The following is a 138,290-nucleotide window of genomic DNA, read 5'->3' on the forward strand; positions in this document are numbered from 1 at the left end:
TACACCCCCCTCCCCCACAGGCACAGAATCCCTATCCCCTTTCCGTGCTTTATTTTTCTATTTTAGTTAGCAATATTTAACTAACATAGAGACTCATTGTCCTAGCTCCCCCCACTAGGGCATACATACCACGAGGGCAGGAACCCATGTGTTGGACCTAGCACAGGGCTTGGCCCATGTGGCGTTCGACACCCGTCCGGTGCTGCTGCTTGCCCATCTGCATCTACAGCCCCAGAGACAATTGATGGGCTTGTCGTGAAGCTCCTTTCCTTACACTCCTTTTGCAATAATTTGGGAAACATTCACAACAGAGTAGGAGACAACACTTGGCCTCCACAGTGAGGGACCCCAAATCTCCCTCCGGCACACATCTGTAGAGAGAAAGAGACGTCGGATGAACGGCTCTCCGAGGGCCTTAGCTCCTCGACCATTGTGGAGGCGATCTGGCCAGGCTCGTGAGACGGTCGAGTCCACCTTGAGGGAAAAGAAAGCACTTAGTTTGGAAACCAGGTTAGAAGGAATTGAGAGGAATGCGGTCCGGCCTGATTAAAAACACATGCTTATGCCTTCGCCTTTTCTGTGTCTAAAGGCCACCAGTTTTAGCCCTTCTCGTCTGGGGAAAGCGCGAAGGGTCAGCCAGGGCCTCCTGAGGCAGGGCCGAGGAATGGCCACCAAGGGTCCCAGGTGTCTACCTCAACAGCTCTACCCACGTTTTGGTTGTTAGCCAACCGTGCTCAGCCAGGGACAGTGTAAATATTCTGCTCAGAAAATGCACTTCAGTGATAGTAAGAAGTGCTTTAACCTAACTGGGACGTCCTCAACCGATCACCTCCCAAAGAACGGACAACGTGCATCCATCATGGCCGCCGGCAACAGCGCAGCAACAGGCAACCAAAGAAAATGGCGCCGGGGCGCGCGGCCAGTGACGGTAGGCCCAGGCTGGCGCGGCCATCTAAGAGCGCCAGCCGGGGCCCCTAAAGACCTGCCCGGGCTTAAAACGCCTGAAGACCCTGACACTTGGCGACTGCAATATGGAGGACAGTTATTGTGTCCGCAAAGCCACTTGCGCAAGGAGGCCCGGGTTCCGGCTCGCGTTCGGAACCCGGCAAAAACCTCTATTCTCCAAACAGAATGCGTTACGCACACTGCGCATCTTCGCAATAGTGGGCCGGGTAACGACGCAAAGAATGTTACGTCGCACCGGAGGCTCTTCCCCCTCACCCCACCCCACGTTCTAGTTCAGGTGGCGCGAGAGCTCTACGCCCGCTTCGTACTTTATTTTTCTCCTATTGACTGCAAAACGTGCCCGTCTGCGCAAGTGACGTAAAGTGCTTCCAAGAATAACCTTAGTACTCCGCCAAGCCCTCGGGCTATTCCAAGACGCTGTTTACGTATCGTCTCCGGCGTACGTAGCGTTAAGCTGGAGCAGTCTCAGCGCTGGCCGCCATTTTGTGCAGTAGCTGGGAAGGAAGGAGACGCCTAAACCGCGGCACTGCCGGGTTTGAGCGTAGCCAAACCTACCCACTGTTTTTATAACCCCGATTCTCTGTGTTTTGCTCCCGTCTCCGACGAGAGAGGCGGCGACGGTGGCGTCTGCGACGGGAGACAGCGCGTCGGAGCGAGAGAGCGCCGCGCCTGCCGCCGCCCCAACAGCGGAGGCGCCGCCGCCATCGGTCGTCACCAGACCGGAGCCGCAGGCCCTCCCGAGCCCGGCCATCCGTGCCCCGCTCCCAGATCTTTATCCGTTTGGGACCATGCGCGGAGGCGGCTTTGGGGACCGGGACCGGGATCGTGACCGTGGAGGGTAAGGGGGGAGGGGGAGAGGGAAGGCCTCGAGTGTGCGTGGGCCGGGGGGAGGGGGAAGGTTGTTTGCTGAGGGAACCGCAGCTTGCGGCCGAGAGGGGGACCTGGAGCGGACTGCGGGCCTGGGACCGACGCCTCCGACAACGGGAGGCGACGCGTTCCTGGGACTTAAGAGCGGTTTGGTGGGTGGGCCTGCGCCCCGGGATCACGGGTGACCCGGCGAGGGGGGGGCGGCCTGGCGACGCCCCAGCCCTTCCTTGCGGACCGCCGTCGTGGCGGGGAGCGGGAGCGGCCCCCGAGCGCCGCGGACCTGGCCGGGCCTCGCCTCGCTGCCCGGCTTTCGAGCCCCGCCGATTTGGGCAAGTCATTTGATCTCCAGGCCTCCGCGTTCCTCTGTAAAACACGGATGTTCTTGCTGAGAAGAGGAGGAGGTCTCCGAGTGCGGCCTGGGAAAATCTTGATGCCAAATGGCTTCCCTTACGTTATCTGTCGCCAGAGAGGACTGTGAATGGCGCTGCAAAGTAGAGACCAAGAGCCTGATGGCTAGTTTAAATACATCTTTAAATCCCTTTTAGTCGTATTTCAGATAATTCGAAGGGAGCACATTGGACAGTGAAGCCCGGGAATTGTTCACCATCTAAAGGATCATATTTGAGGAGGAAGGGGTTTTTTGTTTGTTTAATTATTACTACAGGATTCCTCCCCATAGCGCGTTCTTTTTTCCTCCAGTTGGCCTGGGGTATTTTCCCAGCGTGGTTAGAAAGTTTTCGATGGGATAATGCCACAGTTGAAAGTTAACAAGATTAAACCTGAAGTCTTCCCAGATAACAGATTGAGATCTTAACATCAGTTAAAGGAAAAAGTTGATTAAGCGTTGTTCCTCTGTGCTGTACTTTTTTGTAATAAACCTCTTACCTCTGGATAAAAAGTAATGGAAAGCCAGTTATTGATACATACGTGACCTTGTGCAAGATCCTGGACCTTTTTGTGAGCCTAGTGGGCATCGTCATTGCCTTTACTTTGCATTGTTCTCGGGAATTGAGGTACTACGTGAAATTGTCTCTTAGTAGTAGGTGTTCTGTTAATGATACTTGATCCAAACATTGTCTTTTGTGGTTCAAACACAGGACTCCCATTCTAGTCACAAGCACTTCAGTTATCACCTGAATTACAAAATAAAAAATTTTATACCTTGTTAGAACAGGAAAATACATAATCTTAATGTTAAATTTGGAGGGCTAGAAGTGGAATATTTGCTTAGTGTTTCACAGTATAGCTATATTTAGAAGTGAATTTCAGTGCAACCACTTAAGACAAAGAACTTGACATTACCCAGCAGAAAATGACCCAGTAATTCCTCTCTTAAGCTTTATACCCCAGATGGTAAAGCCCAGAGAAATCCTTGTACATGTTCCCCGGGATTCATGGACAAAAATGTTTTTACCAGCACTGTTTGTGACAGTTTTGGAAACCATTCTTATGTCTGGATAAAGTGGGGGTGTCCATACAGTAGAATATAATACAGCAGTGAAAAGAGAAAACGTACATCAACACGGATGACTCACAAGTGAAAACTCAAGTTGTGGTAAAAAAGGATAGTACTTATAAGGATACATACAACAAGACTCCAAAAGCAAAATTAGAGGTGGTAGGTACAGGGTTTGTAAACTTGAAATAGGTACAGGGAGCTACCGAGGTACTGATAATCTGTTTCTTGGATGTGGGTGTTTGGTTTAGAAGTTTAACCATAATATGTTTTAACAATAAAAATTAATTTGAAAAAGTGAATTATCCATACCTAACCCCATATTGACTATCAGATGACATTTTTTTAAAAGCTTTAAAAACTTGAAACAAAATGGCAGTTTTTCATAAGGTCTGTGTCCTAATTCTCCATTTACCATGAAATTTCATTTATGATTTGAATAGCTATATTCTTTTTTAAAATTATTACTATTTCTTTAAAAATTTTTCTATTTTTTATTAACATAATGTATTATTAGCCCCAGGGCTACAGGTCTGTGAATCACCAGGTTAGATAGCTGTATTCTTAACTGAATGTTAATGAAGCTGAAATGGATTATTATTTTGAAAAGGAAATGGAAGTGTGGTCATTGTACATGTAAAATCCAGGTTATGTGCCTTGTACATTTAAACTAGCATGATAATTGCATGTAAATCTTCAGACCTGCATTTATTGCAAAGCAATCAAAATATTTAATGAGCAGTATGGTATGCCAGGGATTAGGATGTGTGCATCTTCGAAGGATGGCAAGAATGTGCTCAAAAATTCTGTAAGAGTAAGAGGCCATCTTGAATATTGAGGGAAGCTTTAATTAGAAAGGTGGAAGACAGCGTATTTTTAAAGAACCCCGTGTTTCAAATTAACATCTGTGGTGTGGAATGATAGATCTTGGTTAAATGGTCAGGGCAGTAGAGAGAGAAGAGAAACCTCTTTCTTCTTTGAATAACCCTTAAAAGGAATGTCGTTTTCCAGAGTTCTGTGTTCTTGTGGATCATTAGTTTAAGGTCCAGGTAGCATAGGAATGCAGAAGCATTGGAATGCAGGAGAAGCATATGAAACACCATCTACTAGGAGCCACATAAATTACTATAAACTAGGGCGACAGTCTCTAAAAATTGGTATTACAGTTCTTCGTAAACCTGACAATCTAAAAACTTGGCTTACCTATTACAGATCTGCGATGCTTCGTTTGTAAAAGGGGGGGTGTGTTTATCCAGGTGGTCTTGAAAGATGATTGTTGTTCAGTATTGAGCTTTGGGCCTGAGGGCAAGGTGAAGGTGTAATCGGTACTGTTTCTTCAATATATGTATATATCTTAGCTTCTGTTTTGATTCCTGATCTCTCTTACCAGTTCAGTAGTGTAAATGGAATCCATCAAATTCTACCTATTGAGTGAAGACACTTAGTGGTCCCAAGAAAATTTTCCTGCCATCAGTCATTGTATGTTTGTATTTAGAGGAATGTCTAGCTGAGTAAGTTTTAGGAACACTCTGAATTCCAGGAAATTGAGACCCTTTAAAATAATACAGCTACTGCCTATCAATTACGAAGTGGAACCATCAGCAAGATGATATTATGAGTGGCTTAGAGTGAAAAAGGGAAGTTAAATTCAAATTCAGGAGTAAGGAAACTGAATGAAAACACAGTGTAAGTGTATACTACTTGTATAAGAAGCAATGCCCCACACTTTAATAGGTCGAAGTATGGAAATGAAGCCCCATCTTTGCGTTCTAGGAAAAGTTGGAACATTGTGAGTTTACCGGGTGGTCATTTGTATTCCAATTGAACTTGTCTGTTAGGAATGTTAGATAAAACAAAAATTGGCTTTAAACGTTAGTTTTTTAAACCTTAAATAAGGGGTGCCTGGCAGGTTCAGTAGCGCATGTGATTCTTGATCTTAGGGTCGTGAGTTTGAACCCCGTATTGGGTGTAGAGATTACTGAAAAGAATAAACTTAAGTAAAACCTTAAGACTTTTTATGGTAAATTTATAGTTAATAATACTATTTCCCTGGGAACAAAAAGGTGGGGATGAAGAGGAAAAAGGTCATAAAACAGTTCTGGCTGTTCATTAGCATACTAAACGGAAGAATAGCCTACTAGTCTTCGAGGGGGCCTAGTAGTTTTCTTCAGATTAGCAGGCAGTAGGAGTGTTTATCACAGTTCTAGATAAAAGGTTCAAGATACTGTTCCAAATGTGGGGCGACTGGGCTTGAAATACATTTTTTTTTTTTTACCTGTCCACAGTATTGATTTTAATATTTAACATAAGCTAATGTCTTCCCTTGCATATATGTCTGAATATTACACAGGAATAGAGACTTCTGTTATACTCAATATCTCCAGCACCACTTAAAACACTACTTGGTACAGTGACTATTTGCTCAATGAATACAGTTATGCCAAATTGTACTGAGTGATTACTATGCCAGATACTTACTTTTTTTTTTTTTTTTTAAGATTTTATTTATTTTATTTGACAGAGATCACAAGTAGGCAGAGAGGCAGGCAGAGAGAGAGGGAGGAGGAAGCAGGCTCTCTGCTGAGCAGAGAGCCCGACTCAGGGCTCGATCCCAGGACCCTGGGATCACGACCCGAGCCAAAGGCAGAGGCTTTAACCCACTGAGCCACCCAGGCGCCCCTGCCAGATACTTTCTTAAGCACTTTATCTTCATCTCAGTCTCTGAAGTGATAGTATTTTGTCTACGTAAGAAACGAGTACAGAGAAGTTAAATTGTTAAAAATCATACCATAAAAGGCAGAATAAAATTTCAAACCTTTTCAGTGATTCTAGAATCTGGTTGTAACCCCTATTAGTTTTCTAAACATAGGAGTTTGATTTTTTTTCAGCTATTGTAATCATACCTATAACAGTATTACTGGATAATGAAGTTCTATAAACTTTTCCCCCATACCTTTGAATAAGAATTAAAAAAAAAAATACTTGTTGAAGGGGGCTGTTAGTATCCTAAGAGAAAATCTTTTGCTTGTTTTATGCCACCTAAGGTATATTGCTTTTAAAATACTAAAAAACTAAAAATTTTGATGTTTCTAGATTCGGTGCAAGAGGTGGTGGTGGCCTTCCCCCGAAGAAATTTGGTAATCCTGGGGAGCGTTTACGTAAAAAGAAGTGGGATTTGAGTGAGCTCCCCAAGTTTGAGAAGAATTTTTATGTAGAACATCCAGAAGTGGCGAGGCTGACTCCAGTAAGTTTTGGGGATTGATTTCTTTATTTACCTTTTCTATAACAATAATGACCAACTTGACATATTAGGCATATGGTGGAAAGAGTACTTGGTCCTAAATTCCACTATTTCTCCCTCTTCCTAGTTCTCACCATGGGCAGATTACTTTTTTAATATTTCTGAGTATCGGTTTTCTCCTGGGGAAAATGGAACTCTTATCACTTGCTACATTGACTAACAAAGTTGGGGGGGGGGTCCTTACAAATTGGTTGAAGTTAAGTATGTACGAAAGTGCTGTTACAGCTATTAGAGATGTATTTGCCAGTGTAATCGTGGATTAGATCATTGTTCAGCTTCACTGGAACATAAAGTTTTGCATGTTTGGAATAACTTACTCTTTTTTTTTTTTTTTTTTTAAACTGTGTTTTCTTCCATAGTATGAGGTTGATGAACTACGCCGAAAGAAGGAAATAACAGTCAGAGGGGGAGATGTTTGTCCTAAACCTGTATTTGCCTTTCATCATGCTAACTTCCCACGTAAGTGTTCTTCAAACCAGGATTGTAAATTGTTAATTTTTATTGAACAGTACATATGGGTAATGGGTTATTTAAAGGTTTTGATTCAGATTCAGTATTTTGTTGAAGAGGCAAGTAGAAACCTTTCACAAAGATGGTAATATATGTTTCGTTTTGTTTTTTAACTTCAAGGCTGGAAGTAAATGCTTTATTGTTGCATAAGAGTTTTTTATGCTTCTCTATAAGTTCTTTGTTTTAAAACTTTTGAGTTTTTCATCTTCCTCTAGAAGTTTTGCCTCTGCCTTTTAGAAAACAAAGAATTGGCTTTCTAGCTGGGTATAACTTGGCAAATAATATGTGACCAACAACCATGTACCCATGCTCTGTTAGAGACACTAGGTCTGTGGTTTTAAAGTATTGAAAGGAAGGGGGATAGATAGCTAAGGCACCAGTCCTCTGAGGTAGTAGTCAGCAGGTCAGAGATTAAGTAACTAAAGAAAGAAATGGCACTTCTCTTGGAGAGATACAAAGCTGGGTAAATCTTTCCCTTAATAAGTTGAACAGTTTTTTAGAGTTCTGACTGTGTCCTTAGTTGTACCTAGAAGTGCTGACATCTGTTCCCTTACAGAGTATGTGATGGACGTGTTGATGGATCAGCACTTTACAGAACCAACTCCAATTCAGTGCCAGGGATTTCCTTTGGCTCTCAGTGGCCGAGACATGGTGGGCATCGCTCAGACTGGCTCTGGGAAGACTCTGGCGGTAGGTACCACCAGCAAGGGAATGTTAACATGATGGTAACTTATTTTGCTATTCTGATTATCCTGCTAATTCTTAATTCTTAAAAAATTCTGATTCAGATAGTATAGGTAATATTTCAGGTTTCTTAGCTATGGGAAATGTGTGCAAGTATTTTGTGTTCAAATTCACCTTGCACATAATGTGTAACAGCTGTGAGTTCTGATTTCACTTTTGTGGTTAGGCGTTATCAGTTAACTGTGATAATTTAGGATAATGGTTTAGTTTTGGAATAGAACTCTTGTTTTATTGTTCTTTCTCCCTTTCTCCCCTAGTATTTGCTGCCGGCGATTGTCCATATTAACCACCAGCCGTACTTGGAAAGGGGGGATGGCCCAATTGTAAGTATATTCATAATTCTAAAAATAAGCACAATTTAATGATAACTGTTTCAGGCACTGTGCTTGGCCTGTGTTTTCAGATTTCATTCTCCAACCCACCCTCCATACCTGGAAATAAAGTTACCTCTACCTTCCTGATAAAATTTTGATACAGCGCTATTAAGTGATCAGTCTAAAGTCATACAGCTGTTAAGTGGCTGAGTTTGAATTTGAACCAGTCTTACTCTTAACCGCTTTGCATACTGCCTTAATACTGCATGCATTCTGCAGTAAATTTTTTTTATGTAAATAAAGATTTTTATTTATTTATTTATTTGACAGAGATCACAGGTAGGCAGAGAGGCAGGCAGAGAGAGGAAGGGAAGCAGGCTCCCTGCTGAGCAGAGAACCCGATGCGGGGCTCCATCCCAGGACCCCGGGATCGTGACCCGAGCCGAAGGCAGAGGCTCAACCCACTGAGCCACCCAGGCACCCCTCTGCAGTAAATTCTAATACAGTTTTGAATTGCTTGTTGATTGTGTGAGGAATAAGGAAGTATGAAATGATGTCCCTGCCATGTATATGTAAGTCAGATTTGGCTATGTATTATTTGTGGTTAAGTAATATTTTTTTGTAAAGATTTTACTTATTTATTTGACAGATCACAAGTAGGCAGAGAGGTAGGCAGAGGGTGTGGGGCAAGCAGTCTCCCGGCTGAGCAGAGAGCCCGATGTGGGGCTCGATCCCAGGACCCTAGGATCATGACCCGAGCGGAAGACAGAGGCTTAACCCACTGAGCCACCCAGGTGCCCGGGTTAAGTAATATTTTTGTAAATGTTTATAGGGCAGTCTGGTTTTCTGGCTTTATTATTTTCACTTAAGCTACTTTGTGTAAAATGTGTGTAGTGGTTATGGAACGTTTTTTAATACCTTCTTAACCTGCTTTTTAAGAATTGAGGGATGCCTGGGCGCCTGGGTGGCTCAGTGGGTTAAGCCGCTGCCTTCGGCTCAGGTCATGATCTCAGGGTCCTGGGATCGAGTACCGCATCGGGCTCTCTGCTCAGCAGGGGGCCTGCTTCCCTTCCTCCCTTTCTGCCTACTTGTGATCTCTCTCTGTCAAATAAATAAATAAAATCTTAAAAAAAAAAAAAAAAAGAATTGGGGGGTGCCTGACTGGCTGAGCTCAGGGTTGTGAGTTGGAGCCCCATGATGGGTATAGAGATAACTTAAAAATAAAATCTTTTTTTTTTTTTTTAAGATTTTATTTATTTATTTGACAGAGGGAATGCAAGCAGGGGGAGTGGGAGAGGGAGATGCAGGCTCCCCACTGAGCAGGGAGCCCAATTTGGGGATCGATCCCAGAACCCTGGGATCATGACCTGAGCTGAAGGCAGACGCCTAACAACTGAGCCACTGAGGTGCTCCTTAAAAATAAAATCTTTAAAAAAAAAATGAGCTTGCATTTGATATGTTTTTACAGACAGGTACATTGTTACAGTGTGTCTCAAAATGTTCACAGAAAGGATAATATGTTACTTTCTGATGAAATCTATTCCCTATGGCCAGTAGAATTAGCTTCATTATTGCTGGCTAGTATCTCATGTATTTGTACACAGAACAAGGTGTGTTGTTAACAGTGTATAGGATAGCCTATTTCAAAGAGTTCTAATTTTGTGTTGTTTTTGTATAAGTCATTGTTTTTGCTTACACGTCTAAGAGCTTAAGCTAGAGTTCAGAGAAGTATCTGCTTCGCTGTTTCCTTATTCATTTGTTTTTTTCCCAATAGTTAATCCATGGTTAAAGCCACTTGTTCATCTTGTAAGAGTTGTTTAGTTAAAAGTAGGTAACAATCTGTAAATCCACTAAAATAGCACACAGACTAATAGCATCCTGTATCAAAAGTAAATTCGGGGGCAACTGGGTGGCTCAGTGGATTAAGCCTCTGCCTTCAGCTGGGGTCATGATCTCGGGGTCCTGGGATCCAGCCCCGCATCTGGGCTCTCTGCTCAGTTGGGAGCCTGCTTCCCCCCCTCCCTTTCTGCTTGCTTCTCTGCCTGCTTGTGATCTCTGTCAAATAAACAAAATATTAAAAAGAAAAAAAAAGTAAATCCCATATCAAAAGCACGTGTCATTTTATAAGCTAAATATTCTCCATTTTTTGCCACACTCCTGTGCACTTGTCTTAACCTGTGCCTTTCCCATCTTCCTCACGTAATTTTAAAGTACCAGATTAGACAATACAGAAAGAACTTAGATGATCTTTTTGGGTTTTTTTCTTCTTTAACTTGGGATAGGTGTCTTAAACATGTGTTTGTTTTAGTGTCTAGTTCTGGCTCCTACCAGAGAGCTTGCCCAGCAAGTGCAGCAGGTGGCTGATGACTACGGCAAATGTTCTAGATTGAAGAGTACTTGCATTTATGGAGGTGCTCCTAAAGGTCCTCAGATTCGAGACTTGGAGAGAGGTAATTTTTTTAAAAATTAATGATTTTTCTCATTTTACCAGTTCTTATGAGTGAAGTTAGAGAGGAAAATAAAATAGTGGGTTCTTGTTGGGAAAAAAAAGTGTTTCAGCATCTTAGAAATTCTCAGGTGTGGTTAAATTGCTATTAAAGGAATGCTTAACGTAGTTAGAGACTGAAACTTTGTGGCGATTTGATCATACATAAACCTTGTTACGTCATGCTTTCCAAGTATTGTGTTAAAATTTCACCTGGTCTCTGCAGCATCGAACGCAGCCATCAGAGCTGGCACTTCTTAGTTAGCTGAGACTGGTACAGTGTTCATAAATAATTCTTAATCGGCTACATCTTTGGTGGTGTTTTATAGGTGTTGAGATCTGTATAGCTACTCCTGGACGCCTGATAGATTTCCTGGAGTCAGGGAAGACAAATCTTCGCCGATGTACTTACCTTGTTTTGGATGAGGCCGACAGGATGCTTGATATGGGCTTTGAACCGCAGATCCGTAAAATTGTGGACCAAATCAGGGTGTGTAAAACTGATGATACCCTGTCTTTATGCTCGTTGGCTGTCACAGTTCCTTAGCCTTAAAGAAATCTTTTCTTTTCCTGGTAGCCTGATAGGCAGACATTGATGTGGAGCGCAACCTGGCCGAAAGAAGTAAGACAGCTCGCAGAGGATTTCCTTCGGGATTACACCCAGATCAATGTGGGCAATCTGGAGTTGAGTGCCAATCACAACATCCTCCAGATTGTGGATGTCTGCATGGAAAGTGAAAAAGACCACAAGTAAGATTTTACTCTTTTGATAGTGCTGTTAAAGCTTTCCTAATAATCCTCCCAAGAGTTAAAGCACTGAAGTCTGAAATTTTTTGAGGCCCCAAAACAGAAAAAGCAGCACTAGCTTTCCAACTATCCATTCTTTATCTCATTTTCCAGAGCATTGTGGTTACAAGCAAGGATTCTGCACCCTTAAAATTAAGTCCCAGTTCACATAGTTATCAGCTGTATAAACGTGAAAAGAAAGTATTGTGGCTTTGGGGAGTTGATACTGGAGATGTAGCTTTTACATTATGTATGGGGAGGTCATCTCTGAATGTGTTCATTTTTACTCGTCTTCAGGTTGATCCAACTCATGGAGGAAATAATGGCTGAGAAAGAAAATAAGACAATAATATTTGTAGAAACAAAGAGACGCTGTGATGACCTCACTCGAAGGATGCGCAGAGATGGGTGAGTCCTGCACGGAAGTAATTAGCCGCAGGTATATATAGTTCAGTAGGACTTCCTAAGTTGGTGTGATTCATGTTCTGTACTATTTCAGTAATATCTGACATGCACTTAGCTCTTCAGATGGACAGGGTAGTCTATTCATGTAGCGTTATAAACCTTGAGAACTCCGTGTGGTAGTGCTTTTTAAAGTATAGTTCACCTCTCGTTAAAGTATTTCTGAAATATTGGTCACTTTTCTTCTGACAGTTGGCCAGCTATGTGTATCCATGGAGACAAGAGTCAACCAGAAAGAGATTGGGTACTTAATGGTGAGTTCAGAACCGAACATTGTCCATATTCTGTTTTAGGGATGGGCAGACTTTCTGTAAAGGGTCAAGAAGTAAATATTTTCTGCTTTGCAAACTGTACAGTGGCTTGTGTCACAGTCATTGGCTGTGATGTAATAGCAAAAAGATGGTCCTAGGCAGTGTGTAAAGAAACAATCTTGCTTTGTTGTAATAAAATCATTAAGACAGATATTGCCAGATTGAATCTGTAGGCCAGAGTTGGCCCACCTTTGCTCTTGTTAAATGAGTATTAGGGACGTTTTGTAACATATCTCTGCTGTCCTTGAAGGTCAGTAATACTGGCTGTTCATAACTCTCGTAACTTAGACCACCCTTTATTTAATAAGATCTTGTCCTTTTTGATGTTCTGATGTTCTTATCAGCCTGAGAATTAACCCAAAACCCTATGCTTCTGGGGCTTGGGGTGGTGGGGGGGGGTGGTGTTGTTTTTAAGAGAGAGCTGTTGAACAGGGGGAGGGGCAGAGGGAGAGAGACTCTCAAGCTGACTTGGCGCTGAGCTCAGAGTCTGTGTGGGTGTCAGTCTCACGATCCTGAGATCATGACCCAAGCCGAAACCAAGAGTTGGATACTCAGTGGATGATGCCACCCAGATGTTCCTACTTTGGGGATTTTTATGGAGGCTCATGGCATAGGCCTGATTCTCTCTTCCCTTCCTCAGGGATGGGGGGTGAGACTGAAAGTTCCAAGCTTCCTTTTAAGCATGGCTTGGTTTTTCTAGTGACCAGCCCCATCCCGAAGCTCTCCAGGATTCCACAAAGTAGTGTCTCAGCACAAGACAACTCTCATCACTCAGGAAATTCTGAGGGACTTGGGGTCTCTGTGTCGGGAACCAGGCAAGGTCAAAGACCAGGAATAAAAGATTCCCCTAACCATCTCTGTACAAGGGTTTTAGGAGCTCAGGGCCAGGACTCGGGGGCAGAGACTAATACACGTACTTTGTTACTTCAAAGGAAAGTAGTGTTTCTTCTTTGATACCACATCTTAAAATTGCTTTCTCCCCCACCCCCTACTTTCGGCTTTATTTCATTTGGAAGGTAACCTCAGTGTCGTAATTCCAGGGGAAAAAATTCTAGCTCATTTTAATTTTGTTATAAATTGCTACAGTTAGTAGTACTTCATTATTAGAGGTGTTTTTTTGTCCGTTGTTCCTCTGTTACGAGTGAGTATAATAAAGCTATTCAAAGAAGTACTGTTTCCCTTGAATTTAAAAGAGCTTGGCATGTTCTGACACCATTATTTGCAGTTTAACCTGGTAAACAAAAAGGCCAGATGGTTAGGAATGTTTGTATGGTCATTTTATAAAGGTAACCATTCAGCCTTGGTTGTATAACTTGGCTTTCTTGGCACTCTGCTTGTTTTACAGAGTTCCGTTCAGGAAAGGCGCCCATCCTCATTGCCACAGATGTAGCCTCCCGTGGGCTAGGTTTGTATAGATAGGGGTCTCTGTCAATGGTATATGTATCTTTCGGTTTAAAGATTTGTTGTCATTTCAAACTAGAGTTTGTATATATGTGTGTTGAGATAATTGTTCACAAGAGAAGAATACAAAGTGTGACACCCCCCCCTTCTTTTAACCTTGGTTTTTGTTTTTTTGTTTTTTTGTTTTTCCTTTTATTTTCAAAGTCTCTTCCTGCTCCTGACAAATAGGCTTTGGTCTGCAGCAAGGCCTAGGCATGACTGTGGAAACAGTTAGAGGGGCAGGAGACATTCAGTTGAACAGCTCAGCTTCTTCCTGGTTTTATTCTCTTCCCTGGCTGGGTAGAAGGAGCCTGATTGAACCTAGCTGATAGAAGCTGTGTCCACAGTTGTCCTCCCTATACGAGTCTTATCTGTACCAGACGTGTATGTGGAAGCCCAATTCCATGAACGCTAACATAATATATTCTTGGGATTTAATAAGTCTATAAATATGTTACCATCAGCAGTTAAGTCTACATTGCCCAGTTTTATTTACTGGTATAAAATTATCATGGACACTCAGTTATCCCCTCTTCCCACCCATGTTCTATATTATCAATGTGCGTTTCCCAGTTTAAGAACTTCATTTGAAGCTCGTGTTCTTCTGGAGTTTTCCCACCCATTATGATTTAAGATTTAAAGAACAATTTTGTGGTACTTTATCCCGTTATTCTGAGGTAAACAGGTATAACTCAAAACTTTCGTATTAGAAAAAGAGGACATTATCTCTATCACAAAGATATTTTTAAATTATTGGCAGGTGTTTAATCTCTTGCCTAGTAAGGTGAGAAGTACCGTATTCCCTTACAGTATGTAACATAAAGGGGATAAGTGTTCAGCCGGAGTACAAAAGAATGCAGGCTTTCTATACATAGCACTCATCATTCCCTCCTTCAGAGGTGGTGACCTGCAGCCATGACTGAAGCTTGTCTCTGCCCTCTGAGGTCATGTCTGGATCTGTGCGGTTAGAACTCGGGCCTGTTGGGAGAAGAGGCTGAGGCCTGAAAGCAGTTTACACAAAAGCTTTCAGTGATGGTGGTTTTTAAACAGGCTTGCTATGTGCTGGTAGCTTCTTTGTGCATCTTGCCTAGACAATTAAAAATATTTGTTCCTTTTCCCCCTGCATTTCTAAACCAAATCAATTGGCTGCCATTAGAATAATTTAGACTCTTACCCTGCCCCCACTCATCCATGTGAGGGGAGAGGGAAGGTACCTGAGTCTGTTTCTTGTTACTCAGCATCAGTGCTTGTTTCGGGCCCCTTGTTTGCTGCCTTGTAAAAATCAAAAGGAGGGGGAAAACCCACCAAAATGGCAGAATGCTGACCAAGGTCCTACAAGATCCTGGAAAGTGAAGGCTTCTACCTCACAGACAGGGGTGCAATTTTCAGCTGAGTCACCAGGCCTTTTTTCACTTCCTGTCGAGCGATGGCCTCTTAAATGTTCCCTTCAGGTAAGTTCTTCACTTCCCGTAGTTTTACAGTAGTCCTCCTCAGGAAGCCACTAGTCCCTTTCCACTGGGATAGTTTTAATTTTTTCCTTTTTTGTTTTTTTTTGTTTTTGTTTTTGTTTTTTTTTGTTTAAGCTACACACTGTGAAACTAAAAGTATTGAATTTATTTTGTTTTGTTTTTTAACAGAAGCTTTGCTAGCAGCTGCAGATCACTCAGTACATGGCCGAGGCAAATCTGCATTGGCCCGAAGCCGCTCTAGATGAGCCTGTTGGTTCCTTTCAGTCCCGCCCACTTAGCGAACGGATGCTCAGGCCATGTCCTAGGGCTTGTCAGACAGAAAGTTGTTCTCCTAGGCAGCTGGCCAAAACATTAACTTCTCAATTTCTTATCCTGCTACAGCATCTTCTCTAAAGGCAGCAAGATTATATTGTGGCAGCGCACAAGTAACATCAGGGCAGGCTTGACTGGAGAAAACCAGATTCTGCGCTTGCTCCTGTGTGCCCTGAGCCAGCCCTGTGTGTACACACAGGACACCTTTCTAGTGTGAAGACCTGGCACCATGTTTGTCCCCTGTTGAAGCCCTCCAGAAATACTCCTAAGTCTTAGTTTCTGAACTGTTGACTCCAGTCCCCAGTGCTTTCTGCTAGGAAAGCACACATCTGCGCGTTCAGTGCAGTCCCTCAGCTTGCTCTGCTGCCCATGGTCAGACACCGTGGGACTGACTAAGGAGCGTTATCCCAGCTCCGAAGACCTGGCCATGGAGCCTAATTCCCATCCCCCCACCTTCCGTCCATCCTGGCCGTGTCCATTTTTGTTTTTCCTTTGTTGCATCAACGACCCTAGCCGGAGACTCACGCTGCCCCCTGTGATAACTGCCTTCTCGTCTTTCTGGTGTGATTTCAGGACTTTAGGGGTCAGTAAAGACTGAGGAGCCTTTATTGTAATAAGAAACAGACATTAATGCCCCTTTCTTCACAGGCCCTTTAACAACAGCTGAATTTTTTTTTTTTTTTTTTAATCATCTCCCCTTTCCCCTGAAATTAATCCAGTCTGGGCAATAGATGCAGTCTGACCCTTTGGATGTAACTTACATTTTTTTTATTAATTATTTTTTTCTACAATCACCCCAATTATCCTTGGGGGAGGCGTTGGAGGACCTGAAATTTTTACCCGAACCCAGGTTCTCCGGCGCTTGGCAACCAAATGGGGCTACAGAGAAGCATCTAAGCCAGTTCACAGAGCGAGCGTGTGTGGGGACTTCTCACTGCCACGGACCCTTGATGCATGCTCCCCGCGCTCCAGTGGTCCCGTGTCAGAAGGCGGAGTTTTCGAAAGGAGGCCGCCAAAAATAAAAGGCAAAGAGACGGGATCGGCTGCAGCGGTTTCCCAAAGGAGGAGGGAGTGTGCATCGGTCTGGTAACAAACAGAGAATGTTTTTTAATTATTTATATCACAAAAATCTGTGTTTTATCTAGGATATTTTCTGAATATTCTTTGTAAAATGCAGATTTTTTTTCCACAAAACATTAGGATTCTTTGTTATATTAGATTTGTTTGTTTAAGTAGGTAAAAATATACATTTAGCTGAAAGCATTACACTAACATTTACATACTTGAAGCATTAGGAGGTTATTGAACCCAATTCCCAGCAGTGGATAGAACATTAAACTGGATCTCAAGGTTTCATGGTTTTTCCCACCCTCTTTGGCTTATTTAATTTCCCAGGTTACGTAGACAATCTTCAGTAATTGAAGCAAGTACTGAGTTGAAATAACCTTGAGTTGAGCAAAAAACAAAAACAAAACCCCTCATTTGGCAGAGCTGGGCTTGGTTTGGTAGTACAGTGAAATTTTAGTGTAATGTGCTCTTGTGGTAATTGAAAGGGGAAAGCTAATTCAGATAATTCTGCAAAGGAAAATAGGTGTGTACTTAACTTTGGCTTTGATGAGTTTTTTAAAATATGAGAGCAAACATTTTTTAATCTAAATATTTCAATTAAGTCTCCTTGAAAATGTAGTAATAAAGTATATGAAGTTTCTTTTCTCATTTTGCTCTGTGACTGGTTTAAAGGTAAGTTTGTTATACTACTGGTAGATTTTGCCAGGCTTCTCCCAACAGAGTAGAAGTAATTTGACCTCGTACCTTATCGGTAGTACCACTTACCTTCTGCATTTCCAGTGTTGAAAAGGAACTGGAATTTGGCGACAATTCCTGCCGGTATATTGGTTAAAATACAGAGGCAGGAGTTTGGATGGTTGGATGGGATTCCCTTGGGAGTTTTACAGCTTGATAAAGATGCCACTTCCTGTGCATGTCCCGAGAATCATTAATCCTCTTTTACTCTGTTGGGATGAGTCTTTTTTTGTTCCTGTTCAGAGTGGTTACTAACTTACTCTTCTTTCCTCTTGCTGTCATCTGCATTCGTGCTTCCCACCTGTTGTTGGCATGTCCTTTACCTTCTCTTTCCCTGCCGCACCAACCTCCGCACTGACTCTCCTTGGCTTGGAAGATGTGGAAGATGTCAAGTTTGTGATCAACTATGACTATCCAAACAGCTCAGAGGATTATGTGCACCGTATTGGCCGAACAGCCCGTAGCACCAACAAGGGCACCGCTTACACCTTCTTCACGCCAGGGAACCTAAAGCAGGCCAGAGAGCTGATCAAAGTGCTGGAAGAGGCTAATCAGGCGATCAATCCCAAACTGATGCAGTTGGTGGACCACAGAGGAGGCGGCGGAGGAGGGGGTAAGGGTAAGTCCTGGAGTTTTCCAGGTACTGCCAAGGTATCTTTCTGTGCTTATTGTGACGGTTTGGGGTTGTGTCGTTTTGTTTTGTTTTGTTTTTGAGTATGTTGCTTAATAACGGGATAGTGATTAGTAGTTTTTCATAATCCCTCTTAAGTAAGACCACGTGAAGGGTAGGGGCGCGATCAGGACTGTCCTTCTGCAGCCCAGCATTTCCGTAGACGGCGCTATAAAACGGACCTTTGTGTTTTGAAGTACACGGTGCAGGTTCAGAATTAAGCTGAATTCTGGTTGCTTTGAATACCTTCAAAAGCCTCAGTGTATATTAGGTTTTTGGCTTTTCAGGGGAAGAGATGAGTGAGTTCGCACTATGCCGTGGTCTTAGAAACAGGTGTAGTTAATGGCTCTGAAAACTGGGTAGTTGCAAAATATACTAGGATCAGAGCTTCTTGACTACCAGTTTGGTTATCATTTTGTCCCAAACTGAACTGCATGCTGAAGCTGTTAAAATTACTCAAGAAGTTTCTTAAATAACAAGGTTTTTGTTTTTTAAGTGGGTTTGGAATTGTGCCTAGGATCCCAAAGCTTGTGAGGTAACTGCGATGCCATCAGGTCCACGAAGGAACGTTTGAGAACCACTGCGTACTAGTAGAGGGTCTGGGGAGGGGGTTCTGAACTTAGCCGCTTGTCTATTGTTTTTTAACCTGTGGTAAGTCACCTAAACTAACTTTCCCGTTGTTCCTGCGTTTTGAAGATTGTGTTTCTTGGTAAATCCTCAAAGGGGAAAGGGACCTAAAATGGTGACAAGTGGAATGTTCATTCTTTTGAGTATGTCCTATTAAAGAACCAAATTATGGGTATAGTTTCAAAGGAACTGCTTTGGAGGCTGGCCTAGCTAAAGATCAAGAAAGAATGTTGAGTACTTTGGTACCTCATAGAGTCTTCGCATCTGGTTGTGTTGGGTTGTGTATCTGGCGTTACTGGCATTAAAAATACCTCGTGTCCTCCCCTCAGGAGGTCGTTCTCGATACCGGACCACGTCTTCAGCCAACAATCCCAACCTGATGTATCAGGATGAGTGTGACCGGAGGCTTCGAGGAGTCAAAGATGGTGGCCGGAGAGACTCTGCAAGCTATCGGGATCGTAGTGAAACCGATAGAGCCGGTTATGCTAACGGCAGTGGCTATGGAAGTCCAAATTCTGCCTTTGGAGCACAAGCAGGCCAATACACCTATGGTCAAGGCACCTATGGGGCAGCTGCTTATGGCACCAGTGGCTACACAGCCCAAGAATACGGCGCCGGCACGTACGGGGCTAGTAGCAGCACCTCAACTGGGAGAAGTTCACAGAGCTCTAGCCAGCAGTTTAGTGGGATAGGCCGGTCTGGGCAGCAGCCACAGCCACTGATGTCACAACAGTTTGCACAGCCTCCGGGAGCTACCAATATGATAGGTTACATGGGGCAGACTGCCTACCAGTACCCCCCCCCTCCTCCTCCCCCTCCTCCTTCACGCAAATGAAACCACTCAAGTGGTAGTGACTTGTGCAGACTTACTACATTTAAAGGAACGCTGTCTTTCCTTTTTTTTTTTCCCCTCTTCCCCTTTTTTCTTTCTTTTTCTTTTTTTATTTTTTCCCCAACCATTGTGATTTGTCTTTCATGCAGATTAGTTAGAATTCACTGCCAGGTTTCTTCTGTCCACCAAAATGATCCAGTCTGCATTAACAGATTTTGTAAAAACATATATAGAGAGCTGACTGGAAGAGATTTTTTTTTCCCCAACTTCTTGCATGTTGAGGATACTTGAGCTATTTTTCATCTTAAAAGAAGAAATAAGGTATTAGGCCCTTTTGTGGGAGCCCATTTTCTTGTCCTGAGTTGTGGGGGTAGGGGGGAGGGTAAAGGGTTGAATTCTGCAGAAGACGGCATCTGTGCTTTAGGTTGCTTTCCTTACTGGGTTAGAAAACCAAGAGGGAATTCCCCGCACATTTTCTGTAATGTTTTTTAATGTTCCTCAGGCCTGATGAGTTAAGACAGTGCTTTCTTTGCCATTGTCATTTTGGCTGATTGCTTGTTAAGTGCATTTGACAGTTTAAAAAAAAATCCTGATTGGTTTTGTCTCCCTCCTATTCTGCCTTGCCCCTTCCCAATTACTGAAAAATAACCATTTTAGTCCAGATAGACATTGAATTTTTGAGTTGAGTGTATCTTTTAAATTAAAAACCCCAAGTGTTTATTGCAATGGTTAAATGTAGCATCTCAGCATCTGGTGGGAGCTGCCTGTCTCTCTTCCCCACATAACCAGGGACCATCTGTGAAATTCATTTTCCAACTAGATAGCTGCTCAGAGCAGAATGAACATAAATTGCTCACTGGAAATTCATTAACGAGTTAAATAACTTAACCAGTTAAGGATGCATTCACCCCGCAGTTTAAAAACCACCTTTGATTATAAACAGAATATACTCTGGCAGATTTTCTTTCTAAACTCTTACCTGTAGAGCTAGAATGAAAGCACCTCTTTGCTAGCTGCTCAGCCCTTTCGGCCAAATTATCTTGAATAAAGAACTTGGGGGTCTGTTAAGAAAGTTCTTAATTCTCTTCATACTCTTCTCTGCAGTGCTTTGTAACAGCTTTTGGATGCAAATTTTCTTCAGCATCCTTTTGCACTCAGCTTTTTACAGGTAGGTAGTGCTTAAGGAAAGTTACAGAGGACTAAAGCCTAAATCCTCACTTTTCTTCTTGAAGGTAGGTGAGTTTGTCCCCTTCATGGTGATACTGTTTTACTGAGACCTCTGTAGCACATGGGCCTAGGAGGAGTTTTCTGCTCTCGTGTTCACTGTAACAGGACAGGGAGATCAGACAGCCCCAGACCCTCTTCCATATCCAGTGTTAGAGTATTAATTCGTTGTGCTCCTACTGGGTGTTCGTGAATAATGTAGTTAAAGGGGGAGCGCTCCACTGCATCCTTCGGCTAAGGCCTGAGGGTGCCTGCTGGTTTACAATATCTAAATACTTGGGTTTTTTTTACTTTGTTTTTCTTTTTAAAATTCTTCAGGGAGAGAGAAGGGATGGTTTCTGAGGGGTTCTGGAAAGTGTGGTTGAATGTGCAACATACAGGTAGGTTGTCCAGCATAAGCTGAAACGTACGCGTGGAAGAACTCCGACGTGTTGTCTCTCCCCTCCCCCCACATTTTCTTCTTAACTTTACTCCCTTTTCCCCTTTCTTCAATTTGAGGCCGAGGGAGGATGGTAGGCACAGGAAAACTTGACAAAACTGCTCTGTGCTTGTAAAACCAAAGTGCCCCCTCTCTCCCTGCCAAAAAGAAAAAAAAAATCACTGTTTTTTGGTCTAAGCTCTGACCAGTCCGTTATAGATACTTCTTCCTATACCAAAACTGTTTAAACAGGTGCCACCACAAGGGATGTCGTCCTTACTCTCTGCGGGTCTTCAAGCATCCCTTTGTGGGAAAGGTCTCTGGGCAAGCACGTGGTATTTGGTCTGCTGCTTGCTTCCCTTTTTCCACCAGGGATGTTGTGATCATAAGTCAAAACAACAGTATATTCCAAATCTCAAAAGCTATTGTGGCCTGAGCACAATTGAAATCTAGCAGAGTTTTTCCTATGTAGCTTTAGAGTAACTCTTCTGCTTCTCTGTCACTTACAATTCAGGTTCTGCCTTTGCCTAAGAGCATGAGCAGAAGAGTCCTCATGTGACGCTTAGTTCTATTGCAGTCCTGGGTGAAACTATTTAAGCTATGGGGCTGCTGCTCCCCAGTTCCTCCCTAACAATTCATTGTGTGGACTTCTCTCATCTGAAAGGTTGGTGGCTTTTGCTCGGGATCAGTGCTCTGTTCACATTCTTGCTGGTCTCTGAACACATTCCTGTTGCGTTAAGACTTGAACGATGTGTAGATGCGTGATGTTCAGGCACAGGATGCTAAGAGCTATGTTACTCTTCTTAGTTTGTAAATTGTCCTTTTGATACCATCTTGTTTTCTTTTGTAGGTATAAATAAAACACTGTTGACAATAAGGTGTGAACTTTTTATTGCTTGAAAATTCCGACTAGAGTCCAGTGGTAGTTGTCTTAAACAGTTTATTTGCTTCAAGACCAAGTTTGGGGTTGTTGAACTGAGTAACCACCTTAGCACCTCAAAATGTGAAAGGGAGGTGGGATCAGTGGTCTTAAAGGAAGAATTGGAGTCCCAAAGCAGCAAAGCCAGACACCTGGTAGGTAAAAAAAACTTTGGGCAGTTTTTTTCTTATTGGTAAATGGTCGCCATGGTAAGGGTGCCCCCCCCCAGGTTACTGGGATTAAAGTACCAGGTAGAGCTGCCTCGAGCTGTAGCAAGACCCTCGTCTGCTTTCCCAGTGAGGCAGAAAGCAGAGTCTAGCCAGAATCGAGAAGTTTGGCTTTTACTTGTGGCTTGAAGACAGATGAGAAGTGAAGTAACACTTCACACCTGTAAGACCAGATCACCTGTGTATTGGTCCCTAAAACTTGATCTGGAAAGTGAAAATCAAACAGCATGTTCCGATACTTGAAGTCTGGTCTTTGGGGGCATCTGCTGTATACACAGGTCTCTCTCCAGACGGGACTGACTGTTCGTAGCGTGAGGCTTTCGGGCTAGGACATTGGGGAGCAATAGTTTGACCCATACATGGGTTAAGCACCTCTGATTTATAGATACCCAGGTGACCTGGGGCCCACTTGCATACTTCACCTAGGTTTTTTACTGCTGCTATAATTTACGGGACAGATTGGTGAGAACGTCTTTTACATAGAATGATCAGTGCTTTGTGGAAATCCACACTAAGCATTGTTCTCCTTTTAATTTTAACATTTGGCCCAAGTCCTGTATTAGTCCAGAACATTTCACATAGTTTTGTTCAGTGTCCTTATTAAGGCGTAGAACCAACTCCGGGACCCTCAAATTGGCATTGGAAGACTTAACTTCTTTCCTTTAAGGACTAGAAGAAAATGGAGATAAATTAGAATTCATCATACTGATGAAAGACTCCCTTACTAACTGCAGTCTCTAGTTCCCCGTTCATAATAGGCGTCTGGCTGTACAAGCCAAGGGGGACACTGCATCCCAGCATAACTACAGACAGTAAACACACACACACCCCAATCTTGGTTACTGATCCCACTTTACCTTAGGCTGTAAACTTGACATCCCTTTCTGTTCCACATACGTTCCAGTGCCTCTCCACTCGAGATTTGCCCACACTCCGGTGACCCGAACAACTGCCCCATCCCTGGTCTCCCTGTGTGCTGCCTTTTACTCTCCACAGCAGCTGCTGGGCTGGTTCTTCAGGCTTCCAGTGGCTGCACTTGGCAATCACAGCGCAAACCCATAACCCCTGATTCTGCTTGACCTCTGAGCTCCAGCTTTATAGACTGTGACCACACTAGCCTTCTAGTCCTTGTCACACCGACCTGGTACCATTCTCGGGGCTCCTACGTAAGCCCTTCTCTGGAATGTTCCTCCTGTATTTTTCTAACCAAGTGTTCGGTCGGATGTCCTCCCACAGTTCCCTTCTCTCTACGCAGCATGCACGGTACAGCCAGTATGGAACTGCTCTGTGCTCTTTCATGGTACTTGTTTCCTGAAAATGCTCATTCATCTTCCATCACGGAAAAGAAAAGCACTGTGAGGAGCAGAGACTTCCGTCTCTACATGCACTTCCAGATCCTCTCCTACTGAATGGGTAGCTCCCTGTGCCCGTGCCAGCAAGCCTGCTCCGGTCTGGCACCTACCTTTGGTCACATACAGGTAGAAGAAGTCACAGTAGAAGATGGTCTGTACTACTCCAGACACCACTGCGATCTGGTCGTAGAAGTTCTCCGTCTGGTACCGTCTGATCCAGTTGGCCAGGTAGAGCGCCCGGTACAGCCCAAGAAAGAACAGGTAGTGAGTAGTGATGGTCTCCGCCTCTCCGGTTTTACTGATCATGAAGAGCTGGGGCAGGATGGCCACTGATTCCAGGTAGATGGAGAAAGTCCAGAGGATCTGAGCCAAAGAGACAGGTGACCAGAGGAGGTGGATCAAGACCATGAAGGGACCCATTTCTTTAAAAGAATGTAATCACTAAAATAGTAATGTTTACTGGAGTAATCTAGTAAGGCAAAAAGAAAACAGTTTCTGAAATAATCAGCATGTCATTCCACCCCTGTGTCTAAATAGAAAATACTTCTAAAAGAGGAAAGCAAACTGCTGTTTCTGTTTTTGTTTTTGTTTTTTAACATCCCATGAACATTTCTTCAGAACATAGTTTTTAATTGTTGCAGAACCTTATTGTCTAAACTGGTCTTAATTGAAGCCATCGTTTCTCAGAATGCAGTCCGTGAACACTGGCTTGCAGTCCCCCTGATTCTTGGGCTGCAGCCCAGCTCATCAGCCCAGCCTGGACTGCTCTAGAAGCCACCTGTTGGACGGAAGTTCTCAGCCGTAAGTTGGTGCTGTGATGGGTGCTGCTTTGTTGACATAATGACCATCTGGATGTCCCCATTTTCAAATTACCAATTTTTAAACTTATAACAATATAGGAGTCATTGGCTGTACCACAAAGCAAGCCCAGATACTACAGAGAATCCGGAGGGAAGGATGTCAGGGAACATGTTTACTTTACCTTTCAGAATTAATACTCTGGCTCCCTTCCCTTACCTCCAAGGGAGTAAAACTGTAGTTCTCAAGGAAGGAGAGGCCAATGACAGGGACCAGAAGAAACTCCAGGCGGAACGTGTCATTCTCACTGTCGAATGTTTTCCGAAATTTCCCATAGATCATGTACACTGTGATATAGGCACAGAGGAGAAAAACCACCTAACAAGGGAAAGAGACACATGGGAATCAAGTCATTTTCCAACCCGTTTCCTGGGCTCCCCAGCCACCCTGAGTTGGGACCTTCCCAATCAAGAGCTAGTGCATTGGCCCAAGGGGGACAAAGCGAAATGTGTGTGCAATTTCTCCTGAGTCACTGGCCTAGATTCTGAAGCGAATGACCCTTTGGTTAAGTAACTTGATGCTTTTATTTATTTATTTATTTAAAAAAAGATTTTATTTATTTGATAGAGATCACAGGCAGGCAGAGAGAGAGAGAGAGAGAGAGAGGAGGAAGCAGGCTCCCCGCTGAGCAGAGAGCACCATGCGGGGCTTGATCCCAGGACCCTGGGATCATGACCTGAGCCGAAGGCAGAGGCTTTAACCCACTGAGCCACCCAGGCGCCCCAGTAATTTGATGCTTCTAATGACAACTGAAGGCACTAACCATGACAACTCGAAGGTGTCCAGGCTTTTCCTTAGTGCAGAGCATTAGGGAGAAGCCCAGCGTTAGTCTCTGTCCAGGGATTTAGCAGTGGCTGGAATTCCAGGGCTCTTAACTCAAATTCCTGGATCGGCCTCAGTGACTTGTGAGCACTCTTGCACTGGGACGGACAGCCTTTGAATCAGCTGATCCTTGCTCCTGCAGAAAAGCTGCTTTCTAATCACAGTAGCTGCCCTCCAGCATGTGATGGTTTTATGGTTTGCCAGAGGTTCGCAAATTTGTGTGTGCATCAGAATCATAAATGGCTGCCTCTTTCCCTCCTGCCCCAAGTTCCTACTGATTTCGTGGGTCTAAGTAGGCCTGAGGATCTGCATTTCCAGCAAATTCTATGTGATGCTGATGCTGCTGGGTCCAGGAACTCACTGGGCTTAGAGAACTCCTATGTGTACTTCAAAACTCAGATAGTTTCTCACCAGAATGCCAAATATCCTTTGTGTCACCACAATCCCGTGGGAACACATTCACTGCCACCTGGGATCACATGTCCTGTATTATGTGTCTCTTTCCCCTCTGGGATATTTCTGTAAAAGGGTCCTGACTTGATGTCCACCTCCGAATCCCCAGCCCCTAACTCAGGGCCCAGCACAAAATATGCTAGAATGAATGAATGAAGTGGTGATCACTTCCTAACTTCATAAATGGAGAAACGCCTTTCTGAGGTTCCTACAATTCATCTGTGTCAAGGGCTGGGTCTGCAGTCCGTCTCAGCGCTGTCCGAATCAGATCCTCAGGTAAAGGAATGAACTAAGTAGGCAGTGTTTGCTATTTCTGTGTTGACTTTACATGAAGACCGTGATTTTAGGACTTCATACGGAAGGTCACACTGTTAACACTAACAACATCATAACATCTCTGATATGGAGGGGAAAGAGAACTTGCCTTGGTTAAGTATCTTCTAGGCCATTTACATATACTCTCTCAGATGAGAAAGTAAATGTATATTGTAAATATATGTTCACAATAGTCCTGCAACACAGAATTCCCCTCACATTGCCTTTCTTAAAAAATGGAACTATTAGATCATGTGCCTAACTAAAAATGACATTTCCCAGCCTCCTCTGCAGATAAGGATGGTCACTAATGTGCAGGTGAGTTACTGGGTACAGTTTAGAGAAAGCTCTTTACAAAGGGCTTACCCGGCTGACAGACACCCTATTGCTTTCTCGTCTTCTACCTCCATCCTACCCAGAATGTGGTGTGATGGTAGGGAGTTCCAGCAACCATTTTGTGACCCTGAGGCAACCTCGAGGGTAGGTGTCAACATTTGGACTCTGTATAATTTGCAGGGCCTCTTAACTGAATTTCAAGATGGCAACAGCAAAGCATTAAACCCAAGTGTGGGGCTCTTCTGAGCAACTGCATGGGTCACACATCCACAAGTCCTGGGCACACTGAAATGCTGCGGCAGAAAGTTAAAAGGAGCTGCCGTCCCAGCCCTGGACTGCCTATCTCCAGATTCCATGTTAGGAGGAAGGTAAAGATAAACCTTTATCTTACTAAAATAACTTTCTAAAAAGTATTTATTTTAAAGAGAGCATGAGCGGGAAGGGCAGAGACCGAGAGAGAATCAAGCAGATTCTGAGCAAAGCACGGAGCCCAACGTGGGGCTCGATCTCATACCCCTGAGATCACGACCAGAGCCGAAACCAAGAGCCGGCCACTTAACCGACTGCACCACCCAGGCACCCCTAAAATAACTTTTTTATTTAATAAGTCTCTGTTACCAGCAGTCGCATTCCACTTCACTGGCTGAAACCTGAGCTCCTTTCACTAACATACGTTGCCTTCAAGAGTTAGGGTGGCTGAAGGGCACCTGGCTGGCTCAGTTAATGGAGCATGTGACCCTTGATCTTGAGTAAGAGCTTTAAAAAAAAAAAGAAAGAAAGAAAAAGAGCTAGGATGGCTGATTAAAAGCTCAGAAAATGCCTTACCCCAACACAACCTCTAATGGTTATGGCCCAGACCCGAAGACCTCTGAGTGGAACCAAGAAATGCTCAGTTTCTCCCATAAAACAGGGCCATGCTACAAAGCAACAGCATCCTATCACAAAACGAAGTCCAGACTGTTGACCTGCACCACCTGCCCTCCCCCAGCCCTCTGACAGCGGCCCTCGCCTGCTGGGCTCCCCTGCCTGGCCTGGAGTATGCCATGCTTGTTCCCGTCCTCATGGTCTTTGCAACGGCTATTCCTTCTGCTTTGAATACTCGTCCTCTGATCGTCCCACAGCTGGTTCCTTGTGTCCCACAGACCTCGCCATTGATGCCACCTCTTCAGAGAGGCCCTGCCTGGTCATACTCCCTGAACAGCTTCCTATTCATTCTCTATCACATCATCCATTTTTAAAAACTGTTTTTATGGGGCGTCTGGTGGCTTAGTTGGTTAAGCATCTGACTTTTGATTTCAGTTCAGGTCTTGATCTCATGGTCAGGAGTTCAAACCCAAGCTCCACGCTGGGCACGGAGCCTACTTAAAATAAACAAGCAGGGGCGCCTGGGTGGCTCAGTGGGTTAAAGCCTCTGCCTTCAGCTCGGGTCATGATCCCAGGGTCCTGGGATGGAGCCCCACATCAGGCGCTCTGCTCAGCAGGGAACCTGCTTCCTCCTCTCTCTCCGCCTGCCTCTTCTGCCTACTTGTGATCTCTGTCTGTCAAATAAATAAATAAAATCTTAAAAAAAAAAAAAGCAAGCAATAAAACTTTTTAATTAAAGGAAACATCACCCTATTTTAATTATTTGCATAGGCTCATTCCTAATCAAAGGTTTTCTTGCTTATTTTATTATTTGTCTCCCCACTTAGAATAAAGGTTCCAAGGCGCCTGGGTGGCTCAGCTGATTAAGCAACTGCCTTCAGCTCGGGTCATGATCCTGGAGTCCCAGGATAGAGTCCCACATCGGGCTCCCAGCTCCATGGGGAGTTTGCTTCTCCCTCTGACCTTCTCCCTCTCATGCGCGCTCGCTCGCTTGCTCCCTCGCTCTCTCTCTCTCTCAAATTAAAAAAAAAGAATAGAGGTTCCATGAGAGCAGGAGCCTCCTATGTCTTCTTCAAGTACCTGGCTCATAGTAGGTGCTCAATAAATAGTTGTCAAATGGATGTTGGATGAATAATCTCTCTGAAAGCTCAGGATTTGTTTGTTGTTGGTTTTGTTTTTGTTTTTGCTTAGTTTTTTTCTTTTTTAAAGATTTTATTTATTTATTTGTCAGAGAGAGAGACAGCGAGCACAGAGAGAGAGACAGCGAGAGAGAGAGAGACAGCGAGCACAAAGAGTGGCAGGCAGAGTCAGAGGGAGAAGCAGGCTCCCCGCAGAGCAAGGAGCCTGATGTGGGACTCGATTCCAGGACACTGGGATCATGACCTGAGCTGAAGGCAGCTGCTTAACCAACTGAGCCACCCAGGCGTCCCATGTTTTTGCTTACTTTTTAACCATTATAACCAGTGCCAACCTTTACTGACTATTTAATATATGATGGCTATTGGGGCACCTAGGTGGCTCAGTGGGTTGTGTCTAACTCGTGGTTTTGGCTCAGTTATGATCTTGGGGTCGTGAGACTGAGATCAAGCCCAATCCCTGTTTCAGGCTCTGCACTCAGCGGGAAGACTGCTTGAGATTCTCTCCCTCTGCCCTTTGCTCCCTGTCCCCCTCACCCCGCAGGCTTACATGTTGTGCACGCTGTCTCTAAAAATAAATATTTTAAAATATATATATGATGGCTACTGTGTATTTGCAGGTATTACCTCATTTAATTTTCACCACAAGGCCTCTGAGGTGAGTACTAGTATTATCTTCACCTTGTAAATGAGGAAAGGGAGGTACATGGAGGCCAGATGCCTTGCCCAAGCCCAGGTCCCATGCAGCTGCTAACACAGGCTTCACATCCGGGTTTGCCTGCCTCCACAGCCTGAGTTCCCAAGCACACGGTCTCAGTGTGCCGGGCTCCACAGGCCCTGCCACCATGGCCACACCCGCCCCTCACCTTCATGACTGTGTTGTAGATGGAGATGAAGTTGGTGAACAGGTCCAGGTACCTGGTGGTGAAGACAAGGGCAAAAAGGATCTGGCTCTTCCCGGAGATGCCTGTGGGCAAAGGAGGACAGGAGACAATAGGAACACTGACACTCCTAGGCCCACCAACACTCAAGAAGTCCAGAGCTTGAGCTGAAAAGGTGTGCAGGGTGTCCAGTCCCACTCAAGTGACAACACCCTGTCCCTGCACGGTCCCTCTCTGAGGGTCAGCAACAGCCCTTCCTGCTGGATCCCTTGAGTTCCTATCATGTGCACAGACACCGAGTTCCCAGGGCCCCGGCACGGGCCTGCCCAGGTTCGGCTCTCGCCTTCAGTGAGAGAGGCTCTCCGCTCCGCCCCCAGAGTTCCACCAACGGTCCCCAAAGCTCTGTCTTTTGCAGAGCAACTCACAGACTTTACAATGTGTAAAGTGGAGGAAAAAGCAGACCCAGTGGAGCGTTCTGTTTTATTTTCCAAACTGTAAAAATTAAAAATGCTTTTTTTTCTACTTACAAAAGTTCCATTTTTATCCTTCATAAAACAAAAAAGAGAATACATAGCTATAAATAAGAAAGCAGCAGTCACCTGAATCCCAAAGACTCAGCGGGCCCCTCCCAGATCTTCGCTTGTGCACACACCTACGTGCACACATCGATTTGCCACAACCGGGTTCGCGCTTCTCATGCTCTCTCCTCACCTGCTTTGGTCTCTCTTTTTTAACTTTTTATTATTTTGAGCTAATTTTAGATTGGCAGAATTGTAAAGATAGTACCGATCGGTCCCACACACCCTTCACCCAGCTTCCCCTAACGTTGACATCTTGCTTAACCACAGGACATTTGCCGAAAGGAAGACATTCACATGGACATGGCACTGCCGACCAAACTCCGGGCTTTAGTCCGGTTCCTCCCAACTGCCCGCTGACATCCCTTTTGTGTCCCACAAACCAGTCCAGGAATCAGCACTACATTGAGCTGTCACGCTCCTGAATCTTGCTGTGGTCACTTCTGCCACATCACGGAGGTGGGTCCAGGGCGAGGGGAGCCCTACCCGCCCCCCCACCCTCACCCCCCGCTTCCCCTCACCCAACAGATAAGCCCACGCCAGTCTGGGCACCTCAGCAAACCACTCCCAGCCGTGATGCCTGCGTTTCTGATCCAAAGGTCACCTCTGTCCTCACTCACCCAGCCTCCCCAGAGCCAGCTGAGGACAGTGTCTGTTCAGAACCACATCCTTCCCATGGCTTCTGTGACCATCCACACCACTGGCTCACCACCCCTGGCCATTCCTGTCCTCGTCACCTGATCGTTGGAGGGCTACCCCGGCTTCTCCCAGTCCCTAAACCAGGGATGTCCTGGGTCCAGACACTCCTCCGAGTTCCAGCCTTTCGGTGCGAGCCTGACGGACCTCCCCATTATCCCCTCAAGCCCCTCCTCCTCTCTCCCCTCCTTTGAGAATGCCACCATTGTCCCCTCCATGCTCAAGCCAGGAAACCAAGAGCCATCCTAGGGTCGCTCCCCTGTGTTCCTCCCCCTCTGTCTTCCCCAGCTCCACTACCCCCACTTCCATGCCCCCTACCCACCCAGCACCCTACCTGGTGGTCTCCCTGGTCTCCCCAAGTCCGTCCTTGCTGCCAAACCCCACTCCATTCCACTTACCGACCAATGGCCTATAGGTAAGGAAAATGACTGGGGACTTTGGCACCGAGAAGTGACCATTACTTGATTCAGGGTTTGGTTCCTTTATTGGCCTCAGTGGTGCCTTATCTAGTCCTCTGGGGCTGGGACATTTTGGGGGGAGGGGACATGGATTTTCTTTCTTTTTGTTTTTAAAGATTTTCATTTATTAGGGAGAGCGAGAAGCAGGCTGCCCACTGAGCAGAGAGCCCGATGTGGGGCTCCATCCCAGGACCCTGAGATCATGACCCGAGCTGAAGGCAGAGGCTTAACCCACTGAGCCACCCAGGCACCCCGAGGGGGACAACTTTAAAGACTGAGGATGGATACCACCAAAGCCCTCAGGTTCTGGAAGGCGCGGGGGGCCTGTGCCAGTCTTCCTACCAGCATGGCAGGCCTGAGCCCCACCGTCCTCACTGTGAAACGAGCAGACTCACACAGGTGGGACAGGACTTGGCCAGAAAGAGAGTGCCTCCCTGCGGGTCTGGGCCTTGGACTTGTGGCAGTGGGGCTGGCTCGGGGGGGGGGGGGGCCCACCCCTAGGCATGGGGCGTGGAGTCCAGTCCAGGGGGCAATGCTAACCTGAGGCCAGCTCTGGGCTATGCTGCTGCTGTCCCATCCCACAGAAGCCTTGCAGAGAGGTCCTCAGCACCATTTAGGATGGTCCAGGAGGGGCGTCTAGTAGGGGACAATTTGCTACCTGCCCCCACAGCCTTCCCCTACCCCTCCCCTCTCTGTGCCCTTGGCCTGCCAGGTTCCCAGGCTTTGCTCACATTTTCCTCAGTGCTTGGGAGTCCTGGCACCAAGGTTTTCCCACTCCCTGGAACACAGTGAAAAATTTCCACCAGCGCTAGCCACACACACACAGACCCAGGATGTGGGAACGAACAGGAGCTGGTCCCTGGCCAGAGTCCCTCAGGGAACGGGGGTGTGAGGGGGTACGACACATGTGAGCACATACGGGACCCTCCCTCCACTTCACACATGGGGAAACTGAGGTCTGAGGTCACACGGTGCGTCAGTGGCTGAATGAGAACTAAATCCCAGGGTCCCACCTCTGTGGGGGATGGGAGAGGTGGTCAGTGAGGGTCTCCCCAGGCTCCGCATCTCGGGGTGGGCAGGGCTAGCACCGGGCACCTCACCTCATATCCCAACCAGGCCTATGCCCACCCCTCTCCACACACGCACGGGATGCACCACCCAGCTGCCCTTCGCCTTTCCCTGTAGCACTTAGCACGTCTAACACACCGTATCATTTACTTGGCTGCTCTGGCCGCTGCTTGTTGGCAGTCTCCCACTGCTGGAAAGCCCGCCCCCTGGGGCCCAGGGCCCTGCCCCTGTGGTCCCAGTTCTGTCCAGGGGGCCTAGGGTCGGGGCGGGGAACAGCGCCCCCTCCTGGCCATGGTTGCTCATCCCAGCCCGGGCCCTCTGCGGAAGCGCGGGGACAGGCCCAGCTAGATTCCTCCCCTCACCGGAGCTGCCTCACTCCCCCGAGTGGGAATCTGAGGGGCCGTGAGGGCCTGTCTCTCCCGAGGCGGAAAACTGGAATGGCCTGCAGGTCCAGAACCACTCCGTCTGCAATGCCTCCCACGCCAGCACCCACCCCTCACCCTCCACAAGCCTCCCAGGCTGGCTGACTCCCCACTGCTCTCTCTGCCTCCTCTCTGGAGGGGCCACACAGCTTTCGGAGTGACCTGCTTCAGGTCCCTTCTGGGCCCCCTCCCCCGCTCCCCAAACTTCCATCACTCCCCAGTCCCAACTCCCTACCCTGAAAGTCAAGGCCCCCCTCTCCCTCATCTCCCTTACAGAGACCCCCAAATCAGGCTGCTCACTCTCCCTGGGACGTGCCCTGCCTTCTGCGACCTGTAGGCTTTTGTGCCCCCAGTGCCCTCCGCGCAGCGCACCCTTCCTGGGCAACACCCTGCCGGTCCTCCGGGACCCAGCGGATCTGCTCCCTTCACGAAGCCTTGGTGGGGGAGGGGGGGTCTGCTCTCTGCCTCCTTGGCCCCCTGCACAGTCCTCTGTACCCCCTTGCCCCCATGCCAAACAGAGGGTGGGCGCCTCGGGACCGCAGGGGACAAAGATGGCTGCAGCAGCCTCTTAATGCACTGAGTCTATGGGGGGGTCACCACCAGCCCCATCTCGAAACTTCTCTAAACCCCCAGCGGGGCTTCCAGACTGCTGGGCCAGAGGGGGACCTCTCCTGCCATCCCTGGGCTTCTGCTCATGTGCAGCTCCCTGCGCACCAGGGCCAGGCCAGGTGTCCCTCCTGCCACATCACAGCCTCCTGCGGGAAGGGAAGAGGGCCCAGGAGAGGGCAGGGGAGAGTGGTGGGGAAAGGAAGGAGCAGGTCCCGGGAATTGGAGGCCACTTCCTGTGTGCATACCTCCCCCACCTCCAGATCCCACCCTGGGCCTAAGGCCTCCAGCTCCTCCAGAGCAAAGGGAGCCACTGGCAGGGGGAGAGGGTCTCACTTCCTCCTAATCTCCCTCCTCTTCCCACCAGCAGCGGCAATGCCAAGGCAGAGAAGGTGGGGGTGAGCGGAGGCACAAGCCCAGCCACCGTCCCTTTCTCCGCCAGCCCTTCTTTGATAAGGCAAAAACTTCAAATTTTCTTTGGACGCTGAGCTGTGCAAAAACAAGTTTCTGGCACCGCCAAGCCGAAGCCCTCGCGCTGAAGGGAAATTCGGGAGCCCCCCCACCCTCCCCACCCCCGCCATCCCAGCCTTGCATGGGCTGCCCGACCCAGGCCCACCTCCGCCCCCCCACCACCACCGCCGGGGGCGACCCTCACCCGCGCAGCTCTTGGACCTCCAGATCTTCCCCAGGAGCAAGATCATGGCCAGGAGGTGGCTCAGGTCGCCGAGGATCCGGAACACGTTCATGGTGCCCCCGGCGGCCCCGCAGCGCGCGCCGCCACCTCCCGGGAAACTTTCTGGCGGGCGAGACGGCTGCCACGTCCCCGGCCCGGCTCTGGGTCCCGCGCGCCGCTGCCCGCGCTCCGAGCCCCGCGCTCCCCGCCCGCCGCCCCCTCGGCCAGCGCACACTCCCCGGCCGGGCGGTGACGTGGCCAGCCGGCCACCGTGCCAGGCGAGCCAGGAAGCGCCGCCGCCCAAGATCCCGCCTCCCGCCCGGCCCAGCGCCTCGGGCCTGGGGCGGGGCGGCCCGGGCGAAACGGGGGGCTTCCGGCCGCGGACTCAGCCACCCCCATCCTCCCGCGGCCACCGCGGTCTCCCGCGCGCCACCCTGAGCCAGCCACGGCGCCCCTGTCGCCCCTCAGTCCCCTCATCTGCACCCCGGGCTAATAAGGCGTGGGCCAGGGTGGAGTGGGGGGTTCCGCGGGCTGGCAGGCGTGTGCCTGGCACACGCCTAGGGTGCTGGAAGTACCCCTAAATGTGACCATCAACTTGGGGTTCAACTCCTCCTTGCTGGGAGCCGGATTCGCAGCTCGCTCACCTGTTCACTGGGAGGCCCACCTGGTTCTGCCCTGACCAGTAGCAGGTGAAGCCATGGTGGTCAAGTTTGGAGTCAGGCTGACCTTGGGCCCAGCCTCCGCGCTGTACGCCTTCCCATCCTGGCCGCAGTTGATTCATCTGTAGGATGAGGTTACTGTACGGAAGATGTCTGTCAGGAGATCCAGGTCCCCCTAATGTTTTCCTTTCCTTGGTACAAGATGATACACAGGAGCACAGACCAGGAGACTCCAGAGGGCTGTGGGCTGTTGGCCACCAAGGTGGGAAGCAGGAAAGGGGAAAGGCAAAGGACCACCAGCAGACAGGAGTCCTCCCAGTGCGAGTGGCCTGAGCAGGTCTGCCCCCCCTCTCCGGGCCTTGGTCTCTGCATCTGTGAGAGCGGACCGCCTAAGCTAAGGGCCCTTATTACCACCCTCCTTTCGACCCCAGTAGGCCCTTGTCCCACCCAGGCCCTTCATCTCTCCCTAAACGCTGGCCTCCTCCTGCCCCCATCACCACAGCCAGAGAGGCTTTGCTGTGATGGGATCTGAGACTCAGAGTGTGGTCTGAGGGCCCCCAGCACCTGCATCCCGGGCTGGGAATGCGGTCTCCAGCCCCAGCTCAGCCTCACTGACTCTGAATCTGCGGGTGAACAAGATCACCGGCTGCTCCACGGGCACACGGAAGTCTGAGAGGCACTGATCTCGACGATGCTGTGAGGGAGGTGCCGCTACTGGTCCCATGTGACACTGGGGAAACTGAGGCATGAGAGGTTAAGTCACACAAACTTTAAGTAGTGGAGCCTAGATTCCAACACACAGTCTAACTCCAGGATTTATGCAATTCGTGCGTTGTTGTTAGTGTGTGTGTGTGTGTGTGTGTGTGTGTTTAAGACTTTATTTTAGGGGCACGTGAGTGGTTCAGTCCTTAAGGGTCTGCCTTCAGGTCATCATCCCAGGGTCCTGGGATCAAGCTCCTCATTGGGCTCCCTGCGCAGCCGGAAGCCTGCTTCTCCCTCTCCCTCTGCCCCTGCTTGTGTTCCCTCTCTCACTGTGTCTCTGTCAGGTAAATAAATAAAATCTTTAAAAAAAAAAAAAAAGATTTATTTTAAAGTGGACTCGAACTCATGACCCCAAGATTAAGAGCTGCTTTCTCCTCTGAGCCAGCCAGGCCCCCCCCACGGTTTATGCAAATAAATTAATACATTACACTGTGGGTCATCATGGGAGATGATGCGGTTTCTGCCACCAAAGGTAGGTGAGCAGGGGGTGGGTCTCCATTTGTCAAAGATGTCGCAGTGGGGACTCCTGCCCCGGCAGGGACATTGGGATGACAACAGCCATCAAGTAGTTCTCTCCAGGACGCTTTAAGTCCTCACCTTGCAGGTGACAGCTATGGAGGTCCAGGGAGGGGAGGTGCATGGGCCAAGTCTCTCTGGGAGGAGAAGCCGGGCACTCATCTCCGGGCTGTGACAGATTCTGAATGGGCTGCTCTGTTCCCTGCTTCCCCCCGCCATCCTGCCCAGATGCCTCTCTTCCAGCGTTGCCCAGAGAAGGCGGTGGCTATTTAAACCCCTCAGGTGCGGCTACGGTTCTCGGCCCTCCCAGCTGGCATCTCCCGCTCAGCGCCCACCTCCTCCCCAAGCCAGGGAAAAGCACGTGCATTTGCCATTTGGTGAAACATCTGTCCTCCTGAGAAGCAGTCCCAACTGCCGCGGGGGCTGGAACAAGGCTAGAATTCTCCTCTTTCCTATCTTTCTCCAGCCACCGCCACCTGCTGCCCCCCTCCCCCAACCATCCCCCAGGAGAACTGACCAAGGCCAGGGAAGGTCTGAGAACCATGGTGGTGGAAGGGACAGAGCCCAGGCCGTGTGGCCCCAGGGCCAAGAAGGTCTTGTCCTGGGCCTGCCATAGTGCACTTGAGCCTGCCATGTCCTCTCTCTCCTTTGGCCTCAGCTTTCCCATCTGTGAATGGGGATAAGGAAGGGGAAAGTATTGCCAACTGGTGACCGGTCCTCTTTGCATTTAGTCTTCCCAGTCTCTCCAGGAAGCCTCAAGACAGGGAGCTCATCACCCCCATTTAAAAGATTGATTGATTATTGATTTTAGAGAGAGACAGCCCACAAGCAGTCAGGGCGGGGGGAGGGGGTGGCAGAGGAAGAGGGAGAGAAAATCTCAAGCAGACCCCATGCTGAACACGGACCCAACTTGGGACTCAATCTCATAATTCTGAGACCATGACCTGAGGCAAAATCAAGAGTTGGCCACTTAACCGACTGAGCCACCCGGGCACCCCATCATCACACCCATTTTACAGATGAGGAAACTGAGGCTCAAACTTGTCTCTTGCCCCCCAGGTCACATAGACCCCTCTCCCGAAAGTTCTACCACTCTGTTCTTAGTAATGAGCCCTGCCTGTGGAGAAGAAGGAAAACCATGAGTTCATTTAAAATGCTCGGCCCTCACCCACGCCAGCACTTTGGCCACGGGCACCAGCAGACACTATCTGTCCCTGACGCTGGGTGGTTCTGGGCGCGTTCCTCATTCCCACACGCCTCACTTTCCTGACACCCCAAATGTGTCTGCTGTAGGAATGTAGTTGGGGGGAAGCCAAGAGGGAAATTTCCTTCAGCTCTAAGAGGGCAAAGGTTCTTTTTTTCCTCACTAACAAAGCGAATTGTATATTCGAAGTCAAAGGAGAGAGAATGGGGAGTAACTCAATTATAGGGGGAAATGTGTGTAAGAATCTCTTCTCCTTCCTGGTCCTACCCCTTTGTCATACTTCACCGCCCTACCGAATAGCCTGCCAGCTGTCTCAAATTCTGTGTGGAAGGAGGACGTGGATGTAGAGTGAAAACCACTACCCTGCGAATACTCCCCCACCTCACTGGCTGCCTTTCGCTGGGCGGGGCCATGGAAAAAATGGGGAGCTCAGGGCCCCAGCTCCTGGGACTCCCTGCAGGTCACTAGGGGCCGCTGTGGCTTCCTCCAGCACACGCGAGTGGATGCTCCCCTGTGGAAAGAAAGAATTCTTCCCAGGCAGCCCCAGGATGTCCCACTCCCGAGGCACGGTCAAGTCCATTCCCTAACCTAGCCTGAGGGCAGCCTTTCTCTTCATGCGCTTCTGCCCCAGGTGTTTGGGAAGCACCCCAGTCCCCAATATCTTTTGAATGACATGTTGCAGGGCAAGGGCAGTCCAAGTTTTGCACAGCTGGAAACCAACGTTCCAAAATCTCTCCTCCACTTTTAGTTCCAACCACATTTGCGGAAGACCAGCTGTGTGCTGCTGCCTTACAGGCTGAACCCAGAGGCAGCTTCAAGGAGCCCTTAGGGCACTGTGGGAGGGGGAAGGTGGTGTCTGTGCCTGCTTTAAATATGGCACAGATGGAGAGTAATTACCCTTGATTGGCAGAGAGTCGAGAAGAGGACTGCAGTTAGGAAGCCTTCAAACGATGCCCCAGTGGGTTTTGCAGAATGAGTAGGAGCTTGCCTGAAGGACAAAACCTGGGAGAGGAAAGTAGGAGTCCCAGATAGAAGCAGCTATGTGTCCCAAGGCACAGAAATATGATACAACCCACCGTGGCTGCACATATTATTTGTACAGCTCTTTATTTTTTTTTAAGATTTTATTTTATTTATTTGAGAGAGAGAGACAGTGAGAGAGAGCATGAGCGAGGAGAAGGTCAGAGGGAGAAGCAGACTCCCCATGGAGCTGGGAGCCTGATGTGGGACTCGATCCCGGGACTCCAGGATCACGCCCTGAGCCGGAGGCAGTCGTTTAACCAACTGCGCCACCCAGGCGTCCCTGTACAGCTCTTTAAAAGGGGCCAATAGGGGCGCCTGGGTGGCTCAGAAGGTTAAAGCCTCTGCTTTCAGCTTGGGTCATGATCCCTTCTTCCTGCCTGTCTGCCTACTTGTGATCTCTGTCAAATAAATTAAAAAAATATTTTTTAAAAATAAAATAAAAGGGGCCAATAAACAGGAAGAAGAGAGGGGAAGGGGAAAGGATGAACATCAAGGTTAGACAGATCTTTGTCCAAATCTCAACTTTCACCACTTACTGAGGAGCTGTCGGAATTCCAGCAATTCGTTTTAACGTTTCAAGTCATACTGTTCTTATGGGTAACCTGGGTATAAACCAAGTACTGATTTCATAGGTTAGTTATCAGAGGCGAAGTTAGCTGGGTACCTAAAGCGCTTTGCAAGAAGTAAACCACTCGGCAAACGCCAGTCCCTTGCTCCCCTTTAAGGGACACCAAGGCCCAGAGTGGGTCCCCAAAGCAGAGCCAGGAGAAAACAAAAATTCTGTGTTCTCAGAAGGCGATCACTCCTTCTCCGGTTTATTCCAGAAGTGCAAAAAAAGACAATTAAAAATAACCTCTGAGCCCAAGGATGCCTTCTGGAGTGTTCGTTAGAAATGTTCTGTGTCTTGCTCCAGTGGTGATTACCCGAGTTTTATGCATATGTAAAAATCCAGCGGGCTGTACTCTGATGTATGACAGTTTGTAAGTTACACCTCAATTAAAAGAAAAACATAACAGATCTTGCGACGCGGCCCCCCTCGCCGCAGGCGACAGGTGTATTCCTGAGACACCCAAGACCACTCTCTGGAGCGCGGGGCAGGCCCAGCGCCCTGAGCTCCGAGTCGTGCGCCGAGCGCCTGGGCCGCCGCGCGGTTCCCAAGGCAACCGCAAGCCGCTCACCGCGTCTCCCGAGTGACGAGGCGTCAGCGAAGACCCGGAGCCCGGATCACGGAACCGGAGGCACAGAGCGACAGCCGCGCGGCGTGGGGTGGGGGTGGCGACTGGGAGAGATGGTGGCGGGCAAGGGCGGAGGGGAGCGACTGGTGCCCTTCGTCCTGCGCGGGCATTCTTGTGGGCATCTGGCAACCACCATTCCCTGGCCCTGAGGCCACAAACTGCTGGGTGAATACACCCCTGGGATTCACTCTCAGCTTTCCAGGTGGGGAGCTGGACCGCTTGGCTACTCCCCGATACCACGGAGTGAGTCAGGGGCCAAGGCAAGGCCTGCACCCCGGTGGCCTGCTTTCCAGCTTGGGCAGCCCGGCCAGGTGGAAGGCTGGTAGGTAGAGCTGGGTGCTGGCACCTCCTTGGGCTGTGGTTCCAGCTCAGCCAGTAACTTGCCATGTGGTCCTCAAGTCCCCTCTCCTGCCTGGTGGGAGAGATAGGACAGCTCAGAGTAGCTGTTACCAAGTGTGTGAAAGAACGAGTGCAAAAGTGGCTTATAAACTATAAAGTGTCGTGCACCTGTTAAGGACCATCACTACTGTCACTCTGTTGTCTTGTCCTCATCAGTCCGGTCCCATCTGTGGGCTCAGTAACAGCCAGATGCCTGGTAAACCTGAAGCTCCCCACTCTCTATGCCCAGAGGTTTGCAGTCTCGGGGTGAGAGTTCCCCTCCCAGAATTCCCCCCTCCCCAGGGAATGGAAACAGGGTAGCTCTCCCAGACATCAAGGGATGCTTTGGTCCCCAGACTGCCTACTAGACGGATTCACAGAGACAGCAGCCTCCATTCACCCTCCCGTGCACCTCCTGGTAATCTTCTACCCCGTGGCTGGATCATAGAAGTTCCCCCACGAAGCAAGGATGTCTGGAGAGCCCAGAATGTGGTTCCTGCCCAGAACCCGATAGTAACACCCCTTAATGCTCTTTGAATGCCACATGCTGGGCATGTGGTTGTACAAGTTGTGTATCCATGTGCTGTGAGACCGTATACACATCGGGCTGCGTGTGTGTGTACCTGGGCCAGGCACGCACGCATGCACTGGTGTTTGTGTGTATTCGGGATTCATATTGGAGCGCGTGTATGTAAATGTGTGTATTTATGGCTGCGTGCTGTGTGCCTGCAGGTGTGTGTTGTGTGTCTGAGGCATATGTATTTATCCGTGCATCTATTTGTGTCTTTGGTGGTGAACATGAACATCCAGGGGGCATCTGTGGGTTTGTACTTGTGGTGTGTGCAAGCGGGTATGTAAAACCGTGAGGTCTGTAATCGCACGTGTGAGAGTGTGCAGGGGATTTGGGTGTGGGGGCTCTTTTCTGCCCCATCTCCCCTCATATGGGTGACCTTCCTCCAGCTGAGGACTGTGGCTCAGGCCACCGGCGGACCCGGGTTCGCCCTTGAACCCTCTGCCCACCTGGAGCTGCCCAGGTCACTGGCTTGGCCCTCGTCTTCTGGGGCATGGGGGCAGCGGGAGCGAGGGCGGGTGGATGAACCTGGGTCCAGGGCTCGTGTGCCACCCCCCCCCCACTGGCGTCCTCCCCTCCCCACAGCAGGAGCAGCAGCGGGAAAGGTTGGCGGAGGGGGCCTATTTTGGGAGCGTCTCCTTAGCAACAGCTGCCGCGGCCGTCTGCGGCGGTTTTTCTATAGGTGCTAAAATATTCCACCCTGGTGACTACTGAGTGCTGGGGGGGGGGGTGGGCGAGGGTGGGAGTGGAGGGCCGGAGAGACCCCTGCAATCTTCCTTCCCCGGGCCAGAGCCTGTTGCGATGGGTCTTGGCCCTCTGGACTCCCCTCGCCCCTTTCCCCCACTTCTTCTGCCCTCGCCCCTCAGGTCTGCTGGGATTTTGGAGTTTGGAGGCAGGCCAGTTGTGTCCCAGGCTGACTTCTCATCTCAGCAGCTGGGCTGCCTCTGTTTGTCCCATCCATAGAATGGGCTGGCCAGACTTTAAGGAACTCTCTAAGTCCCAAACCCCTAGACTCTGTGACTTTGGCGTTTTGAAGGGGTCCATCCGGGATGCCTCCCTTGCTCCTCTCCCTGCTTGGCCTAATCCTTCTCGCCCCGCAGTCCTCGGGGCCCTCTGTACAGGCTCTCAAGGCCTCTATGGGACCAAGGAGGCCTGACTGGGCTCCCGGGGTGAGCCAGCTCATAAGCGTGAGGGCTCTGCTGGCCTGAAACGACCTTTCCCCGGAAACTAGGATCCGATTTAAATTCTGGCTCAGACTCTGACTTACTCCCTGAGTGACCCTGGGCAAGGCCCTTCCCCTCTCTGTGTCTTGGTTCAGTTTCCTCACCTGGGAATGGGGGGGGGCAGTGGGGGGGGAAGTCCTAGAGTCTCCCTCCTGAAGACGTTGTGAGAATCAGATCTGAGAATGGAAAATGGGCTGGAAGCTTTGGCAAAATGTCCAGTCAGACAAATGTTTTATTTACCATCATTACCCATTAAACTTCAGAGCAAGTCTCACCCTTCCAGAGAGCCGGCCCTGGCCACATAACAATATGACCCGTGCCTCAGTTTCCCCATGGGTAACAAGTACCTGCATCATAGAGTTCTTGTAAGGATTAAATGAAATAGTAGCTTGTGAAGGCCTAGAATGGTGCTGGGCCAATGGTATCACCCCAGGGGGCCCTTCTGTGTTAGCCGATGACAGAATCTACTTGCCTACTGGGGACCCAGTCCACACTGTCCCATTACAGACGAGGCTTCTGAGGTCCAGAGAGGATAAGCAACTTGCCCAGGGCCTGAACGTCCAAGTCTCTCTCCCTTGCCCCCTCGACTCATACCCCTCCCCACCTCCACCTCCTACCCCCACCCTTCTCAAATATGGGCTGAACAACCGTGAATTCTCCCCCAGTCTTCGGCCATCGCCACAATAGGGCTATCACCCTATGACACGATAGGATGTCACACAGAGGAGGACACTGAAGCCCAGAGAGAAGTGAGCTGCCAGAGTCACACAAGGCTTGGGGGATGAGGATTCTTTATCCTGGGGTCCCTGAACCTCTCTCTGACTGAAGCTGCCCTTTCTGCCGCTCCCAACCTCCTCCCAGTCCACCCTAGCCTCCACCAGACCCTCCTTACAGGAGATGAGCAAGGGGTGGGGGTCGAGGGGGGTCCCAGGCTGCAGCCCCACGACTAGCAAGGTGACCATTACCAAAGGTTTCCTCAAAACCCTATGATGTCACAGCCACCAGGCCTCCCCGTCCCATCCCCCAGAAGTCACTATCCCCGGCCCCCTACGTTTTCCTTAAACTTGTGCCCAGTGACAGCCTCAGGACTGATACCAGAGGATCAGAGGCTCTGGATCTGGACACCTCTGTCCCTGTTCCCCATCTCCTCTGCCCCTCCCTCCTTCCCCCCACACCCCACTTTTCCAGGGCAGCCACCAGGCCAGGACTCTGGCTAGGTCAAGAGACCACAGGTCATTTGCTTCACCCGCATCCTCTTAATTTCCATGGAAAGGTGTGATAGTGACCAGGCACTTACCTGCCACTAACCCAGAATTCAGATTCTGAAGTTCATCCATCCATTCACACCAAAGATTCCTGGGAAGGAACTCCAGTCCGGCTGCCTGCCTGCGAGGACACCGCAGAGTAATGAAGGAGACGGGCATGGAACAGGTCATCCGGTATGGGGTTCCACACAATATTGGAGGGAGGACTGAGAAAGGATGGTCATGTTTATTGAACATCTACTATGAACTGTGAATTTCTTGTGCATCTACCTCCCCTAATCTGCCTCTGTGAGGTGGGGGGTAGACTGCTAAGGACCCCCTTTTACAAACAGGTTCAATAAAAAATTGGAGTACCAGGGCCAGATGAATGAGTGAGTGGGTAATGAATGACTTCTGCTGGGGGCATCAGGAAGCCCTCCCAGGGGAAGTGGTGGGGAGACTGAGCTGGGAGAGCAGCAGGAAATCTCTGGGCAGAGAAGGAGGAAGGGCACTTTAGGCAGGAAGAACAGCACGGGCAAAGGCAGAGAGGTGTGGAAGCATCTGGTATGTTCTGGAATCTGTGGGAATCAGGGTGTATGTGTGGTTATATAGGGTGCTGGATAAGGTGGGGCCTGACTGTACATCATACTGGGGAGTTGGGACTGGATCCCAACTGGAGGTGGGGAGGATCCATGGGGAAGAGAGACAGTCATGTGGTTAGTGTGCTGGACTCACGCTCAGGGATCAGCCTGGAGAAGATGCTGGAGCAGATTTGGTCTTCAAAAAATTCTCAATCCCTCTTTAGGGTGCCTAAGTCTCTCCACCTCTCAAATGAGACTAGCCACAGATGGCCAGGCTTCCAGGGAAGTTCTTCTGGCTGTCTAACTTAGGTGTTCTCTCAACCTCCACCCTAGCAAAGGAGTACTTTCCTTCCTCAAAGGGGGTGGGGTGGGGGGGAGGCAGGATGCCCAGGGAAGTGGCTGGCTGAAGGCGGGGTGCTGGGGGCTGTGAGATGCTGGAGACTCCTCCCCATGGCCCAGAGCGTGGGGCCCAGCCTGGGGCACAGGATACTGCCCTGTAAAGACAGTGTGGAATAATGGGGACGCAGAGAATAAGACACTGGGGTTTGGTCCGGCTCTGCCACCTGTGGGTGACCTTGGACAAGCTCATGACCGTCTTTGGCACTCAGTCCCCCAGTCTGGAAAATGCGGAGTTGCTGTCTAGGTGACTGTGAGGGTCCCTTCAGCAAAGCCACCACTGTCTTCCGGAGCGCAGTGCGTGGGGTCCTTAAGTGCCGGTACTTCAGGAGCGGAAGGGGATCGCTGAGCAAAGTGGCCAGGAGCCTCCAGACCCAGGACAGACCCTGTCCCACCCACCCCTTCCCGGTCCAGAGGAACCCTATCGACCTGCCCCTGGGGGCTAGAAAACCCGGGAGCGGATTCTCGGAATGGGTTCTGGGAGGAGCGCTCCTGGAGGGAGGAGGAAAACCCGGGCAGGATTCGCTGTAGGAGCGGGGCCCCGCAGCCCCCAGCCCCCGGCCCTGCCCCGCGCGGCCCGCCGACCGAAGGGGGTTTGAAGACCCGCTGGGCCGCGGGGAAGGGGCCAGGCGGGGCCACGCGGGCCGTCCGGGGCCCCGGGGCGGGGGGGGGGACACGCGGCCTCCGCACTGGGGCGCGGGTCACGTGTGAGGAGGGGCGAAAGTCTCGCAAAGCGGGGCGGCGTGCCGCGAGTTGGGAGTTCTCGGCGCGCCGCGGGCGGCGGGAGCTCGGGCTCCCGGGCGAGCCGGGGACGCGGCGGAGGCGCGGGCCTGGGTCCGAGACAGCGGGGGCCGCACCGAGAGTGGGAGGGAGAGAGAGACAGAGAAGGACAGACGGAGACCGAGAGGAGGACAGATAGAGACGCGCAGGGGAGAGAGCCAGGGCAGAGGCGGAGGGAGGCAGGGGAGACACTGGGAGGGCGGCAGGCAGAAGACAGAGACCCCGCAGGGAGAGACGGAGAGACCCGCACGGGGACAGAGGAGACAGGCAGAGGGACAGGGGGACGGAGACCTGGGGGTGGAGGGCAGCCGGGGTGGGAGGCAGCGGATCGCGGTCCGGCCGGCCGCGGGGTTCTCGGGGCCGGGGCCGGAGGCGAGCGCCGCGGGGCAGGGAGCGGAGCGCAGGGCGCGGGGACAGCGCGGAGTGACAGCGCGAGAACAGCGGGGGGCGGCGGAGGGCGGGCGGCTGCGGCGGGGGCGGGGGGCGCGAGCGCGGGCGGTCGAGAGCCATGGGCCCCCGGACCCCCGCGTTCTGAGTCGGGGCCCGGCCCGACGATGCTGACGCCCAGGCGGCGCCGGGGGCGCGGCGCGGGGCAGCGCTGAAAGTTGGGCGGCCCGCGGGGAGCGGCGCGGGACGGCCCCGAGGCGCGGAGACCCGGAGACCGACGGACAGACCCATCGGCAGACGGGGAGGGTGGGCGGCGCCGGCCCGCCGAGTTCGCGGGGAGGGGGCCCCGGGAGTCCCCTCTCCCCGCCCGGGACGCCGCCCGCCCCACCGCGCCGTGGGATGTAGAGCCCGCTCGCCGCCTCCTGGACCTTCGTCGGACCCTCCGCCCCGCGGTAAGCCGGGCCCGTGCCCACCGCTGGCGCTGTCCGTCTGTCTGTCCCGCTGCGTGCGTGTCTGTGTGTCCCGTCGAGGGCGGGGGGCGGTGGGAGCCGTCAGCCCCGCCCGCTCCGCGCCTTATCCCGCGGGTCTCCGCCGCCAGGCGCGCGTTTCGCGCGGTCCAGCGACTCCCTGGGAGCTGGCGAGCTCTGTCTCTCCGTCCGTCGGTCCGTCGGGAGCGTGAAGGTCTGGGTAGTGGCCGGAAAGGCGGAGACGGGTGGGTAGAAGAGGCCTTGACTTCCTGCCCCGGCCGCGACCTTTCCCTGCCTCCACCCACCCCCAGTTGTCAGCCGGTTCTGAGGAGCTTCAAGGCAGGTGACTCGTGGCAAAGGGTGGGGGGGGGGTCCCCTTTCCACTTCCCCAGCTGCAACCTGTTTGCAAATGGCCCTCTGATCTGTCGGAAAACATCCCACCTCTCCTGCTTTGAGCGCCGGCTTTGGGCCAGGTGATCCCCGGGTGGGTGGACAGGGATCCATCCACGAGGGGGTTCACATGTCAGAGCTAGAGACGGAGGCTGTGGAGAGAGGCAAAGACTGCTCTTCTGTCCCTACAGGAGAGCCCCAAGGAAAGAGAGGTCTGAATGAGCCCCTGAGCAGGGAAACTTGCCTGCCTCCCCGTGGTGTCAACATCCCACTTCCGCCTCCAGTGCTTAGGCTCTAAGAGGGGGAGAGAATGTGGGGAGATGGCCGGTGGGAGTGTGGCGGGGGGACTAGAGGCAGGGCAGGCTGGCGAAGTTGGCAAGCCAGGGCCTCGAGACCAGTTGGGTGCTGAGCAGCAGGTTGAGGGAACGGGGAGCTGAGGGATGGAGGTCCCAGGGCCACGTGTGCAAGACCCAGAGAGGAGTCAGACCCGTGTGTGTGTGTGTGTGTGTGTGTGTGTGAGAGAGAGAGAGAGAGAGAGAGAGAGAGAGAAATGCCTGTTCTGCTTCTCCCCACATACCGTCTTGTGACCTCCCAGGATTCCAGAGTTTGGGGAGCTATGGGCAGGACTTTTGGGAGCCTGAGAGCCACAGTGTGGCCCTGCCTTGGCCTGGGATGAGAGGAACAGGAGACAGAAGAGGTGGTAGGATAAGGCCTGGGGTGCAACATGGCAGGAGCAAAGGCTATTGGCCGTTGAGCTGACCCATATCCAAGTTGGAGTCTGGAGGGCTGAGCCTAGAACGTTCGACCATTCTCCACAGGGAGGAGGGCTCTTTCTGGAGTTTTCCACACTGGGACGTGGGCTTCACGTACCCTACATTCAGGCTTCTGGAACTCAGCTCCCTAGCTGGGGGACCAGCACCGTGAGCAAGTCCCTCTCCCCCCTGACCCTCCACTTCCATATTTATGGAATGAGGACATAGCTCTTTGCCCCACTGACCTCCAAGAGCTCAAATGAGCTGAGGGCTGTTTACGGGCTGGGGAAAGTGGTGGGCAGACAGCAGTAAGGACTCATTTTACCTTTGGGAAGGTGGACAGCTAATGGGGAGAGAGGATAGCCTCAAATAGAGGATTGACCAAGAAGGGGAGTGTCCAGAAATTAGAGGAGGATCTGGGCCTTGGGAGATATTCCTCGGGAACCTATGGTTACCCTTGAAAAGGAAGCTCCTCTCCCAGAAGGAAAAAAAAAAAAAAAGCCTCTGGGGTGACTGGGAACGGAAGGAGCTGGCCTTGAGTATCTGCTGGGTGACCTTGGGCAGCTGATTTGACCCCTCTGGGCCTCAGTGTCTTCAACTGGAGAATGGGGATGTTGGTACTGACTTCACTGGTTTGCCAGGTGATTTACAGACCATGTCAGGTCTCTGAAAGCAGCTTGCAAAAGCCTGGAGCATAGTAGGTTCTTAGACATTTGCAGAACCCAGAATGAAGTAGCTCCAGGAGATGCTGTGGAAAGATTTCTTAGCTTAGGATAAGAGGGAAGGGGAGGAGGAACAGTGTAGGCTTACAGGGCGGGTTGGTTCTTAATGTGGATCTGGGGGAGGCGGGGGCGAGTACTGAGGGGGGTGTGAGGAGGAGGGGGCCCCTCTGCGGGGACCACTGAGTCACGAGGACATGTAAGCGACATGACAGCCAGCAACACGGTAACCAGGAGACTAGTGGCGGTGGGAAACGGAGCTGGAGCGGTGTGTTGGGGGGCGGGCGGGACTGGCAGTCCTGGGGCTAGAGGGTCCAGGGAGGAGCCAGGCTGGTCTTGCAGAGTGAGGAAGGGACCCCGAGGTCAGGTGGGCTTGGGCGGACAGGGGGCCAGGGTGGAAGGCGAGGTGGTGAGTCCGGGGTCTGCCGGGCAGGGGGGCTTCTCCCGCACCTCCCCAGGCTCCTCGCTTCTCTCCTCCACATCTCCACTTTTCATGCCTCTCCCCCCTAGGATGCCAAATTTGGCTCACGCAATCTGTCGTCTCTCTTCTGAGATTGGCACCGGGACCAAAGCCGAGCGGCTTACTTGCATTACATCACTGCCGCTCCCCCTGCACGAGGAGAGGGAGGGACAGAGGGCCGGGGGGGCAAGCGGCCAACCCTCAACTTTCAATCCCATCTTCCTGCTCACTCTTGCTGCCACAGTCCCAGATGGTGGGGGCTTCCCAAGGCAGGGCCTTGAGGCAGGAGAGGGCTTCGATCTTGGAAAGATCCCAGGGCCAGGGCTGGGAGGTCAGACCATGTTGCTGTCCCCCGGGGCTAGGTGGCACCTGGGAGGCAGGGAGCCTAAGTTCAGGATGATCTGCCGTTGCCTCGCTGGGTGACCTTGGGCAGGTCCCCCCCCCACCCCATGCCCTGTACAGTGTCTACATCTGTGTGGAGAACAGTTGGCCACTTGAGATCCTGGTGAGTCTCCTGGAAAAGATGCCCTTGAGCCCTGCTGCTCTCCTGGGCACAGAGAAGGAGTCCGGAGTTTTGAATGGTTCTCTGTGACTTTCAGCAAGTAACTCTACCTCCTTATGCTTCCGTCTCCTCACCTGTCAAATGGGGACGAGAGAACCCTCAAAGGCACGAGATGGGAAGGAGATAGTGGACGTGAAGGTGAGAGACAGGGGAAGAGATGGGGTCTCTGGCCCTGAACCCCCAGACCCTCAAGGGCCTGGTGGCTCCCTGCATGCTGGGCCGGGGCGGGGGGGGGGGTAAGGGGGTGGGGACAGTAGCCCAATAGGGACAGAAGGCTTAGAACTTAACTCACTGGTTGGATGTACTCATTTTACAAAAGTGGAAACTGAGGCCCAAAGAGAGATGTAGACCCCCACGCAAAGTCACAGTAGTGGTTTAGGGGTAGAGGGAGTAGAGCTGGGGCCCAAGCCCTCCCTGGAAGTAGGTGAGCAAACGGGCAGATCCACACCTTGTGGACCAGAGCAGGACCCAGGAGCTTGGAGGGCCCAGTTCTCAGTTTGGCCTCTTCTGTTCTCCCTTATTCCTCTCTGGCTCCCCTCATCTCCACTATCCCTGAGCATTAATCCCATCTGTCGTTCAGTAAACTTGAAGAGCTCCCTTTTGGGCTCATTTTAAAGCGAGTCCCAAGCAGTCCCAGGCAGGGACAGGCTAGATTTGGGGTTAAGGTAGAAGATTATGGCCCCTTCTAGAAGATTTCCAGAGCTGGAGGTAGAGGGACAAGCTAGATTTGGGGTTAAGCTAGAAGATTATGGCCCTTTCTAGAAGATTCCCAGAGCTGGAGGTAAGAAGACAGGGAGCCTCTGAGGATGTCTTGTGAGATAGTGAGCTCCTCATTCCCAGAGCTATTTAAGTAGAACCAGGTAAGTACCTGCCAATAATTCTGTCCTATGGGTGAGGGTGCTTGACATCTCCACCTCCAAAATCCCAGGAGTCTTTCATATCCCAGGAGAGGCTGGGGGGGGGGGCGGGCAGCACCAGTCACTTACGCGCCTTCCAGCAAGGAAACTCACATCCTTACGCCAAGCATTGGGGTAGGAGCTTTTTGCAAAGGCTTTCCCTTGTATTCCTCCCAACAGCCCCGCAATGTGCAATGTCGTGTTACAGACGGGGAAGCCATGGCTCAGAGAGTCTGTGATTTGCCCAAGGTCACACAGCAGGAAAATGAGTAGATGAGTCTGGATTTGCATCTGGCCAGTCTGATGGGGGGGGGCTGTCCCTAGGACTTCCTTGAGAAAAGAATGGAAAAAGTCCCTCCCCTGGGCTGGGGTTCGGCAGGAAGTAATGTGTTGCCCCCACAGCACGATGCCCCCTCAATGATCCTTTGGGGGGGCTCCATTCTGAAGACATGGATACAGATAAGCACCCAAGGAAGAACTCACTTTCAAGGGGAAAGACTAAAGCAGAGGGACAAAGAGGGACCTGTTCAAAGGTGCCCAGAGTCAGATTTGGGCCGGGGGTGGTGGTGGGGGTCTGTTCCCCACCCTGGTGGGTCAGGAGGGTCCTTTGGGCCCACGATGGTGTGAGTTCTGGGACCGGAGGGGCCGATTGCTTGGCGGTCTGGCAGAGGGCTGAGACTGCTGGCTGCAGGCAGGGGACTCGGCCTCGGGAATGCAGAGGAGGGCGCAGGAAGAGAAACCAGCAGGGACAGCTGGTCCACCTCTGTCCTCCCTGGTCCTGCCCCAGCGCCACCCACAGATGTCAGTGTCGTCCGCCCTGTGAGGTCACGGGGAACCTGTGGGTGGGACCTGCCTGGCAGGAGAGGAGGAGCTTGGCGCCTGCAGCCTGGGGTGTGGCTCAGATGCGACCTTAGGTCCGTTCCCCACCCTCTCCGAGCTTGCTGTGCTGTGCTGGCCCGAGCGAGGGAGAATCTGCACCGGGTGATCTATTTCCGCAGCGTGGCTGCCGGAGCGCGGCCATCTCAAAGTGCTCCTCCCATTCCCACAAGGACCCGGGGCCCCAAGGCAAGGGGCAGGCAGGAATCCTGGAGGTTGGCATAACCTTTAAGCCTCTGGGACGACTCAGCCCTCCTTGGGGTGTGTGGGGGGGGAAATCTCTGGGCGCAGCCCTTCTTCTCCTTTTCATCTTTATTTTTCTCCTGCTCCCTCTTCCCCTTGCTACGTGGGCTGATCGCTGCTCAAACTTTTAATTCAGATGGTAATTGAAATAATAATACGGGCTGAGGCCCCTCTGCTTGTGACGCCGCAGCTGGTGCAGCTCAGCTATGAATAGACCTTGAGTCACACACGCGCGCTCCTGCCGGCGCGCACACACACGGGGCTCGTGGGGTGGTGGGTGGGGTGCAGCATGGGGGGCAGGGTGGGCTCGCGCTCCAGCTGGTTCTGGGTCTCGGCCCCCCACTCCCCCTGCTCTCAAAGGCCTGGGACCCTCCTACCCCTGCCACCCACTCTCTGGTCCCTAGGGTGAAGCCGGGCGCCTCGGGTCCTCCGGGGTCCTCTCTGTTTACAGAAGGGGACACTGAGGTCCAGCAAGGGGGAGTGGCTGGTGGGACACAAATAGAAAGTGGCTGGGATGAGGTTTGAACTGGTGGGTTTTGCTTGATTCTAAGACCACTGTTCGGTTTCAGGACACGCAGGTGGGCAAGTTGGGGAGGGGAGTGCTGGGATGAGGCGCTGCCCACCCCGCCCCCCGCCCGTTGGCGCCCTCCCCCACCCCCACCCCCGCCTCCGTCCTCCCAGTACACAGGCTCGCACACTCTCTTGCCCTCTGGCACACACTCACACAGCTCTCTCACACACGCCCTCACACGCACACTCAGAGGCCCGGCTGCTCGGGGAGGTGGTGCTGACGCTCGGTGGCTGGGTGGACAGGGAGGTTTTCTTGGGGGTCCTGCGGCTGGAATGGGGACAAGCCCCCACGTGCCAGGCTCTAGGCTAGGCTTTGTATCCATGGTTTTACTGAGTCCTCCTTGCCACCCTGCAAGGGCCATCACTCCCACTTTTCAGTTGGGGAAACTGAGGCTCGGCTAGAAGCTCGAGTTTGCCCAAGGTCCAGCAGGTAGAGACAGCCCTATACCATTGTCCTGCTGGAATGCTCCCAGTTCCAGCCATTCTGGGGCCATCCATTCGGCTTGAGGAAGGAGGAAACATGCATCTCTTCCAGCCTGGGGATCCCCTGAATCTCCTGGCGCCAGTTCCCCCATTCCTCCCTGTGACTCCCCCCCAGCCAGTGATTGACTAACTTTCATGCCAGCAGCTGGTCCCCAAGTGGACCGATGTGGGGGGCAAAGTGTCCTTGGGGGGCATTGGCAGGTCAAGGAGAGAGGCTACCAAGACAGGTGGTCCTTGGTGTTTGCACCCCAGCTGGAGTGGTGTAGGGAGAAGGTGTGGTCATGGTCATGGCCCTATCAGCTGGGAGCTTTGGGCTAGGCCTGCTCAGGTGGACCCAGCAGGGGCCTGTGGAAGGGCAGAGGGGAGATGGGGCTGGACATGGGGAGTGCAAGTTGAGCAGAGGCACCGCTGGGCCTGGGAAGATGGGGAAAACTCTCCCCAGTGTTTTCTGGTGACCCCATCTGCTCCTGTAACTGCTTTTTCTCCCAGACTCTGCTGGGACATGGAGCAACTGAGCCCAGAGACCCACAGTGAATCACCCAAGGTCACACAGCAATGGTGCCAGAGCTGGGGCTGGACTGGCCCAGAGCTGCTCCTGACTCCTCTGCCTCCCACCCCGGGACTGCCAGCACCTGCCCCCTCTCTCAGACTCTCCCTATCTTGTGGGGAGCGGTTAGAGGAGGGAGGGAAGAGCCAGTTCTCTTCAAGCCCCCCTCTGGGAAACCCCCAGACTGGAGGGAGAGAAGGGGCAGCAGACAGCCCCCTCCCCGGGTCGCAGCTGGGGCAGCTAAACAAGGAAGTCAGGCAGGCCTGGGATTGAATCCCAGCTCCACCCTCCTTTACGCCTGGTGACCTTGACTGGGTCACTGTACCCCTGGGAACCTCTCCAATGGGATGTGCTTGGCTTTTCCTTTTTATTGCCCTGTCTGCTGTCAGAGTGTGCCCCGCCTCTACCTGGGCTGCAAGGTGGGAGGGGACCTGAGCTGGGCCAGGGAGGAGAGGGTACATGACTGTGAGGGACTAAACCCATTTTACTGATGGGGAGACTGAGGCCTTGAGGAGGGAGTTTGCCCAGCCTCGATTTGGTGGCAGAATTGGCACCAGCTTTTACCGTCTGGCCTCTGAGACTCCCTCCTCCACAACCAGCGAAGTCTCTCCCCTACCTGCCCAATCTCAGCCTCCATCCCAAACTCTCACTGTAGGCCTGAGAAGTCCAAGCCCTCCGCCCTGTGACAGTAAAGGGGCCACTCGGCCCAGGGGACAGCTGCGGGGGCCAGTGATTGGGAAACTCAATGGGACACTCTAGGGGAGGCGACAGGCACAGAGCTGGAGGTGGCCTGGTCATGGGCAACAAGGTGGGAGAGGGCAGAGGGGACCCAGTCACTCAGACACAGGGGTATCAGAGCTCCCAACACCCCTCTTGGTGGGGAGCTCACCATCTCCTGGGGCAGTCCACTATGTCTGGAAGGTTCTACTAATGGATACCTATTGGTTCTACTAATGTAGAACCTAGGTAGATGGTTCTACTAATTGGCTTTTGCTCTCAGGGAAACAGCTCATTCCCTCCCAGAGGGGCAGCTAGCTTCCCCCTGCTCCCCAAAGGCTTCTCTCCTCTGACCTCCATAGTCCCAGCTGAGCCCTGTGGAGGGGAAACAGCTCTGGGTTCAAGTCCATCTCCAGCCCTCAGAGGCTGTGTGGCCTTGGGCAGCAGATTTACCTCTCCGAGCCTCCATCCCCTGACCTATGGGGTGGTCTTGTGCCCCTACATCTGTGGGTTGCTGGGAAGATCCATGAGCTTTGAGTGTAACGCAGCCCGTCAGGAGCCACTGTGTGGCCCGACCAGTCAGGGGCGATTCCTGCTGATTGCCAGGTTCCAGCCCCCGCGCACACCGGCCACCCCCTTCAGACGCTGCTTCTCTAGTTGTCCTGGCTGTCAGCGCCCAAACTCTCTGCCGAACCCTCCCGACCTGCTTGGGTGGGGGCAGGGCTGGCTGAGCCCCAGCGCTAGGCTGTGCAGCTGCAAATCCTCAGGCCACCTGACCTTGGAAAGAGCCTCTCTGGCTGGGTTTCAGAGCCATCCCCCAGACACTGGGCAACAGGGAGGAGAAGCAGCCAGGTGGGGCAGAGCGCGGGCATGGCCTCATGCTGGAGCTGGCTCGGGTCCCTGGGCTGACAGGCCAGGAGAGAGGAGAACGGACGGCCAGCCAGTCATGGGAGGGATTTACAGATATTAGCTGCCTGAATAGCATGGCAGAGCCTCACTCCCCACACTCTAGTGGGCTGCCGGAGAGGGAGTGAACTCCCTGACATGGGAGGTGTGCAAGCAGCTGCTGAACGACATCTGCTAGGGGGATGGCGGCAGGTTCTAACACAGGGCCAGAGAAAGGGATCAGACCCAGAACCCAGAGTCCTTATTGTCTGGGCCACAGTATGGAGGTCCCGTGACCCTAAGGGTCTAACAGACTGTGCCAAGCATTCCATCATGACCTCCAACAACTCTCCCAACAGCTGTGCCCTCCAAAAGCCGTGGTCCTAGCACGGCAGTCGCAGATTCAAGACCAGCCCTAGAGGCTTGTGCCCACCCCCCGCCATGCCCTGCCCCAGCCCCAGGGGACACCAGAAAAGAAAATAGACAAACCCTAGATCCCCTGTCTCAGCCAGCTCTGGGCTCCTGAGCACCGGGCAGGACAGTGTTCTTCAGGGTATGAGCAGGTCCTGATCCATTAGTGGCTGTGAAATGAACTGAGTGAGCTCACTACTTATTTTTTTAATAAAATAAAATAAAATAAATAATATATATATAATATATATATTATATATATAAATATATAATAAAATAAAAAAGAAAATGTGAAATCCTTAGTATGTAATGAGGGCATTATTTTGCAATGCTCTCGTTACCTTTTTAAAATATATACGTTGTATAATGAGTAACGATGTACAATGTGTTTGTTTTTAATCTGGGTCTTGGTCAGAAAGTTTCAAAGCTCCCGCCCTGTCTAGAAATCCTAGAGCGCTCACAGAGGCTGAGGTGTGCAGATCCCCTTTTTTTCTAGGATGCTAGAATATAAGTACCCAGAATTCCAAGAATGCCTCTTGTCCAAGAATTCCACTCTCCTGTCCTCAGATCTCCCTTCCCTGGCCCAGTAGCCCACTTTGCTCGGGGCTGTGAAGCCCCCCAGTCAGCCACCCCACCCCATGGCCTGGGGCCCACTCTCCGCCCAGCCCACACATCAGCCCAGTTGGGAACCCAGGCCTGCTTTCTCTTTGCGTTTCCCGCTCTCCCCACATTTTCCTGGGGACCTCTCTCTAAACCCTCTGGCCTTGGGAACCCCTCACCTTCTGTCCTCACATGTTAACACACGGAGCCCAGCCAAGCAGGCTTGTGTCTTGTCTTATTCTCTTCTCTCACCCCCAGCACATAGTAGGTGCTCAATAAACGGTCCTTCATTCCATGGGGAGGTACAGAGCTTCCCCTGGGGAAGGCGCCACCTTGTGCTGTGGACACACTAGGCAGGGGGACAGAGGCCACTCCAGCTCAGCACAGGTATAGCGTGGTGAATGAATGAATGGAGTCTGAGAGTCTCTGGCCTCAGGAACCAGTGGGACAGATGGCCAGGACGGTAAGCACACTGCACTCCTCCTGGTATAGCCGGCTCCCCATAGGGACAGTCACTCCGGTCTGGGGCTAAGCAGGAAGGCTGGGGCAGGAGCAGGGGCTGAGTGTTCCTACCCCTGTCCCTGGACCTTCAGAGACCTGTCTGCCTGCCTAGGCCTCCCCCTCCACCCCCCTGCAGTCCTTGGAGCTTCTCTTATGGGCGTAGAGTCCTGGGTGTGAATCCGGGACCCCCTACTCCCCCCTCAACCCGGGGGACCCCTTCGGAGAGAAGCTGGAGAAGCCCGGGCTCTGTGGGAGGCGGAAGCAAAGGCCCCAGGCCTCTGCCGTCCTCAGTCACTCGCTCCAGTGCCACCGAGGCTCCCCTTCTGGCCTCCACTCAGAGACCACCTCCGCGGCGGGGAAGTTCTCCCTGACTACGACGACAAAAATAGCACCTCCCTGATCACACGCTGTCGTAGCCCCTGCTTAGGTCCCCCAAGGGAATGATGACAACGGAAATTATCATGTTTCTTTGTCGGTCATGGGGTGTTTGATCAGTGCCTACTACGCGCCGGGCGCCGGGGTTCTGGGGTGAAGTAGAGGTTCGAGATCCCGGTAATTGTACGTGAAATGGGTTTGGCTGGGAGAAATGCCGCAGACGGAGAGCACCCGGGGCCCTCCTGGAGGAGGCAGCCTCTGACTCAGACCTGAACAGTAGCAAGGTGTTCGCAGTGACGTCTGGGAGGTTTTCAGCCAGAAGGAACAGCCGGTGTAAAGACCAGAGAGAGGGATAAATTTGTTGTGTTCAAGGCACAAGAAGAAAGGCCCGAGCGGCGGAGGGGTGGGGTGGGGAACGGGCCAGGGCCGTGTGGTAGGAAGTCCCAAGAGCTCTAAGTGGAGGGGCCCCGGGGGTCCTCAGCCCCTGTGGACGTGGGACTGCAGGGGGAGAGGTGGGGGGGCGGCTGGGGAAGAATTGTGTGGTCATGGCATGGCCTAGAGCAGGGGGAGCGCTGTGGGCTGGGTAGACAGAGTGGGAGGCTGGTGTCCAGGCCCCAGCCCCCTAGTTCACCTTCTTGCGGAAGCTCCTGAACCCCGGTGAGGATGAGAGTGACAGCACCCATCGCCATGGTGAGGATCAAAGTTGTGACCGGGCTTGGCGCACCGTGGACACTCAGCGTTAGTCGTTCTTCCATTATTACGGCGATTGGCCGGGGAGAGGATAGGAGGTGACCCTCACTCAGCCCCTTCAAGAAGGGCTCCTGCACGTTACGGTTTATAAACTCTTACCGTCCACCCCCGTGGCTCATCTTCACAGCATGCCTACGAAGTGGGCGTTATTCCTCACCATCTTATGGATGTGACTCAGAGAAGTCAAGGCATTTTCCCGTGGCCGCACAGCACCGAAGTGAAGCGTTCTCAGGCTTCCTGAGATCACAGGCCCTTTTGAGGACCTTATGAATGCTCTAAGCCTTTTCAGAAAAATACACATATGTACGCACTAATTTTAAAGCCTTCTATGTGTCTTTTTTTTCTGTAGGTAATACATTCATACGGCTCTAAAATTAAAAAGACACAAACAGGAATACAGTGAGAATTCTTCCTCCCACCCATCCCCAGCCACCTGCTTCCCCTCCCCGGAGACAGCCAGTGTCACCAGCTTCCTGGGGCTCCATCCACAGACAAGCCCAGACAAGCAAATATGTGTGTCTATAAATTTCGTTCTCTCCTTTTTTTTCCACAAATGGTAGATACTATACTCAATGTTCATCACTGTTGCCTTTTTTTTTCTTCTTCTTCTTCTTCTTCTTTTTTTTTTTTTGCTAAAACTCATCTTGAAGACCCACATGGCTCCTTCCAGGGCTCCCTCCTCTTTTGCGCCGGCTGTGGGGTGTGCCATTCTCCAATGGCATCGAGCTGCCTCCGGGCCAGGCTGGGCAGACAAGGGGCCCGGCTCCCCTCCCACGTGACTGTCTGCGGGCTAGGGTCCCAGGAGAGCACCCAAGTGTCGCAGGCAGTCCCATGGCTCTCTGAAGCCACCCAGGGCCACGCGGGGCAAGGCAGGAAGTCAGCCTGGGGTTTGGCTCAGACTCGCCTTCCCTGCTCCTCTGGTCTTCCCACATCTCTCGTGAGGCCCATTGGAGAATCCAGGGAACCCTGCTCCGGTGTGGGTAACAGATGTCAGTCCCCATGCCCTGCCCCCCACCATGGCTCTGGGAGACCCTCTCCCCCACTGTCAGCCCCGGCTCCTGTGGGCTTGTTTGCTGCGGGAGCGAGGTTGGGGTGGTGATCTCCATGCCCAACCCCTTCCCCAGCTGGCGCACATGTCCTGGACATGGGCTGTCCCGAGGCCACTTCTGCTCCTGTCCCTGGCCCACTGCAGCGACCATCCTGAACCCCTTGCCTTCTTCGGCGCCCGTGTCCTCACTTCGTCCTTGGTGGCTGGGGACGGACAGCATCTGAGTGGAAAAGGGCTGAGGGGTCGCTTGCCTCACATGGTCGGGGCTGGTCGGGGGTCACCAGGCAGCTCTGCCGGAACCCCTCTTCTCCTGGCTTTCGGGGCCCTGCTGTCCGGGCGCTGCTGTGCCTGGTCCTAGGCCATGTGCCGGGGATGCCCAGCGGTTTGGGGGCCCTCTGCTCTTCTCCCCAGCATTTCTGCCCCAGGCGACTGCAGCCGCTTGCACAACTTCCCACGCTGCCACAGGTGGTCAGCATCAGCCGTCTCCATCCTGACCTCGGGGTGCAGTGGCCTGCGGCTTCTCCACCTGCACATCCCGCGGCCACCACACACGAGGAAACCATCACTCCTTAAACTGGGTCCTCCTTCAGCGTCCCGTTGGCACCTGTTCCCAGCACCCCTCTTCCCAGCCGCCTGTGCAACCCGCCTCTGTACCCTACAGGCCACCGTCTGGGCCTTGCATGCACCGACCCCGTGCGGGGCCCCAGCACCTCTACCCCCGTGGGTGCCTCAGGCCCAGACAGTGGAGGCCTCCGAGGCCAGACCAGGGTGGGGGAGCCACGGGAGCCACACAAATAGGGTTGGGTATATTTTTTTCTTTTTTTTAAGTAGATTCTCCGCTCAACATGGGGCCCAGTGCAGGGCTTGAACTCACGCCCCTGAGATCAAGACTTTTTTTTTTTTTTTTAAGATTTTATTTATTTGAGAGAGGGAGATCACATGCAGGCAGGGTGGGGGGAAGCAGACTCCCCGCTGAGCAGAGAGACCGATGCGGGGCTCGATCCCAGGACCCTGAGATCATGACCTGAGCTGAAGGCAGCAGCTTTAATCCACTGAGCCACCCAGGCGCCCCTTTGAGATCAAGACTTGAGCTGATGTCAAGAATCAGACGCTTCACCAACTGAGCCCCCTGGGCACCCTGAGGAGGTTTTATTTCTTAAGCCTGGTAGAGGATACACAAGGGTTTATTGTATTATTCTTTATTCCTATTTGTCTTAAAAATTTCATATGAAAATGTGAAAAATCTAACCAGGCAAAACCCAGTGTCTGCCCGCCTGTGTCCTGAGGCTGTGACGGTGACACTCGTAACCCCTCCCACGCCCGACCTCTGGGGGCCTCATCCTGGGCAAGTTTGCTCTTCCTCCTCTTGTTCCCCTCACTCCCACCAAGTGGACTTGCTGCAGATTCTTGACACGCCAACCCCCTTCTGGAATGTTCTACACCCCACCTTTCACACAGACACAGAATTTTCCTCCCCGACTTGACTCCCAGTCCCTACTCAGGCCTTAATTCCCATGTCACTTTCTCAAAGAGGCCCTAGGGGATCCCCACCAAACCAGAGCCCCTTGTCCTCTCTGTCACAATCGCAGCACGTTTCCTTCCAGCAGCTTACCACCATTTCTGACCACCCCGCTGCGCAGATGCTAGAATGTGCATAGCGTCTCTCCCTGGCTGACCCATAAGCTGGGTAAGTCCACGCCTGGGTCTGACCCACAGCAAGGGTGTGATTAAGTAGTTATTGACCGAGTAACTTTGGAGGAAGAATGCACCCAGCAGACCAGACCCTGAGAAGCCACAGTGAGGCCGTGGGGGTAGAGCACAGGGGGTTGAATCCTACCACCAAGGAGAGCTGAGATTGTCCTGGAAAATAGGAGCCTCCAGGGATCTGCTCTCACTTTCCAATCCCTGTATAGGAGAAGGGCACAGGTGTTTGGGGACAGTCCCTTTGGTGGGACTGTCAGGCCAATCAAGGTGGCTCCTGTGGGGCTGCCTGTGGGGGCAGGAACCAGGCACTGGCTGGGCAAGAAAGGGCACGGCTGCAGGTTGAACCAGTGACCCTTGGGTCCTGCGGCCATAAGCTCCTGCCACTTGGCTGTGACCAGAAGGCCTCTCTGGACACTCCCGGGAACTTACTTTCTGAACCTGTTCACCTGCTGGCTTAGTGGCTGGGCCGGAAAGTTGGGGGTTGGAGCTAGAAGAATGAGTCAGTTCACCCCACAGTGCTCAGAGCCCTCCTGGGAGCCCAGAGTCTCCTGTGTGTCTGGCCCTGCAATCAGGTCCCAGGTCCTGGCCCTAACTGGCCCTATGCCCAGCTTCTCCTCTCCCAGAAGGACTGACTTACAGAGCCTGGCACATAGTAGGGCTTCATAAACATCTCCTAAGTGGAAGAAAAGTGCGATGTGGCCGTGTGTCCCTGGGCCAGGGGAGTCAGGCATCTAATGAACGTGCTCTGGCCTCAGCCGCCTGTGTCCAAATCCTGGCTCCACCCCTAATGGGCTGTGTGACCTTGGACAAGATGCTGGACCTCTCTCTGCCTTCGTTTTCTTCCTTCTAAAGTAGGGATCATAACAGTAACTTCCTCTGAGGTCACGGTGAGCAGGGCAGGAATTGATCAGCGTAAAGCACTCAGATGAGGGCTGCCACGGAGGAAGCGCACGCTCAGGGCTCCGCGTGGGGTTTGCAATGTCACGCCGGCGGCCAGGGCACAGAAAGTGTGAGGGAGGAGCGGCGCTTGTGAGCACCCACTCTGGCCCGCACCTCTGTGGCCCCTGGCAATCCGCATCTGACCCTCACGACGGCCGGCCGAGGGAGGTAGGCATGACCGCGTTCCTTCGCGAGTGAAGACACTCGGCCTCGCAGAGGTCAAGGGGATCTGCCAGAGGAGGCGGGACTGCTCCCACTTCCAGCCCAGCCCCCACCCCGGGAGAAGGTGGCCACTGTCCTTGTGTGGCTGCTCCCTGGGCTGCTGCAGGAAAAAACAACAGAGACAGGGCCACGTGATGGGTGCAGGGTGCTGTGGTTCAGATTCAGGGGGAGGCGGACACGGGAAGGACTGGTCAGACCCAGGGGTGACCCGTGCTCCTTAGCAACCACGTATGCTGTGCTCGGCACGTGACGTGTACCGTCCCGTTTATTCCTTGTCACAGTTGTATGAGGTAAGGGCTATTGTTAGCCTCACCTAGAGAGAGATGATGAGTGCGGGGACCAGAGAGGCTCGGTAATTGGCCCAAGGTCACACAGGCAGAAAGTGGTACAGAGTCCACTTTGGACTTGGGTCAAAGCCAGGGCAGGGGGAAGGTGTGGGCTCTTGAGACTCATGAAGACGAGGTAGTCAGACCTCCTGAGTCTGAGGAGCAGGACAGGGGCCCTCAGAGGGCTGTGCGGAGGGGACTTGCTGCCCCGATGTCCCCCGCGGCTAGATCCATCTCTGGCTCCCTTTTACTCATTGAGGAGCAAGCTCAGCTGCCAGGCCTCGAGCCCTTTTCCACCCCCGTGCAAAGCCCTGTGTGTCTGAGCTGAGTGAACCTTCACCGAAACCAGGCTGCTCGGGCCTGAAAGGCCTTAGTCAGGGCTGGAGGACAGGCAGGCCCTGGGCTCCTCAGGAGGCTGGGAAAGGGGACAATAGTGTGAATTCCGTCCATGTCCCCCAGGGAAATCTTCCCACCTTCTAGAACCTGACCTGGGTGCACTGAGTTAGCCCCTCACCCCGCCTCGCTGTGCCTCACCTCTATGGCCCTGGGCCCGCTCCCTCTCTTAGAAGAAGAGTCAGCCTCTCCGTCCAAGCCCCAGAGGCGTTCAGGGATGAATGGGGCTGACGGGACTCAGGAACACCCACCAGCTCCCCCGCCTTATTTCAGACTCTGTGCCAGGCGCCGTGTTTCATTCCGTCTTCCCACTCTCCTGCCAGGGAGCAAACATGGTCTCCGTTTCGCAGAGGGAGCACCTGGCTGGAGCAGTTAGTGAAGCCAGGACCTGACGTGGGGCTTCCCGCCTCCAGGCCCCAGTCCCATGTCACCGTCACCATCATCATCGTCATCACCGTCATCACCACCACCAGCATCTGCACATTCCATGCACTCCACCTGCAAAGCCCTGTGGAGCCCCTAGCCCATGTTTCTATTCCTGGTGGTTATCACACTTGGCTCAATGGGGGTCTGGGGAAGTAGGTACTAGTGCCATCGTGTCCACTTTGCGGATGAGGAAACTGAGGTCCAAAGAGGACACGCTAGGACATGACAGAGCTGAGACTGAGGGCCAGGTCTTGCCACCCGAATACAAGGGCTTAGCCAGCATGTTCTTCTCCTACAGCGGACAAGGAGCCGAGTGGAGCAGACAGGCAGGGGGAGCCGAGGGGCTCAGAGGAGGCAGGGCTGCAGCTGGCGGGGCAGTCAGTGAAGATTAGAAACCAGAGAGGCTGGGGTTGGGGCTGGGTGGGGGCTGCGGAGAGAACCGAGGGCTCCGTATTGGGCGGGGCGTTGTGGGAGGCAAAGGAAGCCCAACATGGGAGACTGGGGGCCAGGGTGAGCCAGGGAGCTGGAGCCAGCCAGACCGGAGCGGGAATCCCAGCTTTGCCGCTTCTGCTGGGCCACCCCCGTCCTCATCCCTACTCCCCCCACCCCCGGCCTGTGATTTTTCAGCTGGGGAAAGAAATAATAACCCTGCTTGTTGCTGCAGTTGGTGCTTAATAAATACTTGTTAAGTAAACAGAGGCTTGCAGTGACGCTTTGGGGAGATAGACCAGGCAGGGAGCTGACACTTCCAGAAGGTTCCTTCCCTGAGAGCAGCCTTCGAGAAGAGAGGGTGATAGGTTCAGCTGGGCCCCAGGGCTGAGCAGTGTGACCTTGGGCAAGTCACTTCACCTCCTCTATTGTCCCATCTAGGAACAACGACAAGCATTAAGGCCCTGCAGGCCGGCTAAGTGTCCCCTTCCTCCTGCCTGGCTGGCCCAGACTCAGGAAGTGCTGCCTTTTGGGCTGGGGGCCAGGGTGACATGCCCCTGAGCCACCAGAGATTCTCTGGGGCATGGGGTGGGTGCACACGGGGAGATGTGTCCTCACAGTCGGCCGGGGTTGCTGGAGTCCCCCTGGGGCTGTTGTCACTTTATCAGCTTTCCTTTGGCAAAGGGAATTGTGGGCAAGGAGGGGGCATTCGGTGTCACAAAGTCAGAGGAAAACCTAATGACAGGTGTGGGGTCTTTATCTTGCCTGCTCTAGACCCATGGCAGGCAGGGTGTCCAGCCCTCCCCTGGAAGGAGCAGGTTCGCAATGGTGACAGCGAGTTGACATCCCTGCCGGTCACCTTTACCATCTCCCTGGGGCCGGAAGGTTCTTGGCTAGCCACTGCCTCCCTGTGCTACCACCCCGCTCTTGGCCTCAGTTTCTCTAGTTGTCTAGTGAGGTCTGGACTAGGGGCTCCAGATTTGGGACATTGACAGCACCGTAAAATTAAAGGAAAAGAAAAAAGTTTGGTAAATGGCCCAGCACCTCCCTCCTTCACTTTGCCAAGAAAGGACGTTGAGTGTAGCCGGCATTTCCCATCCTTGTCCTTTCCCCAAGATGACCATGAAAAGAGTCGTGGGATACACTCAGGTTCAAGAGTAGTGACCAGCCGAAGAAGCTGGCCCAGAAGGGGAAGGATTTGTCCAAGGTCATACCGTGAGGCAGTGAGGGGGGCCCAGCCTCCCAGAGCCTCCACCGTGGGAAATGGGCAGAAACCGGGTGTGTTCATTTTCTGGCACACTTGTTGGAAGAGAATGAAGACCAGCTCTTTGCCTCCCGGAAAAGTACAGTTTCATTGTAGACACGATCCTGGGGACGCAGTCTTCCCACGAGAACACCTGTATCCAGGGCGATCCCCAGTGGTCAATGCTTCTTGCCCTTCTGGGACCACCTGTGCCCCTTGTCTTGGGCACTTTGCCCTTGGGCCTTCACCAGGAAGCCCCTTGTGACAAACAAGGGACAAAAAACCTGGCCGTCTCCCAGGGCTGTCATATGAAAGCACGATGCTAAGCTTCGTACTTTCCAGGTTTCGGTCGGTCACAGTGTGGGTCAGCCCGCGCCCTGCCAGGTGAGCCTGTCGTTCCTGCCACAGGAGTCAGCGGGGACAGGAACGCTCGCTAACTTGAATGGGTCCCTGCAGGAAGGGAGAGGCAGCACACAGGCTCCTCTGTGGCGGAGGGCGATGGGTCAGGGGCAGCTTTCCCGTTGGCCCCAGAGCGGACATTTCTGAGCATGGCTGGGCATGGCGGAGCAGAGCTGTGGGCCCGGGGCCTGGAATGTCGCAGAGGCTTGATTGAGAACACTGCTGTGACCAGCAGAGCAGATGCAGGGGTGCAGGACCAGCTGTGCCTCCACTGGGCTGAGATGTGAGGCTTGTGGGGATGGGCAGGGGCTGGGGGTGAGGGCTGAAGCTGGGGTGGTGGGGCCATGCAGAGCCTCAGGGCCAAACCTGAAGCCTGGGGCCCGACTGATCCTGCTGCTCCCGCCCAGGACCCTGGGAAAGTGGATAGCGCTGGTGAGCGAGGCCAGCAGCCTAGAACGTGTGGGGACCATCTCCTTCCCCTCAGCCCTGGGCCCCCCTAGAGAGTGGGAGCCCCATAAAGAGCCTTCTCCTGCAACAAATTCTACCCCCACCCCTCGGGGGAGGAGGCTTCTCTTTCCAGGAGCACCTTTCCTTCCCAGGAACCCTGGAGCAGGAATGAGGGGCCCCCGCTAGGGCTGGTCCCCTCTGCCTCACCCTGGGAAGCTGAGCAAATCCATTCCGGGTCTGCACTTCCTGGCCTCAGCTATAAAAGAAGGGTCTCGAAGTAAGCGCTTTCTGGTTCCTTCTTTGGTGCTACTGGAGGCATTCAGGACAGCGGGGCAGAGAAGAGAGGGGGAGATATTTAGTGAAGAAAGACCTCCTTCTAGAAAACTAGAAGGTGCCCTTGGCCCCCACTTTCTTCAGGGCTCCCACCTGGAGCCCTGGTTGTTAGGCCTCTGGAGGAGGTGGCAGACAGGGCCTGGCGCTCCCAAAGTTATGGCCTCGTAAGGGCCAGCACTGCCTACCCACATTGTCTGTTAGATCTTCAGACCCTTGGGTCTCACTGGTCCTATTTTCCAGATGAAGAAACTGAGGCTCACAGCCGCCAAGTGACTTGCCCCTATATCATGCGGTGGATGAAGGACTTCAGCACAGGGCTGCGGGCCCCCGGGTAGCAAAGGCAGGGAAGGGAGAAGAACCCAGAGGAGGGGGTGATGGCGGGGGAGGCGGGGGGCAGGGGCAGGGCTGCCTCTCCCCAGCCCTGGCGGAGGGAGGGAGTTTCTCCCGGGAAGAGGCACAGGCAGGCACCAGGCTGTTGATCTCTAAATTTCAGCGTTGGCGCGGACCCGTTGCTGCGGCAACCGAGTTGTCCTGAGCAGGGAAGTGTATAAACATTGCCACAGATGCACAATTAGATCAGGAAGAAGAATAGAACAGAAAATAGAAACTTCCAGCCTTATATAATTCTGGGCCAAAACGTTACCGGGAGCCCAGGCCCAGGCCCAGCCCTGCCAGTGGCTGGGGCCCCAGGCAGCACCCTCTCTCCCTCTCTCTCCCTGCGCCCCGTAGAGGGGAGGGGTGGGGTGGGGTGGAGGGAGGGTCTGCCCTACGTGGGCCCAGCTGGTGCTCCTGCCGCCCCTGAGGGGTGAGGGCCGCCTCCACCGAAACACAGCTGAGGAGGCTGACAGGCAAAGCCTGCCTCTCGCCAGCTTCCTCCTGCTCTGGAGAGGCGGGAAGGAGGGCAGGAGGGTGGCTGTCTCTAACCGAGCACCCACTATCTCCTCGGGTCCTGTGAGGCAGGCTTTTGATCCCCATTTTACAGGTGAGGTGAGTTTTCCGAGGCGTCTCCATGAGGCAGTGGGTGTGTCTGCCTCTGCCTCCGGACCCGTGAGCCCTTAGGTATTGACAGTACCTGCGGGCTAAGGCTAGACACACCTGAGCTTGGATTTACTCACTAGCTGTGTGACCTTGGGCCAGTCGCTTCCCCTCTCTGAGCCCTGCTCCCTCACCGGTGACATGGGAATTGTAATGCCTACCTGGGAGCCAAAGCTTGGGGCTCGCCCTTCCTCCGTCTTGACCACGACCATTGCTGTCTTTACCCACTTCTGTTCCCAGCAGGTCTGGGGACGGGACAGGAACTGACATGGGGCCACGGGTCCCAGCACAGCCTAGTGGGACTTCCTGTCCCACTCCTGTCATGAGGCAGATATCCTCTGTCAACTCCGTCTGGTCGCGGCAGCTGTTAGCCACAGGTGGCTACTGAGCCCTTGAAATGTGGGGAACTGAAGTTAAAATTGTATTTCATCTTGAGTCCATGTACAAAGTCGCAGGTGCCATTGGCTGCTCTACGGGTCAGTTCCGGAGGATGTCCTGCCCCAGAGAGGGCCAAGCAGGCAGGGGCTGAGCCCAGGAGGTGACCAGGGGCTGGAGCGGTCACAGCTCCCTCTGCTCAGGGTAGGGGACCCGATGGTGGAGCCAAGAAGGAAGCTCGCCAGACGGGGCAGGGGGGCCGGAAAGGTTGAAGGGAGCAGCCCGAGGGCCGTCCTGGTGGCCTCAGCTTCTGGTGCTTGGAGGCGCTGGCTCAGGCCCCCACACTCCCTCCCTGTCCTCAGAAGCACCTTACCTGCCACCTTCTGCCCGCAGGGGCTCCAGGAGGTCCTGGGTCCCAGGCCAGGCTCCTCCCATTCTGAGCATCTCCAGGTGGGGTGGGAATGGGGTTCCCCGGGGTGCCAGCATCTCACCTGTCGGGCTTCTCCTCTCCCCAGGCCCTGCGTCTACCCAGGTGACCACGCCGGCTTCAGGACATGCACGGGCACAGCCGCAACGGGCAGGCCCACGTGCCCCGGCGGAAACGCCGCAACCGCTTCGTCAAGAAGAACGGCCAATGCAACGTCTACTTCGCCAACCTGAGCAACAAGTCGCAGCGCTACATGGCGGACATCTTCACCACCTGCGTGGACACGCGCTGGCGCTACATGCTCATGATCTTCTCCGCGGCCTTCCTCGTCTCCTGGCTCTTCTTCGGCCTCCTCTTCTGGTGTATTGCTTTCTTCCACGGCGACCTGGAGGCCGGCCCGGCGGCGGCGGCGGCCGCGGCGGCGGCCACGGCGACGGCGGCGGCCGGAGGGGGTGCCCCGGCGGCCCCGCCGGCCCCCAAGCCCTGCATCATGCACGTGAACGGCTTCCTGGGCGCCTTCCTGTTCTCGGTGGAGACGCAGACGACCATCGGCTACGGGTTCCGCTGCGTGACGGAGGAGTGCCCGCTGGCGGTCATCGCCGTGGTGGTGCAGTCCATCGTGGGCTGCGTCATCGACTCCTTCATGATCGGCACCATCATGGCCAAGATGGCTCGGCCCAAGAAGCGGGCGCAGACGCTGCTGTTCAGCCACCACGCGGTCATCTCGGTGCGCGACGGCAAGCTCTGCCTCATGTGGCGCGTGGGCAACCTGCGTAAGAGCCACATCGTGGAGGCGCACGTGCGGGCCCAGCTCATCAAGCCCTACATGACCCAGGAGGGCGAGTACCTGCCGCTGGACCAGCGGGACCTCAACGTGGGCTACGACATCGGCCTGGACCGCATCTTCCTGGTGTCGCCCATCATCATCGTCCACGAGATCGACGAGGACAGCCCGCTCTACGGCATGGGCAAGGAGGAGCTGGAGTCGGAGGACTTCGAGATCGTGGTCATCCTCGAGGGCATGGTGGAGGCCACTGCCATGACCACCCAGGCCCGCAGCTCCTACCTGGCCAGCGAGATCCTGTGGGGCCACCGCTTCGAGCCCGTGGTCTTCGAGGAGAAGAGCCACTACAAGGTGGACTACTCGCGCTTCCACAAGACCTACGAGGTGGCCGGCACGCCCTGCTGCTCGGCCCGGGAGCTGCAGGAGAGCAAGATCACCGTGCTGCCCGCCCCGCCGCCCCCGCCCAGTGCCTTCTGCTACGAGAACGAGCTGGCCCTCATGAGCCAGGAGGAAGAGGAGATGGAGGAGGAGGCGGCGGCCGCTGCTGCCGTGGCCGCGGGCCTGGGCCTGGAGGCGGGCTCCAAGGAGGAGGCGGGCATCATCCGAATGCTGGAGTTCGGCAGCCACCTGGATCTGGAGCGCATCCAAGCCACCCTCCCGCTGGACAACATCTCCTACCGCAGGGAGTCCGCCATCTGACCTCTGGGCCCCGCCCTCATCACTTCCCACAAGAGCCTCTGCCGGGGGTGGGATGCCAGGACACCCCCTCCACACTCAGGACAGAGCTGACCCTGGCTCCGCGGGCCTGCGGCAGGGAGCTGGGCGCTTCAGAGACTGGGAAAGCCCTTCTCAGTGACTCCAAAGCCCAGGCCTGGGAAGGGCCCAGGATAACCCCTGACCTGTCAGCCTACCCACTGGCCTCTCGGGGACCCCAGACCCACCACCTTTTTCCCACTGACACTTCAAGGACGTGCCCCCTTTACTCTCAGAACCTTGGGGAAGGCGGCTGGACTGCTGGGGGGGTGGGCATCGTGGGGTTCTGGGGTGGGCAGGGGTTAGTGTGGGGGGAGGGAGGGTGGGGGGCGTTTCTTTTGCATGACTGTGACCTGTTGCTCTCGACTTTCTTTTGTAAATATCTATAAATGGAGAGATGGAGGCACCAAATCTGCCTTCCGCCTTCGTACCTGCAGGACAAGGAGGTGCAGTCCCTCTCTGTGAACCGCCCCCCTCCCGGGCCCAGCGAGCCTAGCCCCTTCCCCCGCCCAGCAGGCTGGTCCCCAAAGCCAGCCATCTTGGCCCCTGGATGTTGGGTTTGGGTGCAGAGGCGGGTCCCCGAGGGGCAGGACGAGGACCATCCCTCCCTGTGGTCCCTCCAGATCCCCGGGGTCCAGCCCAGATTGACAATGGAGTTTGTAACTATATATTTTTAATAAAGTATATGGTCCATTAGGGGTAGGCTGGTTGAAGATGAAAAGCACAGAAGAACAGATAAGAGAGAGACCGTGATGTGAGTGTGTCTGTGTGTGGTGTGTGTGTGTCCCTTTCCAAGACAATGAGCCCTGGAGGGGACTTGACCACCTGCCATTCTCCTTCCTGGGAGCCAACGGGAAAGATCCTGAGCTGGCTGCAGAGGACCTGGGCTTGAACCAGCGCTTTGCTACTTCACCGACGTGCAGCCGCCAGCAAGTCGCCCATCTGTTCTTGGCCTCAGTTTCATCATCTGTAGAATGGGATGAATCACTCCTCCCTCCCGAGAGATGATAGGCAGGAAAGCCCTGTGTGGGTGGGAGCTAAACCTCCGTAACTGGCGGTGGGAGTGGGGGGGGAGGGAGGGGCTTGGGGGGCCTACTTACATCTTCACAGGCTGGGCAGGTGAATCTGGCCTCATGACGCTGGTGGGAAGGGCTTTCGGGGGCAGCTGGGAAACCTGGTCCTAGTCGGACTTGGTCTCTGTCCAAGTCCCTCTGGGTGGGACTTTGGGTGAGTCCTTCCTTTCTCTGGGCTTTGGTTAATCTATGCTCTGTAACAAACCACCCCAAAACCTAGACGACACTCCTGTGTTCTTATTCTTTCTCAAGCTTCTGTGGGTGGACTGAGTGTTCCCTTGCCCGGTTTCTTGGGGCTCACTCTAGCAGCTGGAGAATGTCAGCTCGGCCCGGCTATAAGGTCCAAGACGGCCTTGCCCACATGTCAGATAGTCCGTCTGGCTAACAGCCAGGGCCTCTCTTCCTCCAAATTCCTTCATGGCATTTCAGACCTAAGAGGGTGAAGGCAGAAGCTACAAGGTCTCTTGAGCCTAGCCTTGAACTTGGACAACGTCATTTCCACCGTGGTCTCTTGGCCAAAGAGGTCACCAGGCCAGCCCAGATTCAAAGGAGGTGGGAAATCATACTCCAGCTTTTGGGAGCACGGTAAAAGTCACGCGGCAAAAGGTGTCCACACGGTGGTGGCATCGTGGCCCTCCGTGGCAGTCTGTCACAGAGCCTTTCAGTGCAAGAGCTCCTTCCAGCTCTACGTCTGGTCTACGTGCCAACTGTGCGCCCACCAGTCAAGGTGTGAGGGAGCAGCGGGAACCCTTGCTGTTCCCGGGAGTCTTCTAGGTAAGAGGTGCCACTACCTCAGGAAACGCAGGGAAGCAGCAGGCGAGCTCATCCACCGCGAGCTGCTGTGAGCTGCGTTGGGAATGATCACGTTTCACCCGCACCGGCAACGTGGCTGCCATTTGGGTAAAACATGGTGTATCCGCTGTGCTTTAACGGTTTAACAAGAAACCGAGGCCTCTGTCCTGGAGAAGGAAGCCAGCCTCAACCAATAACCTTCCCAATGCCTCCCTTCATGGGACACCCTTCCCAGCCCGTCGCTCGCTGAACTCTGACCGAGTCCCAAGAGGCAGGCAGACGAGGACGGTGGTCTCAATCCTTGTGGAGGTCCAGGAGCTAAGGCACTGGCACGAACCAAGGTGAGGACGGACAGAGGCCAGAGGTCTACTTCCCTTTTGCTCACCCTCTCCCAGGCAGGGGCTAAGTGAGGGACAGGGGCTGCCCCCCTCCGGATTTCTGAGCGCTCCTGTGACCTTTGGGGCCCCTCCCAGGGGCCTGGGAAGACCACTCAGGAAGACAAGAGCCCAGCCCTCTCAGAGGGGCCTTTGGTGTCCCTCTGCCAGGGCCTCAACTCCCACAGGTCTCATCGGAGATGTCCTACTGCTCAGCCCTGCAGGCCCCCCGGGGGGGCCTCCCCAGCCAACTTCATTCCCAGAGATGCTTTGGCGCCCAGGTGACCAGTGGTCATGAAAGAGGAACTCAGACTTAGGCACCCTCGGACTCAGAATCTTCAACCCAGAACCTATCTTAGAGGTCAACAAATGGGCTTGACTTGGAGGACACGGGAGAGGCGAGTTTGGACCAGGGCTGGAAAAGCAAGGGGTGCCAGAGAGAGGAGGGCAGGCGTGGGCCCTGGGGGGTGGGCCCGGGAGGCAGCTCGGAGCTGCAGGAAGGCTTCCCGGCCACGCTGGCTGCTTGCAAACCCTTGCTCGCTCTGCTCTGTGCTGACTCACCTTCCCTCTCCCACCTGTTCCCCTTTCTGAGCCCTCCCACCTGCCTGCCCCCACTGCTCACTGGCAGGCAGCTCCTCTGATCTCTCACTGCACTGGGGCTCCTGGCAGCGCTGAAATGGGGGGGGGGGGTTCACTGTATCTGGGGTGGGGGAAGCTGGGGTATCATGGAACCTGCAGTCACGGGACAGGGCTGGCGGAAGGGGGGCTGCGAGCCCTTCCTCGCCGCACCCCATCTTCCCAGGCGCATCTCTCCTCCCCGGCCAGGCCCTCCGGCTTTCCCCCCTTCAGTCACAGCCTGAGGGAGTAGTGGGCGGCAGGGAGGGAAGGAAGGAAGGGATATCAGGTGGCAGAAAGAGAGGAAGAGAAGTGGGGGCGGGTGGGGGGGGTTAGAGGGTGTGGTCTAATGAAGCTGCAAACCTCCCCCTCATCTCGCCTCAAATCCCACCCTTCAGGCATAATTCCTGTAGGATCGTCTTTGTTTCCTTCCCGCCAGCTTCTGAAAAACCTATTCCTTACAAATGTAACTCCTGTTTCACCCGGTCAGACTCAAGCCTCATCCTTGCCGGTTCTCAGATCACCTGCCCTGATGGGGGAGTGCGGCTTATTCCTGCGTCTGGCTTTTCTCCCGGACGTTTTTTATGGGGTCTGACTTTCTTGGTATTGAGGGAGTCTACAGGTTTTCCATTTTTAATGACTACATACTGTTCATAAAATCCTAGCGCTCAGGGGGCGCCTGGGTGGCTCAGTCAGTTAAGCGTTCCACTCTTGGTTTTCGGCTCAGGTCTTGATCTCCAGGTCCTGGGATCGAGTCCCATGATGGGATGCTTTTCCAGCACAGGGTTGGCTTGTCTCTCTCCCTCTCTGCCCCTCCCCCTGCATGCACACACTCTCTCTCTAAAATAGATAAAATATATTTTTTTCCCTAGACTTTATTTATTTATTTATTTGACAGACAGAGATCAAAAGCAGGCAGAGAGGCAGGCAGACAGAGAGAAGGGGGGAAGCAGGCTCCCCGCTGAGCAGAGAGCCCGATGTGGGGCTCTATCCCAGGACCCTGAGATCATGACCTAAGGCAGAGGCTCAACCCACTGAGCCACCCAAGTGCCCCCAAAAATAAATAAAATCTTTTTTAAAATCCTAGGGCTCAGCAGGACAACCCCTCACAGGTGGGCCTAGAGGGGAGTAACCTTGAACCTCACTGTCCTGAACCCGAGCCCAGGGCCCTTCCCAATTGTACCCACAGGACCGGCTGCTTAACTTGCAGCATCCACAGCAATATGAAAATTATGTGTCCTTTATTCCAAAGTTGGGGAAACGGTGCCATTAAAGGCACCCACAGTATAAAGCTCTTTCCTTTCTCCAGATTACCTTCTCTGCGCCCTGTGCGTCCCACTGTGTCCTGTTGGACTTCACTCACAGAACACAAGTTCAAAGAGAAAGTGAAGAACGTTAAGACAGAGCCTACAGAGCATTAAACCCAGCTTCGGTCCCTCCCGGGACGCTGGCCCTCTGATGAGCCCTGCTGGCCTCCCCGTCCGCTGCAGGACCACGATGAATGCCAGCTCTTCCCCACCATACACAATACCGGGGTCGGCATCTGTGTCCAGTCTGTTTGGTTGTGTTGTCGTACTTGTTCTTCTGGTGGCTGCTTGCTCCGACGAAGGACTAACAGAATTCTGGGCTCTGTTTGGCAGACCGGCTCAGAACGCAACCCCAGCACGGGAGTCTTTCCGCAGGACAAGTAAATCTGAGTTCTAAGGATGGCAAAGGAGAGAAGTTTCAAAACCAAGCTCTCCTTCCACGTCTTCTCAGGGGGTTGCCTACTGAGAGGGTGAGGGCCGACAAGGGGCAGTGCTGGCCAGAGGGGACAGCCATGGCGCTAGGGCAGCGGCCAAGGGCAGAGAGAGGCATGCATGTGCCTATTTCTAGAGAGGAGAGAGCATGCATGTGAGAGGCAAAGGGTCTCAGCATTGAATTTTGCCTCTCCCTCCTACAAGCTCTGTGGCTTTGGGCAAGTTGATTCTGTCTCTGAATCTGTGTCCTCACCTGTAAAAAAGAGTCATTCATATCTCTCTCACAGGCCATGTGGACTAAATGAGATCGCCTATGTGACCAGACACAGCATGATGTGGGGCACATCAGTGGGCCCAAATAACTGTGAGTTCCCTTCCAGAAAGGGTTTTGGTGGGCTTGCCATATGAGACACAGTTGGAAAACTGACCTCTGAGCTTCCTGGCAGCCATGCAAAAAGGGAAATCAGATCGCTCAGGGCTCCGTGTAATGAGGAGCAGGAGACTAGACAAAGAGCATGGGTTCTGATTTGTTGTGTGATCCTGGGTCTTTTCTTTCCTTCTCGGAACCTCATTTTTCCCCATCTTCAAAGTTAGGGGGTTGGACCTCATGACCTCTAGGGTCTTGACATGTCTGACAACCTAGAATTCTATTCCCATGTCCTTCACTAGAAGACAGGAAGTCATGGGGAAGGACTTGGCAAAACTGGCAGAATCCATCTCTGTCCCGTCCCGCATGCACTGCCTGCCTCAAGGATCCATCCCTACTCCAACCCGCTGACTGCCTCACATCTGGTCTAAAAGCCCCTACACCAGCCCCAACTGGAACCCCCAAGCAGAAGCGCTTGCCTGCACCCTGGCCATCGGCCCAAACATCATCATCGCTGTTACAGATTTCAAAGGGCTTTTGTGTCATTCATTCATTCATTTATTCATTCGACCATGAGACCATGGGCCACCTCTGCCCCTACCACTTCGGGTTGGGACCCCGAGAAGCACTCCCGGGTTTAGTTCACTGTGGCCGAGGGTGGCAGGGCAGAGGGACAGGTCGGCCAGAGCCCCTGCTGGACAGAGGCCACTGCCAGCCCTCCTGGTGCCCACAGTGGGAGGCCAAGAGGGGACCCCTGGGAACCTCATGGGCCAGGGAAAGGCAGGCTCAGGGAGATATCACAGAGGGGGCAGCTGCAGAGCCCAATCTGGAATGGGGCTCCTGTCCCCCTGCCACCACTGGTCCCTCGGGTCATCTCCACTGGAAGGGGCCACTTAGAATGAGGGTCTGGAGGCCAGCACCTGCCCCTCAGACTTCTGGAGCCATCCCTGCCAAGGAGAGCAGAGCCTCAGCCAACTGTCTTCCCTTCCCAGCTCCAGGACCTTTCCCTGCCTGTCTGAGTCCTCTGTCCTCCCCTCCTCCTGAGCCTCCCAGTCAACCCCTGGTCAGGGTACAGGGCAGGTGGGGGGTGGGTAAGGGGGAGTCCTCAGAGGTGGGACAAGTTCAGGAGATGCTGCCCGGGTGGTGAGGGATGGAGGGCAGGGCCCCTGAGCCACAGCACAAGCCGGCTGATAGGAGACTGGGGCTGGCAAAGGGGTGCGTGAAGATGGGGGGTGCCTTTCCCCCCCGCAGGCAGTGGGGAGCCCTGGGCGGGTTCGGAGCAGGGTAGTGAGTGACTGGAAGGACACAGTCAGGAAGCTGCGTGTGGCGGCCCTGCATGGGCTGGAGAGGGGAGCGGACAGGACAGAAGCTGGTTGGCCAGAGCAGGGGCGGCAGGGCAGCCCCGAGGGGGTTCTGGCCTCCGTGCAGCCTTGGAGCCTCCTTCGGGGTGTGGGGGGGTGCTCTGGAGGACTTGGGCTGGGGCAGCAGGAACAGGAGGGGAGGTTTCGGGGCTCAGAAATGAGACAGGCAGGGCTGGGATGCTGCCGGAGGAGCCGCAGCGGGGGTGGGCAGCAGGACAGATTAATGACGGGGAAAGGCGAGGGGTGGAATGATGGCCGTCTCCTCGTGACAGGTGAGGGGAGGGAGGACACGGGCAATTGAGCACGGTGAGCAGCGAAGGTGGAAACCTATGGAGAGGACGGACAAGGCTGTTTATGGCCCAGTGCCTGCCGGAAACGGGAGGGAAAGGAGGAGGCTGCAGATGACCTCGCGGGCTGCACCAGGACAGCCAAGAACCCAGGCTCAGGGGAAAAGAAATCAGGCTCAGGCTCAGGCTCAGAAAGGCCTGGGCTGACTACGTTGCTTCAGAAAGGAGGCAGCAGAAAGGGCCAGCTTCTGGAGGCCACAGCCTCCCTGAGGATGCTGGTGGCATCCCCCGCTCTCTGACCTGTCCTATGCGACGCGTTTCCCCTCTCCTGGGCTTGCTCGGTAAGGACAACAGGGTAGTAAGAACAGCCACTGTTTCACGAGGGTGAGGGCGTGCATTCCCTCTCTTCCCTCGGGGCTGGGTGCGCCTCGGTTGGAGACCTGGAGAATGGGTTTGCTGGAGGTCGAGCAGGGAGGGCAGGCTCCGGACCCTCCCTCTGCTGTCGGCGCTGTCCCCACCGCCAGCCCTCTGCCCATCTCCCAGAGCTGGGTCTCAGACAGGCTGGGCAGGCCCTCTGGGACCTGATCCCATCTCTTAGAATTACAGATGGGGAGACTGAGGCCCAGAAGGGAAGGGGAACCACCTGTGAGTGTGTGCTAACTTGGATGGCCAACAGAGGTAGGAACATGCCAGGCCTGAACCTTCTTGGCCTCAGCTCGTCTGTGAAATGGGGATGATGGCGGCTTCCTGCCTCTGGGGCCTGGGCCCCCGGAGTCGACCCATGCAGAGGGCCCCACACACAGAAGGTCAGGAATCGGCTGAGCCTTCTACTTGCGGAGGTCATGCTCAGGGACACAGCTGTGGTTGGGAGCGCGGTCTCACGCAGCACCATGCCGACCCAGGATGAATTCCTGGCTCTGCCACGGCTGCTGAGTGACCTTGGAGGAGTAACTCGGTATCTCCGAACCGCGGCCTGTTCTATAAACAGGGGAAGCCCCGGCTCCTACCGCACAGGGCTGCTGGGGGCCTGGGGGGAGGCCATGAATGTGGCAACAGGCCTCTAGATCCCCCATCACCAACCAACCCCCCACCCCGGCAGGGCAGCTGTTGTCCTCAAGCGCTTGCCAGCCTGTGTCCCTCTGCCCCCAACCCTGTCAGGGTCCACACCTCGCGACTCCCGCATAGGGACAGCCTGGCCTGGAAGACACGGAGGCAACCTCTTCTGTCTGGCAGGGACGGGACTCCAGCTCACCTCAGGCCCCCAACATAGAGTTTGGCTTCCAGCTCCTCCACGGAGGGGGGCCAGAGCTCAGTGAAAGGGTGTCTGGCAGCTGAGGACCGGCACCAGCACCCCATCCTTCCATCCCCCACCACGCTGGGTGCTGGAGCCTCTCCTGCCTCCTGGTAACTGTCCCCTGTCCCGGGCACCCAGGGCCAGCCACCAAGGCTGTGCTGCCTGCTCCTCCTGACTCAGGTCCAGGGGAAGGGCCCCGTTCCCCTTGGACGCTGTCTCTCCCATGGAGCCCAGGACCATTATGCTCATCAGGGGCCCCAAATTCTCCACCGCCTTATTCAGATGAGGTCCCCTGCATGTTTCCCCAGCTCCATCCCAGAGGGAGCACAGGGGCTCCCTGGGGGCAGGAGGAACCCAGGATGGCTAGATTAGGAGTGCAGCCGTTCACCTTTCTAATCGAGCCCACAGAACCTTCTCCCAGGGCGAGGCCCCTGTCCTTCCTTTTCCATCTCCAGCTGGGATTGGAAACCAGGCTGCCTGGGCCCATAGTCTGAACCACTCCACGGTCACTCTGGAAGAAAATCCAAGCAGAGGGATGGCACGTGCTTGGCATAGCCTTAGGAAAGAGGGCTCGGCTATCATCAGGCAGAATGTTCTTGATCTCTGGAGCTGCTAGGGGACTTCCTCCGGATTTTACAGAGAAGAAACAGAGAGACGAGCAGTAACTTAGAAGGTTGTATCCTAGGGAGTGAAGAACCTGGGATCGGAGCCCTTGGGGGTCTGTCTCCAGAGCCCAAGCCTTGTGCCCTCACAACAGGTCTCTGGGCAGGGGCTGGGGAGACATTTGCTAAGTGAGGAAATGGAAGAGGCCACTGATGGGCTTCTAGCCCGTGCGCCTGCTGCTGGCCAACTGTGCGTATTTGGCCAACTGCGCCTGTCGAAGTGCAGCTGAGAATACCTTTCCAGGCAGAGGCAGGGGCTTGGGATCAACCCTCTTCTTGGGGCCCTTGACTCCTCACATCTGGTGAATTGGCAACAGGGAGCAGGTGGAGATGGGTGGGAGGTTGGGCAGTGGGGGCGGGGGGAAGGCTGAGCTCCCCGAGCATCCCATTCCCAGGGGCTCAGTGGGGTCCTCCAGGCTCACAGCTGCTCCGCTTCTAGGCAGGAAGGAGTCTCTCTCAGCAGTTCCCGCAGAGACCCCTCCTTGGCCAGGCCTGAGTTACTTGCCTACCCTGAGCCCCCCACTATGGCCAGGTCTGGGGACCCCTCTGATGGCCAGGCACGAGTTGCAGAAGGAAGGAAGGAGGGAAGGAAGGAAGGAAGGAAGGAAAGAAGGAAGGGAGGGAGGAAGAAAGGGCATGAGTCTTAATGGGGGAGGAGCAGCTTGAGGGTGGGGAGGGGTGGCTAATGGGGCTAAGAACAAAGAAGGAGGACAGAAGCCAGGAACTAGGGATGGGAGAGGGAAGCCAGGCAGGAGGTCCACCCTCTCCCTCCTCAGCCAGATGGAAGCACAGAGTCCGGGTGTCCCGGACAGGCGTTGCTGGGCTGTGTGACCCGAGGCAAGCCACACCACGTCCCTGAGGCTCGGCTATCTCATCTGTAAGGTGGGGGCAGTAGTGGCCCCAGCCTGGGCGGTGGGCGGGTTACAAGGGCGGTGCCGGGATTCCGCAGCAGCTAAAGGCAGTTAATTTTATTCTCATCCTTCAAAGTTCCCCTTTCGGTCGCTGTCCATGGGCTGAATCTGGCTCACCACCGGACAGTTGGCCAAAGCCCTCTGTAGCCATGATGCCCAGAGCTCCCAGTCCCTGGGAAGCACTGGTAACACCGTTTTCCAGTTGAGAAACGGGCTCCCAGCTGGTCAAAGCCGGAGTTCCTTCCACACAGCAGCTGTGGGTGGGTTGGGATAAAGATGGGGGAGGGAATAGCTCCTCGCCTCAGTTTCCCCTCCTGCCGCAAAAGAGACCAGAAGGATCCCATCTTCCGTTCCTAGGGAAGTCCGCGCGGGATAAGCGGTTACAAGTCATTCTCACCTCGGCAACTACGTCCCCCTACACCAGCTCCGGGGGGCCTAAACTTCCCCGGGACGGGGTGCGGGGGGGGGGCCCTGCGCGGTTCTCGGGGTCCCTGTCCCACACCGCCGCCCCGTGGCGGCCTCGGGGACTGCAGGCGGCGGGCGTCCAGCCGCGCGGAGCACGGAAACCCCAACCCGGTGGGGGGCCCCGGCCCCCGCCCGCTAGGTGTCCGAGGATTGAGTCCTGCGCTGTCCTCTCTGCGCCCCCAAACCTTCTCACACCCGTCACGCCTCCCTGCCCCCCAACACTCAGCTGGCGGCTGCACACGGTCTCAGGAGCTCCTGCACCACCGCGGGGCGGAACTCATCGGCCCGTTCGAACGTGATGCTCCGAAAGTGAAGGCACTTCCAAGGTCACGCAGCCAGGAACGGGCGGGTGGGACGGAGGCGGGATTGCAGCCCAGGTGTGACTTTGTCCCCATATTTAGGAAGCCCAGCGCGCCTCCCACTATGGCCCTGGGGCCATCTGGATCAGACTCCCAGGCAGCGTTGTCCAATGACAGTAGCCAGGACCCCCAAGGAGCCCTTGACTCGTGACTTGTCCGAGTAAATGTAACACACGCATCTGATTCCAAGACTCAGTATGGATAAAAAGCATACAAAGGGCGCCTGGCTGGTTCAGTAGGTAGAGCAGTGGACTCTTGATCTTGGAGTCTTGAGTTCAAGACCTCCTTTGGGTGTAGGGCTTACTTTAAAAATAAATAAAAAGCAAGGGTCTTGGAAAAGGTCTCATTCTTTTAAAAAATGAGAAATATCTCTAGTAATGCTTCGTGGTTGTTTTTTTTTTAATTTTTATTTATTTATTTGACAGAGAGATCACAAGTAGCAGAGAGGCAGGCAGAGAGAGAGGAGGAAGCAGGCTCCCCGCCAAACAGAGAGCCCGTCTGGGGACTGGATCCCAGGACTCCGGGGACCATGACCCCAGCCGAAGGCAGAGGCCTTAACCCACTGAGCCACCCAGGTGCCCAATGCTTTGTTATTGATTACATGTTAAAAATGATGTTTTGGGGCGCCTGGGTGGCTCAGTGGGTTAAGCCGCTGCCTTCGGCTCAGGTCATGATCTCAGGGTCCTGGGATCGAGTCCCGCATCGGGCTCTCTGCTCAGCAGGGAGCCTGCTTCCCTCTCTCTCTCTCTGCCTGCCTCTCTGCCTGCTTGTGATCTCTCTCTGTCAAATACATAAATAAAATCTTTAAAAAAAAAAAAAGATGTTTTGGATGTATCCATTTAAATAAAGTACATAATTAAAATATTTTAATTGATATGTTAAATATATAGTAAATATACTTTAATGTTATAGATTAAATATAGAATTTAAACATAGAATTAAAAGTTTCTGTAAGGAAAAGTTCACTTTTTTCTCTAATTTTTTACATAATTATTAGACGATGGAAATTGCCAAACGTGTTCCTGTTTGAGGTCGCATATTTCTGCAGGATAGTTCTGGACTAGCTGGACAAAAAGTGCCCATTTCTGGGCCCAACCCTAGACCTCTGGCAGCCCTGAATTTTAACAAATCTCTTAAGGGATTCAGCAGACACTAAAGTCTGAGTTTAAACTCCAGGAATGTGTCTGATGTGAAACTGAGAAATATACCTCAGGAACAGGCATGGGGCCGGGCACAAAGTGGGCGCTCACTATGGATTTGTGAGAACATTTGTTGAATTCTCATCCAATGCTCACAGTGAGTAAAGGAGATAAGACACCTTACCTGTAAAATCCCATCAAACAAAATATGTTTCTATGAGAACAAATGACCCGATTTTTTTTTTAAAGATTCTATTTATTTATTTCACAGATCACAAGTAGGCAGAGAAGCAGGCAGAGAGGCTCTCACTGAGTAGAGAGCCTGATATGCGGCTGGATCCCAGGACCCTGGAGTCAAAGGCAGAGGCTTAACCCACTGAGCTACCCAGGCACACCTCCTTTTTTTTTTTTTGACAAGCAGAGATCATAAGTAGGCAGAGAGGCAGGCGGGTTGCGGGGGAGGGGAAGCAGGCTCCCTGTGGAGCAGAGAGCCCCATGCTGGGCTTGATCCCAGGACCCTAAGATCATGACCAGAGCTGAAAGCAGAGACTTTAACCCACTGAGCCACCCAGGCGCCCAGATTGACCTGATTTCTTCAACAAATAACAAAATAAGAAATAAATAAATAAATAAAAGAAATAGAGTAGGAACCTCTAGACTGAGACTTAATTAACCAGTTACATGCTCTGATGGGCTTTATTTAGATCTTGACTCAAATAAACTGAAAAAATAAAAAGACATTTGATGATGTTAGGGAACTGTTACAGGATGGTAATGGGATTTGGGGGTTTAAGTTGTTTTCTTTTATAGATTCATCTTCAAATGTTTAGGGATTAATTTCTATGTATACAGGATTTGCCTCAAAATGATATGGGATGGGCAAGCTAAGGGGGTTAAATAGTTTGATTTGGTGAGTATCTAAGCAGGTTGATGGGTACATGGATGGTCATTTGATATGACTGTGTACTTCTGTATGTGTTGAAAAGTTTCTGTAATGTAAATACTTATAAAAAAAAGATCAAGTCATCTCTCACTAAGGTCAACTAGTAGTTTACCCGGAGGCAAATAAATCGTCCTTCTTCGGAAAAAGACCAAAATCAAAAGACTTTTCACTGTATTCATAACAAAGGAGGCTTCAAGGCAAAAGCATTGTTAGAGACAAGGAAGGAATATATAACTCCAAGAAGATATAACAGGTCTAAACTCACACACCTGGTAACATAACCTCAAAACAAAGGAGAAATTAACAAGGAGAAATTGTACTAAACAAGGAGAAACTAACAAATCTATCATCACAATTACTGATTTTATCACCACTCTTTCAGTGATGGATATATCAAGAAGAGAACAGGATCACGAAGGATGTAGAAGATACAGATAAAACAGATATTTGATTATCATTAGTAATCAGGGAAATAAAAATTAAAGCCACACTGAGTTGGAATTTGACTTCCACTAGCTTGGCAAAAATTATAAAGTTCCACATTTGGCACAGATATGGCTCAGTGAGAACTCTCATCAGCTTCGGGTAGGAGTAAAACTTGATTCAATCTCCTCAGAAAAGAGCTTAACTTTGCCTCATAAAGTTGACCACATCACACACAGAATGACCTAGCATTCCTTATCCTAAATTTATTATTGAAGAATATATATATATATGTGGTCGATTTGCAAGGAGAATCAGAGGAAGAGGGGGTTGCAGGTGCAGAGGGACACAGGGATGGGCCACTGAGAAGTGTTGGCAATTTTTTATGGGCGTCTGTATTGTTCTTTAATTTGTTTCTGTTTTGCATGTGTGCCTTACGATAAAAATGCTATGTCTATATTTTTGTACATATGACGTCTGCGTGTAAAAGTATAAGAGGATGGAAAGGGACCTCAGACCATTCACAGTGGCTCTGCCTAGAGAGTGTTATGGGGGGGAGAGGCAAGGAGGGAATTCATTTTATATTCATATATTTCTGGATTGACTGTTTTTACAGTAGGTAATTTTAAAGACCCAATTAAAGCAAACAAAGCAAAACAAAACCCAAATAACAACATCAGTTGGGAGAAAATGCCACAAGGGCATTTTAGGAGGTTGGTGGGATGGAAAGAGCCTCCACGGGCTGGTGAATCACGTGATTTCCCAAAGGCTCAGTTTTCTCATCTGTATAATGGGCTCCATGGGGTCTGGTCTCATGGGGTCTCTGGGTGAGATGGGATGGTGGAGGCTCAGCCCTGGGTGCACAGTGGGTCAGTATAGGAAACACTCCCAAGCGGGGGCAGGAGTGTCTGGGAGTCTAGTGGAGGGGATGGAGAGCAGGCCTGGAAACAGACAGTCAGCTGAGAGGTGTGGAAGGCTCCTGGGGGAGGTGATGTGTGTGTGTGCCAGGCCCTGGGGAACCAGGAGAATGCGGAGATGGGGTACAAGAATGGCATATCTGGCAGGAGGTTGAGGGTGAGGAGGAAGGGGCTTACGCAGGCAGGTCTGGGGCTAGGGGAAGTGCTGCAGGACGAGCTGGGGAAGGGAGACGCTTTCCTGAGGACCAGGCAGAAAGGAGGACAAGGGCTAACGGAGGCTTCCTTTGGAACCAGAGAAATCATGCAAAAATATGCAAAAGACCATGCAAATGAGCCCGGCTGGTGGCTGGTGGGAAGAGGACCCAGCTGGTGATTTTGTTCCCAAAGTGTAGTCCAGGGCCACCTGTGACAGGATCACCTGGGGAACTCATCCTGGTCCCCTGCCACCCCCGGACCTACTGCTTCCATCCTCTGGGGCTGCAGCCCAGGAGGCCACATGTTCAAGGAGCTCCCCAGGTGATTATTTACTTCTGCGCTCATTTATTGAGTAGGCACATGGCAATGCATGATAATTATAACACATTAGAATATATGCACCTTGTAATGTATAATATAAACATTCAAACAGGAAAGTAAGTCTCCCTCTTTTCTTATTCTCCTCCGCCCCCACACCCATTACCGTTTTTGTGTCTTTCTGGATGCTACCCACCCCCACACCCAGTACCATTCCTCTGTGTCCTTCTGGAAGCTACTCCCAGGGGATTCCCCCTGACCATTCAGGTCCACTGCATCTTGGAGCCCCAGGGTGATGTCTCTGTGTCACCCACAGACCAAACTGTCCCTCCTCTGTGTCTTTGTTCACTCCACTCGCTCAAAATTCACCCGGAGCCTGTCAAATGCCAAGCCCATGCCAGGCGCAAGGGAGACCCCAGTCTGTCCCCAGAAGCTCACAGAAAGGGGAGCCACGTGCACAAAGCAGCACTGGCCCATCGTCAGCGCCCAGCTGTGCAGTCAAGGCTCCATCCATTCCCATGAGCCCCAGCGCCTGGGCGGGAAGCCTGAGCTCTCCCCTGCAGTCACCCTCCCCCCTACCCCCACCCCTCCACCCCCCCACCCCCAGTCCATAGTGTCTCCCAGCCAAGTGCTCAGCTTCCTTCTGCTCGCACAAAGCTTCGAGTTCCCCAAGGGTAGGCCTACCTCAGTGTCTCAGCTTGGGCTGCTGGAACAAGAATGCCACAGACGGGGCGGTTTCAACATCAAATATTTATTTCTCACAGTTCCGGAGGCTGAAAATTCGAGATCAAGGCGCCAGCAGACTGGGGATCTGGTGAGGCCGGCTTCCTGGTTCTGAGATGGCCATCTTCTCACTGTGTCCTCCCACAGCCGAAGGGCAGGGGGAGCTCTCTGGGGTGTCCTTTATAAGGACACTAATCCTGTTCATGAAGGTTCCAACCTCATGACCTAATCACCTTCCCAAGCCCCCCCCCCCCCATACCACCTCTGGGGTTAGGATTTCAACATACGGATTGGGGGTGGGGGGGACACAAACATCCTATTCATGATTCAGGTCAGCTCAGATAACACCGACAGCAGGAGAGCAGGTGAACATCCCGCAGCAGCAAGACCGTGCTGGCTCTGTCTGGGACGCACAGAGGTCTCAGAAGAGCTCTTCAAATTGGGGACAAGTTGCTGGTGGAGACCCCTGGCTGTGGCTCCCATCCAACAGGTTCAAGGTATCCTCCTCCCAGATCCTGGGTCCCTGCCTGGGCTGAGGGCTCCTCCCCAAACCTGCCCAGGAACCCCGGGAGCCAAGCCCTAGACCACCTCACTTCATCCTCAAGCTGCATGGCCCCCCAGTCTCTCCCTGAGTGAGAGGAAGCAGGAGAGGGTGAGGGGCAGCTGCCGGGCTCCCCTACTCGGGTCCCACAGCCTTGCTGTGTCGGGCGGCAGGCAATGCAGCCGTGGCCTGGACTGCTCCCCGGCTCGCTGCTCACCAACGCTCAGGGCCCCCTGCTTAGATGACACCGCGTCCCAGAAGCGTCCCGGGTCTCCCTATTGTAAGTGAACCCGTTCGGGGCACTTCTAGGGGTCGCAGGCTCAGGCCCGAGGGCTTTGGTCGGCCAGCCGGTGTTCTCTGAGTGTGTCCCCCGCGGCCGCCCCAGGAGGAGTGCACACTCCCCTCCCCGCCCTGCCAGACGGGGACCGGGAGGCACCGCCACGTCCCGGCTGCAGAGCCCGAAGTGGCCACACGGGGGCAGCAGGCGAGCGCCCTCCGCGCCGCGCGCCGCCCGCCGCCTGAGTTCTAGACCCCAGGGCATTGCCTGGAGGCGGAGGGGAGAAAAGCCTTAGGGAGACCAGGAGAGGAGATGAGGACCTTGGGCCAGGGTCTGGTCTGTCTCTGGCTCTGAGCTGGAGCCTTGGGCAGGTCGCCTCATTCTGGGAACCTCGGTTTCCCCATCTATCAAATGGACTAGGCTGCCTGCAAGGGACTTTTTTGACCCCTGTAATCCCCGAATGAGCTTGAGTAAGGAGTGGGAGGGACTTTTGAGCCTTGATGTCCCTGCTCACAGAGTGGGGTCCCGCCCCCGTCGGACAGACACCTCTCATTCCTGGCGGGGGTTGGGGGGAGAAGAGAAGTTGGGAGTGGGAGGTGAGTCCCCTGAGGTCACACCGACTCCAAGACTAGCATGTAAAGAACCCCATGTGGATGGGGAACCTGAGCCCCAAAGCGGGAAGGGACTTTCGGTGCTCTTGCACGAGGACAGGGCAGGGGATGCCTCTGTCCCTGACCACTTCTCTTTCCTGGTGCCTCCCTGGACATTTAAGGACTTAGCGACATCATCCCCTAAACTTTATTTGGAAAATTACACAGAACAAGAGTTGGCAGTCCATTTTGCTCCCAGAAGGAGAAGGGAGAGGCTCCAGAAGCCCCACAGGAGGTCCTGGACTCGGGGAACAGCCCCCCTCATGACCTCTGGGGTGTCTGCCCCAGTGTGGCCTGACCCTGCTGCCCAGGGCATGCCTCCCACTTGGTCCCCTTCCAACGCTCTCCTTGTGGGCAGCCTAACACAAGCCCCTTCCATCACCCTCAAGAGGGAGGACAAAGCTGGGGGTGGCCTTCAAAGCCCCTAAGCATGGCGCCTCTCAGCGGGAGACGGAGGAAGACAGTAAGGTTCAGTGTAGCCCAGAGGCAAGCCAGGACTGGAATCTCCCTCTCTCCAGGCCCGTCTGCACCCCTGAGCCATCATACCCTTCATAGCTCAGGGCAGGAAAGAAAGACAGAGGGGCTCTTTACTGAGCCCCTACCGCAAGCCTGGCCCTGACTTGAGGGCTTGCCCTACTGGGCGCTTCAACACTGTCACCTGCCCACTGACCGATGAGGATGGCGCCGTGGCCACCAGGAGTGAGCAGCCCGGGATACGAACTGCAGGCAGCCTCACTCCCGAGTCTAGGGTCTGCCCTACCTTCTGGGCAGGGGTCTGGCAGGCTGCTTCCCCGTGTGGGCTCAGGGCCTAGACAGCAGTAGGGGAGCTGGTTTCTAGAGTGGTCTGGCCAAGTCAGAATGCCTCCCCGTGCCTCAGTTTCCCCAGTCCCACCCACTGACAATGCAAAAAAAGTCCCGAAGAGTGCCTTCCAGCTGACTAGGGTCAGCATGTTCCAGACAGAGCCAGTGCTGGGGGGGCATCAAGGACCAGGCTTCTAGGACCTCACTGGGGGGTGGGGGAGGACACAGCTGAGATATCCAAGGCCACCAGGTCCGGCATCAGGGACCACGGGGAGGGGTGCAGAGGATGATGGGCTGGTATCATAGTGACAGCAGAGCTGTGGTCCCCCCCATCTCCCCACGCCACCACCCTGTACGCAGACCCAAGCCATGCCCACCCTCCAGACACCCTCCAGTCTGCTCTCTGACCCAGAGACTGACCTGGAAAGGGAAGTGTGTCAGCGGGAAGGCCAGGGATTCCTCCCCCTCTACTTCATCACCATCATCCTCCTGGACTCCCAAGTTCAAAGAATTTCCCTCCCCCGGCCCCGGGGAAGGCCGTGGGAACTTTCAACTCATGTGTATTTTATCACCATTTAAAAAAAAATTGTTTTCATTAAAAAAAAAAAAAAACACATGAGCAGGAACGGGGCTGGCAGAGCAGGGGAAAGGGGGTTCCCCGAAGTGGCAAAACAGGAGGGAGAGGGTGTCCCTAAGAGGCAAGGACACCAGAGTGGGAGCTCTGAGTGTGAATGGGGAAGGAAGTGGGGCCCTGGTGGGGACCGGCAGGCTGGGCCCGGCCAGCACACTCACAAATCCTTGGTCACAGTCATCCGGTGTCCCCACACCTCCCACCCCACCCGAGAACCCCACTTCCCTGCACAGAGTCACACTGGGCAAAAGACTCCACGCTCCTGGGACCTCTTGGTCACTGTAATCCGGGGAGTTGTAGAGGCTTCCAGCCGCCTGTTCCAGCTGTCACACATACACACCCCTGGCCTCTGGACAGACACCCCCTGCCAGTTCTGTCCTCTGCTAAAAAACTCCTGGGACCTATGGCCTGCGAGATATGACCCAGAGGCTTTGGTCTGGCATTCAAGGCTCCTGGCCCCTGGCCCCAGCTGTACTCTCCCATTCTTCCTCCAGGGTGGCTGGGTCCCACCACGCACAGGACCCTGAAATAGCCCTATGGGCACCCACTCCTCCTAGGAGCCCACGCTCTACCCTGTCCTTCCCTGCCCCCTCACTTTTTTCCTCCCTTCCTCTAGGAATGCCCCTTTCCACGGTCCAAGCCTGATTCCCCCTCTTCTGAGCGTGTCCTGGATCTTCCCCAAGGCCTGTGACCTTCCAGTAGGCAGGACCGAGTCTCCACAAACTCTAGGCTTCTCCTGGCACCAGCGCACTGCAGGGGCTCAGGCAGAATCTGCTGAGAGGTTTGGCCACAGCAGGTCCCCTGTCCACCTCCCTGAAACCCAGCAGGGGCAGCAAGTGGGGCTGGTAGAGGGTTAAGTGTCTGGAGCCCTGGGGTCCGGCCCTGTGCAGCTTTGCTGTGTGACCTCAGGCAAGTGTCTCCCTTCTCTGGGCTTTGGTTACAACCTTCTAGGAAACGTGGCCTCCTGAGCAGCCAGTCCCACGGAACGGGCTCTATCGAAGGGTAGTGAAGGCGGGGCGGAGGGAGTCATCTGCGCCATGATCTGAGGGTGGGGCCCAGATGGTAAGAAGTCCAAGGTCACCACGGCCACAGCGGAGCTTTCTGGGTGCTCACATGCACACCCATCCCAGAGCTATGCTTGGCACTTGGCTGGGGCTGCCCTGGGCTGCTGGAATGTTAGGGAGGGCCCAGAGCTCTGTCACTACCACCGGCCCAGCCATGACCCCAACGTCATCAGCCCCATCCCCATACCCCTATCATCACCAAGAAGTTCAAAGAATTTCCTTCTCTGGAAGGCACCTCTGGGGAAGGCACCTCTGGCCAGAGACAAGCCAGTGCTCTGTACACATAGTAGGCTGGACAAGAAGACCTTCCTTGGTTTCTGGAAGGGGGTTGGAGGGAAGCTCCTGTGTCCCAGGCCTCCTCGTCCCCAGCCTCCTCAGGGGATGCAAGGGAGAGAAGGGAGCCCACTTCACCGAGCAGGTGCCCAGCCTCTCTCCGTAAGCTTCCAGGCAGCATTCTTGGCCCCTCTTACAGATGCGACAACTGAGGCTCAGAGAGGTCAAGCTTGCACAGTTGTGAGTGCATGAGGTGAGGCTCAGATCCAAGGCCTCTGCCTTCTGTTTGCTCTTTCCTATTTCTCTGGGCACATGGCAAAAAGCAAAGAATATCTGCCTCGGAGAGGGGCCCCTTTCCTAGCCCCGAGTGTCTGCTCTCCCAGTCCAGACTCTCTGCTCTGTGAGGCCGCTGGCGTGTGGCTAAGAGCTGGGCTCTGGAAGCTTCCTGCCCAGGTTCGAATCCAGCTCCGCCCCTCAGCAGCCATTTTGAGCCGGAGCTCCAGGTCCTAGGCTGGCAGCAGGGCCAAGGGGGTGTGGAGAGAGGGCCGTGCCAACAGAGCCAGGCACAGAGCGGGCCCTCAATGAGCACTGGCGAGCCGAATTCTCATTTCCCCGCCAGGCAAACGCCTCCTCCTCCTTCCCTTCCTTCCTGACCACCCTCCTGGGCCCTGGGTCACCCCCAGAGCCTTTCTCATCCTGCAAGGGGAGAACCAGGAACCCCCTGCACCTCCTCCCTCCACAGTGTGCCCCTTCTGAGCGAGGCTGGCTGGCGTGTCCTGCCGGGCCCTCCCTGCGTCCGGGCCGGCCCAGGGCTAGCCGTGGCATGCCCTCAGGTCTGCTGACGATCGAATTGGTGAGTGCACACCCATTTCCTCCGCCCACTACTGCCGGCCACCTCCTCATCTCCCAGGACTTCGTAGAATCTTCCCTGACCTTCTGCTGCCCTGTCTCGCAGCTCAGGCCTCACACTCTGTGAATTTAAGATTCCCGCCCCCCACCCCCAAGCCCTCATCCCTCCGCAAGGATTAGGCTTCAAGTCCAGGACGAGGCTTCTCCTGGGATCTCTCCACCACCTTGCATGCTTCCTGGCCTCCGGTCTGCTCTCCAGGAGCCCGAGGTCTTGACATCCCCTACCCACTGGCTGTGTGACATTGGGCAAGATCCTGACCCTCTCTGAGCCCTGGGGAAGTCAGCTGTAGAAGGGGGAGGGGAACTCACCCCTCCCTGGATTTGCTCCAAGTTTCAGAGAGGGTGGGGAACTGTTTGTGCACTGGAGAGGCTGGTGCACTTTGGACAGCTGTACTCACAGATGCCAGATGCTGGCCGGAATGGGAGTGGAGTGCGGCATGTTGGGTTCTAATTCAGCCCCCCCCCCCCGCCCCAGAACTAAGCAGAGTGTCCCAGCTAAGTGGGAGGGAGGCTTATGCCCTGTAGCCTGAGAATCAGAAGGGGGGGGGCAGATTCATTCCTCTCCTGGCCCTCGCCCCTGCTCTGGGCTGAGACTGTGCCAAATACCCGGACAGGTTGAATCCACAGTCTCTGCCCCATGAAAGCTGAGAGCCTTATGGGGAAATAGTTCTGGAAACCCTTCACTACCACCCAGTGTGAACCAGGAAGTTAGGCCAGGGAGGCATGCCTGCTGTGGAGGGCAGAGAGTGTGTGTGTTTTGGGGGAGGGGGTGCTCCTAGAGGGCTTCCTGGAGGAGGTGGCACCAGGACCAGACTAGGTGGGAAGTTGCTGCTACACAGAGAGACCCTGAGAGGCAAGAGCCTCCACGGGCCACCCTGCCACACACACCCTCCCCCCCACTCCCTGGTAAAGTCTAGAAAAGTTTGAGAAGGAGGCAAATTAAGTCTTGGAAGAAACTGCCATTAATTCAGTCAGAAAATAATCCTGCTAATTTAGTCAAAGAAACACTTATGTGAATTTCTTTCCAAATCCATGCCTATTCAAAAAGCCAGCGAATCCAGTTGGCGGCTACACTTAAAGTTAACTCCCCAATAATCCAAGGAATGGGCCAGTGGAGTCCAGAGTCTGGGAAATCTAGTCCAGAATCATCACAGTCCTATGTCTCCTCATTCAATCGGCTTATCTTTTTTTTTTCTTTTCTTTTTAATAAAGTATAATTCGGGCAAACAATAGTACACTTGGGCAAATAACCAGAAAGTTCAGCATGAAGAACTCTGTCGCGCCTGCTGGCCGGCTGGGGGTGCATTGTGTGGTGACAAAGCCTACAGGAGGGTCTGGAACCATGAACTTGAACAGGACGTTGGCTCCCCGCTGCACCCCAGGCTCTTAAGCTCAGGAGTCATTCTCCAGTTCTGAGCTTTGGTGTCCACATCCAAAAAATGGGGAGCCTGCTGTGAGGTTTGTTATTTTGTTTTTTTGGGGTTTTTGTTTTTAAGATTTTATTTATTTATCTGACAGAGAAAGAGAGACGGTGAGAGAGGGAACAGGAGCAGGGGCAGAGAGAGAGGGAGAAGGAAAAGCAGGCTTCCCACAGAGCAGGGAGCCCCACTTGGGGGTTCCATCCCTAGACCCTGGAATCATGACCTGAGCTGAAGCCAGAGGCCCAGCCACTTAGCCACCCAGCTGTGGCTTAGCCACCCTGCTGTGAGGATTTTTTAAATCAGGAAACAAAGGGACTGCCCTACCAGAGGACACCCCTCTCTCCTGCCCTCCTCCATCCCAGGCCTCGCAGGAGAGGCGCCTATAACAAATGGACCCTTGAACTTTTAATCTCGTGTAACGTTTGGAATGGAAAATGTTTTCATGTGGATCAAAATCCAAACGTTAACACAGGGGGTACAGTAAAAGTCTCCTGCAAGCGCCTCGCCTCCAGCCCCCCATTTCCTTTCCTGGAGGAGATCCAGCACCTCCCCAGTTTCTTACACAGCCGGCCAGACATCGGCATATAACATAAACAGAAGAAAACACATGCACCATCTTTCTCCTCCCTGTCTATTTCCATAAAGAGACACTGACACACGATGATACTTTGTGTATACCTTTCCCCGTTGGTACCTAAAGATCTTCCTCATTTATATGGCTTCATTATGGTGTCTTGGATGAATGTTCTACGATTTATTTTCTCAGCCCTTTACCGATGGACAGAAGATATTTCCAAACACACACACACACACACACACGCGTGTGCGCGCGTGAACGTGCCCAGCTATGAATAACCCATTTCCCTCCTACACACTTATACCTGTAAGATAAATACCTCGGTTTGGAATTCTGAGGGCAAAGGAAATGTGCGGTTGTCAGTTTGATGGATGTCGCCGCTGCCCTCCTTAGGGGATTTACTTACTCACTCTCCCACAAATGAAGGTGCCTGTCCCCCCCCCCAAGATGTGCTGTCAGTGTGTTCGCAAAATGTCGTAATTTTCCTCACCCATCAGGTGCCTGTGGAATCTCGGTGTCATTTTATTTTACATTTTTCTTCTTTTGAATGAGGCTGCAGGGGTGCCTGGGTGGCTCAGTCGGTTAAGCGTCTGCCTTCTGCTCAGGTCCTGATCTCCAGGTCCTGGGATCAAGCCCTGCATTGGGCTTTTTGCTCAGCAGGGAGTCTGTTTCTCTCTCTCTCTGCCCCCCCCCCACTGCTCATTCTCTCTCTCAAATAAATAAGTAATATCTTTTAAATAAATGAATGAGGCTGCAGCTTTGACCTGAATTTCAGAGACCCTTGTATGTCCTTTTCCGGGAAGTCTGTTTGTATTCTTATTTTCTTATTGATTTCTAGGTGTTCTTTGTGTATTCAGAAAAGCATGATTTGCAATTTTTTTCCCCCTTCTGGACCCTTCCAGAGATGTTCTGTTCACGTAAAACCAAATACATATATGGTACCATGGGCACTTTGCATTGTAGTTTGCTGGGGTACTTTTTGACTAAGTGGTCCAGGTATGCAAAGGGGATCCCTCCAGTCAGCATATTGGAGCTGGAGATGAGCATGGGGACGGGCTGGATGTTCTCCTTTCTAGGGCAAGAGCTAATGATGTCCGGGGTCTATTTCCCTCCATTTTTCTTAGCCACTTGAGGGCAGGGACTGTACCTGGGTACAGCATCCGGGCCTCACTGCCCACTGAACACCACCCCCCAGACTCATAGTCCATTGTTCTCTGCACTCCTTCCTTTGCGTAAATCTGCATAATCAAAGTATGTGATGGGCCAAACCATACCCTCTCTTTTTCTCCTTCCCAAGGGCACACAAATCCATGAGACTATGTCCATGGTGAGGAATGGAATCTTTGACCACAGCTCAAATCACACCTCAGGCCTTATTCATATGGTGGGCCCAGTCCTCTGCCTGTACTCCCTGTGGCAAACTCCTACACAGATGTTAAAGCCCAACTCCTGTGATGCTTCTTCTGGGAAGACTTCCATGACTCCCATCTCTTTCTCTCTTAGGGTTCTGTTCACCTTGCTCGTGTCTATATTTAGCAGAGCAAAAACTGTGTTTTCCTACTTCTCTGTCATTTGGAACCTCCTGACATGAATTACCAAATGACTCATCAAAGAAAGGCAGGTTTCTTCACCACTTGGGGCCTCAGTTTCCCAATTTGAAAAGGAAGAGCGTAATATAGAACCAGCCAGAGAGTTGTTGAGAGGATTGAATGTGTCAGTTCATGTAAAGTGTTTAGCAGAGCCACCAGGAATAAGCAAGGGGCCAAGAGGCAGAGGCCATTCACTGATCATTACTAACCCTGTTACCTTGGGCAAATCACTTCTCCTCTTAGCCTCAGTTTCTGTTTCTGTGAACTGAAGAGGAAAAGAGCAGACTGAGGCCATAATCATCAATGGATGCTAACACCCTTGGCTCAAATGTTGATGGTAACTTTGTAACAGACAATGAGGCTGATACCCAGAGTTGCTGATCAACCTTACCATCACTAAACGTGCAACAGGGGTGCCTGGATGGCTCAGTGGGTTAAAGCCTCTGCCTTCAGCTCAGGTCATGGTCTCAGGGTCCTGAGATGGAGCCTGCATCAGTCTGACACACACACATGGCAGCTCCTGCTCTGAAGCACCAGGAAGAACATAGCATCGTCTGCGGAATAGTCTCAATAAAATCACTAGGGTCCAGGGGCACCTGGGTGGCTCAGTGGGTTAAACCTCTGCTTTCAGCTCAGGTCATGATCTCGGGGTCCTGGAATCGAGTCCCACATCGGGCTCTCTGCTCAGCGGAGAGCCTGCTTCCTCCTCTCTCTCTGTCTGCCTCTCTGCCTACTTGTGATCTCTGTCTGTCAAATAAATAAATAAAATCTTAAAAAAAAAAATCACTGGGGTCCAGATCGAATTAAGCCTCCAGCCTCCAGTGTCTACATTTCAATTAGCAGCCTACGGGGAACTACGGGGGAGAGAGGGACATGTTAGAGACACCACAGGGATGCAGTCAACCAACTCCAGTCTGTGGGAAACTCAAGCCTGGAATATTATTTGGCTGTAAAAAGGAATGAAGTACCAACATGTGCCACAGCATGGTTGAACCTTGAAAACATTACAAAGGCAAAGGGAAGCCAGACCCAACAGGTCACACACTGTATGATCCCATATATATGAACCATCTCCAGTAGGCAAAAGACAAGAGGAGATGAGTGGTCCCCGAGGGCTAGGGGAGGGCAGGAGTGGGGAGCAATTATAAGAGGGTATGGGGTTTCTTTTTCTGGTGATAAAATTGTTGCAGAATTAGGTGGTGGTAATGGTTGCAAACCTTCTGAATCTACAAAAAGCCACAAACTCTACACTTCAAAAGGGTTAATGTTGGGGCTGCCTGTGTGGCTCAGTTGGTTAAGGCTCCAACTCTGTTTTCTTATCTTTTCTTTTCTTTTCTTTTCTTTTTTTTGAGAGAGAGAGCATGTGCTGTGGGTGGGGTGGAGGAGCAGAGGGAAAGGGAAAAGCGGAACCCCAGATGAGCAGGGAGCCTGACACAGGGCTCCATACCCAGACCCCAAGATCATGACCCGAGCCAAAGGCAGATACTTAACCGACTGAGCCACTCAGGTGCCCCAAGCCTCAGGTTATGACCTCAGGGTCATGGGATGGAGCCCTGTGTTAGGCACCACACTCAGCTGTGGGTCTGCTTGGGAATCTCTCTTTCCCTCTCCCTCTGCCCGCCCCCCACATTTACTCTCTCTCTCTCATAATAAACAAGTCTTTTTAGAAAAATGGTTAATTTTATGGAATGTAAATTATATCTCCTTGAAAGAGACAGAAACAGAGAAACATTTAAGAGATATATCAACCAGATAGACTAGGTGGGCCTTCTGTGGTTGCTGATCCAAACCAACTGGAAAAAGACATTTTAGAGACAAATTAAGGAAATTTGAACATGGATTGCCTATTAAATAATCTGATGAGAAAAATGGTGTCACTGTTGCAGGATGTATTAATAGTAGTGTGTGTGTGTGTGTGTGTGTGTGTGTGTGTGTTTGATTTACAAAGCCTTTATCATCGAGAGATAATTACTGAAGTATTTATAGGTAAAATAATATGATATCTGGAATTTTCTTTGATAAATATAGGTGGGAGACGGATGAAACAAGAATGGAGAAAGTTGATGTTTGTCAAAAATTAGTGATGGGTATATGGGTTCATTTCACCATATTCCCTTTACTTTTTAGTATTTTTGAAAATACCTAGGGGTGGGTGTCTGGGTGGCTCAGTGGGGTAAGGCCTCTGCCTTCGGCTTGGGTCATGGTCTCAGGGTCCTGGGATCAAGCCCCACGTTGGGCTCTCTGCTCAGCGGGGAGCCTGCTTCTTCACCCCACCCCACCTGCCTCTCTGCCTACTTGTGTGATCTCTGTCTGTCAAATAAATAAAATCTTTTTTAAAAATTAAAATAAAATAAATAAAATAAAAACCTAGGGGTGCCTGGTGGGTTCTGTTGGAGCGTGAGACTGTTTGATTTCAGGGTCATGAGTTTGAACATCCACACTGGGCGTAAAGATGACTTAAAAATAAATCAGTAATTAAACTAATAAAATAAAATGCAATAAAAGGTAAAGCAATAAAGGGATTGACTTGTTTTCTTTTTTATATTTTATCAACTGTCTGATTTTCTATAAATTTTCTATGAATCCTATAAATATAGATCGCTTTTATAATCAGAAAAATATATTAAGGCTACAAAACTAACCAACAAGGTTGAGCTCAACCTTGGAGCTTGGTCTCTGGGAAGCTCTCCGCCCTGGGTCCCACCGATGTCAAGCCAACCTCAAAGCTTTCCCGGCAGGAGGGAAGAGCTCACCCACAGGATGGAGGACTTGCTGAAACTTTGTGGCTGTCTTGTACACTGCCCTTCCTCTTGAACCCAACGGTGGACAACCCTCTCCCTGGATCCCTTTAGCCCAGCTGAAGCTCGTGGCCCTTTTAGCCTAGTGGCTTAGTCGGGAGAGTGTTGAAAGAGAGAAAAGGTCTTTGACCCTTTGTGTTCATGTGACCTGAGGGAGGGAAACAGCCTCTCAGACTTGGTTTCTTCATCTGTAACCTGAGGAAAATAATAATTCCTACCTCAGGGCTATTGCAAGGATTACATGAAAGGAGCTTATCCAGATTATAGTAAGTGCTCAATTAATGAGAACAATTTTATGAAATAAAGGAGCTTTATAAAAGTGATATAAGCCCATTAGGAGAAAATGCAGGAAAACAGACGGATTAAAAAAAAAAAACAAGCTTCAGAGCCCCCCACCCCAAAAAGAACCACAGTGAACATTCTTTCTTTCCAGTGTATAAAGGTGTATTCTGCTTTTAAGGTCAACTGTGATGCCACTGTCAACATACACTTACATCCTGCTTTTCTTCTTGTAATATTGTAACACATTTCCTCATATTATTACAAGCTGTTTGTAAACATGACTTTCAAGGGTTGTGTAATATTCCATTGCGTTTGGGCTGCTCACCTCTGACCCCGGTGTTGGACACCTAGACTAATTCCAATTTTCACCATTGTAAAGAATGCCACAATTAAAAACAAGAAAAAGCCAGAAGAATGCCACAGCGAGCATGTATTCTGAATGATTTCCTTGGGTAGATAGATTTCAGGAGTGGCATCGCTGGGTCCAAGGGCGCGCATGTATTTAAAGCTTTTGGATAGGTGAAGCCTGACCGCCTTTTCGAAGTGGTGCCCTTTCTTTTTGCCACGGCCAGAAGGCTGGCGTTTCCAACACGGAACTTTGCCAAAAATAAGCGATCCCAGATGATATAAAGTAGATGAAAACAGTGTTCTGACTCCAGGCATCAGATGCCAGATTACCTTTTCCCAAGCCCCAAGGGCTGGAATCACACTTCTTGGTCACTCCCCGCCCCTCCCCCCTCCCCCATTCCTGGTTTCTTTAGTAGAAGGGGTCAGAGGAAGGGTCCTAGGGAACCAGAGAGTGGGGTACAAACGGAAGAAAAAATTTGGGGAATCTGAGGCTCCCTCCGTCCCTCGGACGTCATTCCTTGCCCCAGGTGATTTGAACCCGTAATCTGCGGACCCAACAGTTCTTTGTAAACCGGGGGTGGAGGTGGAAAGGTGGGGTTAGGGGGCAGGGGGGATCCCAGCTCTTTCCAGGCTTCTCCTAGGGACCCTCGCCGGGGGAAGGGTAGTACCTCCCCTTCCAGCCCGCCCACCCCCGAGGGCGCACTTGGAGGCTCCCTTGGGCCCGTGCTGCTGCTGGCTGGGGGTCCGCCCACGGGGGCGTGTGAGGGGGGAGGCATGCGGGTCGGGAGGAGTGTCCCCAGCGGCTCACCCCGCAAGCACGACAATCACGAGCGCCCGGGGGCCGGGAAGCCGAGGCGTGGCCGGGAAGCCGGGGGCGGGGCTGGGAGGGTGGCGTCACGGCCCCGCCCCCGACCCGCTCCCTCCTTCCTGCGCGGGGCGCCCTGGCCGAGTCCTTCACCTGAAGGGACAGGTGTGCTCATCTCGCATCTCCGAGGCCGGCCCGCGAGTGTCAGGTGAGCCCCCGCAGCTCCGGCGGGGGGGTTGGGAGGAGGGTCCGGGATTGGGGGGGCGTCCTCCGACGCGGAGGGGCAGCCTGGTCAAAGCAGGAGCTGGGCGTGGGTCTGTGGAGGTGCCGGTTGCTCCCCAAAACTCCTGCGATGTCTCTTGGTTATGGTCACGTTGTACCGAAAACGGAGGCTTTGGAGGGATTTGAAGAAGAAACAGCAGGCTTCCAAATATTTCAACCGCAAATCTATCATTTTTTGGTACATGATAGCTTTTCTTCGTTGTAAAAGTAATATGCATGGGTTGACAGTTTGGCAAATGGGGAAAAATAGGAAAGAAATCACCCGTGGTACTAAGACACACAAAACAACTGCGAGTATTCCTGGTGTATTTTCTTTCCCAGTGTGGTCTCTGTGCATAATCATATTAATCTCATTTTATTATACTGTATTTACAATTTTTGTGTCTTGCTTTTCTCCTCTTAACATTGTGTCATAAGCATTTTCTCTGTTGTTATTAGTCAGCTGTGTATGTGTAATCATTATTTTTAATGGCTGCATAATGTTACATTTGAGGGAGGGGCCGTAGTTGGGTGCCATTCTGAACACTTGGAGGAAGGATTTGAGGGGGAGACTGGGAGGTGTCATAGGAAAACATGGGCTCTGGGTCAGACAGGCCAAGACCTCCGCCTCCAACGCGGGGCTTCAAGAGAGGTCTTTGTGTCAGTTTCCACATCAGGGAAACGGATCCACTCCCCAGAACGTTGTGAGGATTAAGTGAGCTAATTTATGTAGACCGCCTCCCCTACTGCTCTCACGGTTCTGGCAGAAAAAGGGTCCATGTGTTTGTGAGTTTGGAGGAGGGATTTGGGCCAGCTGAAGCTGCTGAGGGAGTAGAGGAAAGAGCTGGGTACGGGAGGACGGGCTCCCCAGAATGGAGATGTCTCTGGGTCTGGGGTAGATGGGCTCACACCCACATCACTGTGGGAGCCAGGCCCAGACAGGTCCCTAAGGCAGGGCTGTGACCTCCAGGCCCCTAGAAGGGTTCAACGCTTGGGATAAGCTTCTAGAAGGGCTTTGGAAGAGAGAGGATTGGAAGAAAAGTAGGGGGAGAGGGTGAAGGGGGAGTTTAGTAATCCAACTCTTGTACAGATAAGGAAACTGAGGTTCAGAGGACAAGAGGTTTACTCAGGATATGCACAGGGAGCAGTAACAGAGTAGGTTCAGACCCTCGGGGACCTAACTCCTGCAGGGATCTCTACAGCAGAGACTCCCTGATACTAGGGGAAGGAGGAGGTCAAGGCTGAGTCACCAGCTACACTTGTACCAGGCTAAGGTTAGCTGAGAGAAAACAGATGTCTCTGTTTTTTGAGCCTCCATTTCCTCATCTGTGAAATGGGATAATAACTCCCCACCTACCTACTTAGTACCCATGGCCATCACCAGGTAGCCAGGGCCTGCTTCCATTCTTAGGGCCTGTTCAGTCTCTACTCATACACTCCTAAACAGTGGCCCCTTCGTCTTCATGGCCCCCTAGCCATCTTTGGGTGGGGGTGGTGGTCTAGGTACCTGTTGGTGAGTGCCTGTGGCCCCATCTCAGTTAGGATAGGAAATCCCCTACTCCCCTGAGCTCCTGCTTCTAGCATCTGAGAGATTTTGTTCTGTGTTTCTAATCTGGCCTTCTTGTAAGGGCTCCTACAGCACTCTATGGGCTGAATGAGAAAGGGTTTCCTGCCCTGGAGGGAGTTCCTAAATGCTAAACTCATCTTGTAGTGAGGGTCCTCCCTGTGACCCTCTGAGGCCACCTCTTTCTGCCTGGCCCATCACACCGGGACAGTAATAAGGATGTCATATTATCCCCTAGCCATTTTAGCCATCTCTGACTTAATGCTGGTCCCTTATTCTGGGTCCTGGGCCTCCTATGGTAGATGCGGTCCCCAAGGGCTCGGCCTACCACAAGGAAGGCCAGGCCAGGCCTGGCTCTACTCCCTGTGACTGAGGGGGTAATAATAATAATAATAATACCAGAATCTGGGCTGTCAGGCTTTCTGGGCAGCGTCTCTTTTTTAATCCACCTGGGCACTGTGGCTACCCCCATTCTGACATGAGGGAACAGAAGTTCAGGAAAGTTCTATAAACTCGTCCAGGCACACAGCCCAAAAATCACTGACGCAGGATCCGAACTCAGCTTGCTGAAGCGGGGGTCTCCTCCACCCCTACCTCTAAGTGAGAGCTCCTTGCCGGGGTCCTCCAACGCTGATGTAAACTGCGGTGGCGCGCCCCTTCTGTGAGAATATTTTTGAGCGCGTATTTTGTATGCAAATGTATATATATTTGTTTAAAACTTGGGTATAGATGTTCTGCTGGGCTAACGCGTGTGTTATAAAACATACATTAAGATAGAACATTTAGAAAGCCAAGATTAAAAACTGGATAAGAATGCAAATTCTGATCTCTCTTCCCACACCCCAGTGGAGCACTCCATGAATTTCCTGGGGTGACGGGATCTACTTTGGAAACAGCTACGATAGCGGCCACCAGAATCCCCTGGATGCTTTCAGAGTAGGTGAGTGGATTCGTGGTGTCCTGAAGAGCAAAGGGGGGGCCCATTCAGTGGGGACCTCAGATGCATGGGCACATTCCCTTTGGCATGCATGGAGGGAGACAAAAGCGGATTGGGGTGCAGGCTGTGAGGCAGGGTGAGGCCCCTGGGTGGGTCTGGGAAGGGTGAATTGGAGTCCTTTGTAACCTTTGTGAACATTAGATCGTGTTCTGGTAAACTCTCCCAGCCTCAGGTTCCTACCTGTAAAACAGGTGGGGTGATCTCCGGTTCATGGAATTGCTGTAGAGAATTCAACAAGAGCCCGTGGCAGGTGCCCCTTGCGGGGTCCAATAAACGTGCGTTTGCTTGTTCTCTCCTTCTTCTTATCTTCTACTTGCAAAACGCCAAGCTGTTGTGAGCAAAGCCAGTGGACGAGTCCCCTAGTTGGCTGCTTGGGATTAAAGACCCTGTCCGCTTCCACCTTCCTCATCAGCCGTGGGAGATCCTGGGTGCCAATGGACTCGTCTCCCCACGGGGCTGGGGGGCCACCTTCAAATGTCTGCATTTCTTCTCATAGCCTTGGCTCGGGCTGTTCCTCTCCATCCTCCAAATCTACCCACCTTCCAGCCCCTCGTCCTTCTGCCAGCCCCAATGGCAACTCCCCACTTTCCCAACGGAAGGGGCATGGTGGGCGGTCTGGCAAGAAGGGGTCTCGGGGACTCATCTAGATGCTCTATCTGTGTAGCACTTGGTCTCAAGTTAAGAACTCCCCGATGGTGCATTTCACAGGCCACCCTGGGTGGAGGGTGAGGGGCAGCTCAGCGCCCTCTTGGTGCCCCCGCTGATGCCAGGCCACGGGGACCTGGCCCGTGGTGCTCTCCATCTAGCAGGTTCTCTCTGCAATCCGGAGCCCATCTTTCTTTCTCGTGCTCACGCAGCCGATCCAGGCAGATTGTCAGCATGAGGTGAGCAGGGCCCCAATGGCAACTCAGGCCCGGTGAGGGGTGGGCATCAGGAAATGTTTGTGGACAGACGTGTGACTCGGTGAGATGATGAATCGCGCCAGCTATGCTGACTTGAGAAGTGTTGCTGTGGGAATTGGGATTATTAGCCGTGGCAATCATCGTAATTCCCGTGGCCCAGTTAATGAGTGGTTGTATGTCCTGGAGATGAGATTCCTTGGATTCCCAGAGGATGGAAGGAGCGCGTTTTGGAGAGAATTGGCAGTGGCGCAAATGGCAGGGTTGGGTCGCGCGGAGGGGCATCGAGGGGACAAGCCAAGCTGAAGGAAGGATGCAGGTGGGAGGTGGGCAGAGGTGAAGGCAGTGGCCCTTGGGTGATGCTGGGGTGTTCCAGTGCTCCCTGAACCTGTGCCTTTAGAGATGGGTGGTCTGAGAGTTGAGTCCCCAGTGGAGACCAGCAGCATAAGGGATACCCAGAGGGGTTTTCCCCCAGTGGAGGGGAGAGGGCCAAGAACCCACCGTAAGCGGTGGATGGGGTAGGGAGGAACCACGGGATAAGGAAGGCCTGTGTCTGAGAGAAGGCTGTCTGGCACCATCGGGCTCAGGGATGGAAAGTGCCAGGCCAGGCCCTTGCCTCCACCCCTACGACCACACACCCACGGCAGAATTTGCTCATTGCCCAAGTATTTGTGGGGCACCCATTACCAATTGGACACTCACAGGAGCACCTATAAGAGGATTTCTCTCTCTTGGAGCTTATGTTCAAGAGCATTAAAAATAAACAAGTTGATGTGTTCAGCCCATAGTAAGTGCCATAAAGAAAATAAGGCAGGGTGATCTGGTAGAAAGAGGCAGAGGGGAATGAGGCCTGCTTAAGATTGTATGGTCAGGGCACCCGGTTGGCTCTTGATCTCGGGTTGTGAGTTTAAGCCCCATGTTGGGCATGGAGCTTACCTTAAAAAAAAAAAAAAAAAAAAAAAAGATTGTGTGATCAAAGGAGGCCTCTCTGAGGAGGTGACTTCTGAGCTGTGACTTGAACACAATCAAGCTGTTGAAGGCAGCCATTGACGTCTGCAGGGAGATAATTCTAGGCAGAAAGAATGGCATGTGCAAAGGCCCTGAGCTATGACGAAATGAAGGAAGAAACGAAAAAAGGTAGTTTGAGATGAGGCCTGAGAAGCAGGTAAGGGCCCGATTATAGCAGGCCTGGGAAAGAACATGGATTTCCCACTAAAGACAGAGGGAGCCTTTGGTGCATTTTCAGTAGTCAAGTGCTCTGATCTCACAGGTAACAAACCGCTACAGTATCTATGTGAAAGATACATGTGGTGAGAGGTGGCTGGACTCAGAATATAGCTGGGGGTGGAGCTAATGGGATGTGTACAATGTTTCAAACATGGGCGAGGGTAGCCAGGGAGAAAACCCTTTCCTACTGATCCCAGATGTGGGTGACCTCAGGGTCTTTCTCAACAGGGAGCCCCAGATGTGGAGTGTAAGAGGACCTTCCCCATCCAGTCTAGCCTTTAGTTTATAGATGGGGAGACCGAAGAAAGAGCCTTAGAGGTCTCCTTGTCCGGACCCCCAGAGAGGGGCTGTGAATTCTCCAAGTTCCCGCTGAAATTCACAGGCTGAGCTGGGACTCAAACGTGGGCTTCCTGGCCCCTGGTCCAGGCCTCTCGCTACCCCACCCTGCTGCATCTCCACCAAACATGGAGGAGGGAGGAACCACTGCCTAGAGAATGACCAGGCAAGGCAATGTGGTGAGGTCACCAGGAGAAGTGTCTAAAGGCAGTGGAGATTGCAGAGGCCAGGGCCAAGGCGCTGATTGGAGACAGGGCACTGCCCTGTGAGCAGTCAGAGGTGGGTGGAACATTATGGAAGGGTCCGAGGGCAAGCTGCCAAGGGCTCGCTGGGTGAGAAGAATGCACCAGGGCAGCATTTTCAGGCTGGCAGGCTTGAGGAGGACGTCTTGGGGGCAGAGCCTGTGGTGGGCCACCAGCCCTCAGGGGTCTTGGGAGAGACAAGAGTAGCCACTAAGAATAAGAAGCCTGAGAAACTTCCTGCAGGAGCATCCTAAAGCCAAGGCCAGAAGTGAAGACGGAGAGTGGGCCCGCCGCCTGGGTTTGTCCACCTCCACCCAGAAGGGGAAGAGAAAGGCAAGGGAAGAAGCAGCTGGAGCCCCAGCCCGAGGTGCTGGAAGTCCAAGGCAGGGGGCCCGGATTCCACTCCCTGCCGGCTCCTCAGAAACTTGTCATCATTTTCCTTTTCCTCAGGGCTGCTTTTGGGCTCAGTTGTTTTGGTGCATGATCCTCTGTACTATCCCCATTGGACAAATGAGGCTCAGAGAGTGTAAGGAACTTTCCTAGGGTCACACAGCTAAAAAGGGGCAAAGTCAGCATTGGAAGCTGGCTTCTCAGCCACGGTGGGCTCCTGTCTTGGGCTCCCTTGGTGACTCTGAGCAAGGCTCCCTGGGTCTCAATGTCCACTGTAAAATGATGGGGCCACATAAATGAGCCCCTCAGGCCCCTGTGGTTCTTAGTGAGGGGCCCCAAACTGTGCCTGTAGGATTGGGACTCAGGAGCTGAAGGAGGGGCGGAGGACTCATTCTGGAACTGTGTTCTCCACTAGCCTGGGAGAAGTGGTTGGGGCACAGGCTCTGCCAGGCCACTCCCTCTCCACTTCCTCTGCTGAGTGTAGATAGACGGTTGGATGGATGAGTCGGTACAGGTAACGTGTCTTGTAGAGGCCCCGGCACACAGTAGGTGCTCAATAAATGTAGCTCTTAATGTTTTGTCAGAGAGAGTGACCCCCAAACAGCAACAACTCCCTGCCTTTGTACAGCTTATAATCTGTTAGGGGCCACACACACACACACACACACACACACACACACACACTTCAAACAAGTACCATGTAGAACATGTTATTTAGAGAGAAATGACAGTAAAAAAAATGAAGCAGCAGGAGTGGAGGGGTGGAGAGGAGGCAGTGCCCTAGTGGGGTTGGATCTTAAATCAGGAAGACCAGAAGGCCTCCCAGAGAAGGGGATAAGAGCCAAGGCCTCAGGGAGGTGAGTGAATGAGCCATGCAGCTCTCTGAGGGAAAAGCATCTCAGGCAGCAGGAACTGCCAGGGCTAAGGCCTGTCTAGGGCCGTTTGAAGGACCATCCTGATGTTTAACAAACCCAGGGTGCCCAGGGGCAAGACTCAGCTGCAGATCCCTTTGGGAGGACCGAAAGCTTCCTCCCCATCTCTGATTTCTTCTGCACTATCATCATTAATTCGAGATTTCCTCAGCCCAGTGCTCCAGGGGCTGCGGGTGAGGGGGTGGGAGGGCAGCGGGTAGGTTGTGTGCCAAGGAAATGAGTCCAAAGTGCCAGGTTGGAGGTATGCCGGGGAGTCTCTCCTTCTGCAGAGCGGCTGGACTCCCGGGTGGGACCCAGGTGAGCTGGGACTCCACTGACGCCCATTGTTCCGGGCTGAGTGCATCTTCTAGGTGAGTGAGTGGGTGTGCAGGGAGCAGAACGGGGATGAACTCAGGCTGGCCACACCCTTGGGCCTTCACTGTTGGGAGTTAAGCCCCAGGAAGAATAACTGGGAACCTAGAACGAAGAGAGAAATCAGGCTCAGAGGTTGCTAGAACTCCGTAAGATTTCTTTCCCTTTGGAATAGCTCCAGTCCTCTTCTGGGTTTTCTCGTCTCTCAGTTTCTCCTTAGAGCTGAGCTGCAAAGCTTTTTAGAAGTACCTCAGGGGGCGCCTGGGTGGCTCAGTGGGTTAAGGCCTCTGCCTTTGGCTCAGGTCATGATCCCAGGGTCCTGGGATTGAGCCCCATCCGGCTCTCTACTCAGCAGGGAGTACCTTGGGGGCTGGTCTTCTAGGGGAGTAGGAGGGAGAACTCAGGCCCACAACACAGGTAATCAGGGTCAGGGTGTGGGAGCATTCTTCCAAGGGAGACAGCGGGTAGTGACAGCAGGAGAGAGCCTGGGAGCAGGCCTTAGGGAACCAGTAGATGCCAGAGCTAAGTGGTGCCAGTCCCTTCCTGGAGAGGGAAGCCATCACTGGGCAACCGGGCTTGGGTTGAGGGTGGGGTGATGAGGATAGAGGACACAGGGGTGCATTCCATGCCTGCCGAGGCCTGGACACCTTGTCTGACTTTAGGAGAACTTGAAGCCACCCAGAGGGCTGGCATCCCTGGATGTTGGAAGCAGAGCGGCAGGATGCAGGGTTGGGGAGATTGGGATGAAAAGAGATGGCAGAGGGCGGGGCATTGGTGATGGCTGGCTTCTAGGACAGGGTCATCCTTGGGCACCTCCAGGGGATAAAGAAAGTCATAACAATGGGTACAACAAGCTCATGGGCGGAACGTGGTGGGTGGCTGCTGCCCAGGCCAGCTGAGTGTGGCCACAGCCCCGTCTGTGTGAGTTCAGACCCAGTGTTGCCTGTTCTCCTGGGGCTTCAAGGGAAGTAGGGAATACGGACCTATAGTATGAAATTGGTGCATTTGAAACATTGGTTATCAGTTAATAAAGCAGTATAAATAGCAAAAACACCACGCAGGTCAAGCAAAGCCCACCACCTTGGCTGGTGACCCCCTGCTCTGGCAAAGAGGGCACTGAGACCAGGTTCTGGCCCGGGCCAACTATCTGTGGGGTCCTGGGCAAACCCCTCCCCTCTCTGGGCCTCAGTTTCCTGATCTGGAAGAGAAGAGGTGCCTGATCTGTGGGGTCCCACCAGTTTGGACAGGGTGTGACTAAGTCCCTCAGGCTCTAGGGAAGATGTGGTTATTAGGGAAGTGACTCTTCCCGGGAACCATGCTTCCTGGACTGGCTGCAGCGCGCTCTGGTATTTCGTGTTTCCACCACCACAACCATGTGTGCAGATGGACGTGTGTCATAATTTGGAGCTTTGCATGGCCCAGTGTCAATATCATCGTTTTAATAACTTTGCCCTGGAACCTTTCATTGGCTACCCTGGAAGTTGGTGAGAAGCCGTAATTAATTCTCCCAGTGACCTGGGGAGCCAGGGGTCTCCTTCCTGATTTTGCAGATGTGAAAAGCCAAGGCCAGAGTTGGCAGGTGCCTTAGCTAACCCTGCACTGCCAGGGACCCTGACTCCATGTTAGTTCCCTGGCAGTGTGCCAGTTTCCTCACTGAACCAGTGAGACCAGGATCAGGGTTTGTACCCGTCACAGTCTGGGCTGCTGGAAGAGCTGGGAGGGTCCCTTCTTTGGGGTGAGGGACACGCGGGGTGGTGAGGGTAGATGAGCCCTGGTTACCTCCCTGGGTCTTTTGTCACCTGGGCGCTCTCTGTCTCCTGCTGTCCTGTCCAATCATTGACCTATGTTCTCTGTAGTACTCAGAGCCCCCAACTCCCAAAAAATTCTTTTTTTGCTGTGGCCTTCGCAGGGGCTACTGCTTTGGTTTGAGAGGAGAGAGAACGGGGGAAGAAGAGGCTTTGGGATCTAGAAAATCCCGGCTTTTTGTGCACCGCCTCCTCCCCACCCCCACCCAGCTTTTTCCACCTGTGCCCCAGACCTGATCAGGGTGTCGGTGGTCGTGTGTGTTCCCCGGCCCCACACGTAAGACCGCGTTCCTGCAAGGCGCTCCTCGCCAGGCGGGGAGGGGGGGGGAGGGATGGCTAAACCATGTTTCCCGGCCGAGCGCTCCCCCCACCCCCACGTCCCCGGGAGCTGAGGCGCGGGCCCTTTAAATCCTCCGGGGCGGCGGCGGCGGGCCGGGGATGACATCAGCGGTCGGGCCCGGGGCTCAATGGGAGCCGGCGGGCGCGCGCCGGCCGGGAGCGCGCGAGCCGGCGGCGGGGGCGGGCGGGCAGGAGGGCCGGGAGGAGGGAGGCGGCGGCGGCGGCGGCGGCGGCGGCGAGAACCCATAGCCCGAGCCCGAGCCCGGCCGGGGCCGAGCGGAGCGCGGCGGCGGCGGCGGCGTCTGGCGGCGGCGGCTGGGCCGGGAGAGGCTGGCGCGCCGGGCGGCTCCGCGAATCCTCCGGCATCCGCCCCGGCGGGCCGCCCCCGCCCGCGGCAGCCCCCAGAGCAGCGGCCCGGCACCGGAGCCTTCCCGGCGGGGTAAATATTGGGGGGCCGCGGGCCCGCGGAGGGGCGCAAACCCGGGGGGAAACGGGGCTCCCTCCGCCTCTTTGTTTTTGCGCGAGAGGGAGGGGAGGGGAGGGCGGACACACGCGCGTTCGCACTCGGGTACGGGGCGGGGGGTGCAGCCCGGGCGCCGCCCGCTCGGCCCGGCGAGGACAAAGGCGCGGCTGGGGACGAGGAGGAGGAGGGTGACTATTATTTTGCAGGCTTCGCTGGGGGAGGCTCCCCCCCAGTTCGGCCCGCCTCCCCCTCCCCCAGCTGGACCCTTCAAGGCCCCAGCCGGCCGAGAGGCCACCCCCGGGGCTGTAACTGGGGGACGCTACGGGAAGGGGAGGCGTCCAGGCCGGGGGCGCCGGGGGCACCCGAGACTGTTGATACTGTTGACTCGGGCTTCCCGGCCAGACCCTGGGCTTGTGTGTGTTTCGCCGGACAATCAGCGGCGCCTCCCCCCTTCTGTCCTGGCTCGGGACCTAGGGGTCAGCGAGGCTGCTCCCGCACAGTGGATGGGGGCGCTCGGGGGCGCGTGGAGGGGCCCCCCGACGTGCTGGGCTGTGTGGTCACCCAGCCACCGATTCTGTTTTCCTTTGTGGAGAGAAAGAAAGGAGTGGGGGTTATGTATCAGCTCGGATTCTCCCATTTCTGCTCGTGAGAAATCCGTGTTTTGCGAGTCTCTGTGGCACATGAAACTATGTTCGTGGCCGGGTTAGCTCTAGAGAGAGGATCCCCGAGCCCCTCTTCACGCCCAGACTCCCAAGTGGGGTGACCCCCCCTCCCCAACTTTGCCCTGAGTTCTACATATGTTCCTCTTGGCACAGCCTTCCGCCGAGAGAAGGATTTGGGGAGAAGGGAAGGGGATCCGGAGTGTCTGAAGTTGCGCCCAGCTGATGCCTGGGCTTGCGGCTCCTTTGCCTTCCTGTCTAGAATGTCCCTCCAATTTCTACTTTAATGGTCCAGTGATGAGGGCCCTGGCTGGGGGTGAGGGGGTGTCAGAGAGTAAGAAACCTGCCTATGCGCTCTGCTGTTCCATAGTTTGTGTAATTTGTTTAAAGCTGAAACTCCGGGTTTGCGTCTGCCCTTTTTTTTTTTTTTCCCACTTCGTTTATTCCAACCCCCCCCCAACACACACACCCCATGGGAGAAGCGGCAAAGAACTGGGAAGCTTCTCCTTTTCCCGACCGGATCCTTTTTCCTCTCCTCTGGGAGGGTTTTTAGGGGATAGGGCTGGGACCGTGTAGACTCTCCCTGGGGGCCCGGTCCCCCCCGCCCCGGGTCTGGGAGGCTAGCGCCCAGCAGTGGTTTCCGGCAGGGCTGGTTGTTTGCACCCTCTCTTCTCCCCTTCTCTGCCCACAGCCCGGTGAGTGGGGAGGGGCTGGGGGTCATGTGCAGTGTATTTATGTAAGGCACCCAGACGGAGGGCGCGGGTATTTATATAATCCGGCGTGGGTATTTATGTAATATAGGATGCGGGTATATTTATGTTCCTTTCCTAACCTGCGGCTTTCCCGGCTGCCATGTGTGGTCTCCGAATTGGCGTTGGCGGAAAACGGAGGGGGGGGCAGTGTTTGTGTATGTACACATCCTTGACACCCCCCCTCCTTCCTCTCTCCCTAGCGCCCCCCCCACCGCCCCACTGTGGGGCCCCTGGTGTGTGTTGGCTTTTCTTTCTTTCTTTGGAGTGTACACACAGGTCACTGTGTATGTGAAATGTGTGGCATGTGAGTTTTCTGCAAATGTGGAGTGCGTTCCACTGGCGGCCACCGGCCAGGCGTGTGGGCAGAGGTCCTTGGTTGAGAGCCCAGAGTTTGGCTGGCCTGGGGTGGAGTCTGCTTCCTTGTGGTCCTCAGTGAAGGGCTCGTGGCTGCTCCGCTGGGAGTTAGGTGTCTCTTGGGCAGGAGCTGGTGGCTTCTTGCCTCTGCTGGGGGCAAGCGCTTCAGCCTGGCCATCTTCGAATTAAATCTTTCGCATCTCCACTCCCAGGTGGGTCTGGCTTTGGGGATACCCCTGGGCATGGGGAAGGGGCCCCGCTGTTGTGCCTCATGCAGCTCCTTCTCCATCATCCTGCTTTGCTTCCCAGCCCTGGCAGGAAGTAAGTCCTGTGTGTGTCAGTTGGGGGCAGCGGGAACCCTGTCTGGGTCCCAGGTGAGGACACTCTGCCACTGGGGAGCAGGGGGCAGGTGACGTGGCCTCTCTAGGCCCGAGTTTCCTGTCTGTAGAGGGAGGCCCCTGCTCTAGACATTCTGAGATCTTAGGGATCCCCCATCCTTCTCCTGTTCCATAGCCACGGTCCTCTATCCCCTAAGTGTAGAAACCGGCTCCCGGCCTTTGAGTTCCCCTTTCTGCAGGCCAGGACCTCAGAGGGCAGAGATCTCTACCAGCGTGGTCCCTGATGTCGCATGAGCTTGGGCACCCAGGGTGGGGCATGGGAAGGAGAGGAGCCGCTCCGATCAGACCTCTCCGTCCACCCCAGAGCCTGGTGGCTAAAAACCTGGCCGTGGTCCCCTCAGTTGCTCTTTGGGGCTCTCTAAGGAGACCCTCCTTCTAGTCTTGAAGAAAGCCAGCCCCAAAATGTCCATTCAAGGAAAAAGCATGCAGAGAGCCCTGTGCTCAGTGCTCGGTGTCGTGAGGTCCAGAGGGGGAGACGGCTGGCTGCTCTGAGGCCCCCTTTCCTGCCTGCCCTCTGAGCTGGAGGGGAGGCCTCTCTCTCAAGCTGGCAACTTCTGGCTTCTGGAAAGACTGGGCCAGGCTGTGGAGACTTGGTGCACAATACTTGTGACCAGAAACGTGGGGGCTTGGAGGTGGGGGCAGGGGACCCTGTCGTTTCTGAGTCCTAAAGGGGCTTAGGACTCCCGTGGGACCCTCCATTCAACATGTGCTGCCATCCCGGAAGGTGAGAACTTGCTGGTGGTTGCCATGGTGGCAGTCCCAGCGCGATCAGCTCCTGATTTCCACCCCCTGCTATCCCCTTTGTCTTTGTTTTTCCCTCTTAGGGTCTTGGCCCCTTGTGACTGGCCCTCCCCTGAGAGGAGGGTCTCCAAATGAATATCCCCCAAGGAGATGCTTACTTGGCTCTTTCCTTTGGGGCATTAGCCCCTGACACACGTCCTCAGCCTGCCTCCTGGCCCTCACAGGGAGACACTCTGGCCCACCTGACACCCGGGTGCCCTCAGGCAAAGCCAGGGCAGCTCTGTTCTTGTACAGTGGGAGGGCCTTTGGGGGGCGGGTGTGGTGGGGTCCAGCTGGCGAGGCTCCCTTCCCAGCTCCCCGCCTCCCTGACCCTGTGTCTCTGCTCCCCTCTGCAGTGAGAGTGAGTCATGGAGCTGCGTGTGGGGAACAAGTACCGCCTTGGAAGGAAGATCGGGAGTGGGTCCTTCGGAGACATCTACCTGGGTAAGTGTCCCTGACTCCAGCCTGGTGTCTCTGGGGCCCCTGGGACAGTGCCAGAGACAGGTAGGAAGAAACATGTCGGGACTTCAGGCTGTCCAGCCGGAACTTGGCTCCGGCCTCCAGTGGCACATTTTTGGTCATTTTGTCCCCAGGGCCATGCCAGGTAGGGAGAGAAGCAGCAGGTTGGGGGTGAGGCTGACCAGGGGAGTGGGGTCACACAGTCAGGGTGGGGCGGGGTTCCCGCTTGCTGCAGGCTGGACGCAGGAGGGTATTTTTAGCTCTGGTTTCCAGCTGCAGATGACCTGGGTCTCTAGCTGGGCGTGGGAAGGCCCAGGCTGGGGTAGCACCCCTGTTTCTTGCCTCCTGGGGGAAGGATGCTGGTAGACAGAAGAGGCCTGGGCTATCACTCAGCTCCCAGCTGGGCCCCCTCCTTCTGCTCTGGCCCCTGGAATTCAGCCCAGGCTGGCTTCGGAATGACAGTGACACAGGCTCTCCCAGTAACCTCGGGGTAGGGGTGGGGGTAGGGGTCTGGTCAGAGTTTTCAGGATCATTCTCTCCGGATGGGCTTCCTGTTGAAAGTCTGAGTTTGCGCTCCTGTTGTCATTTTAAACAAACCGCTGACATCTCAACCCCGTTCCTCAGCCTGGCAGAGGAGAGGCGCCTGCCTTCACATGCTACCTTCTCAGCTGCCCGAGCGCATGCGTGGTCGGGAGCCACGGCCCTGCAGTTGCTGGTCTGGAGGGCAGGGCCTGTGGCGGTAGTTGCGAGTGGGAATTGATAGCGCAGCGTGTCCAGCCCCTGGGGTTTGGCCTCATTCCTGTCTCTTGGCCGCTCTTTCCCTCCTTGGAAAAGCAAAGTAAATCATTTCTGTCCTGGGCAGAGAAAAACAACAAGGCCTTGTGCTGTGCTTGCTGGTTCTGAACCCGGGAGGCAGGGGGCGTTCTCTTACGCAGCGGTCTGGGTCTCTGCTCTCTTGGGGTATTAACTCCGCTTCTCTGTGAGCTGCCCCCTGCCCCATGAGAGAGGACAGGGAGGGGACACTGTCTGAGCACGTAGTTGGTGCTGGGCCGGCTCCTCTTTGTGGTTGCCCCACACAGCAGCAGGTCGGGCTGGAGCCCTTCTGTTCTGCCCACAGCCAGAAGCAGGTGCGGCGCGCTCAGGCTGGCCTCCCGCTGCTTCTCTTGCCCGCTAGAAAAGGCAGCCCTTGCACCCGTGTGAGTGCAAGAGTGTGACAGAACATGGGAGGGAGACGTCAGACAGACCCGAGTTCCAGACCTGGCTTTGTGCAGCCGTTGGGAACGTCAGGTGGCTGCTCTGTGCCTCAGTGTCCCCATATGGAAAGTTCATGGGATAATGAGGCCTGACTGACCAAGGGCAAAAAGAGGGAGCAGTGGCTTTTGGCACAGATGCACATCTGCTCCCAGGAAACATCCAGTCCAGGGCCTTCTTCCTGTAGAAGGGAACAGAAGCCCTGAGAGGGGAGGGGCAGGCCAAGGTCATTTGGAAAGCTAGTCCCTGGTCCCTGTGGAGAAACCTCCCTGGGGGCAGGACTTCCTGTTTATCTAGTTCATTTTGAAAACCCGGTCTAGCTTTACTCCTCTTTGTATAGGCTCCGGAGTAAATTCTACCAGGGCTTGGGGGCTGGCTTTTCTTGCATAGCTGTATGCCCTTGAGTGGGTGGTGACGGCTCTGGTCTTGGCTTCCCCATGGGTAGAATGGGGTCAGGAGTCCTGCAAGGTGGTGAGCGGTGATGAGACCCCAGTGTGCACACCTGCGCGTGCTCGGCCCAGCCGTGGCGCTCTTCTGTGGTGTCCTCCGCCAGCCTGAGGTCTTTTTTAGGGATTTGCTACTGTCAGAGGATTTGGGTCCACTTGGGCCTAAGTGGGGGTGGGGCTCCAGTTCTGCCTGGAGAGCAGTTCACCTGTCCAGCCTCTGCTGGGTGCTCAGGCCCAGGAGACCCTGGCCTGATGCTGTGTCCTGCCTCCTCCTTCCTGGGCTCCTGTCACGTTGCTGCGGGGACAGTGGTGATTGTAGGGCCTCCCCGGCTGGCCTCGCTGGCTCCCTTTGTTCAAAGCCCTGGCCACATTCTTGTCACTGGTGCCAGTGCCAGGGCCCGACTCCAGATGGCCTCTGCAGGTGGGGCTGGGCGAGGCCTCCAGGCCCTGCTTTCCAGGATCAGCCACAGGCGAGTACTGGGTGGATGTGGCTGCAAGGCCCGTGGCCTCTCATGAGGGTCTCGGGGCAGCTGCACAGGGTCCAGAAGTGGCCAAGACTGTGTCCCCTCTGCCACCACCGGCTGTGCGCCCTCAAGAGCTCCCTGTGCTTTACTTGTGATCTCTGTTTCTCAGCTCCAATCGGCGGGGCATCGGTTTCCCCAGGGTCCTGTCCTGTGTGTCTGTGTTGGTATCTGAATGAGCCCTGTGTCGGTATCTTCCCCAGGCCCCCGATCCTAGGGCTGGCCAGCTCCAGGCCCTTCTCTGTGTCCGCGTGTGTTTTCCAGACTGGCCCATCCTCCCATGGGGCCACTGTCCCTAATTGCTGGGTCACCTCTGCTGTCTCCCTCCCCCTGTTCCAGCATCTCCCACTTAGAGTTCTCCTTTGCTGCCCCCATAGAGGGTGAGTTGAGCTCGTCTGGGCAGGGCTGCCTCCGCTGGTCTGGGCCTCAGTGTGTCTGTTGGTGGAATGAATGAGATGCTAGACAGTTGGGAGAGAGAAAAAAGCAGGGACTTTGGGGACTCACATTCAAAGCCCAGCTCTGCCCCAACAAGTCCTGTGACCTTCGGCCAGTTACTTAACCTTTCTGAGCCTCAGCGGTGAGAATTCAGGGAGACCAGAGAGAAGGCTGGTAGGCTCCAGACAGATCGGAAGCAGCTGAGGGGCCCGTGCCGTGGTGGGAACCTGGGGGGGTGCCATCCACTGTGGGTGTTTTCCAACACTCTCCAGGGACCCAGAAGCTTCACCTGAGAGCGAGCTCCCTGTCCTGGGGAAGTTAGTGTGGTGTTTGATCTCTTGGCCTTAAATGTTTCAGTTTCTGTATGTGTCAGCTAGAGATGCAAACAGTAGTCCTTGCAGGATGGCGGGGGAGTTGGGGCAGGGTGTGGGGGGGTAAAAGGGCTCCTCCCACCTGCCCCTCCCCATCTCGGGGAAGGGTGTTCTCCGCAGCACCTCTCTTCCCTGCATCCGGCAGCTGAAGCATAGTCCTGGGGGCCCTACATTCAGTGTCTTGGTCTCTGCCCCCTGCTGGGTCTGGGGTCACCATCAGCTCTCATCTAGGTTTCCCTTGCCCCTCATGTTCTCTGCAGTCCTTTCTAACATGCCAGTGGGTCTGAAGAGGGGTGCGGGTGGGGGGCGGGTTCGTCCCCCAGTCTGGGGACGTTTCTGATTGTTGGAACTGAGGAAGAGGGGGTGCCGCTGGCAGCTGGTGTTAGGGACGCTGCACGCCATCCCACAGCGCACAGCACAGGTCCCACGACAAAGAACTGCGGGGCCCCAGACGTCAGTAGGACGGAGGCTGTGAATCCCTCTAATAAGGCATCCTTGCCTGGCCCGTGAAGTCTCAGGCTCAAGGCCAAGATCTTCATTTGGCATTTGAGACCCTTCTGATCACCTCTTCCACAGTCTCCCGCAGCTGCCTCAAGTTCAGGCTGCAGCAAACCACTCAACTCACTGTACCCCACTCCCAGCGGACCTTTGCATGTGCTGTGACCTCTGTCTGGCACAGTCCCGCTCACGCCTCCTGGAGCCTGTGCCACCTTTCCTCCCACTGGCCTGTCCGTGGTTAGGACACTGGGCTCATGTCTGAAACCCAGGGGCCTGTACTTACCAAGCCCAACTTCTGCTGAACCCTTACTAGGGGCCAGGCACTCTTTTTTTTTTTTTTTTTAAGATTTTATTTATTTATTTGTGAGAGAGAGAGTGCGCGCGCATGTGCACAAGTGGGCAGAGTGGCAGGCAGAGGCAGAGAGAGAAGCAGGCTCACTGCCGAGCTAGGAGCCCGAGGCGGGAGGACCCTGGGATCATGACCTGAGCCGAAGGCAGTGGCTTAACAGACTGAGCACCCAAGGTGCCCTTGGGCCAGGCACTCTTGGAAGCCTGTGGATCCTCAGAACAGCCTCCCATGCCACGCCCTCCCTGCCTTTCAGAAATGTGCGGGCCCTCCCCTGTGACCCGTGCTGATGTGCCAGAAGCAGTTTACCGTTTGCAAAGTACTTTTTCTCCAGTTGCTCCCTGGATTTGGTCATCTGTTTCCTTATCAATTTTATTTTATGGGGTTCACAAATGAAAACACACAAAACCAAAAACCAAAACGCAAAAACATGCCGAGTGAAAGAAGCCAGTCACAAGGGATCACATATTGTATGATTCCATTTAAAAGAAACGTCCAGAACAGGCAAACCCACAGATACAGCAAGTAGATGAGTAGTGGCCTGGAGCTGGGGTTTGGGGGAGATGCGGAGCGAACACCGAAGGGGCCTGGGCTTGGGAGATGGTGAGAATGTTCTGAAGTTGCTTGGGGTGTGACTCGCCCAGCCTTGCGGGTGCACTAAAAACCACTGAACTGTACACTTTAAAGAAATAATCGTGTAGTACATGAATTGTATCCCAACAGAGGTGTCGGGAAGGATGGCAGCCCATAATCTAGAATCCAGTAAAATGTTGTCCCCTCCTGGGCTAGGGGTCAGCGTAGCCCTGCCGGGCCCTCACTGGTTTCTCCTGCTTCTTTCCAGTGTTTTCTTATGTGGATACAACCAAACACAGATCAGTATTATTTCCCCCATCTTTTTATTTTTTTAAACTGGAAAGAGCATAGAATACATACTGTTCTGTACTTTGCTTTTTCACTTCCTGTATCTTTGAGATCTTTCCACTTCTGCACAGAGAGAGCTTCCTCATTCTTTTTCCATTGTATTCCGTGTTATTGATGGGCCATTCTTCATTTAACCAGGCCCTGGAATGACGGCCATCTGGGCTGTGTCCAAGTTCTGCTGTTGCAAACACCCCACAGCGGACCGCCTCATCCAGGCCCTTTCTGTACTCACTAGGGTGTTGAGTGCACCCCTAAACTGGGAGCCGGCTTATTCAGTTAACACATGGGCTCCTCGAGCCATGGTCCCCACCAGCCCACAGCCCCGTGTGGGACAGCGCAGGCGTCTCACCGCAAGACATCCGCCAGGCACTGGTGGGGGAGCTCTTCGGGGACCATTTGCGTTACTCTCACAAGGAGGTTGAGCATCTCGCCAATTTTATATTCATGATTTCTTTCTCTTGAAGCATCTCTGTAGGTCCTTTACCCTGTTTGCTTTGAGCCTTTGGTCTTTTTCCTACTGGGGCATAGGAGCTGGTTAACATGTTAGTGCCATCATCCCCTTGCCACTGGTAAGTTACAGGGATGTTTCATAGGACTTTGTTGCTGGTGTTTTGTTTGTTTTTTTTAAAAGATTTTACTTATTTATTTGATAGAGATCACAAGTCGGCAGAGAGGCAGGCAGAGAAAGAGGAAGGGAAGCAGGCTCCCTGCTGAGCAGAGAGCCTGATGTGGGCTCCCAGGACCCCGAGATCATGACCCAAGCCTAACCCAAGCCGAAGGCAGAGGCTTAACCCACTGAGCCACCCAGGTGCCCCAGGATTCCCATTTTAGATGGGATGGAGCCATTTTTTTTTTCTTTTTCCTAAATGGCCTTTGGGTTTTAAATCAGGGATAAAAAGCTTTGCCTACTCCAGAGTTGTAAGGCAATTCTCCCTTCTCTTCTTCTCAGGTCTCATTGTTTTCTTTTTATTAAATGTGAGTAGATACAAAAGAAGGCATACAGCCAGTGTGCATGCTGTCAGGCCCCCTTCCTCCCCTTCCCCTCAGAGGAGGACGAGCCTGTCACCGGGTAGGCCCCCGCCGCCCCATGCTGTCCCCTCCTCTCCTTTCCCCTCAAAGGGAACCACCTTCTCCCTGTTGAAATTGTTCCCTTGTGTTAAAGAGTTTTGTTACGTTTGTATCCCTAGACCTAAACCCGTTCAGCATTGTATCTTTTCAACTGTGCCTGCCTTCTCCTGTCTCTTCCTCTCCTTCAACGGAGGTAAAATTTGCATAACACAATTAACCTTTTTTAAAATACACAATTCAGTGGCATTTGGTACATTCCCAGTGTTGTGCAACCACCGTTCCTATCTAGTTTCCACAAACATTTTCTTTTTCTTTTTTTTAAAGATTTTATTTATTCATCTGAGAGAGAATGAGGGAGAGCATGAGAGGGGGGAGGGTCAGAAGGAGAAGCAGACTCTGCTGAGCAGAGATGTGGGACTCGATCCCGGGATTCCAGGATCATGACCTGAGCCGAAGGCAGTCGCTTAACCAACTGAGCCACCCAGGCGCCCTCCCGCAAACATTTTCATCACCCCAAAAGAAAACCCCATACCCGTTAGGTAGACACACCCTCTTTCCCCCTCCCACCCCTGGCAATCACCAGTCAACTTCTGGGCTCTGCCGATTTACCTATTCTGGACAGTTCCTATAGTGGAATCCTACATCTCTCCTTTGGTGTCTGGCTTGTTCACGCAGCACGTTTGCAGGGTTCATTGACGCTGTAGCAGGTATCAGGCCTTCATTCCTTTCTGTGGCTGAGTAACATCCCGCTGCGTGGAGAGAAGCATTCAGTTTGTCCACACTGCCCGGTGCTGGGCACTGGCTTGTCTTCACCTTGTCTTCCTCGCTCTCTCGGACAGCACGTTAAGATGCTGGGAGCCGAGATGCCTGGGTGGTTCAGTTGGTTAAGCGTCTGCTCTCTGCTTGAGTCAGGATCCTGGGGTCCTGGGATTGAGCCTGCCGAAGCAGGCTCCTTGTTAGCGGAGAGCCTTCTTCTCCCTCTGCCTGCTGCTTCCCCACTTGTGAGTGCGCTTTCTCTCTCTCTGACAAATAAATACATCAAATCTTAAAAAAAAAAAAAATTGCTGGGAGCTGCCCACCAGCTGCCCGGAGCCAATATCCGTTCCTTTGCCCTGGCCTGTGGCCTTCTCTCCGACTGCATGGCAGCTTAGCTGTTCTGATGTCAGACTTCCAGGAGTCATGACATTCTTGTCCTCCTGGAGCTCCCGTGTTTCTGAAGGACAGACACTCGGGAATGGGCTTCCTTGGGAGAGGGTTTGTGTGTATTCAACTCTACTGGGTAAATGCCAGCTTGGTTTTCAAAGTGACTATGCAGGGGTGCCTGGCGGCTCAGTGCCTGGCAGCGTGTGACTCTTGATCTCGGGGTTGTGAGTTCGAGCCCCATATTGGGTGTAGAGCTTACTTAACAACAACAAAAAGGCAAAGTGGCTATGTTCACTTATACCCCACCTTTTTCTTTTTTCCACACAAACTTTGGCTTCACTTGGGATTTCTGGTGTGTGTGGGGTGTGAACTATAGTGTCTTTTCTCAGATGGCCAGCCAGTGGTTCTGGGGCTGCTTATGGCAGAGCCTCATCTTGTCCCCTGACTTGAGACGCAGGCTTTCTCCTGTCCTGCAGTCTTCTGGGCTGGTGTCCTCCCCTGGCTCTTCTGCTCTGTGTGTGTGTGCTAAGGCTCCACAGTTTCAGTCACCCCTGCTGCAGTGACACTTGGCCTCTGTCCCTCAGTTTGGCCCCTGGCCTCTAACTCAGCCTACTCAGTATTAGAGCTGGGGAAACTGAGGCAAGGCACAGTTTGCATTCGGGTCTTTCTTGGGACTTCTTGAGACAGAAGCTTGCCCCACTCCCTTCTCTCCTCCTTAGCCCTGACATCCCACTGACCTCACTCCTCTCCAGCTCAGCGGCTCCCACTCTCCAGGGTAAAATTCCTCTCACGTGATCTGTGAGCCGTCTGCAGCCCATCTCGCCTCCCTTCACATCTGACATTCTGGCTGCACCAGCCTGTGGCTCTGTGATGTGTCCGCAGTTCCTCCCGGCCTTCCCCTCGCACATGCTGCTCTTCCCACCCTCCCCTCCCGCCCCAACTGGCCCAGGGGTCCACTCTTTGCCCACAGTCCCTCCACTTCCCTTGGATGCAGTGCAGGGCCCTCTGCCGCTCTTCTGTTGTCCCCCAAGGGGTGCTGAGCTGCTCAGGCACAGACGTCCGACTTGGCCCTGACCTGAGGCCAGCTGCCTGGCTGAGCGTGACCCAGGTCCCCTGTGCCCTCCTCCGCCCCTGGCAGGTGCCAATATTGCCTCTGGTGAAGAAGTTGCCATCAAGCTCGAATGTGTGAAAACGAAGCACCCGCAGCTGCACATCGAGAGCAAGTTCTACAAGATGATGCAGGGAGGAGGTGAGGGCTGGGCGGGGCCTGGGGGCGGGGCCTGAGGCGCTCTGGGGCGTGTATATATGCGCATGCGTGTAGGGGGCGGTTCCACCCTGACAGCCACTACTCTGGCCCTCAGTGGGAATCCCATCCATCAAGTGGTGTGGAGCGGAGGGGGACTACAATGTGATGGTCATGGAGCTCCTAGGGCCCAGCCTCGAGGACCTCTTCAACTTCTGCTCCCGCAAGTTCAGCCTCAAGACGGTGCTGCTCCTGGCGGACCAGATGGTGAGTCCCCCTCATCAGTCCTCCCCAGCCTGGTACTGTGGGCCCTGCTGGGCTTGTGGCTTCCCTTCCAGCCTCTGTTTCCCCACCGGGCACAGGGTACCAGCCCTGCCTTCTGCCTCTGAAGGATGCCACAGCAGGAGGTAGTGACAGAGAAATAGGACAGCCTTGGTCCCTGGACCAGGACCAGGGGATTGACCATTGACTGTAGAATGGTGGTGTGGGGGGGCGTGAAATGCAGATCTCTAGGCCTCCTGGGTTGGGGTCCTGGAGTAGGACCTAGTACTCTGACCTGGGATGATTTTTTTTTTTTTTTTTTAATTTTTAAAGATTTTATTTATTTATTTGATAGAGATCACAAGTAGGCAGAGAGAGGGGGAAGCAGGCTCCCCGCTGAGCAGGGAGCCCGATGAGGGTTCGATCCCAGGACCCTGAGATCATGACCTGAGCCGAAGGCAGAGGCTCAACCCACTGAGCCACCCAGGCATCCCTGGGATGATTCTAAAGCTAGTGATCACACAGACCTGGCTCGCACCCCGGTGTGCTGACTCTGGGTGATCACTAAGCCTCTGTGAGTGTCCGTGGTCTCAGATGATAGTCTCCCCTTTGCTGGGCTATTGCGGGATCAAGGGGGACACCACACAGTGCCTGGACCAGAGCAGATGCATGCCTACTGATAAGCAGTTCTTTGATCCTAGCATCCTTTATAAACTCAGGATAGGAAACCTTTTTAAAAAGAGAAAAACATAGGATTTGAGACCCAGAATGATACACGGACGGGGTTCCCGTTAGGCAGGGTCTGGGTCTGCGGCCTGCACACCAAAAGTCTGTAGACCCTGCAGTTTCAGGCTACGAGTGTGTGTGTGTGGGGGGGGGGAGCGTTGTCGGATTCCCCCAGGACTGGACACAGTAGGTAATGCTCAGCCAAGCCAGATGTTTGTTCTCAGAAGCCTGAGACCGACCCAGAGAAGGAACGGACTTGCCAGAGAACGTACCATGTACTTATATGTTAATTTTAGTTTCTGACATAGTGGTGAAAGACAGGGTCTGTGTGTCTGCTTGACTTTGGTGTCCTTGGCAAGCTAGGACACAGAGCCTGTCTTTTGTCCTCCATCTCTGTCACCCCAGCTGAGTTGAGGCTTCAGTGGTACTCCTCCCTCTCCTCCCTTCCCCCACAGTCTGATTGCTAGAATAACCTTCGACATGCCTCTCTAACTTCGGCTCCTCTAGTCCGATGCGGACGTACAGCTGGGCAGCAGAGGCTTCCTTGCGGGCCCAGATGCCTTTCCAGGCTTTGTTTCTAGATCTTACCATTAGCTTTCCTACCTTGCTCTCTCCCCCCTCCGTCTCACAGTAACCTTGGTGAGCTCTTCTTTCACAATTCCTGTCTGTGTCACTTCCTCCAGGAAGCTGTCTTTGACCTCCCCCCTTGAAATCATCTCACACAGCTGCAGAGACAGATCTTTCTCTCCTACCCAAGGCAGGGATCACGGATGTGTGTTTTCTGTCCTTACCGCCCCAGCCCTCAGGCCCTACTGCAGGGCCTGGCCCCGACTGCTTGGTAGAAGCACACCCCCAGACAGCTCGCTGAATGCCTCGCTCTCCCCTCCCCCAGATCAGCCGCATCGAGTACATCCACTCCAAGAACTTCATACACCGGGACGTCAAACCTGACAACTTCCTCATGGGGTTGGGGAAGAAGGGCAACCTGGTGTACATCATTGACTTCGGTCTGGCCAAGAAGTACCGGGACGCCCGCACGCACCAGCACATCCCCTACCGGGAAAACAAGAACTTGACCGGCACTGCCCGCTACGCCTCCATCAACACCCACCTGGGCATCGGTGAGTGCGGGGCCCTGCCTCTCTGCGGCTGGAGGTATTCCCCCCATTGTTGCCACAAAGTCAGGTTTTCCCCTTCAGGACAGCTGTGGCATGGCTACCACCTTAAGATGCCTGACTTCAGCCCTGTAGCAACCCAGGCAGGTGTCCGCTTTCCATTGTGTGGGGGACACGGGCTCACGGGTGCTTGAGGTACTGGAGTCAGATTTGACCCTGGCCCTGTCTGAGGCTGCACTTGTGCCCTGTCCCCAGAGGGGGCTGGGAAGAGGCCGCGGGCTGCCTGCTCTCTAGCTGCTGAATGCGGAGGTGCCTGAGCTGGAGAAACTAGGCCCTGATTGAGTAGGAAAAGCTGGGCCCCACATCTTTTTCTGTAGAAGGGTGACTGTAACCTGTCTCTCTGCCGGAGTCACAGCTAGCTGGTGGGCCAGGCGGTGGGGTGAGGGGGTGTGGGCGGTGCCCCTCGGTTGAGGAGCATGTCCTAGAGGAGGGGGGCCTGGTCCCTGTTGGCCAGGAGCCCCCGCGGACCCCGCCCCTCACCCTGTCCTCGATTCCGTGCAGAGCAAAGCCGTCGAGACGACCTGGAGAGTCTGGGCTACGTGCTCATGTACTTCAACCTGGGCTCCCTGCCCTGGCAGGGCCTCAAAGCGGCCACCAAGCGCCAGAAGTACGAGCGCATCAGTGAGAAGAAGATGTCGACACCCATCGAGGTCCTCTGCAAAGGCTACCCCTGTGAGTAGCCCCGTGGGGACGGCGGCTGGCCGGGGAACCCTTCGAGGCCTCCCTGAGGGGAAGACAGGGCCACCCAGCCCTCACTGGACCCCTGCTGCCCCAGCGTCAGAGCGTTGGTCACAGGCTGGCTGTCACTGCTCGGGCACCCCCTCCCGCCTCATCTCATGAGGGCTTCGAGTAAGAAAAGCTCGTTCTCCCTCACCCTGTGAGGCCCCTTCACCACCCATGCAGAGGCCCCTTCTGACACGTGGGCTCCCCACACGTGTGGGTGCCTGGGACTGGGACACTGTTGGGTGCCCTCTAGCTTGACTCCATTTGACACGGTCTGCCTAGAGACGGTGGGAGATCCCACAGTTCGGGGCTCCGTCCCACGAGAGGCCCTCCCCCGCCCCAGCCCCAGCCCCAGAGGTCGGTCACAAGTCCAGCTTTCCACCTGCTGGTGGTCTGACAGCCCGGCTGCGAGTCTGAGGTTCCCACGTTCCCCCCGCCCCTAGCAGGGGTGAATTTGCTAGAGGAGCTACAGGACTCAGGGAAACTCCTCTGCGTGGCAGCTTATGAAAGGCCACGATAAAGAATGTAGATGAACGGCCAGATGGAAAGATAACAGAGCGCGAGGGCTGCAGGGGGCCTGAGCACAGAGACTTCTGTCCCCATGGAGTTGGGGCGTGTCACCCTCCTGTATGGGGATGTGTTCACCAACCTGGAAGCTGTCCAAACCCCATGCTGTTGGGATGTTTATGGAGGCTTCCTCGTGTAGACAGAAGTGAGTACTAACTCTGTTTCCAGGCCCTCTCCCTTCTAAAGAAGTGTTTGGGGATGGATGCTGGAAATTCTAAGCTTCTAAGTGCAGTCTTAGGCTTGGTCTTTCTGGTGACCAGCTCCCACCCATCCAGGAGCCATTAGGAGGCCACCCAGAGTCACCTCATTGGAATAAAAGATGCGCCCAGTGCTGTTAGCATTTAAGGGTTTGTCACGGTTTGAGGAACTCCCGTGCCAGGGACGGGCCAGAGGCCAGTGTGCGTTTTCTGTTCGTCCTGGGGGCTGCCCCGGCCCTGCTTTCCGGAGGAGGAGGTGGAGGTTTGCCTCCTGTGGCTTCAGTCATGTTGGGAGCTTCCCCTGGGCCCTTGACTGTCCTTTGGATTTTAGGACAGCTCTTGACCTGCCATCTGCATGCTGCTCCCCAGAGTGACTGGCAAGAGCAGGTAGAGCCGTGGCCTGTGGCCCTGGGGTGCCCTTGCTGCGAGGGGGCGCGCGCTCCTAACTCCCGGCCCTCCACGTCGAGTCTTCAAGGCTCTGCTCCCTGGCGTGCAAGGGTTTTAGCGCCGTAAGGAGGACCATCGTTCTGCTCTGTCGTCCTCTTGTCCCCTCTGAGACTGAGAGCCTTTGGAGGGACAGCGGGTGGGTAGGACGATGCGGGCTGCGGGGGTGGGGGCCCCGGGAGCCTGGGCCTCATGGCGGTCTTTTCTGCGCCCCCTGCCAGCCGAGTTCTCCACATACCTCAACTTCTGCCGCTCCCTGCGGTTCGACGACAAGCCCGACTACTCGTACCTGCGCCAGCTCTTCCGCAACCTCTTCCACCGGCAGGGCTTCTCCTACGACTACGTCTTCGACTGGAACATGCTCAAATTCGTGAGTCACCTGGAGGCCAAGGCGGGCTTGGGGGACTGGACGGGGAAGGCCCCGACTCCTAAGGCCAAAGTGACCCTGTGGCGGGTGGGGCTCCCGACAAGTGGGGGCTCTGAGCCGGACAGTGCACGCGACCTCGCTGGGCTCCCAGAGTCCCCGCGGTCTTCCCACTCTAGCCTCATCTGTGCTGAGCGCCTGTGCCGCCGCGGGCAGTGGGGCCCAGGCAGGGCACCGCCTCCCTCCAGGCCCAAGAGGACCTGGCCAGGCCTTGAGTCCCTCCTAGGTGCCCTCGGCAGGGCGTGGATGGCGCTGGCGGGCCCTCCGGCTGTCCTGATTGTCGCCTACACCACCCTGCTCTTGCTGTCCTGCACGCCCCAGGCAGCTGCCTTCACCGTGGCCCCTCTGGCCAGCCTGGACCCATTCATTGTGGTTTCTTTCTTCCTGGTCATGGGACCCTGGGTCTTGCTAGGCGGTTGCTCTGTCTCCCTCTTTTAAGGGTTTTGGGGGTCGGGGGCGGTGGGGAGAAGCGTCAGCCCGTCAGCTGTGCCCAGAGCTCCGGAATCTGTGAAATCGTGTGTCTTGTTTCACGTCTCTTCTGGAAAAGGGGGCTTCCTCGAGCCAGGCTCAGCCCCGTGACAACGAAGCCATTGCGCTGCCCTGTCCCTGTCCCTGTCCCTGTGCTGGGCCCACGTACTCACCCTCATACTGGTAAGGACCCTCAGAGGCCCGGCCTTTCCAAGATTTACCGCTTGGCTGGGCAAGCACAAGAGGCTGAGCCTCTGCTGTGCTCTCTGTCCCTTCCAGGTGCCCGGCGCCCCTGGGCACCCAGGGCCCTCCAGATAGGCCCGTGGAGGAGGTGGAGGAGCTGCCCCCCCAAAACTACTGGCCTGTGGTCTGGACTCCGGGGCCCCAGTTCTGACGTCACCAGATGTGTCTGAGCCCATCGGGGCCAGGCCTGAGGAGGTGTCCCTTGGCATGGTGGGGTGCAGTGGAGAGGGAGTGGTGAAGGCCCTGCCGGGAGATTCTTGGGGATCAATCAGCTGCCTCATGAACGGAGCCTGAAGAAGGGATGATGTTCACTGCCCTGGAGGGCCTGGTGGGAATGGGCACCAAGAATGGCCTCAGCAAGACCCGACGGTGGCCTCTCTATTGAACCTGAACTCGTTAAGCGCCCCCACCTGTGCTGCACCTCATGCTGTTGTGCTTCTCCTTTCGTGGTGGACGCCAGATGCCCAGGACCTGAGGGCGGCTTCTCCTGGATGCAGGGCTCAGCACCTGGGCTCGAGGCCCTCTTCTCTCTGGGGCTTGGGTAGGGACTTGGTACTGTACCCTAAGGAGTCTGACAGAGATCGGGCGGAGAGCCACGGTCCCACAGGCCAGGGGACTCTGGTGGGGGTGGGAGATGGGCAGTGGGGCACCTTCTGGCCCAGACCTCCTAGCTGGGAGTGTGGCCGAGGGCCAGGGGCCGGCTCTTCTCACCCAAAGGGTGTTCATTGCTCAAGGCATCTGGACTCTGGGCACTGCCCCCATCTGTGTGGAAAGTCATCCCTGGGTCGGCTTCAGGGATGGGCTTGGCCCTTCCTCGCAGTATAGCTCCGAGAACGGGTTTTACGTTGTCTTGAGGCTTGCGCCACGCAATATGGTAGCTGGTGGCTACGTGTGGCTAATTTTTAATTAATTAAAATTAACCAAAACTGAAAACGTAGCTCCTCAGTCGAATTTGCTGCGTTTCAAGTTGTCTGGAGCCGCATGTGACTGGTGAGTGGCTATCAGATCCAACAAGGCAGATGTGAACATTTCCGTCATCACAGAAAGCTCTGTGGGGCAGTGCTGCTCTAGATGGCTCCTTACAGAACCTCTCATGGGACCACCCAGCTGACAAGATCTCCTCTCAAACCCAGCCAGGAGCACCCTCCCCGCCCACTGCTGGCACTTCGACCCCTCCACGGGGTCCCCTTCGAGGCAGGCTCTGGAGTCAGGAGCCGAACAGAGGTGCCCACAGCCTTATTCTGCACCGGTCTCTGACTTGAGGGCCTGGATTTGATCGCTGGGCACCTTTGAGCCCATCACCCCGTGGTGAACTCCACTTGATCTCCAGGGGCCCGTTGGCAGAAGCATCTGCAGACACGCAGTGGGGACCTTCCATGCCTTCATCCCAAGGCCAGGCCCCGGTGCACTTACCAGCACCTACCTACAGACCAGACACCATGCTGGGCACCCAGGGCTACAGACTCCTCCGGGAAGGATCCCACCCCCGACTGCGAGCGGCTCTCCCTGAAGTAGCCACCCCATTCAGCATCACGGCCCCGGGACCTCTGGCCCCCTGGAGCCTGGGCCGTTGCAGTCAGCACACGGAGGCACTGTTTTCTGAGGTCCAACCAGCAAGCCCGGAAGATACTCAGTGTAGCCAAGGACAGGGGTCTGCACTGCAGGGCTGGGTGATTGTGTGACTTTGATGTTGACTTTCTGTGTTTCCTGTGGGCAAATAAAAGCCAAGAAACCTCTCTGGTGTGCATTTCTTGAGGCGTCACTGGTTGGATGGAAACGTGGAAAGTAGCTCCTCCTGCTTTGGGGCTGGCCTTGACCTGAGCCTGCTGGGGTCAGGGTGTAGCCCTCTGTGCAGTCACTCACCCCTGGCCTGTACCCCTCTGAGTGGACCCTTTGGCTTCACCAGCCTCAGTTGGCCCAGGCCAGGGATGGGCTTGTCCCCCACCAGGCCCACAGGTTTCCTGAATGGGGCTGCAGCTCTTACACAGGCCTGCTCTGTTTCTGGGGCTCAGGTGCTCTGCCTGTCACTCTCTGTCACTGACTGGGGAGCCCGGGGTCCGGGGCGGGGCTGGGTGGAGACCGGAGTCAAGAGGAGTTCCAGGCCTGCCCTGTCAGGCTTGTGGGTGGGAGGACTGGGGATGTATGTCCCTCCTAAGCATTCTGGGGGTGCAGAGTAGGACCGGGGGGGCAGAGGCCTGGATTTAAACCCTGGCTCTGCCTTGAGCTGTGTGAGCCCACACAGGTCACGAGGGCTCGCTCCTTGGGCCTCGACGCCTCACGAGGATTCAGGGATCATTCTACTCGCCAGCCCCTATCTCTTGGAGTTGCTTAAAGGCAAGGGCCGCCCCCAGCCCTCGTTTCCCAAGGACAGCAGGGCCTTCCCGGCCAGGTGCCCAGGAGAGACACAGGGTTGCAGGAGCCTGCGCCCCGTGGCCCCTGACCAGCGCCCCCCACTCAGCCTGCAGCTCTCTCCTCCACAGATGCGGCCCCCCTCATGCCAGCCCCCTGCCCTTCCCTGTGGACGACCCCAGGACCAACTAGGTAATGCGGCCAGACGCCGCTCCCATGCCGCGCTGCTCTCTCTGAGGCTGTCTCCTTTCCTCCTGCACTGGGGGGGGCAGCGGCCGGAGGGCAGGCCCTGAGGGCTCCTGGAACCCTTCCGCCCCATCCTGCTTGTTGGGCCTCTTTTTCCTCCCATGGGGGCGCCTAGCCCATTCTTTCTCGAGCTCCCCCTGAGCTCCTGTCTTGTCCCAGGGCCAGCGGCATCCGTGAGAGTCCCGGGGCGTCCCCGACACCGCCTGCCGGAAGTCATTGCCGGCTCCAGGGATGGGGCAAGAACAGCCTTTGATGGGATCCCCTGGCTGGCTCCCTGGTTCAGACGCTGGCCCTGCTTTTAACTACCCTTGTTCCTCTTTCTCTGGGTCTCTGAACACCTGCCCTGCTTGTTTGGAAACTTGGAGGGGCCGAGGGCTTTGGAACACAGCAGGGACCTGGGCTGGGAGGGCCAAGCAGTGCCCTTAGTCCTCTGGGGCATTAGCCCTCCCAGCTCTGCCTCAGCTCCATGAGACCAGGGCAGAGTGCCCTCGGCCCGTTCCTCTGACCCAGCTTCCTCCTTCGTGCGGCTTTCTCTGTACTGTGTGTTTGGGAGTCGTTTCCAGGTCTCCCGCCTGGTGGGGAGGAGGTTGGACCAGAGGGTTTCCGAGCCGCCTCTTTCCCGTACTCAGCCCCGTGGGAGGGCTGGACCTCACAGGCCTGACCTGGTCTCCTCTCTTCCCCGCAGGGCGCAGCCCGGAACCCCGAGGACGTGGACCGGGAGCGGCGAGAGCACGAGCGCGAGGAGAGGATGGGACAGCTCCGTGGCTCGGCGACCCGGGCCCTACCCCCTGGCCCGCCCACGGGGGCTGCCGCCAACCGGCTCCGCAGTGCCGCAGAGCCTGTGGCTTCCACCCCGGCCTCCCGCATCCAGCAAGCTGGTGAGCGCCGTGGGCTGGGCCCAAGGGGGGCCGGGGTGATGGGGGCCTGGACACTGATGGGGGGCCTCTCCCCTGCCTCTCCCCCTCTAGGCAATACTTCTCCCAGAGCGATCTCACGGGTCGACAGAGAGAGGAAGGTGAGCATGAGGCTACACAGGGGGGCGCCTGCCAACGTCTCCTCCTCCGACCTCACTGGGCGGCAAGAGGTCTCCCGGATTTCAGCCTCACAGGTGAGCTGCCCTGGCTGCCGGCCTCCTCTGCCTCGCCACTGGGCCTGAGGGCCATGGCCTGGGGGAGTCCAGGCTCCAGCTTCCATTCTCGCCCCTCCGATGACCTTGGAGCAGCCCCTTTTGTTGAGCAAGGGACCTGGCTTCATTTAATTTCCTGAGGTTGGCTTAGCCCCAGGGAGCAGAGTCGGAGCAGGCTCAGAGCAAGTGGTGGAGCTGGCATCCTGGCTTCACGGCCGGGTCCCGCCCCGGTGGGCCACAGGGAGCTCATGGAGGAGGTGTCGTGGTCCCAGCCCTCAGGAAGTTCCCCCTCAGGTCCCTGTCAGCACAGGGTGGAGGGATGGGCAGATTCTGCTGGTGGCCTCACTTGGGACCATGTTTGGACTCCGAAAGTTGGGAAGGGGGAGTCTGTAGTTGTCCAGGGATCTCCTGCAGAGGCGGCAGGAGACCTGCCTTGGTCCTTTTGCTTGTGGTGGGTGAGCCCCAGGACGGGCCGTGAGCTGGGAGTGTGGTGGCCCCAACTTGATGTCCATGTGACCTGGAGCAGCTGCTTTGTCTCTGAAGCAGCTATGTCATAGGGTCATTGAGGTCACACTCCCCTTCCTTTGGTTCCAGGGGCGGTAGGGGTGGGTGGGGAGCTCCGCAGTGGGGAGAGACTTGCCAGACCACTGTCAGCAGCAGCCTATTTCCGCCCCCCACCCCGCCTCTGTGTTTCTCCTCCCAAAGACAAGCGTGCCATTTGACCATCTCGGAAAGTGAGGAAGAGCCACCATCGGACCAGTATTTGCTTAGGTGAGTCCGTATCTGCAGCAGAAGGAGCCCAGCCAGCTCTAGAAGCACCCATGGCCTCAGGGGGTAGTGGCAGGGCCCTCCCCCGCCCGCACCCCAATCAACAGCTCTTGAGAGAATTTACCTCAGAGCTACTTGGCTCAGCCCAGCCCACACCAGCTAATTTCAGCTGGAAAAAGCCTCCCTCTGCCCTCAGGCCAGTCCTCCATTCTCTGTCCCTCTGTTGCCTGTTGGCTGTCCCTGCCCCCGTTCCAGTAGTCCGCAGAGGAGTTAATTCTTAGCCGAGACAGCCCTGGGGGCTGATGCTCTCCCCCAGGCCTTTAGTCCTGCCTTAGCCCCCGGGCTGTTAAACATGTCACTCCCATAAAGCACGCAGAACAGGGTCATGTACTTGGGGGTTTATCTGATGTAAAACAAGGCCCTTGGTGGCCCTTGGTGGCCTCCTAGAGCCTTTTGGCCAGTGTGAATCTCTGTGGGACGCCCGTGGCCACAAGCGGGCCTGAGGAGCTGGAAGCAGGTCTCCTCTGGAGCCTGGCTTGGGGAAGCGCAGGGGGCAGAGGGGAGGTTCTGGGAGGGGAGGGCTGTAGGGGGAAACGTCTGAGCTCCCTGGGGAATAGGTATGTGGCAGGGGGTTTCGCCAGCGTGGCCTCACACCAGGACTCCCTGAGCGTGAGGTGCTTTGCAGAAATTCATTCCACCGCTAGAGCTGGGACGGGGAACAGGACTTGCCTTCGCTGGCTCTCAGGTCCGGGAACCAGTCCTTCCGGGCAGGGTGGGGCGAGTGTGTGGCTGCTCACCGAGAGGACAGAGGAGGGAGAGAGATTTTGTTCTTCCCATGAAAATGGAGCACCCACTGTTGTCCCTGGAGAGGGACCCGCTCAAAGTCTCGGGACAGGAGCATGGGGGACTGCAGGTTACCTGGCGGCAGACGTGCACCTGATCTGTCTTCTCTCCCCCTTCCAGTGTCTTCACTGTATTTTCTTTTAAAAACAACAACAAAAAGATGGGGGAAAAAACCACTCAAAAGAACAAAAAGAAAAAAAAAACCCAGCATAAAACCGACGATGGATTTTCTTTTATTTTTCTTTTTCTTTTTTCTTTTTTTCCTTTTTTTTTTTTTTTTTTTTTTTTTTTTTGCCATTGGCAAGAAGATGGGATGCCTTCAGCACAGAGGATTCTTGTCCCTATGCATTTCCCATTGTCCACAACCTTCAGGCAGCCAAATGCTCCCCAGACATGGGGCTCCACACGCCAGGTGCCACGGCCGCGCCCCAGCCAGCACAGACACCGGCCGAGAGGGGCTGACTCCATGTTGGAGATGCCGCTGGTCCTCGTGTGCCATCAAGAGGTGGCCTGAGGAGCCGGCGGAGCGGGGGGGGAGAAACGGTGTGGTTGGTCGGGGTAGATCCCACTGGGTGCTCTTGAGCCTCGGGACCCCAGGAGACAGACACAGCTCCTACTGCCTTGAAATGACTGTGGCTGAATTTCTGGGTTGGGCTTTTTTCAGTGTCCCCTGAACATCTGGGTCTCTTTGCCTCTCCAAGAAGACTTTGAGGAATGGGCGGCGAGGTGGTGGGGACTGGGATTCCTTGTGTGTGTGTGTCTGTCTGTCTTTGTAGCTCCCCGGACAGCAGGTGCCCTGCCCCACCTGCCTGGCGGACTTTTGGTTCTCAGCCTCCTAACAAGGACACAGGGGTAGGCGGTGACTTTCCGTGGCCCCCAAGAAGGGCACAGAGGGTCCTTGTCACTACTGATCCCTGAGACTGTCAGCAGCCTGTGGCAGCCCCATTCCCTTTCCGTGGTCTTAGGGCAGATCTGTGACTACTTCCAGAAAGCATCCGGCTCCTGGGTTATGAATTAATTCTCCGGGCAGGCCACACTCACCTGGCGCCCCACCCTCCCTCCCCGTGTTCTGCCTTTCTCTCCAGGAGGAGCCTGGGGTCAGGGCTGGGCACCGGATTCATCCACCCCTCCTAGTTAACACCCCTTTTTACTTTATTTTTGTTTGTTTTCTCCGTGTGTGTATTTCCTAATTTATTTACCTCTTTTACCCCTTTTTTTTTCTTTTCCTTTTTTTTTTTTTTTAAGAGCAAAGCTTTTTATTACTTTGTAATTTAAAAAACTGAAAAAAAAATACTGAAGAACTTTGGGGGGAATTTTGTACTTTTTTCCTGTGTAAATATTGGACTTTTTTGAGCTTTATTGTGGTTGTTAATTTGAAGTAATAAAGTAGAAAAGGATAAAGTGAAGCGGACAGCCCTTGGTCCACATTTTTGCTCTGGGGGTTTCTCCCCAAGCAGGCGTGGGAGCAGGTGTGGCCGCTGGGGATGACTAGACCAGTGATGGGTACCTCCCTGGGGTTATTTTACACCAGTGTTTCAGAAACTGTAGCCATGCCAGCTGGGGCCTCATTCAAGTGCAGAGTGGTGTGGACACTGAGTCTGCATCCTCCCAAGGTCCAGGGGATCCCGCAGGCCCAGGACCACACTACATAGGAAGGTTCAAAGCGCTCTTCACAACACGGTCTCAGACACACGAGAATTCTGAGTTCGGTCCTATTAATCTTCCTGCCTTCAGAGGGGGAAACAAGGCACAAGTAAAATGACTTGCCCAAGGTCCCACAGCCAGCTCTCTGGCCGCAGAACCAGGATTCGAACCCCGCTATTGACCAGGGAGCCCTGTGAGTGAGGGTCCTGGCGTCCGGTTCCGCGCTCACAGTGCCTCCTGCCCGGCCTTGAAAAAGGAGTGGCCCTCAGCCTTTGTCTCGGCAGCATAAGGAAGAATTTATCAGTTTACCTTTATCCAACACCGTTTACTTTCCAACTTCTCATTAACCCAAGAGCCACTGCTTGCCACCGTCAACCCGTATGACGAGCAAAGCCACCGACTCATCTGTCAACCTGGAGAGAGGGCGAGGTCTCTGAGAGGTTCTCTAGGGGGCATATTGGAAGTCCTGGGCATAGCCCAAACCCCCAGAATGCAGGTCTGTTCCCTGCTGGCATATGAAGACCCAGCGACCCCCATGGCCTGGCTCAGGCCTGGGGGAGGGTCTCCTGCTGGCCCTCCACATAAGTCCGTATTCACAACCATCAAGGAACACCAGAAGGCCCGGAAGTCTGGGCAATGCACCAGAGCCGACCACAGGAAAGCCTGTCTGGGAGAGTTAGTGTCCCCCCCCAGCTCTCCTTGCCCTGCCCTCAGCACCTTTAGGCAACGCATCTGACATCAAACAGTGAGTGTGGCCTTACTGCCGATGGGCCCCTAGGGAAAATACAAGGGGAGCGAATCTTTGAAAATCTTTATATATAATGTTTTGCAGCAAAGACCTTAATACCTAGTAACACTAATGTGTTGTTTGCTGTATTAAAATTCCAATTTTAGTAATACTACTAAATGCACATCTATGGAGTAAATTTGTGTTTTTACCATTTGGGGGGATTTTATTGTCTTTAGAATGTACCTCACTTAGGGGGTGCTGTCAGAGGCCAGTGCCCAGAAGTACCTTGAAATTATTCTTTTCTCTGTGTGGTTATTGTATTGATTTTGATAATGAGTTAGTGCTCTCCCCTCCTCCCCAGCCCCTTGTTTTCGTTTTATTTTTTGGAGATATCACATATATGACACTCAAGCTATATGAAAAGTTATAATCAGAGAATCACTCCTGTTCCTGGCCCCTCCCCTGAGTGCGCCCCCCACCACCACCATCTTCACTGGTTTCTGGTTCATTCTTCCTGTTTCTTATTTGGCAAACTAATGTATATGGGAGTGGGTGGTGGCTGACAGTCTCTGAGGAAATGACATTTAGCTGAGGCCAGAAGTGTCCAAGATGTGTCAACCATGCACACAGTTTATTTTTATTAAGTATGCCAAATAATCGCCCAGAAATTTTGCCCAGACTGGATGGGGCAAACATGCCACTTGGTGAATCATTTTCATTAATGCAACAAACTGGGCGGGTGCCGGTGCCTGGGATGCCAGGTGCTGGGTCAAGGCTGTGGGGGGTGCAGACAGGGAGGTCAGGGCTGGAGTCCAGAGGGCCAGCTTGGCTCCTCTGTGACCTTGGGCGTTGTCTGGGTCCTGGTTTTCTCTGTAAAATGGGGGTGATAATACCTGCTTCCCAGGGTGGTGGGATTAAGTAAGACCACAGAGCAATGTAAGGGCTGAGGTCACTGAGGGCTTTCTATGCTACACCTTGCTCCCAACCCTCTGCTCAGAGCGATCCTATAAGGTTGGTATATTATGATGCCTGTTTTCTAGACGAGGACACTGAGGCACAGAGAAAACTTGCCTGGCTTCATGGCCAATGCCTTTAACCTTCACTTAGCCAGGCACTTCATAGATGGTCAGTAACGGTAACTATACATTTCAAACAAGAGGAGTGATCTTGGCTTCCAGAGGCTCACAGCCTAGTCTGGGGAAAGAGATAGACTAGCAAATCGTTCATCCCAATCCAGAATCCGGTGTAAGATGTTCAGTGTGAACTAGAAACAACGCAGAGGGTGGAAATGTATTTGGTGTCACCAAGGAAGGTGTCTGAAATATTTGACCTGAGCCTTGAAATGTGAGTAGCACTTTGCCAGGGGACAGGCTGGGGGAAAGTCATTCCTAGCTGAGAAAATAGTATGTGCAAAGGCCCTCAGGTATGCACTAGCTTGATACTCTAAGAAAATTCCACCAGGACCACCGACAAGGCTAGAAAGCAGGGGGAAGGGAGGCGCATTCCGAATTCCAAAGCAAGGGAAGGCTGCCAGAGCGGGAGGGGCAGTGCTGGGGACGGAGCATCAGGCAGGAGGGCGTGGCCAGCGGACTCGAAAGGGCAAGTGGCAGGTATGAGGCTGCCAAGAAAAGAGGTTCTGGCTGACTATTTTACCCTAGCTTCTTTTTAAAAATGCAGGAACACGTGGGTGGCTCAGTCGGTTATGCCGCTGCCTTCGGCTCAGGTCATGATCCCAGGATCTTGGGATCGAGTCCCGCATGGGGCTTCTTGCTCAGCGGGGAGCCTGCTTCTCTCTCAGCTTCTTCCTGCCATTCTGCCTGCTTGTGCGCTCTTTTTCTCTCTCTCTGACAAATAAAAAAGTACAATCTTTTTAAAAATTGTAATTTAGGAAAATGCATATATATTAAGTGTACAGCTCGGTTGCTCATCACCACCTGATGAAGAGGTAGGGACTGAAGATACTCCAGCAAGCTCCCTCAAGCCCCTTCCCATCCAGTGTCCCCCCCCCCCCCGCCCATACATACACTGGACACCACTCTTCTAGATTCTCTCACCAGGTGACCTTCTGACTCTGGGAGGCAAGAGTCAGAGCAGTGGCGGGAGGAGGCAGTGGGCCCGGGAGCCTGACAGGAAGAGGAAGGCCTGGGCCCTCTACTAGGGTGGGCAGGTGGGAGGAAGTGGTTTTGAGGGTCCAAGAAGTGTGCAAATATTTGGAGGCTAAAGAAGCCTTGAGGAGGGGACCCGGTGACTGGTGACTGGCCGCAGGTGGTTGGGAGGAGCAGGAAGGGGAGGAGACACTGGGAGAACCTGGTCTGGGACAAAAGGAGGGGCAGGGCTTCCAGCTCACTCCCCCTGCAAAGGGCACAAACCCCTTGTGTCCCTGAGCAGCTGGCTCCTGGCTGGTGGCATCCCGGCCCCATTCCTACCTGCTGTCAGCGGGCCACCCAACCCAGGGGCCCTCCAGTGGGAATGGACCAGGGACCCCTGCAGCCTGCTCCAGGGGGGGCCATCCCAGCAGAGCTTCACTGAAAGGAAAAACCTACTCCACCATCCCCTTTCCCTCTGCCGCTCCCCCATCCATGCTCTGGTTGGGAAACAGCTCAGGGCATAGTTAGAGCTCAGAACTCCAAGCCCTGCGTCACATCCTCCTTCCCAAAGCCTGCCACACTGGGCGCCCACAGAACCACGTCAGTCAGTCCAAGGGCTAAACGTGTTCCAAGCTCCGGCCTCACACAGCGATGGGGGCACCTATGACTCCGGCTCAAGCCACACTTCTCTGGGTCCTGTTGACCATGGAGGGAGAAAGCATCTGGTGTGCTGGGTCCACGTTGTCGTGGTGACAGCAGTCCCCTCTCCTCCTCCTCCCTGCCACCTCTTTTACCCCAGCCTCTCACCAATAGCATCTTTCCGCCTCCCAACTGTGTGAGGTCATGTTCCACAGCCTGCTGAGGGCCAGGAAGCTGCCCAGCAGGGCTTGCCTTCCCCAAAGCTGGGCTGCCCCATCTACCCCCACCACCGTAAGAGGCTGGGGGTTGGGGGGGCGGGGGCGGGGCAGCCCAGACAGCTGCAGGGGTGAGCAGTGCCCAGGGCCCAGCCCTGGGGCTCAGGGAGGCTGCCCAGGGACCCCTGCAGGCCCCTGGGAGAATGGCATTGCAGGTAATTACACAACCCGAGGCTTTTCATCCCAGCATCTTCAAAGCCCCTATGATTAAGGTGTGGCCCCTTTGAAGTTGTCTCGTCCGGGGTTATCCACTCACTGTAGCTCCCACCTGGCCCAGCCAGGCCTCTTGCTTCCTCCTCTCCTCCCTCTCATTAAAGCCTCTCTGAAAAAACCCTGAACCCCACTTCCCTAGATCCCTGCTTGCGCCCTAACCACCACCCTGTGCGATGGACCCCCCTTTCCCCACAGCAGCACTCCGGGTGAGCTGGCTGCAACCTGGGATTTTGTAGGGAATCTGAAACACGTTCCTAGGAACTCCAAGGAAACTGGCAGTAAATCCTTCGCTTTGGCCTGTTTTCACTTGCTTGTTTGTTCGTTTGGGCTAGATAAATTAGAACTGGGACGTGGCCTCCCCTACATTAGAGGGACAGGTGTGTGTGTGCGTATGTGCGCGTGACTGAGAGACAGAAAAAGAAGCTTCTCTCCTGAGACTCCAACTCGGGCTTTTTTCAAAGAAACCTGGAAATCATCCCCAGCCACATCCCCAGTTCATATACATACCTCCCAGGTGGCATCTCCAAAAAATGGCCTTGTTCTGCTGATGGCCATAGATGCCGCACTGCCCCCACCCCGCCCCCAGCCGAGGTCCCCATTAGAAGCGAGGCTCTGTGAAGTCACAAGTATTTTCTTTTGCTGCCTGATTTTCCTAGTCCCTGTGGGTGCTGGTATGGGTCCTGGGTTCCCGTCACAAACATCTCATCTGCCAAATGACAGTCACCGCTGCTTGCTGAGATAATAAAGAGCTTAGTACTTTGTCTGCACGAAGTAAATGCTCAGTAAACAGTAGTTGTGCTCCAGGTGATTACGAGCGAGGACAGAGTGCCAGACCCTGTGTGTCGGTTTCTGGGAATGCAAAGATGATTAAGACCTAGTCCTTTTTTGTCCTCCATTTATGGGAGCAGTATTCTGACTTCCAGAAATTTTCTATGCATTTTAAATGATACATTCATGCATGCACAACTCTCCCCCCCCAGGGAAATACACAGACACATATATATTTGCATAAACGAGACATCCAGTACTTAGATATTCACCCCCACCCCCACCCCTCTTAATGACAGGTCCACGGGAACTGATGTTTTATCAGGGACCCGAAAGGAGGGGCGGAATGGAAACGGGGTGGGGGTGGAGTGACGAGCATGTTCCCCGCGATGTGAATGGTGTCACCAACGCCCTGACACTGGTCGCCGGTCGAAAGGTGGCTGGCTGCTGGAAATGAAATCGCTGACGGTGTTTGAAACAGGTTTGCTTAATCAAAACCCGCCCATTTGAGCCCACTTATGTTTTCAGCTCCAAACAATAATCTCAGAAAGGGCCTTCTTATGGTTGTGTTTGAAAATAACCCACACCGAGGGCTCTCAACGTGCCTGGCCCTGTGCTAACAGCCTTCCATGTGTTAAGCTCATTTCATCCTCACATCAGCCCCGAAAGGAAGGTACCGTTATTACCCCCATTTTACAGATGAAGAAGCCGAAGCTCGAAGAAACTAAGTGATTTGCCCAAAGCCTCACAGCCTGTCCGTGGTGGAGTGAGAAATTTGAACCTAGTGCTTTGGCCACGGCCCCGGCTAAAGGTCTCAGAAGAGCCACCCGCTCCTGATGGTTCTGCCCTAGTTCCCTTCCTGTCTGCTGTTGAAGTCACACTTCAGCCCCTGTCCTTCCTGGGTGCCCTTGGAACAGCCACTTCCACGTTCTGAGCTGCTGAACATCTGAGGGTTCTTCCTTCCCGGCACTCTCTCCTGGTTCTTCTGGACATCGCATTTTCCTTAAAAGGCTCACTCCCGCCCCCCCCCCCCCCCCGGCTTTCTTGTCGATATTTTTGGTTCAGAAAGGGCTGACTCCACCCCCTGGCTCCAGGGGAGGGCCCTGATCTAGGCCTGGCCAATTGGAGCACAGCATTTCCTGGCCACACTGATTGGCTCAGAGATGGGAACGTGACCCAGACGGGCCAATCAGAGGCAGTCCAGAAACAAAACTTTGAGAATTCTTGAGAAAGAGGTACTCTGCCATTGTCGCTAGGTGGAAAGACCACCTGAGAATGAGGTCAAGCACGGGCGCGCGTGCGCGGGCACACACACACACGCCCGCACGCCCGCACGCCAGAGAGCCAGTGTCCCAATGACCGTGTGGGAGGCCTCAAATCCAGCTCTGCTGTTCACTTCTACTTGAGCCCATAAATTCATTTTCTTTGTTTAGCTTGAATTGGGCTTCAATCTGTTTACAACCAAAAGGGTCTCATTCAGGTAAAAAGTTAGCTGGGTCTTCAGCGGTCACATTCCGTAGACCAGAGCGTAGTCATCAGCCCTGTGCACTGTACCGTGCTGACATCTTCGTGTATATTTCTCAGGCCTGTCCTGCAGGTGTGTTGTTCTTACTTTTCCACCTACTTACTGAGACAAAGACGCATGCCTAAGATACAGTGCTAGGAAGTAATGGAGCTGGGTCTGTGCTCTCCTTGCCCCACCATGCTGTCTCTCCAGGGTTCCAAGCCAGGTCTCCCATGACATCCTTGGGGACAAGTAGGAGACACAGAGGCTGCAGGTAAATGGATCCGGAGTGCTCTGGGCTCTGGGCCACTCATCAGCTTGCGCTGCTGAGGTCTTGGCTCTTCCCTCCGCTCTCCCCTACCAAGTGCTAGAATTGGATTTTGGATGCAGGAATAACCCAACCTAGTCTCTACATTTAAGAGGTTCTCTGATGGGGGAGACAGATGCATTCAAATGAATTTATGATGAATTTATAATGCAGTGAGAAGAAGATAGAAGGGAATAATACATAATTTCTTTAACCTTTTCTCTTCTTTTGAAAATATGACATGTTTTTTGCTGATAAATTTGGGAAATACAGAGAAGCAAGGTGGTGGGGAAGGGGGAAGGTAACGAAACCAAGATGCATAATCCTGCCACTTAGAAGTGTTGTTGACACTGTTGACATTTTGTCATACTTCCTTCCAATCTTTCTTCTAACTTTTTTTTTTTTTAAACAGAGCTCAGACCAGGTTGTCATGCAAATTTATTACTTCCTTTTTACTCAGTATTGTTCCTGCTCATTTCCCCATTTGTTATCAGAAATGTATAAAGAGGCTATTTTAATAGCTATACAAGAGACTATTGTAGGGTCGCCTGGGTTGCTCAGTGGGTTAAGCCTCTGCCTTCAGCTCAGGTCATGATTCCTGGGGTCCTGGGATGGGGTCCCCCGTTGGGCTCCCAGCTTAGCAGGGAACCTGCTTCCCCCACCCCCTGCCTCTGCCTCCCTACTTGTGACTTCTTTCTGTCAAATAAATAAATAAAATCTTTTTTTTAAAAAAATGGGCTATTGTATGGCTATACCAGAGTTTACTTAACTCTTCTCCAATGACTTTCAGATTATTTCCAACTTTTTGTTAAGGAGAAACTAATTCAAACATCATGGGGGAAATGGGGGAGGTGGGGATCAAGAAGATGGATGACCTCTGATTTGGTCTTTGAGTAAAGAGTAGCTATTTGATGGAGGTGAAGAAAGGCATTTCGCCTTCTGGAGCCACTGGGGAACAGTTATAATTATCCAGAGGTAAGGGGACCTGAATAGGGCAGTAGACCCAAGTGGGGACGGACTGATATGAGCAGCATCTTTGAGCTGATGGGTGGGGAATTGCATGGAGCAGAGAGAGGACAAAGAGGATCCGTGTAGATCTGCATTTTGGAAAGCCTGGGGGGGGGGAGAGGGTGAGGAAAGGCAGGGAGCAAACACCCAAGTCTCCTAGTGCCCCCTGCTGACCTGCCTTGTCACTCAGGCCAGGTGACTTTCCGTCTTGAAGCCCTTTTTGGCAATCCAAGCCTAAAAATACCCACCGCTTGTCTCTGCCCCCGCCAGCCTAGGGCCTCTGTAAGTTGAGACCTAAGAGTTAGTACCCTTGATGAGCAGGGGCTGAGAACGCGAACTTGGGTGTGGTTTGGCCTGAACACTCGGTAGATGTTGGATTGTGTCTATTTTGTAAACTTTCCATGCTAGGCATAAAAAATAGTGAAGCTGGAACAAGGACTTTGCCCAGAGAGCTGGAAAGTTGTAAACAGATGATCCTAATGCAACTGGCAGACTTGTTCTGTGTGTTGGGACTGCCCTGAGGATTTCTTGTCTGAGGCTGGGAAAGAAGTTTTCCACAGGTCTCTTTCTAGAAGATATTCATAATGTGACAAATACTCCGAGTGTGTTCTCTGTGCCAGCCCCCGTGTTAAGTACTGGACTTACGTCAGGAAACAGAATAAACATCTTTGTCTTCATAGGGCTTGTGTTCTACTGATGGAAGGCGGAAAAGCAGGCAAACTATGTATTATAGTAGAGATTAAATGATACAGGGGGAAAATAGAGCATGGGAAGAGGGGACTCGGGAATGCATGTGAGGGGCTTGGCAATTTTACTAAGGGTGGCCAGGGAAGGCCCCACTGAGTGAGAATATTTGAAGAAATCCTTGAAGAACATGAGGGAGGGACCATTGAGGTATCCAAGGGAACAGTGATCCTAGTAAATGGGACAGCCAGTGCAAAGGATTTGAGGCACAGGGTGCTTGGCTTGTTATAGGAACAGCAAGAGGTCAGGGTAGAGGGAAAGGAGAGGTGGGGATGAGGTCAGACATGCCTGGGTATGTAGAATGCCAAATCAAGCAAGACTTAGGTTTTTGTTTTTGTTGTTTTGTTTTTTAAAGATTTTATTTTATTTTATTTTTAAAAAGATTTTATTTATTTATTTGACAGAGAGAGATCACAAGTAGGCAGAGAGGCAGGCAGAGAGAGAGAGGAGGAAGCAGGCTCCCTGCTGAGCAGAGAGCCCAATGCAGGACTCAGTTCCAGGACCCTGAGATCATGAAGTGAGCAGTAGGCAGAACCTTAACCCACTGAGCCACCCAGGCGCCCTAAAGATTTTATTTTTATTTATTTGTCAGAGAGAGAGAGAGAGAGAGAGAGCAAGCACGCGTGCGCACAAAAGCTGGAGGAGGGGCAGGCAGAGGGAGAAGCAGACTCCCAGATGAGCAAGGAGCCCAATGTGTGACTCCATCCTAGAACCCTGGGATCATGATCTGAGCCGAAGGCAGATGCTTAACCCACTGAGCCACCTACGTGCCCCAATAAATAAATTGTTTTCTTTAAAAATTTTTAAAATAAAATAAAAGACTTTCTGTGGCTCCAATCCTGACATAGCCCGGGGCAAGTTTGGAAAAAGGAAATGGGTAAGGCCAACAGTTGTGATACTTTTGGTCAGTTTGGGATGCTATAACAGATTACCATAGACCGGGTGGTTTATCAACAACAGAAATTTATTTCTCACAATTCTGGAGGTTTTAAGTCTGAGATCAGGTTGCCTGACAGCATGATTGGGATCTACAAGAAGACTCTCCTGAGTTACAGATTGCCAACCACTTCTATTCTCATGTAGCAGAGAGACTAGGCAGCTCTCTGGGATCCTTTTTATAAGGGAACTAATCCCATTCATGAGGGCTGCACCCTCATGACCGGATGACATCCCAAAGTCCCCACCTCCAATACCATCATATTGGGCTAGGATTTCAACAAATGCATTTGGGGGGGAAGCATTCAGTGTACAACAAGAATATTGCAGTGATCCCTGGCAGAAGCTGGATGAGGGTGTTAGCAGTGGAGATGGGGTGGAAAAGATCAGAGTC

At 53.7% G+C, this 138,290-nt stretch overlaps 4 protein-coding genes across 12 annotated transcripts; 3 read left to right on the forward strand and 1 right to left on the reverse strand.

Moving 5' to 3' along the window:
- Positions 1–1,517: 1,517 nt before the first annotated feature.
- Positions 1,518–21,874, forward strand: DDX17 (DEAD-box helicase 17). Of its 2 annotated transcripts, none has more exons than XM_044227814.1 (13): positions 1,518–1,804; positions 6,383–6,533; positions 6,950–7,049; positions 7,657–7,790; positions 8,102–8,167; positions 10,467–10,608; positions 10,973–11,133; positions 11,221–11,393; positions 11,727–11,837; positions 12,084–12,145; positions 13,548–13,607; positions 17,603–17,845; positions 18,853–21,874. In XM_044227814.1, the coding sequence occupies exons 1-13, from the start codon at positions 1,755–1,757 to the stop codon at positions 19,356–19,358; spliced, it is 1,959 nt and encodes a 652-aa protein (XP_044083749.1). In that variant the 5' UTR covers positions 1,518–1,754; the 3' UTR covers positions 19,359–21,874. The 2 variants fall into 2 exon arrangements, with proteins under 2 accessions (XP_044083749.1, XP_044083750.1); XM_044227815.1 differs by having other exon boundaries at positions 1,521–1,804; positions 17,603–17,839.
- KDELR3 (KDEL endoplasmic reticulum protein retention receptor 3) lies at positions 21,872–33,855 on the reverse strand. Its single transcript, XM_044227816.1, has 5 exons — positions 33,644–33,855; positions 29,146–29,246; positions 24,513–24,671; positions 23,606–23,858; positions 21,872–22,812 (listed from the first exon to the last, which is right to left on the reverse strand). The coding sequence occupies exons 1-5, from the start codon at positions 33,732–33,734 to the stop codon at positions 22,772–22,774; spliced, it is 645 nt and encodes a 214-aa protein (XP_044083751.1). The 5' UTR covers positions 33,735–33,855; the 3' UTR covers positions 21,872–22,771.
- An 11,161-nt stretch (positions 33,856–45,016) lies between these two features.
- Positions 45,017–67,365, forward strand: KCNJ4 (potassium inwardly rectifying channel subfamily J member 4). 3 transcript variants are annotated; one of them, XM_044228308.1, is made up of 2 exons: positions 45,017–45,072; positions 65,659–67,365. In XM_044228308.1, exon 2 carries the CDS (start codon positions 65,698–65,700, stop codon positions 67,051–67,053), a length of 1,356 nt encoding a protein of 451 aa, XP_044084243.1. In that variant the 5' UTR covers positions 45,017–45,072; positions 65,659–65,697; the 3' UTR covers positions 67,054–67,365. The 3 variants fall into 3 exon arrangements, with proteins under 3 accessions (XP_044084243.1, XP_044084244.1, XP_044084245.1); XM_044228309.1 differs by lacking the exon at positions 45,017–45,072 and adding an exon at positions 47,670–48,108; XM_044228310.1 differs by lacking the exon at positions 45,017–45,072 and adding an exon at positions 48,721–48,830.
- Positions 67,366–95,166: 27,801 nt separating this feature from the next.
- On the forward strand, positions 95,167–128,246 carry LOC122892502 (casein kinase I). Of its 6 annotated transcripts, XM_044229113.1 has the most exons (13): positions 95,167–95,238; positions 97,702–97,795; positions 108,136–108,223; positions 116,377–116,487; positions 116,600–116,748; positions 118,361–118,589; positions 119,145–119,315; positions 120,796–120,944; positions 124,190–124,250; positions 124,990–125,182; positions 125,273–125,412; positions 126,136–126,201; positions 127,162–127,200. In XM_044229113.1, exons 3-12 carry the CDS (start codon positions 108,148–108,150, stop codon positions 126,150–126,152), a joined length of 1,296 nt encoding a protein of 431 aa, XP_044085048.1. In that variant the 5' UTR covers positions 95,167–95,238; positions 97,702–97,795; positions 108,136–108,147; the 3' UTR covers positions 126,153–126,201; positions 127,162–127,200. The 6 variants fall into 6 exon arrangements, with proteins under 6 accessions (XP_044085048.1, XP_044085047.1, XP_044085046.1 ...); XM_044229112.1 differs by lacking the exons at positions 95,167–95,238; positions 97,702–97,795; positions 127,162–127,200 and adding exons at positions 104,701–104,812; positions 127,350–128,246; XM_044229111.1 differs by lacking the exons at positions 95,167–95,238; positions 97,702–97,795 and adding an exon at positions 104,701–104,812.
- Positions 128,247–138,290: the final 10,044 nt, after the last annotated feature.

Source organism: Neovison vison, chromosome 12 (genome assembly GCF_020171115.1).
Source record: "Neovison vison isolate M4711 chromosome 12, ASM_NN_V1, whole genome shotgun sequence".
In the NCBI taxonomy this organism is placed as follows: Eukaryota; Metazoa; Chordata; class Mammalia; order Carnivora; family Mustelidae; genus Neogale; species Neogale vison.

Excerpts from the sequence above, each read along its gene's own strand:
- KDELR3 (XM_044227816.1), bottom strand. The coding sequence starts at position 33,734 with ATGAACGTGTTCCGGATCCTCGGCGACCTGAGCCACCTCCTGGCCATG. Across the intron at positions 29,247-33,643 it reads GAGGTCCAAGAGCTGCGCGG|GCATCTCCGGGAAGAGCCAG; the intron begins GTGAGGGTCGCC and ends CTTTGCCCACAG. Across the intron at positions 22,813-23,605 it reads CTACCTGTATGTGACCAAAG|TCCTTAAAGGAAAGAAGTTA; the intron begins GTAGGTGCCAGA and ends ATTTTCTTCTAG.
- KCNJ4 (XM_044228308.1), top strand. The coding sequence starts at position 65,698 with ATGCACGGGCACAGCCGCAACGGGCAGGCCCACGTGCCCCGGCGGAAA.
- LOC122892502 (XM_044229113.1), top strand. The coding sequence starts at position 108,148 with ATGGAGCTGCGTGTGGGGAACAAGTACCGCCTTGGAAGGAAGATCGGG. Across the intron at positions 108,224-116,376 it reads CTTCGGAGACATCTACCTGG|GTGCCAATATTGCCTCTGGT; the intron begins GTAAGTGTCCCT and ends CGCCCCTGGCAG. Across the intron at positions 116,749-118,360 it reads TGCTCCTGGCGGACCAGATG|ATCAGCCGCATCGAGTACAT; the intron begins GTGAGTCCCCCT and ends CCCCTCCCCCAG.
- DDX17 (XM_044227814.1), top strand. The coding sequence starts at position 1,755 with ATGCGCGGAGGCGGCTTTGGGGACCGGGACCGGGATCGTGACCGTGGA. Across the intron at positions 6,534-6,949 it reads AAGTGGCGAGGCTGACTCCA|TATGAGGTTGATGAACTACG; the intron begins GTAAGTTTTGGG and ends TTTCTTCCATAG. Across the intron at positions 7,791-8,101 it reads GCTCTGGGAAGACTCTGGCG|TATTTGCTGCCGGCGATTGT; the intron begins GTAGGTACCACC and ends TTTCTCCCCTAG.